At 42.2% G+C, this 134,961-nt stretch overlaps 4 protein-coding genes across 4 annotated transcripts in view; 3 read left to right on the plus strand and 1 right to left on the minus strand.

Moving 5' to 3' along the window:
* The first annotated feature begins 37,612 nt into the window (after positions 1 to 37,612).
* Positions 37,613 to 38,618, plus strand: LOC143963900 (olfactory receptor 1-like). Its single transcript, XM_077473637.1, has one exon. The coding sequence runs from the start codon at positions 37,686 to 37,688 to the stop codon at positions 38,616 to 38,618; it is 933 nt and encodes a 310-aa protein (XP_077329763.1). The 5' UTR covers positions 37,613 to 37,685.
* Positions 38,619 to 66,660: 28,042 nt separating this feature from the next.
* On the plus strand, positions 66,661 to 67,816 carry LOC143963901 (olfactory receptor 5P81-like). The gene has a single exon (XM_077473638.1). It carries the CDS (start codon positions 66,695 to 66,697, stop codon positions 67,625 to 67,627), a length of 933 nt encoding a protein of 310 aa, XP_077329764.1. The 5' UTR covers positions 66,661 to 66,694; the 3' UTR covers positions 67,628 to 67,816.
* Positions 67,817 to 84,839: 17,023 nt separating this feature from the next.
* LOC143963902 (olfactory receptor 5P81-like) lies at positions 84,840 to 115,688 on the plus strand. The gene is made up of 2 exons (XM_077473639.1): positions 84,840 to 84,924; positions 114,382 to 115,688. Exon 2 carries the CDS (start codon positions 114,433 to 114,435, stop codon positions 115,378 to 115,380), a length of 948 nt encoding a protein of 315 aa, XP_077329765.1. The 5' UTR covers positions 84,840 to 84,924; positions 114,382 to 114,432; the 3' UTR covers positions 115,381 to 115,688.
* An 18,952-nt stretch (positions 115,689 to 134,640) lies between these two features.
* The window catches only part of LOC143963904 (olfactory receptor 11A1-like), a 1,542-nt gene continuing 1,221 nt past the window's right edge, over positions 134,641 to 134,961 (minus strand). Inside the window, exon 1 of the mRNA XM_077473640.1 lies at positions 134,641 to 134,961. This exon is cut by the window's right edge and continues 1,221 nt beyond it. The gene's annotated coding sequence lies outside the window, so the exon portion shown is untranslated.

Below are 134,961 nucleotides of genomic sequence, written 5' to 3' on the forward strand. Positions count from 1 at the left end.
CCCTGCATTCTGCCAGCATGTATGGGGCTTAAGCCTATATCACATAACAAAAACAAAAAAAAAATACCCTATAAATGCAGATCACACAAATCCGCCTATCTACCTGAAAACATCAACATGCCAATAGTAAAATATGGGCAAATCATTAAGCCTTCTTAATGTCTTGATTTGTAAACATACTTTATAATGTGATTACTGATTATGTTAAGGGTTCTATGTCCATTTTCTTGCATGTTGTATGTTCTTTAGAAAGAAATATGATGTAAGACCATGTGGTGAACACAATATTACAGTGAAATTAAAGGCATTTTTTTTTTTTTTTTTAAATAACAAACACGTCATACTTACCTGCTCTGTGCATTGGTTTTTCACAGAGAAGTCTGATTCTCTTCTTTTGATGTATTGTTATACTACCTGATATACTTTGGATGCATGGCCAGCTTGTTTCAGTAATTTATGTGTAGCCATGTTATAGGGGGGTCATATGAAGTTGCCCTCTCCACACAGGCTATGGTGCTAACCTACAGGTAACCAAATGAGCCAGAGCCTTCGCTAAAGGAAGACCGGACAATGAATATATAATTGGCAGTGCCTCCACCTAGAACAGGGCCCCAACGTATGTAGAGATGAACCCTTTCTAGGACAATGATTAGTAACTCACCCAAAATAATTGACAGCAGTAGTACTAATACACCCAGCATAGATTTCTAAGAGTAAAGATATGCAAACATACCAGCAGGTAATTAGTGAAACTTTATATATGATAAAATGATGGCATTGCATACAACCAAAGCAATAACAAGAATAAAGTAATATATCTGAGAAGAACAGTGTATATATGTATCTATCTATCTGGATATTTAACTAAAGGTCTTTAACACCAATACCTACAAATTAGGCCCTGTGGCACAGTTCAGTTGCAGGGGCCTCTGATGAGTTGCCTTGCAAGATGTAACACAATCCGGCTTGAGAGGACAAACACTGATGCATCTGTGGAGCGGTGGCTTCCTGGGGACGCTCGTACAGACAAACACACAGATGGCAAAGAAGTCTGGAACACGCCACCTACAAGGCAAATCAGGGCTATCTAGCCTATCTCTTGGTCCCTAACCTGACTATAGGCTATCAATGAGACTGGACAGCTGCCTATCTAATTGGATGTCGGAAACCTATCCTGTCGCTAACCTGAGCTGTTTACCATTCCTTAGGCTAATACCAGCTAAGAACCCCCAGACCAAAAAGGGACACTGTTGCTTTAAATAATGAAGTGGCAGATATACACTTCAACACAAACCAGTCACATGACAGGTTATAATCACATGAGCTTTGCTCTCATACACTTGAGAATAGCCCAAGTATATTGTTGTATGCAAATAGAAAGTTTGAGTGAATCAGAGAAGCCTCTGACAGATATCTCTGATTCCCATACAGAAGTGAGTGTAAACAGTGAGCTACACAGTGCAGTAACACTTGCCTATTGTTCCTTTTCAGCCTGGATGGATGGATACAGTACAAAATCAGCCTGCAGCACCTCCTGGCTTGCAGAGCATGTGGCTGGCCAATCTCTCCTTCACTTCCTGTAATGCATCCATATATATATAGCCTTGAGCGGTTTCATGACTCTTAAGCAAGGATATGAAACAACCTCTTAACAGGTAGAATCTATTTGTAACAAGAACTCTATGGTTATTACCAGGCATGAATGTAAACAACCTCACTGACAGTGTACAAAAGAACACTTCCCCACATGTGTTTTTATACATTATACCCATATTCTGAAATAGAGAGCCTGTGGACCCTGAAAAACGATTGGATCTTTTGCAAAACACATATTTGTAGCAATAAAACATTCTTTTCATTTTAAAACAAATATTATTTAATTGGTGTTTTGACACACTTACATCCCCCTAGTCCTTCCTCCTTATTTGGAGACTTGGGGTTCCCTCTTTCTCTTACTAGCTTATGTTTACATGTTTATCTACTTTCTTAAAAAATTTTTTAAATAAAATAAATATATACACACACATATATACATATATATATATATATATATATATATATATATATATATATATATATATATATATATATACACAGTATCTCACAAAAGTACAAAAGTGAGTACACCCCTCACATTTTTGTAAATGTTTTAATTAATATATATTTTTATGTAACAACACTGAAGAAACTACACTTTGCTACAATATAAAGTAGTGAGTGTACAGCTTGTATAACAGTGTACATTTGCTGTCCCCTCAAAATAACTCAACACACAGCCATTAATGTCTAAACTGCTGGCAATAAAAGTGATTACACCCCTATGTGAAAATGTCCAAATTGGACCCAATTAGCCATTTTCCCTCCCCGGTGTCATGTGACAAGTTAATGTTACAAGGTCTCAAGTGTGAATGGGGAGCAGATGTGTTAAATTTGGTGTTATCACTCTCACTCTCTCATACTGGTCACTGGAAGTTCAATATGGCACCTCATAGCAAAGAACTCTCTGAGGATCTGAAACAAAGAATTGTTGCTCTACATAAAGATGGCCTAGGCTATAAGAAGATGGCCAAGACCCTGAAACTGAGCTAAGGCACAGTGGCCAAGACCATACAGCGGTTTAACGGGACAGGTTCTACTCAGAACAGGCCTCGTCGTGGTTGACCAAAGCAGTTGAGTGCACGTGCTCAGCATCAAATCCAGAGGTTGTCTTTGGGAAATAGATGTATGAGTGCTGCCAGCATTACTGCAGAGGTTGAAGGGGTGGGGGATCAGCCTGTCGGTGCTCAGACCATACGCCGCACACTGCATCAAATTGGTCTGCATGGCTGTCATCCCAGAAGGAAGCCTCTTCTAAAGATGATGCACAAGAAAGCCCACACAGTTTGCTGAAGGCAAGCAGACTAAGGACATGGATTACTGGAATCATGTCCTGTGGTCTGATGAGACCAAGATAAACTTATTTGGTTCAGATGGTGTTAAGCGTGTGTGGTGGCAACCAGGTGGGAGTACAAAGACAAGTGTATCTTGCCTACAGTTAAGCATGGTGGTGCGGGTGTCATGGTCTGGGGCTGCATGATTGCTGCCACCACTGGGGAGCTACAGTTCATTGAGGGAACCATGAATGCCAACATGTACTGTATCATACTAAAGCAGAGCATGATCCCCTCCCTTTGAATACTGGGCCACAGGGCAGTATTCCAACATGATAATGACTCCAAACGCACCTCCAAGATGACCACTGCCTTGCTAAAGTAGCTGAGGGTAAAGGTGATGAACTGACCAAGCATGGCTCCAGACCTAAACCCCATTGAGTATCTGTGGGGCATCCTCAAGCACAAGGCCTCTAACATCCACCAGCTGGAGGAGTGGAAGAGGACTCCAGTGGCAACCTGTGGAGCTCTGGTGATTTCCATGCCCAAGAGGGTTAAGGCAGTGCTGGAAAATAATGGTGGCCACACAAAGTATTGACATTTTGGGCCAAATCTATACAAGCTGTACACCCGCTACATTGTAGGAAAGTTTTATTTCAGTGTTGTCACATAAAAAGATATAATAAAATATTTACAAAATTGTGAGGGGTGTACTCACTTTTGTGAGATACAGTATTTATATATATATATATATATATATATATATATACAGTATATATCCTCAATAGTCTCCAATTTTAATTCACATTAGATGTAGGTCTGGTTCAGGTGCCTGTCCTTTAAGGCCAGAAAGGCCTGGACACACACCCTTTGCTCCCTAATCTCTCGGACTCTTGCAGTCCAACTTGTGAAGCTATGAAGCTATATCATTATCAGGGGGAGACACAGAGCAGCCTGTGCCTGGACACAAAGTCTGGAGACTTAAATACTTTTTCACCATGTCACTTATGTAATTTCACAATGAGAAACAGCATTTGGTTTTAAACAGCTATATATATTTTATATTAGTATTTTTTTTCAACACAGTTCAGTAGGTCAAACTCAATATTTTCACACACATATAAATGAGTCTGAGAGTTCATTCATCATCCCTTCCTCCTACTTGCCTACTGTATTCAGCCATACAGATGGAGTTTTAAAGTAAAAAACTAAAAGGAAACAACTGTATTTATTGTCTTTCTTTAGAAATACTTTCTCAGGTGGGATGAGTAACGAGAGGGTGTAACGTCCGCCCAAGGGGAGGGGCCGTCAGCACTACAGCACACCGCAATGTTGAACAAGAAGCAGGACATGGCGTGGAGTGGGGAGGTGAGAGATCCCAGCCCAGCCATGCGGGAGCCCACGGGGCAGTAGCTCGGAGCGGTGTTGCAGTATTCCACAGACCCTGGAACAGAGCACCCCCTGACCCTCACAGCTCTTCAGTTCGCCCCCCCCCCCCGTTCCCCTGTACAGCCGATTCTCCTGCCTAAACATCGGGACCATGAAGGTATCCGGAGGTGTTTTTATACTCGGAACTAATAGGAAACCAGCAGGAGACACAGCAGACATAAGGACGGTAACTTTATTAACATCACAATGTCTCGGCAGAGTATTATATATGTGTATAGGGGAACAGCAATTAATGTGAAAATAGAGACAGCCTATGCTGGTAAGGGGAGTCTTGCATACACAGATGGTTAAAGTGTCTGAAGTAAGGTGTGCACTTATGTGGCTGGGTGTTCCCGCTGAGTATATTGCAACCTCAAGTGTTCCAGAAGGGAAGTTTTTGCATGGACAGATAAACCATATACAGGACTGTAGTCTTTTCATATATGTCTATGTCGGATGCTGCTTGTATATTTTAAGTCGGGAGCTCAGAAGGTAATGTCCTAAGACAGTGGTGGATCCGCTGGGTAGATATATTATTATCGCCGGAAGATAAAACTGAATAATACATTACAGACTATCTCCAAACTGTATGCGATTTGCGAATTGCATATGAGGAACAACACGCTAGAAAAGTCGCATGGTTCTAAAAATTAAGGCGGTAAACATATATTGACAAGGAGAGCCGCGTACAGATACGCGGAGGAAGCCTCTGAGAGTTCACTTTTATCATGTTGATAGTGTACCTGCTGAGAGAAGTACCCCTACCTGTGAGCAACATTGAGTGCAGAATCAGTTTATATAGATTAGAGCATGGATATATATTTTTTTTCCCCTCCCTTGAGCTTTTTGTTTCTCCCCCGGCACGCATGAAGTTAATCAGATAAGTGAATCTGATTTAAAGAATCATAGGAAAGAAGATATAGCAAGGAGGAATAAACTGTAATAGGACTGTATTCGCTACCACACATTTTTAGGCCTAAACGCATGGTCTGATATATCTGGGGTAGGGAATTTAAAGGGCCCTAAGATATCGAGAGATCCGTGGGCTAGGTACGCATTGTTTCTGCAGGAGACAAATTGAATAATATAAGATAGACTACCTCAATTACACATGACATTGTATATATTAAACAGCACGTTGAAAAGTCGCATGAGCTAATTCTGGGATTTGCTATCAGATCAATGTGTATCTTCCCCCAGACTTTTTTTTTGTTTTCTTTTTTTGGTTGGTGCTTTTTTTTTTTTTTTTTTTTTTTTTTGTTATATATACTTTTTTTTCCTTTTGTTCCTGTGTGGTATACGTTTGAATAAGGTTGGGAGGCCAACTCCTACAGCCTGTTTGTTAGTTCTCCCTGCACTAGGCCTGGTACATCAAGATGGCCTGGTGCTAAAGTCACTTGATAACATATTTAGGCGATTTTTCGCCCCCCTAGGTTCCACAGGCCTCTGCCTAGGGAAAGGTTGGTAGACCAAGAGGTTTCCCTCGGTCTGAGCAAACGCCCCCCAGGATATATATTTATACCATTAGAGGGGGGAATAACTTTGGGAAGCCGTTAAAGTAACAATAACGGGGTGCAGTATTAATCTACTGAGAGAGGAAGCTAGCTGCGAGGGACCCCTGGGCAGCTTCCCAGTGGAACACAGGCATATAGTAGGTTGAAGGCTGGGAACCCCTAAGCAGAATTGGGAAGCAAGAGATAAATAGGACAAATTAGCCACATAGAAGGCGATTCGCAGGAGGAGCGACCTCAATGAGGATTCAGGACTAAAGGGAAACAGTTTCTGGGGTGCTCGGCTCCAGTTAAGGTTGGAATATGAGTAAATCAGCGAACAAGATGGCGAAAAGTGGAGCCTCACGAAATTTAAAAGACAAGAGCCATGATTCGACTATTCAACAATATATGACAAAAGGAGCAAGCCCCAAAGAATCTGGATCGGATAAAAGGCAACCAGCCACCTCAGACTATAAGAAGGGAACAGGCAAATACAAGGGCGGAGGAGCACAGCAGGACAGTGAGGACACAATAACACATATTGAATGGGAGAGTAGTAAAATAGAAGAATTAAGGATAGAAGACCTACCCCCCTCAAAAGGAGAAATGGCGGAGATGCTCTTAAAATTAGAGAATGCAATTAAAACCGATATTAGGGGACTTCGAGAAGATTTAGGAGGACTATTAGAGAGAGTAGAAGCTACAGAAAATCGCATCGACCTCCAAGCCAAAGAGCTAAACAAAGTTTCAGACCAAGTAAAAATATTACAACTAACACAAAGGAATATGCTCTATAAATTGGAAGACCAGGAGAACAGAAGCAGAAGGCAAAACTTGAAGCTCCGCTCGATCCCGGAAACTAAAGGTGAAGATTTAAGATCAATACTAAATAGCATTCTATCCCCCTGGTGGGGAAACGTGATGGGAGCCCCCCCAAGGATTGATAGAATTCATAGAATTGGCAAAGCAAGAACTGGAGATTTGGACAGACCGAGAGATATAATTGTGCGGTTCACATTTTTTGATGAAAAAGAGGCAATATGGAAAAAGCTAAGGGGAAAAACCCCACTTGTTTATGATGGTAGAGAAATACAGATATTCCCGGACATGGCACCCGAGACGCTTTCAAGGAAAAAACTTCTGAAACCCCTGTTAGTTGAATTGCAAGCCCATAATATTAAATACAGATGGGGCTTTCCTGCTTGCTTAATAGGGAACAAAGATGGTAAATCGGCAAAGTTGAGTTTCCCGGAAGATCTGGAAGATTTCTGCGAGAAATTGGGAATACGCCCGCCTGCACTCCCAGGCTGGCAAGATAAAATGATTGGCTAAATGTAGGGGGGGGGGGGGAAAGGGTTTGGGAAAAGGAAGAGGGGTGAAGGGGAAGGAAAGAAAGGAAGGTATAGATTAAAACAAGGATGTGGAATTTAATACCTCCCGTCTTAGGGGAAGAGGCGGGAGAGGTGCAGGCGAAAAAGCCCCAAACCCTCATAACAAATAGATTAGGAGATGGTAGGGGTATGTACGACCATTAACCTAACAAGGGCCGATAAGAGGCTACGGGGGTTGGGAGGAGGGGGGAGGGTTGGGGCGGGGAGTCGAGGGGGGAGGTGGGAGGGCGTAAGGGTAGGGAAGGGAAGTAAAATGAAAAGAGGGGCTAGGGAGGAAAGAGAAAGGAAAATAACGTGGACCACCCAAATAAACATGAGACAAAGTACCTTTGTAAGGCTGGGGAGCTTTAGGACAAATAGATGGGCAATAGTAAAACAGATGGCTTGAAATTCATGTCCTATAATGTTAAGTGCATGAATACCCCAACAAAACGCCATAAGATCTTAGCTGAGCTGAAATGGTATGAGGCCGACGTTGTATCTCTCCAGGAGACCCATATCTCCCTTGCATCAAACATAAGGCTGTACTCTAGCAATTTCCCGGTCTGGCATTATAGCGACACCATATCGGCTAGAAGTAGAGGGGTAGCGATAGGGTTCTCTAAAAGCACAAGATTTCAATTAAGTGAAAAAATGTGTGATGCAGAGGGAAGATATCTGTTCCTAAAGGGTACTCTAGAGGAATTGGAGTGTACTTTAGTAAACATATATGCCCCTAATAGCAATCCAATTAGTTTTTTAAACAAGACATTAAATAAACTTATGAATTTTAAAACAGGCTATGTAATTATGATGGGAGATATGAACTTCGGCCTCAATCCGGAAGTAGACAGTTCATCGGAGGTAAAGAAGGGGAGAAGCTCTGCACATAAAAAGTTACTACAAAAGCTGTACAACAATCAATTAGTAGATATATGGAGAGTAAAGAATCCTCTGGTACGTGACTATTCTTTTTATTCTACAGTCCATGGGACGTACTCACGTATAGACTATATTTTTATAGACCATGGGTTGTTGGAATGTGTGACGGACACGGGGATAGAAGTTATGACCCTCTCGGACCATGCGCCGGTAAAACTATGCTTGAATATTTCAAGGATAGAGAGGAAATCCTCTACATGGCGGTTGAATGATGAGTTGCTGCTTGGGGAGGAGGATAGAATAAAAATTGCGAGTGAGATCGAACAATATTTTATACATAACGATACTGAGGGAATCAAAAGACATACGTTGTGGGATGCTCATAAGGCCTACATAAGGGGAATTCTGATAGCGATGGGATCTAAAAAGAAAAAAATGAGAGCTGAAAAAATCAACAAGTTAATGAGAGAGATACACCATTTGGAACAGGACCATAAAAAAAATAGGTCACAAAAAGATTTGGCACTTAAAATGTTATTAACGGCAAGGATGGAGCTGAAGGACCTTCTAGACCAAGAAGCCAGGAGGATGTTTAAAGGGTTGGCCAAGGAACAGTATTTATGGGGGGATAAACCAAGTAAGTTTCTGGCGAGAATGTTAAAAAAGAAAAAAGGGAAAAATTTTATTGGGGTAATTAAGAATAAAAATGGAAAAATGTGCCATACCACTAAAGACATAGCAGAAATCTTCAGATTATACTTTGAGGGGATATTCTCAGATAGCAAGATGGGTGCAAAAAACGGAGAGAAAGAGAAGAAGATTAGGGAATTTCTGGGAAAAACTATATTAACCAAAATTACCCCCACTGAAAGGGAGATGCTCGAAAGGCCAGTCACGGAAGAAGAAATAGTTAGAGCACTACTAAAATCAGCTTCAGGGAAATCCCCGGGACCAGACGGTTTTACAACATTTTATTACAAAACATTTAGTGAGGCCCTTGTCCCCCAAATGTGCCGGTATATGAATGGGTTGGGAGAAGAGTATGGAATGAGTAGGGAAGATTTAATGGCAACAATTACACTAATCCAGAAAGAAGGCAAAGATCCCATACAGTGTACCAGCTACAGGCCGATTTCGTTGTTGAACGCAGATACAAAACTCTATGCTAAAGTACTTGCAGAGCGATTGAAGGATTTAATGACAACTCTGGTTCACCCAGATCAGACAGGATTCATAGGTGGTCGGGAGGGAAAGGACAACGGAATAAAGACACTTCTCCTACTTCAGAAGATGCGACAGGGCGGAACCCCCAGTCTGCTTCTGTCACTGGACGCACAGAAAGCCTTCGACAGAGTAGACTGGGGGTTTATGTTTAAGACACTGGAGAAGATGGGGTTTGGACCAAAGATGGTACAGAGGGTGAAGGTATTGTACGATCATCCAAAGACATGTATAAAAGTCAATGGGTGGGAGTCAGAGTTTTTTCTGAGATGGAGAGGGGTACAAGGCAGGGTTGCCCACTTTCGCCCCTCTTATTTGTACTTTCTTTGGAACCACTTTTAGCGGCAATAAGGGGAGACCCTGGAATAGAGGGAGTGAAAGTGGGAAAAGTTGAATACAAATATTCCGCTTTTGCAGACGATATATTATTGTATTTAAGCAACCCGAAGACATCTATGCCAGAATTATTAAATTTACTAGACCAATATGGGGAAGTGTCAAACTTTAAAATCAATAGGTTAAAATCGGAGATAATGAATATTAATATTAGCAAGCGTGAGGCACATAGTATGAAACAGAAATGGAAAATCCAGTGGAGGAGCGAACTGAAATACTTAGGGATAAAATTATCAAAAACAGAAAGGAAAATGTACCGCTGTAACTATATCCCGTTATTAGATGAGATACAGGCAGAATGTAAAAGGTGTAGCTATAGACCACTATCGTGGTTGGGGAGAATAAATTCATTAAAGATGATAATATTCCCTAAGATCTTATATAGGTTCCAGATGCTCCCAATACTTTTGTCCAATGTATACTTGTCGAAATTAAAAACCATCCTAATGAAATTTGTTTGGAAAAATAAAAAAGCTAGAGTGGCCTTCGCGACACTCCGACAACCAAAAAACAGGGGGGGAGTGGCAATGCCAGACGTGCAGACTTATTATGAAGCAGTCGTAGTGTCCAGAGTGAGCGAATGGAGTATAAGGGATAACACGGAGAAAAGATGGGTGAGATTGGAACATGAATTATGTAGAACAAAATTGGATAAGCAAATTTGGAACCCACCACATGAGAGAAGTGTATTTTTTGAAGGGAACAATATTACACGAAACACGTTGAGGATTTGGGATAAGATATATAGGCAATTTAATGGGAAATATAATTCACCACTTATAGCGTTAAAGGACAATAATTTTTTCTTACCAGGGTGTCAGGAGATAGGAGGAAATTGGGTCAAGGAAGAGGTAAAATTAAAAGATGTAATGAAAGGAGAGGGGATAGCACCATATCACGAGTTGGCACAAAAAAAAGAGATGATGATAATTGATGAGTGGAGGTACGCTCAGCTTTCGAGTTTTATTAAAAAACTCCCCTCACAGATTAGAACAGCGGAAGATTTAACTCCTTTGGAACAGCTATGTACATTAAAAACGTCAAAGAAAATTGTTTCGAGATGGTATAGAACGCTGTTGGAGGGAGTAGAGCTGGGGGTACCTGCGTACATCAAAAAATGGGGGAGGGAATTAGGAACCCAACCAGATAACACAATATTAAGGAAAATATTTAAATTAGTGCATGGCTCAGCGGTAGATACTGGAACGGCGGAAATGAGTGTCAAATGTATCACGAGATGGTATTACACCCCAGAGAGGAAAAGCAAATTTCAGCAGGATGGGGCCAGGGAATGTTGGCGGGGATGTAGAGAGTTGGGCACGATGACACATTTGTGGTGGAGTTGTCCAAAAATAAAATCGTACTGGAACCAAATCCTAGCCTTCATTAAAGAGATCACAAACAAAGATGTGAAAGCTGATCCCTGGGTAGTGTTATTCCATGGGACAAAAATTGGGCTCAGACAATATAAGGAATCGGTGATTCCCCACTTGCTGAATGCAGGTAAAAGATTAATACCGAAAAAATGGCAAGAGAAGGAGGCCCCGTCATTGTGGGAATGGGTGGATTCGGTAGAAAAAACCTATAAGATGGAGTGTTTGAGAGTGAGCTTGGAAGAGCGGAGTAGTACACCAATTACAGAGAAATGGAAGTGTTGGGTAGATTTTAGGAAGAAATGGCTCATCTCAGAGGGGTTGAGAAAACCCTAAAATAGGTGTAGATAAGATACAATAAGGTACAAATTAGATAGAAACTAAAATTCTAATAGGGAAAAGAGGATAAGGTGGTCCACAGATAGGTAGGAGGGGGGGGGGGCTCGAGGCAAGAATAAGAAGGGGGATAAGATGGGAGTGTGATACCGAGAGAGAGGATGTGGTTATTATGCAAAGCTGTTTACCTGGTATTAACACTCTCAAAAAAAAAAAAAAAAAACACTCGCCACTATGATGTGATTGCATGGCAGGGACGCTGAGCTGTAAGCTGAGGTGGTCCCATGGATACTAAATTGATTTCACTGAGTGGAAAAGAAAAAAAAAAAAAAAAAAAAAAGAAATACTTTCTCAGACATTTATCACTAAAACAAATGTCCCAAACTGAAGGATTTACCTCTTTCAAAGTGTAAAATGTTGTTTTTGTCATCCCTTTCTGTTTTGGTGACCAAGGTCACCAATATTAGTACAAAGAGTAAGACTACCTAGCGGAAACACATAGAGCAATACAAACTTGACAAGGGGATTCCTTGCTACTCCCTTGATGGCCTCTCACATATTGTCTAGACTACTGTCCGCCTCCTCTAGAGTCTGGTTTCTATAGGCCCCCCTGGGATCCTCCCCACCCTACCCACTCCCTCTCCCTTTTTTCTTACCCCTTTAACTGGGTCTCTTGAGAACTATGCTATATTGATCTCCATTGTATATCGGGGTCTTTGTCTCGAATTCTTTACAAACCCCTTTGCTATATTACTTATATTCTCCTTGCATGAACTTGTCTTTCCAGAGACACCCTGTTAGATTGCCCAATCTTTCCATCTCTAACGTGCTTTTGTCTTGAAGTAATGTACTGTAACTCTACACTCCCCAGCCAGTTTATTGGGTATACCTGTTCAATTAGTCGGTAACGCAAATTGCTAATCAGCCAATCACATGGCAGAAACTCAATGCATTTATGCATCTAAATGTGGTTAAGATGGCTTGTGGAAATACAAACGGAGCATCAGAATGGGAAAGAAAGAGGATTTAAGTGACTTTGAACATGGTATGGTTCTTGGCGCCAGACAGGCTGGTCTGTGTATTTAAAAAAAACTGCTGATCTACTGGCATTTGCCCGCACAACCATCTCTCAGATTTATAGAGAATGGTGGAAAATGTCCAGTTGTGTGGATGAAAATGCCTTTTTGATGTCAGAGGTCAGTGAGCAGACTGATTTGAGATGATAGAAAGGCAGTAACTCAAATAATCACTCGTCATACTCATTATACCTGAGGTATGCAGAATACCATATCTGAATGCACCGCACATCAAACCTTGAAGCAGATGAGCTTCAGCCGCAGAAGACCACACCAGGTGACACTCCTGTCAGCTAAGAACAAGAAACTGAGACTACAATCCCCACAGGCTCACCAAAATTGGACAATAGTAGATAGGGAAAATGTTACCTGATCTGATGAGTCTCGATTTCAGCTGCGACTTTCAGACAGTAGGGCCAGAATTTGGCGTAAACAACATGAAAGCATGGATCCATCCTGCCATGTATCAACGGCTCAGGCTGGTGGTGGTGTTATGGTGTGGGGGATATATTCTTGGCACACTTTGGGTCCCTTAGTACCAATTGAGCATAGAGCATAAACTGCATGATGCTATCATGTCAATATGGACCAAAATCTCAGAGGAATTTTTCCAACACCTTGTTGAATCTTTGCCATATAGAATGAAGGCAGTTCTAAAGGCAAAAGCGGTAAGCCGGTACTAGCAAGGAATAGCTAATAAAGTGGCTGGTGAGTGTATTTTCCGTTGGCAATTTAACATGGCCTCTGTATCTTAAGTGACCTTTACTGAAAATAAAAACATTACTTAAGAAAAGTTTGACAAGGGTATATATATATATATATATATATATATATATATATATATATATATATATATATAGAGCTAAAAACCTTATAAGCTTTGGATAGAGTTAGGAAGGATTAGAACCCTATATATATATATATATATATATATATATATATATATATATTTCACTTAGGAATTGGTCTGACCTGTTCCTCAAAGTAACTGTGTTAACAACAGAAACACAATGGGGGTAATTTACTAAGATGAATTCGCTGCACCGGTTCATACCTTAATTTGTGTGGCAGATAAATTATTAATTGAGCGTGTGAACCGGCGCGGAGATAAGAGCAACAGATAATATGCCAGCGCACGCAATAATAATATGCCATTGATAATAGCGCACGCCGTATCATTAACAGTCCATTCACACAGGGGCAACACGGCCTCCAGTGCGACTTTGGGAGGCAACTTGGACATGACTTGAGTATGAACCACATTGCTACTTGGGGCGACTTACAACATGACTTGGGGCGAATTACAACACAACTTTAAGTTGCCCCCAGGCCAGGCAACTTTAATTTTAAATAAAAAATGGCATGGGTTTCCCTCCAAGAGCATACCAGGCCCTTCATGTCTGGTATGGATATTAAGGGGAACCCCTTGCCAAAAAATAAATGGAGTGCCCCCCCCCAAAATCCATACCAGGTCCTTTAGGTCTGGTATGGATTTTAAGGGGAACCCCGTGCCCAAAAATAAATAAAAAAATGGCATGGGGGTCCCCCTCAAAATCCATACCAGGCCCTTCAGGTCTGGTATGGATTCTTTTTTTTTATAAATTCTTTATTTTCCATTTATCAAGAATAGTTTTATAATTATACAGCAAAATATTCGAATGACTTATCTTTCCATTTAACAATTTCCCTCTTTAACACATATGTCAGCAAATTAATACATAATTATATTTTCTTTCACTCATTTATTTAAAGCGGTAGTAAACCCGCTATTTTATTTTTTATTTTTTAACACCTGCAAAGCAAAAGGCATAATGAGCTAGTATGCACCGCATACTAGCTAATTATGAAATACTTACCTTAGAACGAGGCCCCGACATCTGGCACGATCCACGCCGAGGGAGCTGACATGCTCCCTCGGCGTTTCTTCCGGGTATCGCGGCTCCGGCGCTGTGAGTGGCCGGAGCCGCGATATCGTCACTCCCGCGCATGCGCGTGGGAGATTTCATTCCGGCCGGCCGGACACTGCCGGATTTTCAGGCCGAGAATCCCCTCGTGCGCATGCGCCACTGCAGTCAGCGGCGCATACCGAGGGGAATATCTCCTAAACCGTAAAGGTTTAGGAGATATTTTTTTTACCTACAGGTAAGCCTTATTATAGGCTTTCCTGTAGGTAAAAGTAAAAAAAAAAGAGTATACAACCACTTTAAGTATACTATTGGAAAAAAAAAAATAGAAAAACACTTTCTTCTACCCTTGTTTATTTCCCCCTTCCCTTGTCCCCTGGTGGTCCACCCTAGGATGACCACTTCAACAAAAAAAAAAATTTGAACAAACCCAAAAGTTATTATACTCTGTCTCTCCAACTCGCCCCCCTCCCCCGTCTTACATATGCATTCATAAGTACAAGATTTATTACTTTTAAGCATTTTGTTCCCTATATGTAATATAGGGAGACCAAACCTCCGATATCTGTCTTCTTGCTCTCTCAGCTTCATGGTAATATTTTCCATCTGCTGAATTTCTGTTATTTTTCCAAACCATTGTAGTCTGGTGGGAGAAGTAGTACTTTTCCAGAGACTTGGTACACATCGCTTTGCAGTATTTAGTAAGTTCCTCATTAGAGAATTTTTGTATTTTTCAATTGATATCGGGGTATCATGCAACAGATACACTGCTGATTTTCCCCAAGAGACACTCCCATGATTTACTTAATTGTTTCCATGACCATCTTCCAAAATTCTTTCACTCCAGGGAATTCCAGGAATATGTGTACCATAGTACCCTCTGCACCCTGGCATCTCCAACAGAGGTTTGAAGTTTGTGGATATATCCAATTGAGAACTGATGGCGTTCTGTACCATCTAGTCAATATTCGTGGTATTAAGAAAGGCCTTCAGCTGCATTCTCCTAAAAGGGTCTATTTCCCCTGAAAATTCTTGTTCAACCTCCTCACCCGTCATCGCATGGTTTTCTCTTACAAAGTCTCTAAGCCTGCTAACTCCTCTTCGCCTTAAGTTCCTAAACCCCTGATCTAACAGACCTGGTTCAAAACTTGTTGTGCCCAGAATTGGGATCATAGGACTGGGATGCCTTGACACCTCCGTTTTCTTAAATATCTTTTTAACTGCTCGAAGAGTCGCACCTACTGTAGGGTGTCTCTTCACCATCTGAGGTATCTCAGCTTCCCTAGTCCAAACTATCCCCTCCAAAGGTATTGTGGTCACTGCTTGTTCCAAACAGATCCATGGTTTGTCTTTTTTCATTGTGGACCACTCCATTGTGCGTGTTGGTGTGACGCTTCTTAATAGCCCACCGGGTCGGGAAGTCCAACCCCTCCTCTCTCTTTTGGTTTAACTAAAATGTCCCCCCTCACTCTCACTGGTTTTCCTGCCCATATAAAACTCGCAAACCTTGCTCTCAGATCTCTGATACCCTGGGGTAATCTTAATCGGTAGGGACTAGAACAAATATAACAATCTCGGCATGACATTCATTTTTATAATGTTGATTCTGCCAAACCGCGTAAAAATTTCCTTTTTTTTTTATCTGACGTACTAACAGTGTGAAATTCAATTCAAAGTCTCTCTCTAGCTTATTTGGTATTTTTGTTCCTAAGTAGCATATATGCGAGTCTGTCCATCTAAAAGTAAAGTGAGTAGATAGCTGATTTTGTAGACCACTATTTACTTCAACTCCCATTGCTTCCGATTTGATATAGTTTATCTTAAAGTTAGAGATCTCTCCATATTTACGCATTTCCACTAATAAAGATGGAAGAGATATAGCTGGGGAGGTTATAAAGAATAGCAAATCGTCCGCATATGCCATGGGTTTCTGTTCTTCTCCTTTGATTGAAATGCCTCTGACATCTGGATTAGCCCGTATGGTTCTCAGGAAGGGTTTTAGTGTCAGGATGAAAATAATCGGTGAGAGTGGACATCCCTGCAGCGTTCCTTTGCATATACTGTTGGAAAGGGTTCAGACAGTGTAACGTTTATTTTGACCCTCGCTCTTGGACTCCAGTATAGACTTTCAATCCAATTCAACATTCCACTACCCAGTCCTATATATTGCAGTGTAGCTTTCAGAAATGTCCAGTCTACTCTGTCAAATGCTTTTTCTGCATCTGCAGAGATAAGTACCAGAGGCTTCTTATGACATTGCGCAAAATATATTACACTTAGAACTCTTTGGGGCTAATTTACTAAGTTGAATGCACTGCGCCGGTTCATACCTCAATTTGTGCGCCAGATAAATTATCAATTGAGAGTATGAACTGGCACACGCATAAGCGTAAAACACATAATATGCCGGCGCAATTGATAATAGCGCACGCCGTATCATTAACAGTCCATTCACACAGGGCAACGCGACTTCCAGTGCGACTTTGGGAGACAACTTGGACACGACTTGAGTGTGAATCACAGTGCGACTTAGGGCGACTTACAACACGACTTTAAGTCGCCCCCAGGCCAGGCGACTTTAATAAAAAAAAAAATGGCATGGGTTCCCCTCCAAGAGCATACCAGGCCCTTCAGGTCTGGTATGGATATTAAGGGGAACCCCGTGCCAAAAAAATGGTGTGGGGGTCCCCCTCAAAATCCATACCAGACCCCTCAGGTCTGGCATGGATTTTAAGGGGAACCCCGTGCCAAAAAAATGGTGTGGGTGTCCTCCTCAAAATCCATACCAGACCTTTATCCGAGCACGCAACATGGCAGGGCCCAGGAAAAGAGGGGGGGATGAGAGAGCGGCCCCCCTCCTGGACCGTACCAGGCCACATGCCCTCAACATTGGGAGGATGCTTTGGGGTCCCCCCAAAGCACCTTGTCCCCATGTTGATGAGGACAAGGGCCTCAACCCCACAACCCTGGCCGGTGGTTGTGGGGGTCTGCGTGCAGGGGGCTTATCAGGATCTGGCAGCCCGTTTTAACAAGGGGACTTCCAGATCCCAGCCTCCCCCCGTGTGAAATGGTAAGGGGTACAAAAGTAAAGCCAAAAAAGTGACAAAAGTGTTCCCCACCCTCCGTTATATAAGACCTGTCAGAAGAAGAGAAGCGTCACACAGCGGGAGCCTCCCATTGCGCGGAGTAGCCTGAGAACGAAGAAGAGACGCCGTGGAGGAAGATGCCAGACGAGAACACTGGAGCAAGAAGAAGAGGATCGGAGGAAGAAGAAGATGGAGGAAGAAACCGAAGGGTGAAGAAAGGAAGAAGGAAGCAGACCAGAAGAAAGAAGATGAAAGAAGACTTTAATAAAGGAATTGTCAAAAACTGTCTCTTGTAATTTTTAACACTTTGTCACTTTTTGGCTTTACTTTTGTACAAACAGCAACAGACAGGGACAAGGAGGACACTCTCATTCACCATCATCCTCTTCCAGTCCAGTAAAAGTAGGCCAAAAAGGAATAATTCAGTAGAGGTGAACCTGGAGGTAAGCTGCTTTGAATCATCCCTAGATGACACCAGGAAGTTTCAAGACTCCATTTCAGAATTCAACACAGCAAACCAGCCAGTTATGAACACCACACTAAAAGATATGCTGTTATTTTCGCATTCAACCCTCCATGCAGATATATTAGCGTTAGCACAAAAATTCAAGTCAGAAGTCTCAGCAGTAAATTAGAGAATATCGCATATTGAAACAAAAATGGAGGCATTTGCATCTACTTTTAACAACTTAGTAGATGCTCACAATGACAGGGATGAAGAGCTCTTGAGGATAAAAAACTAAATTGGCAGACTTGGAGGATAGATTGGACTTAAAAACATCAAGATTTGGGGAGTCCAAGAATCTATCAAACATCCAGACCTGAAAGAATATTTTACCAATATCATGAAAGATGCACTTTCTGACGTGCCATTAGGCGATCTACTCATAGATTGCATCCATAGGCTGCCCATACCCAAGCATATACCATGAATTCACTTCTACCATATAAAGGAACAGTTTACTTAGACCACAAGACACTGTGAAGCTTTGCCTCAAAGTTATTTTTTGCTAACTTATCAGCATTCACTTTGCAGCAGAGTAGGAAACTTACCACCATCACAAAACCTTTGCATAACCACTGTATCGTTATGTTTGGCTATACCTTGCTATGTTACTAGTAACAAAAGATGGCACCACCTATGTGATAACTAATGTGAAAGATGGCCTGTGTCTCCTGTGAGAATGGTAGATCATAGAACAATGCACAGAAGAGTAAGGCTACTCTCGCTCCCCTCTTTTCTACTCAGGATAATTCAGATGTGGAAGCAGGCTGAACCTGTGTACCTATTGACTACCAATTAATCCCATTCTCTGATGGCCCAGGAGATAGCCACATTGTTCTTTCTCTTTTTGACCCGACTAGTTCTAACTAATATCCGCACAGATTCTGTGTAGAATCGTTCATTTTTATCTTTGTTTTTATTGTTATCGTTATTAACTTTCATTTCTCATAAAGTTCTTCAATTACAGACTTCCATTTCTTGACGTTCATCTGGCCACTCACAACGTTACTCAGGTAACTCAATCCTCACCCACAGAAGCTTTAACAACAACCACCCTTCCAACAGGTAATACATAATTACAGCTGCTCTTCTATTACACAGAATTATCAACAACAATACCCCTTTTGACATTTCCAGTTAAAACACAGTGGCCTTTAAAATATCTCCTTAAATGTAAAGGTCTTGAACAGTCCTACTAAGAGACAGATGGCCTGGAAGAAAACAGGCCGACTTAAATGCAATATCATATGTTTTCAAGAGACACATTTTGTTTCCCACAAGCCTCCAGTTTTTCAATATTGCAATTTCCCACACATATTTATAGCTCAAAAAAAAGAGGAGTGGCATTTGCCATCAAAGACTCTATTCTATTCACTCAACTAGGAGTTTGTCTGGATGCTTCAGACAGATTTCTAATAATTATCTGCAAAATTAATAACACCAAATATAACATTGGTCAACTTATATCTTCCCAATACCAAGCAATTGGCTTTCTTGAGAAAAATCTGGAAAAAAAAGCTTCTCTTCACCAGGGACATGTACTCCGATGCAAGGACTTTAAATTTCAGATAAAGACCTGGACCTCTCTAGTGACACATGACACCAGCAACGCAGTGCGACATTGGCCTATTTTATCTCCACTTCAGGAATGTTTGTTGTATAGAGATGTCAACATTCATCAGAACGTGACTTCACCTTTTTCTCTAACATCCACCACACATACTGTATTCCCACATTGACTTATTTTTGGTAGACACGTTTATGTTACAGAAGATTACCAAGTTGGATATACTTTATATTACGTGGTTTGACCACGCTCCAATTTACATCTATGTAGATTGTCTCCGGGACTAGGGCAAATAGATGGTGCAATGATATTTACACCCTATCTCAACCAGAGAATTCAAAACAAATTCTAACAACCCTCAAATAATTTTTTGACTCTAATGCTCCATCTGTCGATGATCCCTTCACACTGTGGAACTCCCATAAGGTATATATCGTGGGATTGGTTAAACAATTAAGTGAAAAAATAAAAAAGCAACAGAAAAAGCGGCTCAGGGACTACACAACTAGTCTGTGAGCAACTCTTCTTGCTAGACAGGACTTACGTATTCTTTTAATATCCCAGCATGATAACCATCTACGCTCACTAAAAGTCCAATCATACCAATATGGGAAAAAAGACGGGAAATTATTAGCCAATCAACTAAAAGAAAAAGTAATTAAACAAAAAATCCCCTATATCAAAAACCTCAAAATGGAAAACCAATCCAAAAGATATTGCGGATGCTTTCAGTTACTACTATGAATTACTTTATAATTGAAAAAAAAGACCCTGACACCCATCAACCATCAAAAGAAATTATATCTGATTTCCTGGCATCAGCAACCCTACCTAAGCCTTCGCAAACAGAATTATTTCAGTTAAACCAACCCTTTACAGAAATAAATCAAAAGCTTAACCCATAATAAATCTCCAGGACCTGATGGTTACTCGTCCGAATACTATCAATTGTTTAGCTCCATACTATCACCATACCTGTTACGGGTCTTTGATGGCGCAATGTCCAGAGCCAGTTTTCCACCTGAAATACTTACAGCTACAATTGTAACACTGCCTCAAAATTTTAGGCCAATCTCGCTGCTAAATGTAGATGTGAAACTGTATGCCAAACTACATGCCAATAGATTGACAAAAATCTTACCGAACTTAATAAATCAAGATCAGGTGGGATTTGTGTCTGGTCTTCTCCTCCTCTGGTCTCTAGTCTGGTCTCTTCTCCATTTGTGGATAATGGCTCTCATCATGATTCGCTGGTATCCCAAAGCCTTAGAAATGATTTTATAATTCTTTCCAGACTGATACCTGTCTGTCAGGTCACCTTGAGGCGAGGTGACAGGTGCACACTGTAGGAATCAGGAGTGCACTGCAAGGTTGTGGACCCTACGGCTGACTGCTGCAGATGGGGGACAGATCCCACTGGGGTTAGAGCGTAAGATTCCCTGGGGTGCGGAGTCTAAGAGCCAGCAGGTGTTCACCAGAGCCTCCAGTGGTGAGGATGGACTTGGCTGCAACTGGCTCCAGGTCGCAACCCCCAGGGTCCCCCAGCTCACACCCACAGTAGGCAACAGGAGGATAGGGATGGTGAGGGACAAAGCCAAGGTCGGGGCCACAAGCAGACAAGAATAGTCGGGTACACGCCAAAAGGTCAGGATCACAGGCAAACAAGGATAGTCAAGACACGCCAAAGTCGGTAACGGAAAACAGTAGCAGAGCACACGGCAGGAAACAGGAAGCTAACACACAAAGAATACACAATGGTTGATCAGCACTGAGGCCTGCAGTGCACAGGTTAATATAGGGCTCCCTGATAGGGCCTGGGGTGGAGCCATGCTTAGAGGAGAGGTTATAAAAACCACCAGGTGGAAGTGGCTGGCTTCTTAGTCTGAAGACATGGGGGAAGGTAAGCAAACACAGGAAGATCACTGCATAACCATGACACTGTCAATGACTTTGTTTCTCGTCTGTTCTTTTTAGATTGTGGCATGATGTTTTGCATTTTGAGATCTTTCAGCGTGCTTCACTTTGTCGGACAGCTTCTATTTAAGTGATTTTTTGATTCAACGGGTCTAGCAGCAATCTGGCCTGGGTGTGGCAAGTGAAATTTAACTCAGCTTTCCAAAAAGTTGTGGTTAATCACAGTTCATTCATGATTCAGCATGGGAGGGGGCAATTACTTTTTCACATAGGGCCAAGCAGGTTTGAACAGCTTTTTTCCCTTAATAAATGAAATCATAATTTAAAAACTGCATCTGGGATTTACTTGGGTTATCTTTGTGTAATATTAAAATGTTAGAAAAGGACTGGAAATTTCCAAAAATATATTCTTCAAGGAGGGTATACCAGATATAACAAAAATGTATTGATATCTCTCACACCACAGATAAATAGTACAAAAATTCAATATAACTAACTCCTCCAATAGAAACAATTAAAATTAAGACAAGGTCTTAATGAGACACTGGTGTCTAACATATGTACTCATCCACACCATCCATTCAATCCACACACATCACTCTATTGGAAATTTTGGACCATTCATAGTTTCATAGTTTCATAGTTAGTTAGGTTGAATAAAGACACCAGTCCATCCAGTTCAACCTGAGTGAGTGTCTACAATTGTCCCTATCCCTGTACATTGCACACTCATGTTGGTCCCTACCCTCAAGGAGCCCACAATCCAAGGTCCCCATTCATATCCTAGGGCCAATTTTGAACAGAAGCCAATTTACCTACCTGCATGTCTTTGGATAGTGGGAGGAAACCGGAGTACCCGGAGGAAACCCACGCAGGCACAGGGAGAACATGCAAACTCCAGGCAGGTAGTGTCGTGGTTGGGATTTGAACCAGTGACCCTTCTTACTGCTAGGTGAGAGTGCTAACCACTACACCATTGTGCCGCCCACATTCATGGTATTAAAAAATGTGAAAGATATAATGAAAATTTTTTTCTTTAAATAGTCTTATTCAAAATTCCATCGATGTGTTGATTGACTCCACTAACGTGACAACTTTATTGCTACAGATATCCTGTTAGTTTTCCCTTTGGATGAAGGTGACTGTGTAAAGAAGTATCTAATCCAAGTATATGAAAGGACCCCTGGTAGGACTTCATAGATGCTTATCTTCAAAGCCAGGTGCATCAGTCAGGCAATTAGACAAGGAAACAAACAGCTATGGCTTTAAATAGACAGTCTTTCCATTTATCAAACACAGCTCACCGTTTGACATCTTGTCTCATGCTCTTCTTTGACTTCTTTGATACTTTCTGTTTCTCATACAAAAGCCTCATCACATGTAGATTGCCACTTGCGATTTGTTGAAACACATCAGGGTTCTATATTTACAGAGCTTGGACCGTTGCCAGCAATTTCAGTCACATAGTAACATTGTATGTATAGAAACGACAGTCTTAGCCTTTGTACACATGGTCGAACATTCCAACAACAAAATACGCCTGATTACGTGATGAGGTTAATTCATTACGACGGGACTACGTTCAGGCTAGTAGCCAATAGCTTTGGTCTAGGAATTTGATCTGAGCCCACACACGGTCGGATTATCCGACAACACGACATTTCCGTCGGAATGTCCAACCGTGTGAAAAAGGGCTTACAATATTCTCCAGTCACCAGGGCACAGACCTTAACAGAGTCTCAGGATGAAAAGGTATAGCACTTAGTGGAGCCATAGGATGAAGGAAATACAGCGCTGTAAGAGTAAACATGCCGGTGTTCACATCACACAAACGTAGTGATGTCTCTAAATGCTTACATGTTTCGCTTGTTCCTCAGAGCATGTATGTAATATTAAAATATTAAAATGTGTTTGATGATCTGAATCATTTAAGTGTGAAAAATATGTAAAATAAATAAATAAATAAATAAATACAATCAGGACAAATACTTTTTCACAGTACTGTATTGTTCGCAGCACGCTTAGCGATAATATACAAATGGAAAACAAATTAAATACCTAGCATTAAGGAAGTCATTAAACACGTCAGTAGCGGCGCATGCGCGAGGGTTCCAATATGGCCACGTAAGCCGCCTCTCCAGCACTGCTAGCAGGCCACCCAGCCAAGCTACCGCTTTTGCGCACCGCGCATTGGATTCCCCACACACCGGGGATCATCCGGAGACCGCTCCGATGACCCGGGACGATCGTAGACCTCGTGGAGGTTGAGTTCCATTCCGCGGGGTGTACCAAGATGGCCGCCGGACTTTAAGCACTTGTGCGGAGAAGTTTCCACCGCTCTGGAGGGCCGAACGACTACATCTAGAGGTACCCCTCGATCCCCTACACAATAAGTATCCCTTGTATGCTCAGAACGGGGGCCAGGAGGAACTTGCAAGGGGAGTTCAACTCCACCACACCATCCGGGTGTCACAAGATGGCCACCACAGCGGCCACAGCCACTCAGCCCTCCCCACAGCATCTAGAGCTGACTCCAGATCACAAATCGGTCATAGCTCCGGCTATCCTCCAACTTCACATCAGGGCCTCACAGCCTGGGGACTCCCTCCCCCACCTCTACAGAATCACTACTCAACCAAGCATTTGGGGACCAGGCCCTATCCCCGGCGGGCCCCCCTGCCTTAACCACCCCTGGTCCTCAGGGTCCAGCCACACTAATGAATCAGTCATCCATGGAAGAACTGTTTCTCAAGTTCTCAACACTCCTAGATAGGGGTCTTACGGCTAATGCAGCAGCCATAACGGGGGAAATCAGGGCAGATCTGCAAAACATAGGATCCATGATGGATGCTATGGAAGACAAAATTGAACAAACAGCAACTATCTCCCATCAAAACACTGGGCTCATTCAAACTTTGCAAGATCAATTGGATACAGCGTTCTCACGCATTGACGACCTGGAAAATGGGTCCAGGAGACTGAACTTTAGAATTAGAGGCCTGCCAGAATTTATTACAGATGTCTCAACGGCAACACAAGATTTAATCTGAGCTCTGGTCCCCAATATCCCAGCAGCTCGCCTGGAACTGGACAGAGTCCACAGAGCTATGGGACCCCCCAGGAAGGACGGGTCTCCCAGGGACATCATTGCTAAACCTCTATATTACGCTGTGGAGGAGGCGGTGATGAAACAAGCCAGAACCTTACCGCAAATCTCATGCCAAGGGCACCCCGTGCAAATATTTGCGGACATCTCCCCAGCTACCATCCAAAGGAGAAGAGCCTCGAAGCCGCTCCTGATAGTCATGGCCCAAAAAGACATCAAATATAAATGGGCCTTCCCATTTGCTGTGCCATTTACACTCAAGGAACGGTCATACTCCTTTTCCACTTTTGAATCCGGAGAAAAGTTACTTCTGAAATTAAATTTTATTGCCCAAGAAATGGAAATGGAAACTGCTGCTCCAACCTCTACTTCCAACAAACGCCCTCCACCAACTGGCTCCCCAAATCCACTCTGGAGTAAAACCAAATCCAGGAGATCATCCAACCACGGACCCCCCTGATCCATCCAGGCTCCTATGTGTTGTTTCTCCACAGTGATTCCACTCCTGGAAGTAATTTTTCTTGGACCTTAAGGACCGAAAGGTCTCCCAGTCCTCCTTCAATGGGGGCACTGATGCCATTTTGTTCCCCATAAACTAAGGGACCACTTTTTTCCCCTACACCCAGATATTACCATAACGGACTTGTTCTAACTATATCTCCTCCCTACCCACCCCCCCTCCCCCCCTTTTTTTTTCCTTTTTTTTTTTTTAAAGTAAGCTATCATTGTATACCTGACTATAGAAATTGAGGCTTGACGCCTCTTGGGTGGCACTCTTTCTGTTATTTTGTATACACCTGTTGGCAAGCGCATGGTTATCTTGTTACTTGTTTCATTCCAGCGGGTTAAGAAGTGCTGGGGCGCGGCGTGAGCCACATGCGTCTCATCCTACCCTTTCGACTACCTAAGTGGTCGGAGAGGTCGGAAGACCAACCCCAGGGTTGGCATTATTTCTCTTTTTACCATATCTCACAATAGATGTCCTTAGTTCTTCTATCTCCCCTCCTGGTCTCCTCTCTACCAGGGTGGGACACTTCCTTCTCGTCTTGCTTCTTCTCTACTCCTACTTTTCTTCCCCCGACTGTTCCGGAGCGTCACTCACTCAATTTTTCTTTTTCAGACTTGACGGAGTTCGGCTATATCACAAGGGTTCTCACAATCAACGAGCAAACTCAATCTGCTAGGCTAATGCTACCTATATGGCTCCTCGGGAGGGTAAGTGATGTGTCGATAAGTAGTTCCCCCCACCTCAAGGTACATGGCTGACCAAACAAAACATACCTGAAGGGTAGCTTCACACAATGTGCAAGGCATAAACTCTCCCCTTAAATGTAAAAAAATCTTTAACTCATATAAATCTTCCAAAATAGATGTCCTGCTGATACAGGAAACCCACTTTCCTATTAAGTATAATCCCACATTCTTACACTCTCACTATAATAAATTCTACATTGCAAACGCAGTTAACAAGACCAAGGGGGTAGCAATAGTGTTTGCTAAATCCTGTAACTTTCAAATAATATCCGAAACCAAAGATCCTAACGGCAGATACCTGCTAGTGAAAGGCACTTTGGATGGCCACCTTTACTCATTTATATCCTACTACTCCCCTAACAAGGGACAAACAGCTTTTTTCAGAAGTCTTATCTTACACCTCACTCCCCTACTAGAGGGAACAGTTATACTCGGGGGAGACTCTAATGCGGCTTTTGATCTGGGATTAGACAAAACTAGACCCCTCGGTTCTCAACTTACCCGCCCTTCTAAGGAGAGTCTCAAACTAGCGAAATTGATAAACGAACAGGGATTGACAGATGTTTGGAGAGAACTAAACCCCACCAAAAGAGATTACACCCACTTTTCACACCCCCACAATTCTTACGCCAGGATTGACCACCTGTTAGTAAAATCCTCAACTATCCCTACCATACTTCAATCAAAAATAATCGACTCCTCCCTATCTGATCACTCGTTAGTGGTCATGACCATCCGTTCACAATAGATAGATCGGGCCAGAATCAATGGAGGCTTAACGAGTCCATCCTATCAGATCCTGTTCGAGTCTCAATGCTAGCTGACTCCCTTAAGTAATATTTTAAATTTAATGATGGTGAAGAGGTTTCGGCAGAAACACTCTGGGCGGCTCATAAAGCCTTCAAAAGGGGGGAACTCATCAGATTATCATCTGTCATTAAAAAAGAACGAGATGCTTTAATTAAAAAACTAGAAAACGAATATGTGTCCCTGAAGACGGCATAAACAAGACCCGACCCACGATTTACTCCCTCAACTGGACAGGATCAGGCTGGAACTGAACCTAGCCCTAACGGCTAAAGCCGAAAAACAAATACGATGGTCGCAAAACAGATTCTATACACACAGTGATAAAATGGACTCTATGTTGGTCAATAAATTGTCTCCTAGACTCAAATCGCAGGCTTTACCAAAGATTCTAATCCCTGGACAGGGCCCCACAGCTAACCCTACGAAGATACTGGACTCATTCGCAGAGTGCTACAATAAACTATACTCACCAACCAAGGCCCCTACCGATCACTCCATAGACGCTTTCCTAATCGGCCTTCCTATCCCACAACTTTCTTCAGACCATAGAGACAGTCTGGAAGCTCCTTTCACAACGGTGGAAGTCTTAGCAGCAATTAAATCCTTAAAACCTGGCTCAGCCCTCGGCCTGGATGGCCTACCTAATCCTTATTACAAAAAGTTTGCCGAAACTTTAGCACCTTATCTTTCTAAATTCTTTAACCATGCCTCGAAGGGAAACCCACTTGATCCCCAGCTAAACGCAGCGCTTATAACTGTCATCCCAAAACCTGATAAGAACCCGGAAGAGGTTGGGAATTATCGCCCGATATCTTTGATTAACTGTGACATTAAAATACTAACCAAAATCCTCGCCACCCGGTTGGCAGACTTCATTAATGCATATGTGCACAGGGATCAGGTGGGTTTCATTCCGGGCAGACAGGGCCTGGATCAGATAAGGAGAACCATAGATATTATGTCAATTCTCCAAACGAATTGGGATGGCCTTCGATTCGGTCTCCTGGCCATATATCTTTGCTATCCTCCGCAAATGGGGCTTCAGACAACGCTTTATAGGCCTAATACGGGCTCTCTACTCTACTCCTACAGCGAGGATCTGATTTCAAGGCTTCTATTCCAAACCCATAGACATAAGACAAGGGACCAGGCAAGGATGCCCATTGTCCCCATTAATTTTCGAGATGGCGATCGAGACTCTTGCTATTGCTATAAGACAAAACCAAGACATAAAAGGGGTCGAATGCGGATCCCGTGTTCACAAATGTGCCCTATTTGCGGACGATATCATGCTATACATCACTTCGCCCATAACTTCCTTGCCCAATCTAAACGCCCTGCTAGATTCCTTCTCCAAGATGTCAGGTCTCCAAGTGAACTACAGAAAATCCCAAGCTCTCAACATTTCTCTAACTTCCTCCACTGTTGAACTTTTAAAGCAGAACTTCAATTTCCAATGGAACGATTCCTCCATTAGATACCTAGGTATAAATCTCACAGCTAAGATAGAGACTTTATACAGTCATAACTATCCCCCGATGTACCGTAAGCTAGAAACAGATCTTCAGAATTGGTCCCAACTTCCCATATCATGGCTAGGCAGGATACACGCTGCCAAAATGACACTATTGCCCAGATTACTTTATCTGTTTAGATCCCTACCAATCCCCCTTCATAAGGATCATCTCTCAACCTTCCAAAACAAAATCCTAAAGTTCATCTGGGGTAAGAAAGGTTATAGACTACCTCACAATATCCTTTTTGCCCACAGGAAGAAAGGTGGATTAGGCCTGCCACATCTGTTCCGATACTACCAAGCAGCCAGACTAACACAGTTATCCGTAATCTACTCCAAATATGAGAAGCCAGACTGTATCCATATTGAGAATCAGGCAGTCCCCACTTTTACCCTAGCCTTCTTACTGTGGACCCCCAAGAAAAACAGACCAGCTATCCTGTCCCCATCCCTCTCTCATTCATTTAAACTGTGGGATTCCCTGCGCTACTCTGCCTCCTTGGTCTCAACAATTAAACCTTTAACTCATATTTTTAACAACCCTCGCTTCCCTCCAGGGTACAATGTATTAGCCTTCAAATGGTGGGTTGATAAGGGCCTTTATAGGATAGGACACTTTTTCACAGCAACAGGACCAATCACCTTGCAATTTTGTATCAAGAAACTAAGCCTACCTAAGACCGACATTTTTTGGTTTCATCAGATTCAACATTTTCTACACTCCCTTTGCAAAGGGGACTCAAACCCCCCGACCTTTACAGAATACGAACTTTGGTGCGGTCAAGCCATGGACCAAAAGGGGGGATCTCCTTGGTGTACACATCTCTCACCACTCCCAAAACAAAGGCGCCCTATATGGTTGCTTGGGAAACTGACTTATCTTTTCAATGGCCATTGGACAAATGGCACTCAATGGGGGCTAAATCCTTCCGGGGTCTGCTCAACACAAACCTTATGGAAGCAGGGACAAAAGTACTAACCAGATGGTATTACACGTTAGCCAGACTCGCATACATGTTCCCAACAGCCCTTCCTCTCTGCTTCAGGGGCTGCCTGCTTACAGGGACAATGTTGCATATTTGGTGGGAATGTCCAAGAATTCGCCCCTTTTGGAAGAAAGTTTTCAATCTGATTGAAAGGCTGATTGGTTCCAAGGTCCCCAGGTCTCCCACGGTGGCTCTTCTTAATGATCCCATTCCCCATCTTTCTAAACCCTCCAGCAGATTGGCCCAATTTGTACTTCTGGGAGCCAAAATTTCCATAGCAGCCAGGAATTGGAAGGAACCAGGGGTTTCTTTTACAACAGCCAAGAGAAAGATTTCCTGGATTCTGTCTCAGGAGAGGCTGGCCAGTCTGCTGGAGGACACATCTGATAGATTCATAGCCACCTGGGAGCCCTGGGCCCGATTAATGGGCCTAACCAACTTTCCATTTGTATGAACTTCTCTTATTGAACCCAGTCCGAGCAGTGACGCTCTTCCCACCCCTACCCCCTCTCTGTCTCCCCCCTCTTTCTCTTTCTTTTTCTTTTCTTACCTTTTGTTCTCACATTTCCTCTCGGTATCTATACTTTGGACTAAGGTTAGTCCGGAAAGGTATATAAGTATCTGTAAACGTCTCTTAGGCAATGTTTGATGGTTAGCATAAAGAGTCATCCGTGACTTGCTTTAGTTTGCTCCACCCAGCAGAGGAGCTGCAGATCATCTCATGGGCTGATAAGCTGGCAGATCAGAAGTGCTCTGGTACGAGATAGACAATTTCCTTTTATTTATCTCTTTTTATATTTATAATTTGTGGGTGCCAGCCTACCCCGACACAGTGTGATCCCATTTGGGGTGCCGGGGGTTCTAGGCGGCGACCCGTTTCTCTCTTTTTTTATAGCAGAAAGTAAAAAATATTTTCAATTTTTTTTTCAAAAAAGTCTGTCTTTTTTTGTTTATATAATAAAAAAATAAAAAACCCAGTGGTGACTAAATACCACCGAAAGTCATTTCTGTTTGTGTGAAAAAATTATATAAATTTTCTTTGTTTGCATGACTGCGCAATTGCCACTTAAAATAGCGCAGTGCTAAAGAGCAAACAATGGCCTGGTCATGATGGAGGTAAATCTTCAGGAGCTAAAGTGATTAAACAATATCAACCATACTTTCTTTTCTCTCACCTACAAGGTGGAATTCAGTGAGGCCCCTCTTTGAGCCCCTCTTTGAGCTGGCGGCTATTGGACTGGAACCCATTTTTTATTTTTACAAGTTTGTGTTTAGGCCTATGTCTTCTTGCATAGGATCACACTCAATTTTCAAAAATAAAAAATGATCTGCAAATTGTTGTGCAAAATTAAAAAAAATGAAAGATCGACAAACCTACCACTTCCACACGCAGAACCTCTGCCTCTTACTTTAAGCCTAACTTTTTTTTTGAACATCATTGAAAATATTCTAGTAAAGAGAGACAGACATCGGAAGCCTGTTTTTATATTAATATTTTATAATAAAGACTTATTTATGATAGAGGAAAAAGCAATATGCTGGACATCCTTCCTCCTCATTGCCAACACTCCACCTCATTACCCACAGCACCCTAATGCTCCTTTAGATGTAGTCAGCAATCATGTGGTTCAGGAGCTGCCTGTGAGTGCTGCCTGCAGCTGAGCCTAGTTTACTATGGTGTAAAAAAAAACAAATTTCAGAGATCATAGGATAATGCCAGGTACACTCGACTGGACTTTCCGGCAGACTAGGTCCCACGGTCTTCCCAACGGACTTTCTGCGGAGTTCCAACAGACTTTATGAACAAACGGACTTGCCCACACACGAACGGACTAAGTCCGTTCGAAAGTCCGTTCGTTTTGAACGTGATGACGTAAGACGGGACTAAAAAAGGAAGTTCAATAGCCAGTAGCCAATAGTTTCCCTTGCGTTGTATTTGGTCTGTCGGACTAGCATACAGACGAACGGTTTTCCCGACAGGAACTGAGTCAGTCGGATAGGTTTGAAACAACTCCTATTTCTAGGTCTGTCTGATTTTTTTAACTAAAAACGATCGGATTGTCCGACGGACTGATTCCGTCAGACCTAGTCTGCCGGAAAGTCCGGTCGTGTGTCCGCGGCATAAGAATCACATAGTTCATCAGAGGGGATTTTGTCATAAAAGGAGGTTGTTGAAGAACATCCTCAAAGTACCACATTTTGGGCTCCTTCTGTGATGGTAAATGTAGATACCCCAATTCTTATATCAGGGAGGGTTGAAACATCCTCCTTGAAGAAGTCTCCTAATTTCTTCCTCCTCACTGACAACACCCCTAAGCTAGCCATACGTGGATCAGGTGGTTCAGCAGGGACAGGCCAAATTTTGATCCATGTATGGGCAGGTTAATTGTAAAAAAAAGTCAATTTGCTGATCACCTTCTGAACAACCACGCTGTTGGATTTTTCCCATTTGACCAGCTATATCCGGCAGCACTGATCAGTGTATTCTAACAGCAGGAAGTCAGCCTGCTGTCACAACATAATAGCACAGTCGAAGTCACTACCCTATCCACATCAAGTGTGTGGCTGGGGAAATAGGGTAATTTTTCTCGTTCAACCCACTGGTTGAATGAAAATAATAAATAAAAATTTGGGCAGCCTAGCACTCTTCCTACTCTTTAACGTTAGTATCCTGACCATCCTCCTCCATCTTATATTCCCCTTCTAGCTCCTGCTGCTTTATGGCATTCTACATACTGGTGCAGGGCAGAAATTACCCTCTGTGCACAAAAATGGCAGCTGGCATATGGCTTTTCTGGGCAGAGTACCTGACACTGAAGTGGTGTTTGTGGGACATCTGTTTCTTACGATCCATCAGGGGAGGAGGAGGAGGAAGAGGAAAGGGGCGCATTAGGAGCATTATAAGAAAAAGTGCCAAATACACCTGGCTGCTGAGAGCCCAGGAGGAGACATATTATGCTAGCAAAGCAGAAAAGTTGCAGTCCTCCCTGGTCTCTGCTGCTTTCAGCTCAACCACCACATCAATACAGAATTCCACAAATTTCTTGTTATGCAGTGCAGAGAGACAGTTCATTTCCATATTCTATAGGGAGGCATTTAACAGCCATGGACAATCTGATAAATTGTTAAGACAACAGGAATTAATGTCTTGTGCAATTGATAATGTGCTGATTGTGTAACTTCTTAAAGTAATTATAAACTAATTTTTTTTTTTCTATAAAAATAACAAACATGTCATACTTACCTGCTCTGTGCTGTGGTTTTTGCACAAAGCAGTCCAGATCCTCCTGTTCTTGGGTCCCTCTTCTCTGCTCCTGGCCCCTCCCTTCTGTTGAGTGCCTCAAGAGCAAGCATGTTGTTATGGGGGCACCCAAGCCGAGCCACAGCTCTGTCTGTCCATTCAGGCACGGAGCCCTGGTTCAGCCCCACTCCTGCCCTATGATTTACCTAACTGACTTTGATTGACAGCAGTGGGAGCCAATGACACCGCTGCTGTGTCTCAGCCAATCAGGAGAGAGAGTCACAGATGACTGAAGCACTCATAGACATCGCTGGATAGAGATGAGACTCAGGTGAGTATTGGGGGGTTGCTGGGGCGGCTGCTGCACACAGAAGGATTTTTATCTTAATGCATAGAATGCATTAAGATAAAAAAAAACGTCTGCCTTTACAACACCTTTAACCACTTCAATACGGGCACCAATTTATGGGCACTGATGGGCAGCACTGATAGATGGCACTGTTAGTCAGCACTGACCAGGAGGCACTGGCAGGCATCACTGATGGGCACTGAGTGCCATGGTGGGCATCCCTGGTGGTCCTGGGTGGGAATCCTCGGGGGGCTGCGCTGATAATCAATCAGCGCAGACCCCCCTGTCAGTAGAGCAGCTGATCGGCTCTCCTCTACTCATGCCTGTCAGTGCGAGTGAAGGTAAAGCCAATAAATGGCTCTTCCTATTTATACTGTGATCAGCTGTGATTGGACACATCTGATCATGTTGTAAAGAGCCTATGTCAGACTATGTCAGACTGACACACCACACTACCGATCGCCATGCGGCTTACCCTGCTGCATGTCATATGATGTCAAGATAACTGAACCACTTTCCGGCCATCATTCTGCATACAGTGGGCAGGAAGTGGTTAAGTAAATGAGTTAATGTGTAAAATGTCAATGTTTGGGATGTCCTACATGGCAACTGTCCAAGATTGGAGCTTAAAGATCTCCCCTTGTGAAAAAAGTGATCAGATCCTTACTTCACTTGCTGAAAAGCTCGGCACACACTAATTTCCCTGTTTTACCATTTTTACTTTTACTGTGTAACTCTTCTCTTCAAAATAAACTTTGATAATGTTTCACCATGAGCAAAGGCTGTTGTTTTTCTTATCAATACTAATTAGACTTTAACTCTTTAATTAGAGATAACCTATTCACTTGACAATTCTAGTAGCACCTGGGTTAAGGCTGAAACTATTCCCTAATGACAATTCCTCAAGGAAATATTCCAATAAATAAAAAGAGGACCTGGAAAAATCAGCACATAACATGGACCTGACATCGGACAGTTGACATTCCATCACAACTCCGCAGCTCAGGATAACACAACGTAAGTTTAATTTTATTGTTGTTTCTCTTCCATTTTTAAAGATATGTGTGACCAATAAATCCTTCAGGTTATTTAACAACACAGTACTTCCATGGGCTATTATGTTTTCTAAGTAGATAACTTTTAGCCTGGTTCAAAGTCTACTGAAACATCAACTGCATGGCGAGTGTATGGACTGTCTGTTTGCTGGAGTTTAATCCAAAAACATAATGGTAAATGAACTGGCTTGCCACCAAGTGGGCCCCAGAATGGGGTGAGAATGCTAGATTGATAGCTTTTCTGGGGAAATTCTCACAAGATTTATGCTAGTCTAGGAAACCTTAAAGCAGAGTTCCGGACAAAATATGCCTTTTAAAATAAAAATAAACCCAGAATACTCATGCCTTGTACAATGTAATAAAGGTATGCTGTAAACCAGGGATATGCAATTAGCGGACCTCCAGCTGTTGGAAAACTACAAGTCCCATCATGCCTCTGCCTCTGGGTGTCATGCTTGTGGCTGTCAGAGTCTTGCTATGCCTCATGGGAATTGTAGTTCTGCAACAGCTGGAGGTCCGCTAATTGCATATCCCTGCTGTAAACTATGCCCAGTTTTCCATTTGTGCAACATTGTTTTCTTACTTTGTAAAATTCCTGCACATTATAGCCATTTCCAGTGTGGGCAAAATCATGTGTATATAGAAAAATATGTATAATAATGTGATTAACCACAACATTGAAAATAACATTTTTACAGCTTCAAAAACAATGTGAAATAATGTGAATGACCACAAAACTTAGACATTATATAAGTCCATATGCTGTCTGGTAAGAGTTGTACTATTGAGAATTGAAAAGTCCATAAAGGAATGGTGATAAAAAAGAAGCATGCTAGATCAAGAGAAAAGAAAACTCAGGGCGGCAGTCCACAGGTGTAACCAGGGTGATGGTCTGGGTCTTTCTCATGTAATCAAGCAGTGTGACCCCCCCTTGCGATTACAACCTTGGCCCCACTGCTGGAGGTCACACTGCTGGAGATCCCACTGCTGGAGGTCCCACTGCTTGGTTACATGAGAAAGACCCAGCTAGCCACCTACTGGACAGAGGGATCATCTTCCACTCTGATCTGAAATACCGGCGTAGATGTCTCATGGATTGGTGTTTACACCACAAGCCTTGTTGACTCATTGAGCGTATGCCCATTTGAGTCCCTTCACTGTGGTAAACCTTCACACAACAGGTGGTGGTCGTATTGTTTTTTCACCCAACACTGACATCATGAGAAATACATTTTTTTTTTATCACCATCCCTTTATGGACTTTTCAATTCATGATATAACAACTCTTACAAGACAGCGTATGGACTTATATAGTGTCTAAGTTTTGTGATAATTCACATTATTTCACATTGTTTTTGAAGCTGTACAACTTTTATTTTAAATTTTAATGTTATTCACATTATTATATATATACATGACAGGTGAGTGTGACCGGCTCTCAATAGAGCCAGTTCACACACCTCCAGGGCAGCGACAGGCAGCCGCAGAGCTGCGATTCAGGTCCAAATTCAGGCAAAAATTCAGACCTAATTCGGACCTAAAATGGTGAACGGGGGCGCACACGGATCCGCTGCTGTTCCCCGTGGCCGCACATAGTGAGAACCCAGCCTTAAAGAACATGAGGAAGGGCAGGCAGCAGCAAATGGAGGGCAAAAATAGTATATCTAGGGGGATAAGTCAGGCATCTGCAAGGATTAGTGCACAATTCTAAGGCCATAGGCTGCCAACTCTCCCTTCCTCTTTATTAAAAAAGAAGGTCAGCCAGACCTAAAGTAAGATGCAGAAGTTCTACATATTGATGAAGTAGGTTTATTTTCTTTTTTTTAACTATTTTGTATTTATAGATGTAATTTTTAATTTTGCTTTTAGTTTTTACTTTTCTTTTCCATGTAAAGTCCTGTCTGCCCTGGTGAAGCAAACATGGGCAGGAATGGCAAACAAACTTAGGTGCAAAAACATAATTGATATACCTATATACCACTGTGTCCCTAAGCAAAAATACCAAAGGCTACCTGCCCTTCTACAATGCAAGGTGAAGGGCAAATTGCAACAAATCGATGGGGCAAATCAAATGGGCAGAGGTAAGAGATGGGGAATGTAGCAGAAAAAATGAAATGCCCATAGGTTTAAATATGGCATAAATTTAGATGAACATTGCTCAGCAATCGATGAAAGAAAAAACCCAATGAATACGTCAACCCGTCTGCATGCCAATAGTTACAGCAAGTTGTGTCACTGTTACTTAAGGACTCTGCAGTGTCTGTACCTACTGGTTTCCCCCCAAAAAACATTGAAAGTGGAAATCTTTGATGAATAATAGTGGTAGACATACTGCTATTATGCATGATGCTTGGATACCTCCCAAACTTTTGTTATGGAAACGAGGGACACCTGTTAGGCATAGGCACCTATGCCAATCCACCCCCTTTAAAGGAGAATTATGAAAAAATGATTAGTTAAGCCCACAAGTGCTTTTTTTTTTACTACTACTATTCCTTTATTTTGGCTTTTGACATTAACAAATGCAGTAATTTAGACATTGGATGAAAGGTTTAGCACTGGGAAACACTTTTTGAAAGCTAAAAAGAGCATTTTATTTACAACTGCGGTATATAGATCAGACCAAAATGAGGGACAAATGAAGAGGAAACAGGGACTTTGTTTCAAATCAGGGACAGTCCCTGTATCAGGTGTTTGGCTTATTGCCCAAACAGTCAAGGTTCAGTCCGAAATTGTTTTCGGACAAAACTTTAAGCTCATTCTTACACTTCAAATTCTTTCTGAAGATCAGCTTTGTGTAAAAACAAAACAAAAAAAAAAAAATAAATAAAAAAAATAACGATATATATTTTTTTAAATTTGTGCTGAGGTTTGTGTATATCTGTTAGACTCTTACTTGTTGCATAGTAATTCAAAGATATTTTATGAGAAGTGAGAAGGTTCTGGATTTATTTAACCATATTTTTTATGCCCCTCTGGCTGTTAGCTCAATTTTAGTCACACCCACAATTTGGCGCAGAGCATAGCACATGGTGATTTATTTTTTCCAATTATTTTTTTGAAGTGGGGGGGGGGGTTGAGTGTTAAAAAAATGATCAAACCCCGGTTGTTAGATCTGCTAGGTATGCCACTGCAGGCGTTCTAGCCTTCTTCTACTATTTTTGCTGATGTTGTTGTAGTGTTCACTTTACTTCCTGTCTTAGGTAAAACAATGTCAGGAGAACAGAAAGTGAGGGTAAATCTATCTGCTGGAGCCCCAAATAAAAACTTTACAAGAGTTCTAACTCTCCCCACTAAGTACTGTGCAAGTGAGAAAAAAATTAGCTGAGCTTACACTTTAAGTGGAGAATAATCCTTGGACAGCAAGTTCTCATTCCTTACAGCAGCCACCCCAAAGTGTCCGCACAAGTTAGAGTAAGCTCATAGGCATACAAGGGTTTTCTGATACAAAAGTTACTTTGGATAGCAATTATCTTATGGCTTTAAGTTTTAGTGATATATTCATGATCTAGATATGAGAGATAAAGCTACTTAATTCCTACCATTACTTTATCTTCCCCAATTCCAATACATGAATACCAAATTGTCCACCTTACCTTTCTTAAATCCTGACAGATTGCCCAATATGCTCTTTATGGTGTATAGGAAGTATGCCCTGCTGTACTCCGTGGGAACAACAAAGAACATAAAAGCTGAAGGTAGAAACCCATCAAATCAAACACGAGGGTAACATGGCTATCACATTATTTGATCTAGAAGCAGAGAGATGACAGCTCTTTGCAATTAGGTGCCAAGAAAGGGAGTCAGAAAATATTCACTTATTTAATTTATTTTACGTAAGGCTTACACAATTCTGGTTTATTTACAGACACTGCATTACTTAAACATCCTTAACTTACTTGCAGAAGGACACTCATTTTTGTATACTTGCATTGGCTCTTGAAGACATGTGTGAAGACAACCAAACTGAAGTAACTGAGTTTCTGCTTCTCGGATTTCAAGGCCTCTATAAATTTAAAATGATTTTATTCATTTTGTTCCTTTTGTCATATATGGTGATTTTGAGTGGGAATCTTCTCATCACTGTTTTAATATCAACTAAGGACCATCTGAAAATCCCAATGTTCTATTTCCTCAAACACTTGGCAATAGCTGACCTAATGATAAGCACCACCATAATCCCAATGCTGTTGGATATTACATTAAAGAATGAAATTACAATATCCATCAGTGTTTGCCTCTTCCAGATGTATTGCTTTGCTATTTTTGGATTTGTACAATGTTTTCTTATTGTATTTATATCTTATGATCGATATCTAGCCATATGTAACCCAATGCGTTATAATTCTATCATGAAGCCCCATATTTGTGTTAATATGGTTGTGGGGTCTTATTTGCTGGTCTTCTTTTTATCAGGTGAAATGATTTTGGTGTGTCATCTACATTTCTGTGGTGATAATAAAGTTGACCACTTCTTCTGCGATTCAGGCCCATTGATAGAGCTGTCTACATCGGACAACACAATTTTACTATTAGTTGATTTTTCTGTGTCAATTTTAGGTCTTTTTTTTCCATTTTCCTTTATTATAGTTTCATATGTTTTAATTGTCATCACTATAGTAAACATCTCTTCAGCTAGTGGAAGATGGAAAGCCTTTTCCACATGTAGCTCGCACCTGGCCACTGTATGCTCATATTATGGAACTTTGATGACTGTGTACATGGCACCACCAGATAAAAACTCATCTAATGCAAACAAATTTAGATCCTTTCTGTACATTGTGGTGACTCCAATGGTAAATCCAATCATCTATAGTCTGAGGAACCATGAAGTTAGAAAAACTCTTCAAAGAATGTTTAGGAATATTAAAATGCTGTAGGTACACTGAAACTGTATTTCAATAGTTCTTGTTCATAAGATTCCAAATTGTATGTTTCATATAAATCTGTTGTTGGGTATTTTTTATTTTTTTTTCTATTTGACTTATTCAGGCTTGCAACAGAATTAAAAATAATTATAGTAGCTTTTAGATCCAACACATTGACCACTAATAAATAGGCAGTTTTACAAAATGTAACTAATGATCTTCTGTTAACAGCTATAACATTATCCTACCATATTCTATTACGTGTGTCAGTTATAATTTTAGCAAGATATTGATGAAGAAGCAATGGTCAATTCTTATTTTTTTTCTTCGCTTCCATAAGAATTTTATTCAGAAAAATAAAACAAGGGGGTGTTAAAACATGGGCCCAAAGGCCCGGCAATGTATATACTGTAAGTGTTGCAACAACAGTCAACAGTAATATCCATTTGTAAGGACAAAGTACATCAACATGAAGGCAAATAGAAACCATTGGATTGCGTGGGGGGGGGGAATGTGTGGAGTGGAAAGCTACAGACATTTCCTGCTGAGGCCACAGATGCTCGAATGGCAGGGTAACTAAACAAAAAGCATACTAATATCCTCCTTAATACCCTGTGAACCAACTAGAATGGTTTTGGGAGCTGCCCAAGGCAAAACAAAAATGAAAATCCACAAGGAAAAAACGCTCAGAGGCTCCTGTAATATGGCTCAGTCAAATTCTCCCCACACAGCTAAGGCATGCGATGCCAAACACAGCTGCATTTACCTCAGGAACTGTATGACACAGACAGTGAATACAGCGCCAGCTCCCAGCCACAACAAGCAGATACATTACAACCAAATATATTAAAGCAAATAGAGAAAATGTTACAGAAACCTTTAAAGCAGACCTCTGACCAAATTACAGAGAAACTGACAAAAGAAATTAGGCCAACGCACTAGACATGTGCAAAAGGAAAAAAATTGTTTAGTTTTGTTTCATTTTAATTAGTTAATTCATTAATTTCGTTTAGTTATATTCGTTAAATTCCTTAAATTTGTTTTCGGATTTCGTTTTGTTTTCTACCGAATTCGAAAAATCGGCCACATTCAAAAATATTTCAACCAAATTCGAAAATATTTCTACCGGATTCGAAATGATTTCAACATGATTCGATATTATTTCAACCGCATTCGAAATGATTTCAACATGATTCGATATTATTTCAACCGCATTTGAAATGATTTCAACATGATTCGAAATTATTTCAACCGCATTCGAAATGATTTCAACATGATTCGAAATTATTTCAACCGCATTCGAAATGATTTCAACATGATTCGATATTATTTCAACCGCATTCGAAATGATTTCAACATGATTCGATATTATTTCAACCGCATTCGAAATGATTTCAACATGATTCGAAATTATTTCAACCGCATTCGAAATGATTTCAACATGATTCGAAATTATTTCAACCGCATTCGAAATTATTTCAACATGATTCGATATTATTTCAACCGCATTCGAAATGATTTCAACATGATTCGAAATTATTTCAACCGCATTCGAAATGATTTCAACATGATTCGATATTATTTCAACTGCATTCGAAATGATTTCAACATGATTCGATATTATTTCAACCGCATTCGAAATGATTTCAACATGATTCGAAATTATTTCAACCGCATTCTAAATGATTTCAACATGATTCGATATTATTTCAACCGCATTCTAAATGATTTCAACATGATTCGATATTATTTCAACCGCATTCGAAATGATTTCAACATGATTCGATATTATTTCAACCGCATTCGAAATGATTTCAACCGCATTCAAAATTATTTCAACCGCATTCGATATTATTTCAACTGCATTTGAAATGATTTCAACATGATTCGAAATTATTTCAACCGCATTCGAAATGATTTCAACATGATTCTAAATTATTTCCACCACATTCGAAATGATTTCAACATGATTCGATATTATTTCAACCGCATTCGAAATGATTTCAACATGATTCGAAATTATTTCAACCGCATTCGAAAATATTTTGTGACCCGAATTTAGGGCCATGTATGTCGGGGTCACTTGGTGCTAAAAACTCCAAATTTGCATATGTTGTAGTGCTAGTACTATTTCTAGCTATAAGTGACCCCGAGATATGTGGCCCCAAAGTCGGGTCGCAAAATGTAATTCTCTACTGCAGAAAAGTACTTGACATATTGCCTATATCTATTGGACTATAAGATTTACTTTGAGCTGACCTTTTGCTTCATTAGATCTTTAAAGAATTACCAAATTCATTCGAATTCATTCGAATCCATTCGTTATATTTCTTTCGTATTCGTTGTTATTCATTATTTTTTTATTCGGATGCATCCGAATGTGCGAAAGATGCAAAATTCGGCCGAATTTCGATTCGTTACGAAACGAATTGCACAAGCCTTCAATGCACAGCTGAATTGGAAAACAGAATGGATGACATTGAAACTAATGTACTATCATATGAGAATGAATTGGAGTCCCTTAAAGATTAAAATGTAACGCTGCAAATGCGTTTAGAAGATTTTGAGAACAGGGCATGTCGTTCAAACCTCCGCATACGAGGTATCCCCGAGTCAATCAGTCAATAACACCATCAATCCCAATTGAAAGATTGGAAATGGACAGAATCCATAGAGCTTTGGCGCCATGCAAAGCTGAAGGTCCCCCTTGTGACATAATTGTAAAATTCCACTTTTTTCGCACAAAAGAGCAACTTATGACAGCTGCCAGGAACAAAGAATCTCTTACTTTTCAAGGTCATTCATACCAGATTTTTGCTGACCTATCCCCAATAACAGTTGCTAAACGGCGCGCAACGAAACCTTTGCTCCAAAATCTGAAACACCACCATATCCCTTATCAATGGGGATTCCCATTTTCTATTGATTTTACATTTCAAGGCACCAAATATTCAAGCAGATCCTCTGAAGAATTACAGAACACTTTGAAAAAACATCATCTATACAATGGGCCCTCTACTAGCCCTCGTCGACGTACAACATCTATTTCTCCACAAAGTGCATCTAAGCCTGTAACTGACAGAAGCGGACAAAGTGCATCAAAAAGGGGTCAATTCAATTCTCCAGATTTGGACCCACCGGACACAATGCACTGAATGCATTTTGCATTTCTCTCTGAAGCTCATTCAACTTAACGGTTCACCTACCTTATCTTTAATTTGAAATATTTCAAATTCTTAATATGTTGTAAGTTAATGTATAAAACCTTACACTCAAATATTCATATATAATTACTTAAGGATTTGTTAAAAGGAATACTATTCAATCTGACTCTTATGTTTGCTTATTTTTTAAGGAATATAGCCAAAATCGGATGTCTAAATTAAATTTTTATTTTTTTTTCCATAAATTTGGCCAAGGGGGACCTGAGAATTGGTCACCGCTGCCCCCATTTTTCTGTCCTAGGACTCTCCTCCACTTAGGTTACAGTGTGAGGGGCCTCCTCGGATAGACTTTGTGCCTCTGAGTTAGCGGATTTGCGTGCTCAGTAAGCCATCATTTTATTTTTATACATATATTAGTAATTGTAACTTATTTAAAATATATGACTCTTATTCTTTATTTCTTCTCTCATATTCTACTTCTTTTTTCTTTTATCTGATCTTTCCCTGGGGTTTCTTTGATTCCACATACGATAACAGAAATATATCGATATATCTTATATACAAATTATATATGGCTCCTTTAAATGTCCTAACCTTAAATGTCCAAGGTCTAAACATTCCTCATAATCGAACTAAAGTATTCAGATATTTATCCTCCTCAAAAGCCCATATAGTGTGACTCCAAGAGATGCATTTTACTGAAACTTCAACCCCTAAATATTTTGGGACATGCTACCCCCAAGTTTATACTGCTTCAGCTAAATCAAAACGCAGAGGAGTACTAATAGCATTTCACCAAACTACACCTTTTTGCCTCATAATAGAGATCAAAGATCCAGAAGTCCGCTATCTCATACTTTTAGGGCACCTATGTGATATTCCACTCACAATTGTTTCCTATTATGCACCTAATAAAAAGGCCAACATCATTCCTCTCTTGTTACAAGTAAGGCCGCGTACACACGAGCGGACTGTTCGCCCAACTTTGTCCGCTGAACAGTGTTTGGGCGGACAGTCCGCTCGTGTGTGGGCTTTCAGCGGACAGTTTCAGCGGACAGTTTGACGGACAAGGTTTTTCGGAATTTCAGCGAACAGTCCGCTCGTGTGTAGGCTTGTTCGTCAAACAAAGTTGCGTGCATGCTCAGAAAGGATTTTCACGCCGAAAGTTATAATGCAGTGTATAGGACGTCGTATTTTTCGTCCCGTCGTACGTGCCGTTCACGTCATCGCGCACGGTTTCAGCAAACTGTTCGTCCGTCGTGTGTGGCCATGTCCGTCCATGCTAATTTTGAGCGGACTGTTTGCCAAAACTGTTTGACGGACAAAGTTGGGCGAACAGTCCCCGCGTGTGTACGCGGCCTAATAGATTCACATAAAATGGGAACACTTTTAATATGTGATGATTCAAATCAAGTTCTATATCCCTATCAAGATAAATCCCCTACTCCAACCGTATCCAGCTCTCAGTCTCATATGTTTCAAAGACTCCTTCAAAAACATTCACTGATAGATTCCTGGTGTGAAATAAATTCTTCAAAACCTCAATTCTCTTTTTACTCCCACCCACACAAATCTTTTTCCCGTATTGACCATATCCTAATATCTATAAGTATGTCACCAGAATTGCTCAATTCATATATTAAACCTTATACTGGACAGATCATAGTGCGATAATTTCAACCTTTACTTCTTTAATCCCAAAAGCTCAAGACCCCACATGGCACATAAACGATTACATTCTCACACACCCGTCACATACATTTGACTTAGAATCAGCAATAAAAGAATATCTGGGAAACAATAATACTCCTGATATATTCCCACTGACATTGTGGGAAGCCCATAAACCTGTTCTTAGAGGGGTCTGTTTACGACAAGCATCATCATCTTCATCATCATCATCATCATCACCTTAAAAAAATAAAAACTACAACAAAAACTATAAAAAGAATTCAATGACTGCCACACAAATTTCCAATCAAACCCTTCTTTAGTGTCAAAAGCACAACTTGATAAGGCAAGTTTGAATCTTGACCTATTCCTATCAGAATCGGTTGCCAAAACAATACGTAAATCTAAACATAAAGTCTACTTAAAAGCTAATAAACCTGGCACTCTTTTTGCACGTGCTCTTAAAAAATTAAATAACCCCTTTAAGCCAATTCGCCTAAAAATATCCCACGATAAATCTACTAGTAACCCAGTAAAGGTATTACACATCTTTCATAAACATCTTACTTCTTTATACAAAAAAGAAGGATTCTGTGATCAATCCTCAGCAGAATAATTTTTTTCACAAGTTAAACTTCTGACCATTTCTCAAGTTCAATACGATAGCCTTGAAAGTCCAATGAACCTATTGAAATCGAAACAGCAGTTAAATCCCTTAAGTTAAATAAACAACCAGGCCCTGATGGATTCTCAGCCCTCTACTATAAAACTCTTTCCCATGTTCTTACCCCCATGCTGACAAAAGCATTTAACTCCCTACTTAACAAACAATCCTTCCGACAGGAAACTTTAACAGCAATAATTTCGATGATCCCTAAACCTCAGTCTGATGACTCATCTTGTACTAACTTTAGACCTATATCCTTATTAAACCTAGATATAAAACTACTAGAGAAAGTAATGGTGTCTCATCTTAATAATATAATTGGCTCATTAATAAGCAAAGATCAAGTAGGTTTCATCCTTTTACAAGCAGTGGATAATGTCTGTAGAGCATCATTATTGATTCAAGCAGCTAAAGCAAGGCAAATACCTTTGTGTCTCCTGTCATTAGATATCATAGTTAGTAAGGTTGAATAAAGACACTAGTCCACCCAGTTCAACCTGAGTGAGTGTCTACCCCTATCCCTGTACATTGCACACTCATATTGGTCTCTACCCTCAAGGAGCCCACAATCCAAGGTCCTCATTCATATACTAGGGCCAATTTTGGACAGAAGCCAATTAACCTACCTGCATGTCTTTGGAGTGTGGGAGGAAACCGGAGTACCCGGAGGAAACCCACGCTGGCACAGGGACAACATGCAAACTCCAGGCAGGTAGTGTCGTGTTTGGGACAACACGACATCAAAAAAGCATTTTATACAGTGACATGGCCCTACTTAAATTTTGCTCTACAAAAATGGGGCTTTGGCCCTCATTTTCTAAGCTGGATCACTTCACTTTATAATAATCCCGAGGCATATGTTAAATATGCAGGATCCAAATCAGAAATGTTTGACATAAATAGAGGAACACGTCAGGGTTATCCTCTCTCCCCACTCTTATTTGCCTTACTCATTGAACCTCTTTCCCAGGCTATCCATACAGACCCCTCAATCAAGGGCATAGATTTAGCAGGCCATCAACATAAATTATGTCTATTTGCTGATGAGATATACATTTTTATGCCTTCCTCTCATATTTCTGCTCCTAATCTTATAAGTAAACTAGATCACTTTGCCCACATTTCTGGACTAATTATAAACTCACAAAAATCAACAGCTTTAAACGTCTCTTTACCCCAGAAAACACTATAACAAGCTAAAACATCTCTCCCCTTTACATGGTCAATTTCTCACCTCACTTATCTAGGTATTACTCTTACCCCCAATATATCTGATATCTTTTCTGCTAACTATCCTCCACTACTATGAAAAATTACACATTTTCTTAAACAATGGTCCTCTTTGCCAATATCATGGATTGGTAATATAAATGTAATAAAAATGACTATATTGCCTAAAATGTTATATCTCTTTCGTGTATTACCCATTTCTATCCTATTCTATCTAGCATACTTCCTTAGGAACCTACAACGTAAAACACAAGCATTCATATGGAGCTCCTCAAAATCTTAGTTACCTACCCACACTCTTTATCTTTCTAAACTTAAACAGGGTTTAGGTTTCCCTAACTTTACTGATTATTTCCATGCAGCACAAATAGCACATATTCATAAATATCACATGAAAAATGAGGTCCCCCTCTGGGTAGCGATTGAATCAATCAAATGTGATCTGATCTCCATACCAAATCTAATATGGTCTACCTCTTCCGACCATAAAATAATAAAAAATAGGAGGGGCACGGCCTGACCTCGGCAGATGATGGCAGCTTAATCCTACAGCTCCCGCCGACAGAGAAGGATTTTACCGCTTTCCGGAGGTTTTTACCTGGCAAAATCAGCTATAAGTCATGGGGACATCATCCCGTAGCTCCTCTGCCCCAAGATCCTGGTCTCCATGCAATTATGCGGGCCGAATAAGCCAACACTTCCCGGAAATGTTCCGGACGCAGGCCGGCAACATGGCAACCTCACGAGGCCCTCAGCAGAATCCCAACAGGGCTCCCAGCATCCACCAGCGGGACCCGCCAGAGAGCGGCATAATCCTAACACCGCAAGTGCAGCCCAGCCTGACCTGCACTCCATGGACACGGACATGAAAGACACACTGATGGCAGCACTCACGGCCGCCATCTCGGATCTCAAACTAGATCTGCAAGCGATCGCAGAAAGGGTACAAGAAGTGGAAAACACTACAGCTACCCACTCCACCGTCCTCCGTCGGCCCTGCAAGGATCCAGGAAACCCACATCTTACAGCTACAAGAACTAAATCACCACATGGAGGACCTGGACAATCATGGGAGGCACCATAACCTCCATGTTAGAGGCCTCCCGGAGGACAGAGATGCTGTATGCCTTCTACCTGAGGTAACAACCCTGTTTAACAACATGCTTGAAAGAGAGCCGACTACCCCCATAAGCATAGAGCCGTGCCCTACATCCCAGGGGTAAAGATTCTGACCCCCCACGAGACGTAGTATGCTGTCTCATTGATTTTTAACTAAAGGAAGAGATCCTGAGAAGAGCCCGTATTACAACCCCTCTCACTCATAATGGGGCGGACAATCGCCTCTTCCAGGATCTTTCCAACATAACGTTGCAACGACAAAGAGAATTGTGCCCCCTATTGGAAGTCTTATGATCCAAAGGGATCCCATATAGGTGGAAATTCCATTTCGCTCTATCAGTAAAAGACAGGCATATAAAATGCATCCTTTACCTCCACTAACTGTGCTCTTACACCTTCTAGGTTACCACAAAGTAATATAGACTTCCCAGGAACCAGATACCTACCTATAGTTCTGCTTGAAGCAATGCTTAATACTTGAACCCTGCTTAAGTCTTCACCTCCTCTACTTCACCCCCCCTTTTTTTTCCCACCACCCAGGTAATGTTTCTTACAATTAGCGGGAAAACCAGAGGTCTAACAGACCTACAGGGAGAAACACTGATTACTAATGTTGTGTGTGTGTGGCCGGAGGTGGAGAGGCAGGATTAAGAACACTGGCTGCATTTTCGTAACATTCCTATAACACATTCCCACTCGAAACACAAAGAATGGAGGCTAGTGGGGGTTCCTCTATAAGACTATATGGCCTTTGACCATGCCTCAATAAGTCACATCACTTTTGCCGCGTACACACGATTGGAATTCTCGACGGAAAAAGCTCTGATGGTTTTCCCGACAGAATTCCGAAGGAATTCGGCTCAAGCTGTCTTGCCTACACACGGTGACATCAAATTCCGATCGTTTATAGCGCGGTGACGTACAACACGTATGACAGGACTAGAAAAAGGAAGTTCAATAGCCAGTAGCCAATAGCTTCTCTCTCGTAGTTGAATCTGAGCATGCATGATTTTTGGCATGTCGGAATTGCATACACACGATCGGAATTACCGATAGAAAGTTTTTCCGTCTGGAAAATTTAGAACATGCTATAAATTTTTGGCTGGTGGAAATTCAGACAGGTAAATTCCGATTAAACATACACATGGTCGCATTTTCCGATGAAAGCTCTCATCGGTCTTTTTCTGGCCGGAATTCCGATCCTGTGTACACGGCATTTCAGGACCCTACACCCCATAGGAAGGAAAAAAAGGGGGGAGGGAGAAAAGAAACAACAGAAAAAAAAGGATAAAATATGGGTATAACCCACCCCCATACATACCAAGGATGAGACCTAGCTGGCCCCTGTCCTGCTTGCCTCTCCCCCTCCCGGTCAATAGAACGTGTAATATATATGTGCATATATGCAATTGTTCTATCCAGCTCACGATACTTAGGAGGAATAGTTGGTTAGGGTATTATAACTCCACAACCGCATTGTCCATGCTGCAGAATCAACCAATCCCCTAACATAACCTAATTTTCCCACAAGCGCCCCGAATGCATGAAACCCAAAAAGGTGAAAGGGGAGACAAGGGAAAGGCAAAGAAAAGAAATAAGACAAAGGGAAGGATAAAGTAAAAGTAAAAGAGAAATGAGGAAAGGAGAAATAACGAACCCCCATTACCATGGAGGGCTACACTGCCTCAGATACACCCCCCCCCCCGCGCGCCATAACCGCAGATCTATAACTCAAACCCTACAGAAATTCTGGATCCTCTCAGAAATAGCATAATAGCACTAAGCAAGTTCCAAGCTCTGATACAAGTACAAGCCATGTCATCAAGGCTGATCTTAAAACTACTCCCTTAACTGACCTCTGGGGTCAAGCAGATATAAGCTCAAATGTTTGCTTGTTTCTTGGTTTATATTTTTACTTGCCTGAAACATGGGTTATATGCGCCACTGTTTATGACAATTATAATTGATAATCGGAAATCCTGGCAAAACCGAATATGCCTACAGTGCTACTTTGTTTTGTTATCACCAGTAGAACCAATGGGTAGAAAAAAGAGAGAACTGCGCTAACCACGAATACCCAAAATGAGTAGGGTATGTATATGTGCCAGACCCACAAAATGGGTCTTAGTATCTTAATGTCTTTGAGACCACCTCCAAAATATAGTGCAAACCATATACAAATAAGTGCAATTAACTACAAAAACAAACCATAAATGCGTGTCAATAATGTGAATTCCCCAAACACAATATGAGTATGTCAAACTCTGTGCATATACCCCTAAAAATTAAAAATAAAAAATAAGATATGAAAAAAATATTTGCAATTTTTACATAAATGAACTATCGAAAAAAATCGTATTTAGAGACACTCTATATAATGTCCATATAGTCATATATCAAAAAATAATAATAGAATGTCCATATGGTAAACGAACACCAGTGAAGTAAAACTTCAAGTGAAGTACAGCAGTGAAGAAAAAACTTCAAACAGCTGAGTTATAAGTACACAAATTAAAAATCTTCTCCAAAGATGTAATGTGCTTTTCCCATCACCGAATGAGTGAATTGGCTCCTTACCAGATCCAAGCGACCCCCCGTTACAGAGGGTCACCACAGGCGACAACAGTCAAAGGATATCCGGATAGCGCTTCCTCCTCAGGCGATCCCGAATCTTTCACGCGATAGGGTTATGGCTGTTATTCCACATATCACTCCCAACTCAACGTAGTATCACATAGGGAAAAACATAGGCTCCAGATAGTGTAAAACCAAGTGACTTTAATTTGCAAAAACGAACGTATACACTTACATAAAAGACTTTAAAAGCAGGTTCAAAACAGAAGCGTGCACCGGCCGGATACACGCTAACGCAGAGACCAACCCGTCCTTCCTGGTCCAAAAAGAACGAACACGACTGGGGTGACGTTGACACGTTCGCACCGCCCTACGCGTTTCGTAATAATTTACGTCGTCCAGGGGCCCCTGGACGACCTAAATTATTACGAAACGCGTAGGGCGGTGCGAACGTGTCGACGTCACCCCAGTCGTGTTCGTTCTTTTTGGACCAGGAAGGACGGGTTGGTCTCTGCGTTAGCGTGTATCCGGCCGGTGCACGCTTCTGTTTTGAACCTGCTTTTAAAGTCTTTTATGTAAGTGTATACGTTCGTTTTTGCAAATTAAAGTCACTTGGTTTTACACTATCTGGAGCCTATGTTTTTCCCTATGTGATACTACGTTGAGTTGGGAGTGATATGTGGAATAACAGCCATAACCCTATCGCGTGAAAGATTCGGGATCGCCTGAGGAGGAAGCGCTATCCGGATATCCTTTGACTGTTGTCGCCTGTGGTGACCCTCTGTAACGGGGGGTCGCTTGGATCTGGTAAGGAGCCAATTCACTCATTCGGTGATGGGAAAAGCACATTACATCTTTGGAGAAGATTTTTAATTTGTGTACTTATAACTCAGCTGTTTGAAGTTTTTTCTTCACTGCTGTACTTCACTTGAAGTTTTACTTCACTGGTGTTCGTTTACCATATGGACATTCTATTATTATTTTTTGATATATGACTATATGGACATTATATAGAGTGTCTCTAAATACGATTTTTTTCGATAGTTCATTTATGTAAAAATTGCAAATATTTTTTTCATATCTTATTTTTTATTTTTAATTTTTAGGGGTATATGCACAGAGTTTGACATACTCATATTGTGTTTGGGGAATTCACATTATTGACACGCATTTATGGTTTGTTTTTGTAGTTAATTGCACTTATTTGTATATGGTTTGCACTATATTTTGGAGGTGGTCTCAAAGACATTAAGATACTAAGACCCATTTTGTGGGTCTGGCACATATACATACCCTACTCATTTTGGGTATTCGTGGTTAGCGCAGTTCTCTCTTTTTTCTATTTCTGTTTGGTGTATTCTTGGTGTACATTTGAAATGCAGCTTCCGTCCAATACCATTTGTATTCCGTAGCGCAGTTTTTCCCCTTTTTTTCGAACCAATGGGTACACCCTTTTCACACTCCCCGGCAACCACCTACAACCATTGGTGGCAACCCCCTCCCTCCTCAAATACCAACGCAAAAGTCCTCAGCTCTATAACCCATCCGGTTTCGGTCCACACACCATTTCTGCCCTTTAGGAAAATCAATCCCCAATGACCATACAACACACTTAGACTCCATACACCACATTACAATTTCCACTCTCTGCCTCCATCCTACATTCATTATCCACCCTCTCTCTGATCAGTGGGCACTGATTCCTCCACAAGACACAAAACTCACCAATCTCAGCCGTAGTGAGCCTCCCCCCACTCAGTGGTCACTTACCAAAAAATGTTTCAGCCATGCACACATATCCTTAACACACCACTGTCCCACCCTTTTGCCTCTTTGCCTCTTTCCAAAAAACATGCAGCGATTTCATCTGGGAGAAAGGTCGCCCCAGAATCAGTTACGCCAGACTCACTTTACCCAAACTGATGGGTGGCATAGGCCTCCCGGACATCAATAAATACTACTGGGCTTGTCAACTAACAAGAATAGTAGGTTGGAATATCCACTACCACACAAAAGCCTGGATACAATTAGAGAACACTGTCTCCCCCCTACCACTTCATCAGACACCCTGATTTGACCCAAAATTCCTTCCCCCAGCATGCAAACAACACCCTCTGATTGGCCCAGCCTTACAGTCTTTCCAGAAGATGTGCCAATCATACAACATATCCACGACACATAACCCATTGACACCTATCAGACACATCCCAGAATTCCCGATTGGTCACTCAGACTCCTTCCTGATGGGGGTATGGCCCCACAAAGACATCTTAGTGAAACATTTCTGTCTTCAAATTAGACATTTCTTGACCAGCTCTCATAAACTAGACTACGCCAGAAAACGTACCCCCTTTGAATCATTATGCTCAGAGACGGAACCACAACGTCATATGATTTCTATCATATACACCCTCCTTTTCTCAGACCACAATCCCAAATCTAGCCTTGCAGCCCAGAAATGGAAAAGAGAACTAGCGATTGATTTTTCAGAAAAAGATTGGGAAAAGATCTACACTTACATACACAAAGGAACAATTAATGTATCAGCTCAAGAAAATGGGTTTAAAATCTTCTCCAAACGGTACAAAACACTTGCCAAATTACATAAAATCTCCCCATCCATCCCATCAACATGCTGGAGATGCTCCGAGGGAGAAGGCACCTTGTTAAACATTTGGTGGTCCTGCCCGTTAATTCAACCCTTTTGGAGAATATAACCACTCTCCAGATAGAATATTCACCGGCACAAATGCTACTGCACCCTTCCTCCATTCCAAAACGTCTTTACCATCGCTCATTGGCTCTACATTTGTTAAATGCTGCCAAGATGTGCATCCCAGTCTACTAGAAATCTACCAAATCCCCAACCATCGCAGACTGGCTCAACCGCACCTCCAAAATTGCAGAAATAAAAGAACTAATCCACCAAAGCAAAGACACCCCTTCCTCCTTCCAAATGACTTGGTCCTACTGGAAACACTATCAGACAAAAAAGGAGTACACACAACTTCTAAAAGACCACCCGCTCACCCATCAATAGGTCCAAACACCCACACTTCACCCCCCCATAACTGACCAGTTAGACCACTACCCTCAAATAAACACTCCATTCCAAGCTCTCAGGCCACTATTGCCCCTAAAACCACTGCATTGGCGGAAAAAACAGGGAAGATAGAACGATCCTCATACAATCAGGCGATCCAGCCGAGACATACTCCGAGTTAATTTTCAAAACAGAATAATCATCAGAATTGACACACAGTTCTCAAGTGAGGCCCTGAGTTCCTAAAATCTATAGCGACAGGCCCTCCTCAAAGTCCACAGCGGACTCTCAACCCAACAACCAGTTTTATGCCCTGCTAACTACTACTGATCTACGATTCATACTTGATTGAATATGGTTGTTTACTCCCCACATTGCAATTATTTTTGTTTTTATGTATCACGTGATTTTATATTTTGTTAAGTTCTGTCTATCAGAATTTTTTCAATAAACCATCATTGGTTGTATTTCACCATGCGAGGCGTTTTTTATGTTTTGTACCTTTTATGGTGAACCCTCACGAGACTTCTGGCAGCTAGTTCTACAGTAATTTATGGTACAGAAACCCTATTCATCTTCCCCATCTGGATACCGTAAGGAACCCTTAGCCCTTGTACACACGGTCGGAGATTCTGATAACCAAATCCGTCTGAGTAATTCTGACGGATTAATTCCGGAAGAGGTCCGGAAGTGATGTTGCATACACACGGTTGGACTAAGTTGTCGGAAAATCCGATTGTACATAACGTGATGACGTTATTTCGTTACGACGGGACTACGTTCAGGCTAGTAGCCAATAGCTTTGGTCTAGGAATTTGATCTGAGTATGCGTGGCACTTTGTCCGTCGGAGTAGGCTACACATGATCGGAGTATGTCCGATAGGAGCATTTTGTCGGAAAATTTTACCGGCAAGTTGGAAAACTTGGTCCGTCGGATATTCCGACGGAAACAGTCCGATGCAGACCACACACAGTCGGAATATCCGACAAAACAGTCCGATAGGAAACATTCCATCGGAATCTCCGACCGTGTGTACAAGGGCTAAGAGAAAAACAACATCTGGTCGGTGCACTGGGGTGAGTGGCTGGAGCCCCCCCATAAGCTCGTAAGACACACTACTATACGGTGGATGTGTCCAACCTATCTGGTAAGAGTATCTACCTTCTCTACTTGGCTATAATCCATTTTCAAGAGGCTTTGAAGTCTGAGAACGTGACAAGATATTTAGCTTTGAATGCCATCTGAGGACTTTAACAAAGCTCTAGATGCACCAGAGTGATTAATTTTGGGACTGTTCTTAAATATTTTATGGACTTTTCCATTCACTTGTCTGTTTGTTAGATATGCACATTTTTTTCACCTATTGAAATAGGTGCCTTTAAGCGCTGCACAAACTTCTTTACTTAGACCTTGGTAACTACAGTATATAATTTGGTTTTGAATAATTGCTAAATGGATACTATGCATATATTGTTACTAAGAAATCCCTGGAAACCTCTACTAATCCAGACTTTTTTTTTTTTGTTTCCTCTTCTTATATTTACTTTACTTTTAGTCTTTTATTCTCTCCTTATTTTTATCCTGTCTTCTCCTATTTATAATAACATAACAAAATGGTAGCGAGACATTCACTTTTATAATGCTCAATTATAATACAATAATAGTTAGTAAGCTCTAATGTATAATTATAAATCTAATTAAATCTAATTATAAGTAACTGAATCTTGTAGTAATTAATATTATTAATTAATATATAATATATAACAGTAAAAGTTAAAAGTTTAACAACTTTAAAAAATGTTGTTGCTCTTGATTATACAATTGTTAAAATTTATTGTAACACCTTAGTCTTTCTAAAAACATATAACCTACTTAAATCTTTAAATGCTTGTAACAACAAGAAATACTAAGATCTGACAACTAAAGCTACCATTTAATGTAATCAATATTTTGTTAATTGTACCAATGTTTATAGTTTCAAAATCAATAAAAAACAAATTTGACAAGAAACCATTGGATTGCAAAGACTTTAAAAAGAAGATGGGTATTGCTTCTCTGTGGCCAGGGAACCCTAGGCCATCAGGGAGGACAAAACCGTATAAAAGTTGAGTTGAGTTGGAGTCTTGAGACAGGAGGGATCGGGCTGATAAAAGCCTAAAGTCTAGTGAAGGAATGATGTACAAATGGGAAAAACAAGGATATGTGACTTTATTTATGGTTAGAAGCACCTGAAAGGCTGACAGTCCTGCTGGCAGCCTTGGTTGAGACTATTGGGTTGACTAGAGGGAGAAGGGCAGGGATGGGGCAGAGAAGGGGGGGGGGTGAGAGAAAAAAAGAAGGAGAGATAGAGAAAGAATAGAGGGAGGGGCCTGGTCAAGAGGGGGTGGCGGTGAAAGGGTCATGAAAAGCCCCCTTGTGTTTTGTACCGCTCTCCGGTTCTTCTGCCGGGCTACTCCGCTATCTTCTGCTATCTTATTGACACTTTTTCCCCCAGGTGAATGGGTGAGGGTTTGATGTACCCCATACTTATTCACATAGTGTGATGGCCCGGGATCTGGGAGCCCCCTCATTAAAGGGGGCTCCCGGATTCCGATAAGCCCCCCGTCGCAGACCCCAAAATCCAACAGCCAGGGTTGTCGGGAAGAGGCCCTTGTCCTTATCAACATGGGGGACAAGGTGCTTTGGGGGTGGGGGGGCGCAGGGTGCCCCCCTTCCCCAAAGCACCCACCCCCCCCCATGTTGAGGGCATGCGGCCTGGTACGGTTCAGGAGGGGGGTGCTCACTCATCCCCACCCCCTTTCCTGACCGGCCGGGCTTCGTGCTCGGATAAGGGTCTGGTATGTGCTTTGGGGGACCCCGCGTAGTTTTTTCAATGTAGGGGGTTCCCCTTAAAATCCATACCAGACCCAAGGGACTTTGCATATCTCTCGCGCTTGCTGCAATAGGAAAATGTGTTTTTCCTATTGCAGCGAGCGCGAGATGTACAGTAACCTACAGCCAAGAACCAGCGCGATAGGATCGCGCTGTAAACATTCTCACGGGCAAGTGCTGTTGCTGCCCTTGTGTCCTCCTTGGTCCGTCGGACCAGCATACAGACGGACGGGCTTCCCGATAGGAACTTGGTCTGGCGGACGAAGATTTAAAACATGTTCTATTTCTAGGTCCATCTGACTTTTGGAAAGAAAAAGTCCGACGAAGCCCACACACGATCGAATTGTCCGACGGATTCTGGTCCGCCGGACCAAGTCTGCCGGAAAGTCCAATCCTGTGTATGCAACATTATTGGTGGACGGTGATTGTAACGCCCACCTTTTTAACCACTATTTAACGCCATGGGGGTTATTTATGAAAGGCAAATCCACTTTGCACTGAAAGTGCACTTGGAAGTGCAGTCACTCTAAATATGAGGGGTAGATCTGAAATGAGGGGAAGCTCTGCTGATTTTCTCATCCCATCATGTGCAAGCTAAAATGCTGTTTTTTATTATCCTTGCATGTCCCCCTCGAATCTACAGCGACTTTACTTCCAAGTGCACTTTCACCTGGGACCTCGTTTCTACCTGGGACCTCTTTTATACCTGGGACTTCCCTTGTGCCTGGGACCTCTTTTGTACCTGAGACTTCCTTTGTACCGGGACCTCTTTTATAACTGGGACTTCCCGTGTGCCAGGGACCTCGTTTGTACCTGGGACCTCTTTTGTACCTGGGACTTCCTTTGTGCCTGGGACATCTTTAATACCTGGGACTTCCTTTGTGCCTGGGACCGCTTTTATATCTGGGACTTCCCTGTGCCTGGGACCTCTTTTGTACCTGGAACTTCCTTTGTGCCTGGGACATCTTTTATAACTGGGACTTCCCTTGTGCCGGGGACCTCTTTTATATCTGGCACTTCATTTGTGCCTGGGACCTCTTTTGTACCTGGCACTTCATTTCTGCCTGGGACCTCTTTTGTACCTGGGACTTCCTTTGTGCGTGGGACCTCTTTTGTACCTGGAACTTTCTATGCACCTGGGACCTCTTTTTTACCTGGGACCTCTTTTATACCTGGAACTTCCCTTGTGCCTGGGATCCTTTTGTACCTGGGACTTCCTTTGTGCCTGGGACCTCTTTTGTACCTACAACCTCTTTTGTACCTGGAACTTCCTTTGTACCAGGACCTCTTTTATAACTGGGACTTCCCTTGTGCCAGGGACCTCGTTTGTACCTGGAACTTCATTTGTACCTGGGACTTCCTTTGTGCCTGGGACCTATTTTGTACCTGGAACTTCCTTTGTGCCTGGGATCTCTTTTAAACCTGGGACTTCCTTTGTGAATGGTTGTGAATGGGACTGCTTTTATACCTGGGACTTCCTTTTTGCCTGGGACCGCTTTTATACCTGGAACTTCCCTGTACCTGGGACTTCCTTTGTACCTCTGACTTTTTTTGTACCTGCAACCTCTTTTGCACCTGGGACTTCCTTTGTGCCTGGGACATCTTTTATAACTGGGACTTACCTTGTGCTGGGGACTTCTTTAGTACCTGGGACTTTCCTTGTGCCAGGGACCTCTCTTGTACCTGAGACTTCCTTTGTACCTGGGACTTCTTTTGTACCTAGGTTTTCCTTTGTACCTGGGACCTCATTTATACATGGGACTTCCTTTTTGCCTGGGACCTCTTTTATAACTGGGACTTCCTTTTTACCTGGGGCCTCTTTTGTACCTGAGACTTCCTTTGTGTCTGGGACCCTTTTGTACCTGGGACTTTCCTTGCACTTGGGACTTCCTTTGTACCTGCAACCTCTTTTGTACCTGGAACTTCCTTTGTACCAGGAACTCTTTTATAACTGGGACTTCCCTTGTGCCAGGGACCTTGTTTGTACCTGGAACTTCATTTGTACCTGGGATCTCTTTTGTACCTGGGACTTCCTTTGTGCCTGGGACCTATTTTGTACCTGGAACTTCCTTTGTGCCTGGGATCTCTTTTATACCTGGGACTTCCTTTGTGAATGGTTGTGAATGGGACTGCTTTTATACCTGGGACTTCCTTTTTGCCTGGGACCGCTTTTATACCTGGGACTTCCCTGTACCTGGGACTTCCTTTGTACCTCAGACTTTTTTTGTACCTGGAACTTCCTTTGTGCCTGGGACCTCTTTTATACCTGGGACATACTTTGTGCCTGGGACCGCTTTTATACCTGGAACTTCCCTGTGCCTGGGACCTCTTTTGTGCCTGGGACTTCCTTTGTACCTGCAACCTCTTTTGTACCTGGGACTTCCTTTGTGCCTGAGACATCTTTTATAACTGGGACATCCCTTGTGCTGGGGACTTCTTTAGTACCTAGGACTTTTCTTGTGCCAGGGACTTCTCTTGTACCTGAGACTTCCTTTGTACCTGGGACTTCTTTTGTACCTAGGTGTTCCTTTGTACCTGGGACCTCATTTATACATGGGACTTCCTTTTTGCCTGGGACCTATTTTATAACTGGGACTTCCTTTGTACCTGGGGCCTCTTTTGTACCTGAGACTTCCTTTGTGTCTGGGACCCTTTTGTACCTGGGACTTTCCTTGCACCTGGGACTTCCTTTGTACCTGCAACCTCTTTTGTACCTGGAACTTCCTTTGTACCGGGACCTCTTTTATAACTGGGACTTCCCTTGTGCCAGGGACCTCGTTTGTGCCTGGGACCTCTTTTATAACTGGGACTTCCCTTGTGCCAGGGACCTCTTTTGTACTTGAGACTTCCTTTGCACCTGGGACCTCTTTTGTACCTGGGATTTCCTTTGTACCTGCAACCTCTTTTGTATCAGGAACTTCCTCTGTACCTGGGACTTCCTTTGTGCCTGGGACCTCTTTTGTACCTGGAACTTCCTCTTTGTGCCTGGAACCTCTTTGTTATAACTCAGACTTCCTTTGTACCTGGGACCTCAATTTTACCTGGCACTTCCTTTGTACCTGGGACCTCTTTTATACCTGGGACTTTCTTTGTGCCTGGGGCCTCTTTTGTACCTGGGACTTCCTTTGTACCTGGGACCTCTTTTTTACCTGGGGCTTCCTTTGTGCCTGGGACCTCTTTTGTACCTGGGACCTCTTTTATAACTGGGACTTCTTTTGTGCCTGGGACCTCTTTTATAACTGGGACTTCCTTTTGTGCCTGGGACCTGTTTTATACCTGGGACCTCTTTTATACCTGGGACCTCTTTTGTACCTGGGACCTCTTTTGCACCTGGGACTTCTTTTGTGCCTGGGACCTCTTTTGTGCCTTGGACCTCTTTTGTGCCTGGGACTTTCTCTGTTGTCACCCCATTGAAGGAAGTCCTAGGTATTGAGAGAATCTCTAGGTAATTTGTATGAGGAAAGAACAAAATTACATTTAAAATTATACACTTGGTTCTATGTTCAGTGGTGGCTGCTCCATAAGGGCTCAGGGGTGCTGCACCCCTAATCCACCCCTAGTCCATGTGCCTGAGGCTCTAATTGGCTTCAAAAAAAGGGTGGACTTGGTGTGCATTGTCTTCCATGACACCATTATTGATAATTTCTTCATTTTCAGGGGAATTTAACTAAAACAAAATGGCTGACCATTTCCTATTTCTATTCGCTGAGCCAGCCATCCCTGTGTCAACACGCATTGGGGAGGGGACAGGATGGTGTTGGTAGCAGCAGCAGCAGCTCTGGTGCTGTTTGCGGAGACCGCAAAATGAAACAATATCTCCACAGGTTTTCACAGATATGCCTGTTATAGTTTGGTGCACTGCCAGTACCTTGAATATGTGAGTATTCCCCCTTTTTATGTTTTTAAAAAAAATAAAGGATCTTAAATGGTATTACACTATCAAGTTTGTTTCTTTCTCTGTTACTACGAGGACACCACTCTAGGAGTATCCAAGACACCTGAGTAGCCTTACCTATAGAGCCCAGGGTTGGTTCATCAGTGTGTATAGACGAAACTTAATTGTGCGGTCACACAGGCTTGGAGGAGAAAGCAATCACAAAGGAGGGAGCACAGGAGTGTCGGCACCCACTATTAAGTTTGGATCACTTTTGCAAAAGGATCTTGACTTTATACTTATCTTATATGGATACCATCAAAACATTGTTCATTATGGACTGTCACCATTAAGCATGTTTTTACATGGAATATTATGGAATATTTGAGAACAATAGCACTTTATTTTTATTTGGTATTAGGTTTTAATAATATCTGGATTTACAGTATATGTACAATATCTCACAAAAGTGAGTACACCCCTTAAATTTTTGTAAATATTTTATTATATCTTTTCATGTGACAACACTGAAGAAACAACACTTTAGTACAATGTAAAGTAGTGAGTGTACAGCTTGTATAACAGTGTAAATTTGCTGTCCCCTCAAAATAACTCAACACACAGACATTGCTGTCTAAACTGCTGGCAACAAAACTGAGTACACCCCTAAGTGAAAATGTCCAAATTGGGCCCAATTATCCCCCCCGCCCGGTGCCATGTGACTCATTAGTGCTACAGGTTCTCATGTATGAATGGGGAGCAGGTGTGTTAAATTTGGTTTTATCGCTCTCACTCTCTCATACTGGTCACTGGAAGTTCAACATGGCACCTCATGGCTAAGAACTCTGAGGATCTGAAAAAAAGAATTGTTGCTCTACATAAAGATGGCCTAGTCTATAAGAAGATTGCCAAGACCCTAAAACTGAGCTGCAGCACGGTGGCCAAGACCATACAACGGTTTAACAGGACAGGTTCCACTCAAAGTAGGCCTCGCCATGGTTGACCAAAGGAGTTGATTGCACGTGCTCAGCGTCATATCCAGAGGTTGTCTTTGGGAAATAGATGTATGAGTGCTGCCAGCATTGCTGCAGAGGTTGGAGGGGTGGGGGGGGGGGGTCAGCCTATCAGTGTTCAGACCATATGCTGCACATTGCATCAAACTGGTCTGCATGTTTGTCGTCCCAGAAGGAAGCCTCTTCTAAAGATGATGCACAATAAAGCCTGCAAACAGTTTGCTGAAGACAAGCAGACTAAGGACGTGGATTACTGGAACCATGTCCTGTGGTCTGATGAGACCAAGATAAACTTATTTGGTTAAGATGGTGTGAAGCGTGTGTGGCGGCAACCAGGTGAGGAGTACAAAGACAAGTGTGTCTTGCCTACAGTCAAAAATGGTGGTGGGAGTGCCATGGTCTGGGGCTGCATGAGTGCTGCCTGCACTGGGGAGCTACAGTTTATTGAGGGAACCATGAATGCCAACATGTACTGTAACATACTGAAGCAGAGCATGATCCCCTCCCTTCAGAGACTGGGTTACAGGGCAGTATTCCAACATGATAACGACCCCAAACAGACCTCCAAGACAACCACTGCCTTGCTAAAGAAGCTGAGGGTAAAGGTGATGGACTGGCCAAGCAGGTCTCCAGACCTAAACCCTATTGCACATCTGTGGAGCATCCTCAAATGGAAGGGAGGAGCGCAAGGTCTCTAACATCCACCAGCTATGTGATGTCATCATGGAGGAGTGGAAGAGGACTCCAGTGACAACCTGTGAAGCTCTGGTGAACTCCATGCCCAAGAGGGTTAAGGCAGTGCTGGAAAATAATGGTGGCCACACAAAATATTGACACTTTGGGCCCAATTTGGACATTTTCACTTAGGGGTGTACTCAGTTTTGTTGACAGCAGTTTAGACATTAATGGCTGTGTGTTGAGTTATTTTGAGGGGACAGCAAATTGACACTGTTATACAAGCTGTACACTCACTACTTTACATTGTAGCAGAGTGTAATTTCTTCAGTGTTGTCACATGAAAAGATATAATAAAATATTTACAAAAATGTGAGGGGTGTACTCACTTTTGTGAGATACTGTATGTATTAATTGCATGATATTTAGGATTGATTCACTGTTATAGCATAACACTTTATTGTTATATGTATCCATATACTGTATGTGGTGGCACAGCAGTAGCCTTAGCTGAGCTATCACACTATTGTAGCCTTTCTCAACCTTTTCAACACAGAGGAACCCTTGAAATAGGTCTCCGGTATCGGGGAACCCCTGCTTAAAATTAGAAATCTATAATTCAAGATACATTAGTGCAAGGCTGGACTGGGACAGAAATTTGGCCCTGGACTTCATCCAGATCGGCCCACTTACATTTTGAGTGTCCCATCAGCACTACCTTACAACAGAGTGTCCCATCAGCACCCCTTACATCAGAGTGTCCCATTACGAGCCCCCTTACATCAGAGTGTCCCATTACGAGCCCCCTTACATCAGAGTGTCCCATTACGAGCCCCCTTACATCAGAGTGTCCCATTACGAGCCCCCTTACATCAGAGTGTCCCATCAGCACCCCCTTACGTCCAGAGTGTCCCATCATCAGCCCCCCTTACATCAGAGTGGCCCACTGAGCCATCGGCCCACCGGGAAACTCCCAGTAGTCCCAATGGCCAGTACATGCCTGCATTAGTGTGATGGTCAGTGGGAAGAATAGTCTTTACACTTGTTGTCATTGGAAAGAATTACCTCCTTTCAGATAGCTAAAAAGATCAATGGTGTGAGTGGGAACTTACCTGAGAGGCAGAAATGCTGAAGGAACCCCTAGCAACCTCTGGAGGAACCCTAGGGTTCCACGGAACCCTGGTTGAAAATCATTGCACTAATGTGTACGTCCCTTGTTTGTAATGGGAACATGCTCAGTCAGCACTTCCAGCACTATGACCTTGGTCATTGCCGTGACAGCCAATCACAGTGATCACCATGATCAGGAAACTCATGTAATGGTTTCAGCATTACAAACTTGTAAAGGGCCAGCGCCCATATGCTGGAGGGGGTCAATGATAAATCAGATTTGGATAATGATCATTATAAATAGATATAGCTTGTGCATGCAGTTACAGTATATGACATTAATTAGTGTTGAAAATATAACCTCAGCTGTCAGGTATTGGCATGGAATTAATTAAACCCCAGTGGAGTTTTCCACTCCGCTCTTCGCATTATAAAATCACCACAATACATGGAAAAAAACTGACTTTGTCTGAGAAGACCAAATACCCCTTCTCACCAATGATTCATCGGAGAAAACTCAGAATTTATTGGAATTAGTTTTTAGGTCAATTGCAACACAACCTCAACTGACGATCATTCTTACAGATCTGCTGTGATATCTATATGGATATACTGTAGTTGTAGTGTAAAAGGTTAGAGGGTCAGTATCAACTAAGGTATGCTTTACAGACACATCTTCATCACTCTTTTCTTAAGTTTAAATATTTTGACATGTTTACATTTCTGCTATGTGCCTCTTGATTCTGCAGTAACATTATCAGTACAAGAAGTTTTCAGCAAAAAAATGTTTTTATACTATCCCATCGCTGAGGCCAAACCTGTAAACTTGTCTTTAAAGCGGTGTTCCAGTCACCTGTGGATAAAAGCAAAGTCAGCAGCTACAAAAAACTTAAGCTGCTGACTTTTAAAAAACAGCCACTCACCGGTCTCAGGATCCAGCGGTGTACTCACCCCAGTTGGCCTCACCTGCTGTCTTCTTTCCTCTGCTCCAGCATCTTACATAGTTACATAGTAGGCAAGATTAAAAAAAGACACAAGTCCATCAAGTCCAACCTATGCGTGTGATTATAGGTCAGTATTACATTGTATATCCCTGTATGCTGTGGTCGTTCAGGTGCTTATCTAATAGATTTTTGAAATTATCGTTGCTCCCCGCTGAGACCACCACCTGTGCAAGGGAATTCCACATCCTTGCCATTCTTACAGTAAAGAACCCTCTACGTAGTAAGAGGTCCAATCTCTTTTCTTCTAATTTTTGTGAGTGGCCGCGTTTCTTTTTAAATTCCCTTTCGCAGAAAAGTTTTATCCCTATTGTGGGGTCACCAGTACGGTATTTGTATATTGAAATCATATCCCCTCTCAAGCATCTCTTCTCCGGAGAGAATAAGTTCAGTGCTCGCAACCTTTCTTCATAACTAATATCCTCCAGACCCTTTATTATCTTTGTTGGCCTTCTCTGTACTCGCTCCATTTCCAGTACATCCTTCCTGAGGACTGGTGCCCAGAACTGGACAGCATACTCCAGATGCGGCTGGACCAGAGTCTTGTAGAGCGGGATAATTATTGTTTTATCTCTGGAGTTGATCCCCTTTTTAATGCATGCAATATTCTGTTTGCTTTGTTAGCAGCAGCTTGGAATTGCATGCCATTACTGAGCTTATCATCTATTAGGACCCCCAGGTCCTTCTCCATCCAGATCCAATGGACATAAGGGAGGAGGTGTCGGAATACTTCTAGCCCCACATAGCACCTTTTAGGTACTTCAGTCACCTCCCTCTCTGTCACTCTCCTCTTTTGAAGCACACTGCATTCGTCTTTTCACTACAATTTCTCTAAGGATAGCCGTGATCTACAGGCCCCCTGGACCAGTATCAACATTTATTGATGACTTCTCTGCCTGGCTATCCTACTTTCTTTCTTCTGAAATCCCCACAATCATTCTCGGGGACTTCAACATCCCTATTAATACTAACACTCCTGCCCCTTCCAAGCTTCTCAGCCTAACCTCCTGCTTTGACCTGAAGCAGTGGATACATGCTCCTACTCACTCCAAAGGCAATATCCTTGACCTCATTTTCTCTCACCTTTGCACCCCATGCTCTCTGATCACCACCTTATCAGTTTCACTCTCTCCCTCTCCTTCACCTCCTCTCCCTCCAACCACATAAAAGTTACGCTCGGAAACTTACGTCATCTCAACCCTTCTCTTCTCTACTCTGCTATCGACAACCTCTACGACAAAATCTCACCCCTATCCTGCACCAACCTAGCCACTTCTGTCTACAACGCTTCACTTCTAGCCTCACTGGACTCACTAGCCCCCCTCACTACACACAAAATCAAGCCCCAAACCTTTCAACCTTAGCAAACAAATGTTACTAGAAGTCTGAAAAAACATAGTCGCGCTCAATAACGCCTGTGGTGTAAGACCAAGTCTCAGAAAGGTTTCAACCAATATAATTCTGCCCTCCAAAATTACAATTCCAGCCTCCTCTCTGCCAAGCAGACCTATTTTATCACTCTCATTAGCAACTTTTCATCCCATCCCAGTCAACTCTTCTCTACCTTCAACTCTCTACTTCGTCCTCCACCGCCTCCACCCGCCAACTCACTCACTGCCCAGGAGATTGGCAATCACTTCAAACAGAAGATTAATACAATTTGCGTGGAGATCTCTACTGTTCTGGTACCCTCCACGCTTTACACTTCATGCCCATAGGCACAATCATTACTTCCCTCTTTTAACTCCACCACTATAGACGAAGTTGCTAAACTACTTGGTAATGTCCACCTTACCACCTGCCCTCTGGATGCTGTTCCCTCACAAATGCTATGTTTACCCTCTGGCTCTATGCTACACTTTCTAACCCACATCTTCAATCTCTCCCTCTCTTCTGGCATCTTGCGCAACTCTCTGAAACTTGCACTTGTAAGACCCATACTTAAAAAGCCCCCACTGGACCCATCCAATCCTAACAACCTACGCCATATCTCCTTGCTCCCCTTCTTATCCAAACTCCTTGAACGTCTGGTCTACAACTGACTGAGCGTCCACCTCACTGATAATAGCCTTCTTGATCCCCTTCAGTCTGGATGTCGTCCTCAACCCTCCACAGAAGCTGCTCTCCTAAAACTAACAAACAATCTACTAACGGCCAAAACCAATCAACATAATTCGGTACTCCTACTCCTGGACCTACCTGCTGCCTTTGATACAGTTGACCACCCCCTCCTCAAAAAAAACTCCACACCTTTAGTCTCCATGACTGTACTCTTTACTGGTTCTCTTCCTACTTATCCAACTGCACCTTTACCGTTTCTTACAACTCTACTTCCTCCTCTCCTCTTCCTTTCTCTGTTGGGGTCCCCCAAGTTTCTGTTCTTGGACAGCTCCTATTTTCAATCTACACCTCCTCCCTGGGTCAACTGATAGCCTCCCATGGCTTCCAATACCACCTCTACGCTGACTACACCCAAATCTATTTCTCTACCCCTCAGCTCACTCCCTCTGTCTCCTCACATATCACTAATTTACTATCAGATATATCAGTCTGGATGTCACACCACTTCCTGAAACTCAATCTAACCAAAACCGAACTTATAATTTTTCCTCCCCCTGTATGCCCCTTCCCCTGATCTCACTGTCATAATTGATGGCACAACCATAAGCCCACCCCTACATGCCAAGGTTCTAGGTGTAGTCCTGGACTCTGACCTCTCCTTCAAGCAACACATCCAATCACTGTCCAAATCCTGCCGCCTTAACCTCCGCAACATCACCAAAGTATGCCCCTTTCTAACCAATGACACAACAAAGCTCTTAATTCACTCACTGGTCATCTCTCGTCTCGACTACAGCAACTCCCTTCTCATTGGCTTACCTCTACATAGTCTATCACCTCTTTAATCCATCATGAATACTGCTGCCAGACTCATCCACCTTACCAATCTCTCTGTGTCTGCTACTCCTCTCTGTCAATCCCTCCACTGGCTTCCGCTCGGCCAAAGAATTAAATTCAAAATACTAACAACTACGTACAAAGCCATCCACAATTTCGCCCCCAGCTACATCACTAGCTTAGTCTCTAAATACCAACCTAGTCATTCTCTTCGTTCCTCTCAAGACCTCCTGCTCTCTTGCTCCCTCATCATCTCCTCCAATGCTCCCCTCCAGGACTTTTCCAAAGCCTCTCCAATCCTATGGAATGCCCTACCCCAATCTGTCCGCCTATCTCCTACTTTATTAGCTTTTAGACGATCCCTGAAAACCCTTCTCTTCAGAGAAGCCTATCCTACCCACACCTAACAACTGTATTTTCATTTTCTCCATCAGCTCATTCCCCACAGTTATTAACTTTTGTTTCAACTTGACCCTCCTTTCTAGATTGTAAGCTCTAATGAGCAGGGCCCTCTAGTCCCTCCTATATTGATTTGTATTGTAAGTGTACTGTCTTCCCTCATGTTGTAAAGCGCTGCGCAAACTGTTGGCGCTATATAAATCCTGTATAATAATAATAATAACTTCTAATGAATATTGAATTTTAGATTACTTTCTGTGTTCTACTACCATGAATGTCCTTTTGTAAAGAAATCTTTGTCAGATAAAAGTTAAAAGAAAATCATTAAAAACTCACATGCCCCTAATGCTATGTAATACTTTATATTGGTATTATGTTATATGTCTTATTCCTGTCCCTAGGGGAGCCATAGCATGACCAGGTAGCGTTATGACATCCAAGGGTCCCACCCAAGAGTTTTTTCTCACTTCCTGTCTGGTAAAACTGTTGTCAGTGACGAAACAAAATGCTTATATTGCCTTTAAAAAATAAAAATAATTTAGATATACAAGTTAAATTATATATAATCTGTGCATACTGATGCTGCTTAGCTTGGCCTGGGCATCAAGATACCAATGACCTCTGGGGACAAAAAAAAGGTTACAAAAAACTTTTGCAATTTATTTTATTTATTTCATTTTAATTTTAATTATTGTTATTTTTTCTTTTTTCCTGCATGCAATCATTTTAGGAACTAAACTCATTACACAGGGGGTTGAATATAATTTCAAGAAAAAAAATGTGTGAGATTAACCAGACTCAGATCACATACGTAAAACTACTTGGATTTCGAGGTCTTTATACATTTAAAATTCAATTTTTTATCTTATTTCTACTAACATATATGCTGATATTCACTGGAAATACTTTAATAATTATTTTAGTGTCAACTGTTGATCAACTTAAAATTCCAATGTACATCTTTCTCAAGCACTTGGCTACAACTGATGTCCTAATGACCACCAGTGTGGTGCCCATGACACTGCACATTATTATCAAAGATGAAGGAGAAATTTCACTGGTTGGCTGCATTATTCAGCTTTACTGTTTTGCTATTTTTGGTTGTTTGCAAAGTTTTCTTATTGCTGTCATGTCCTATGATCGGTATTTGGCCATCTGCAACCCATTACGGTATTCATCCCTTATGAACTCCCATGTCATTTCTCCACTGATCATTGGGTTGTGGGTCTTAGTTATTATTTTATTATCAAGTGAAGTGATTGAGCTATTTCAAATGAATTACTGTGGACTGAATTCTATAGACCACTTTTTCTGTGATTTCAGCCCAGTAATTGAATTGTCCACCTCAGTAACTTCTGCATTTATGCTGCATGACTTTATTATTTCACTCATCACATTTGTTTTTCCGTTTTCTGTTATTATTATTACATACATCTGTATCGTAGTCGCTATTGTGAGGATATCTTCCACCTTTGGGCGAAGAAAAGCCTTCTCCACTTGTGGTACCCATTTGTCCATGGTTTGTGCTTATTATGGAACAATAATCATTGTGTATGTGGTCCGTGATAGGTCAACAAGCACAAATAAATATAGATCCCTCTTGTACACTGTTGTGTCTCCATTGATGAATCCAATCATATACAGCTTAAGAAACCATGAAATCAAGAGCGCTCTACAAAAAGTGCTGGTTGAGTTTAAGGTCAAGAAATAAAGCAACTTTAAAGTTCATATAAAGACACTGCTGTAAGCTTTAGTATATTTAAAGCAGAACTTAACCTATTCATGTGTTTTTTTTTCCCCCACTTACCTGAATTGCAGAGGAATCTTTGAAATACATACTCACCTGCACAGCAAAGTCTTGTTGTGCTTCACTGTTTAGGTGACATAGTCCAGGTCCTGCACTGCCATCGTGTTCTTCTTCAGCTGGCTACCTTTTTACATTTCAAGCAGCTAGCTCCTGGTGATGCACCAAGTAAACCCTCTGGCTTGCCCTCTGGTCACTCTATGTTCCTGGTCCTGCAGCTTCTTTTGGAGATGTGATGTAATGCTGCAAGACCAGGGACACATCAATTTACCTTGGGCTTTAATCATCTACATTTTTCATCATCTGTTGCTACAGTAGCCCATATATGGGTGGTTTGACTCATTTAATACATATTTTTGATCTGAAAGAGATTTGGACATCTTCATCATAGGCCAATGCTGACTACTTGCTGTGTCATTTTGAATAGTACCACAACACACAACACTTTATTACAGTAGCGATGTTAGGTTTCAGTGGTAGTGAGCCCTTGTAGAAATCCAACCCAGGGTTCCCCAGGACATAGAGCCTAAGCCCCAGCCTGCTTCTTTACTATGGCCCCTGAAGTTGAACTTACAGCAAGCTTTATCCAGGTCGGGATCCCCAGGTATGCCCAGCTGACAATACAGAGACCAGTCGTGTATGCAGAGTACAGATGGCAGGAGACAGAAGAGTACCCTAGAAACAAGCCGAGGTCAGGGTGGGTGGCAGCCAAGCACAAACAGAAGACAAAGCTTGAGTTAGTACACAGGAAGTCAGATGCTGAATATACAAAACACTAGACAAACAGGACCTCAGAGAACTAGGAAGTTGCTCAGACAACACGACTTAACCGAACTGCAAGGTCATCTTTGAAATACATACTCATCTGCACAGTGAATCCAGCATTGTTCTGTTGTGATCCACTATTTGGGTGATATAGCCCAGGTCCTGCACCACCATCTTGGTCCTCTTCAACTGACTACCTCTTTCCATTGCAGATAGCTAGCTCCTGATGATGCACCGAGTAAACCCTCTGGCTCGCCCTCGTCACCCTATGTTCCTGGTCCTGCAGCCTCTTTGGAGATGTGATGTGGGGCTGCAGGACCAGGGACACATTTTTCTACCTTTGGATTTAATCATCTACATCTTTCATCCTCTGATGCTAGAGTAGCCCATATATGGGTGGTTTAACTAATTTAATAAATATTTTTGATCTGAAAGAGATTTGGTCATCTTCAGCATGGGCCAATGCTGACTAACTACTGTGTCATTTTGAATAGTACCACAACACACCATGTCAGGTTTAAGTGGTAATGAGCCCTTGTAGAATGCCAACCCAGGGCTCCCCAGGATACAGAGCCTAAACACCAGCCTGCTTCTTCACCAGTGGCCCTGGTGGTACGGGTGGACTTGCAGCAAGCTGGAACCAGGTTTGCGGACCCCAGGTATGCCCAGCTGACAATACGGAGACCAGTCGCGTATGCAGAGTACAGATGGCAGGAGACAGAAGAGGATCCAGGAAACGAGCTGAGGTCAGGGTGGGTGGAAGACAAGCACAAACAGAAGACGAAGCTGGAGTTGGTACACAAGAAGTCAGACACTGATTACACAAAACACTAGGCAAGTAAGAGCTCAGAGAACTAGGAAGTTGCTCAGGCAACCCGGCTGCACTGAGCAGGTCTATATATGGGGAAGCAGACTGGAAGGCAACCCAGGAAGTGATAGAAGAGAAAAGGATATCAATCCACAGTAGAGCAGGTGATGCCAATACAGGAACAGAGAAGTCAGCAGCAATGTAATTACAGATCTAGCAGAACCACTGCAGCAAAGAGGTAAGAATTTCATAAACAGAAATCTGTAGGCTAAACCGTGACAAGCCAGTAATGTGGACATACTGCAGTGCATCACAATGCAAAAAATCTATGCTTGATTTTTAGTGCTCTAATGTATACTAACAGCCCTTTTAAAATCATTAATTGGTTGGTCAATATGTGACCTAAATCTACATTGAAATAAATTATATTGAAATACTTTGTGAAATGTAAAATCATTTCAACATAAAGTGAAACTACAGTGGAGTTTCAGTAAAAAAACATTTAAAGAAAAGAGAAACAGGCTCCTCTAAGTTAGAACTGTAACATTTTAATATAATACAGGTTCATTATCCACTTACACAGAAATTAGGGAGGTAAGGCACATGTCCGTCCATAGCGTTCGCACAGCTATCTTAACCTGGAGGAGGGCAATCCTGGCCGGCAGGATCTCTGCAGCCAGAGAGGTGGAAAAGAGGCTTGGATTCGGCTGATTGTAGATGGTGAGGGCTGGAATGCGGCGTTGGACATGATGACATCACTGGTGGGTCGCAACGACATTTCGGACCCAATTAGACACAAGGCGCGCTCCTTTCTCAAGCCGATAGGACATAGGCTGCCATCAGTCTTATATGGGCCTCAGTTTGCTACCATTTAGTGGGAAGACTGTAGAATACTTCCCAGAAATAACCTCCTAGATCTAAACTATTACAGATGATATGTGCAAAATGATCAAGTGACATTATATCAAATTAAAAAGTCAGTTCATAAGATAGTCCGGTATATAAAATAAGCAGTTAAACCATTAAAAAAAATTAATTCATTCAGGGACCACTATTGCATGAAATAGATTAATAGATTGAATAAAAATAATATATGTATTAGCTAATCAAGAAGGGGGATGATATTAATAAATAGATAGGGGTTTGAAAACAAGATAGTAAATAAATATATAATATATATATATATTTTTTTAAGCCTTAAGCTTAAAAAAAGAGTACAATTTGCAAATACATTCCTCAATTTTGTATTTTTTATATATTTCCTATCTTGTTTTCAAACCCCTATTTCTTAATATCATCCCCCTTCCCGACAAAATGTATTAAAAAATGTATTAAAATGAATACAAAATTTAGGAATTTATATTTATATATATATTTATATTTATATTTATATTTACTATCTTGTTTTCAAACCCCTATCTATTTCTTAATATCATCCCCCTTCTTGATTAGCTAACACATATATTATTTTTATTCAATCTATTAATCTATTTCATGCAATAGTGGTCCCCTGAATGAATTAATTTTTTTAATGGTTTTAATTATTACAGACAATAGTATTGTGTCGCCAAAAGACATTTGCTGACCAAGAGACCCAGAATGGAACCCAAAGATTACAGTTCTAAACTGCTGGGTCTTGTCAGATGATTATCAAGAAAACTTCAAATAAAGGCATGTAACATACACTCATTCCCTCCCCAAACTTATCTAAACCTAAGTAGGGGGTATGCTCCCAAGCTCCAGCACCCCTAAAGGAAGCTAACTGTGCTGGAAGCCTGAAAACACCACCCCCCCCCCCAAGGCCCAAAAAAAATACAGTGAACCATCTACATCTGAGAAACGTAACAGTGTTCGGAGCTTTAGAGGTAGCTAGTGTTTGGTTTAGAGTAACTTGTAAGGGAGAGGGATAAACGTTAACTTGTCGTTTGACACAAGATTTTGTCAAACAAAACCTCTAATGATCTGTGTAGTACTATTTTGTACCTAAAGAGAGCAATGTCAAAGCAATAAAAGAGACCTGGAGTAGGTATACAACAGAGAATAGGAATAATAAATGATAGAGAAGGAAGAAGAAGAGGATAAGAGCTGATCCGTAACTTCTGATGAAGTGGTACTCACTCATCCGCAATAAAACTGGTGGCACGGAGGTATGTGTGGACCCGGAGATGTAGCTAATCCAGGGATCCCACACTGCTTTATGTCTATCCACTGTGTCCAGGAAGATGCTGACCATTTTTTTCCTGGGCCATAATCCAGGATATCTTCCATTTGACCAGCCTCAGGGACACTGTGGGTTGCTTCCAAGCCCACGCAATTGTCAGTTTAGTTCCCATTAGGATAAACCTAATAAGAGTTTGAATTAATTTCGTAATACCTTTTTGGGGGAAATTAAGTAAGGAATATTGAGGAGTTTGGGGAATAGGTATTGTTGTAATCTTCCTAATAATATGGAAAACCTTGTTCCACAGATTTCTAATTTTTGGGCATTCCCACCAAATGTGTAGAATAGAATCAATATGACCACAATTGCAGGAACATAAGGGGGACGCATTCGGGTAGATCCTGGACAGTCGCAGAGGCACCATATACCACCGCATTAGTATTTTCAAGTTTGCTTCGACCAAAGCTATGTTAATTAGACCTTTTATTATCAGAGTTGGCTAAATAAAATCTGGGGTATTTGGCTTGAATGAAGGAGGGTTGATAAGATTTGGGGAAATGTGTTTCCTGTAAGAATAAAATATCAATTTTTTGGGAATGATAGTGTTCATATATTTTCTTTCGTTTAATCAGGGAATTAAGACCCTGCATGTTGTGAGAGGCTATGCGTAAAAATCACAGACTATACAGAACAAAGTAATCTACTCACCAATAAACTCAAAGTTAAAGGCTATCCAGAATCTTTGCTCCAACAGGCTTACACATATGTCGCGTACACACGGTCGGAATTTTGGACAACAAATGTTTGATGTGAGCTTGTTGGAAAATCCAACCATGTGTATGTTCCATAGAACATTTGCTGTCGGAGTTTCCGACAACAAATGTTTGAGAGCTGGTTCTCAAATTTTCCGACAACAAAACTTGTTGTCGGAAATTCCAATCGTGTATACACAATTCCGACACACAAAATTCCACACATTCTCGGAATAAAGCAGAAGAGCCGCACTGGCTATTGAACTTAATTTTTCTCGGCCCATCGTACGTCTTGTACGTCACCACGTTCTTGACTAGGGATGAGCCGAACACCCCCCGGTTCGGTTCGCACCAGAACTTGCGAACGACCCCCGCGTTCGGTACGAACGTTAGAACCCCATTGAAGTCTATGGGACTCGAACGTTCGAATTGGAAAGTGCTAATTTTAACGGCTAATATGCAAGATAGTGTGCTAAAAAGGGTTTGGCGACCTGCCTCCTGCCTCAGGGGACATGGGTCACTGCAAAAAAAAGTTTTAAAAACTACCGTTTTGGCGGGAGCAGTGATTTTAATGACGATTAAAGTGAAAAAAAAAAAGTGAAATATTCCTTTAAATATGGTGCCTGGGGGGTGTCTGTAGTATGCCTGTGAAGTGCCACGTGTTTCCCGTGTTTAGAACAGTCCCTGCACAAAATGACATTAAACGGAAATAACACCATTTAAAACTGCTTGCGGTTTTAATGTTATATCTGGTTCCTGCAATATGGTTGAAAATCATTCAGAAAAATGGCATGGGTAGCCCTCCCTGCCCATTACCAGCCTATTTGGGTCTTGTACACATATTAAGGGGAACCCCGTACCCATATTAAAAAAAGGAAATGCGTGTGGCCCCCAGGCCCTATATACTCAGAACAGCAGTATACAGGCGGTGCAAACAAGACAGGGACTGTGTAGGTTTGTTGTGTTAAGTTGAATCTGTTTGTCATTTTCAACCGGTACATTTTTAAAGTGTAGCTCCAGTCAAAAAAAATATCTTTAAGCTTTTTGGAAAACATAGGGAAGGGTTATCACCCCTGTATAATTTTGTTTTGTCGTCCATCTTTTTTCATCTCACTTGCTGCTGTCTCCTTGCGTTTGCAAGTAGGAGATGTTTGTAAGTTGGATGTTTGAAAGTAGGGGCCTGCCCTATATTATAGCGGTATGTACTGGGTACAGAGCACGCAGACAGCACGCACTATCTCCTAACACTACTGACTGCAAGCTCTATTATTAACCACTTGTTAGCCCAATGTTTGCATAAAGTGAAAGATGAAGTTATGCTGAGTAAATAGATATCAAACATGTCACTCTTCAAAATTGCACATGCCCGTGGAATGGCGCCAAACGTCGCTACTTAAAAAATCCCCATAGGCGACGCTTTAAATATTTTTTTACTGGTTACATGTTTTGAGTTGCAGAGGAGGTCTAGGACTAGAATTATTGCTCTCGCTCTAACATTCTCGGCGATACCTCACATGTGTGGCACATGCGAGCACATGGGGACATGGGCGCTTTAATTTTTATTTTATTTTTTTATTGTTCATTTTACTTTATTTTAGTTTGACATTTTTTTTCCCAAAAATATATTTTTGATCACTTTTATTCCTATTACAAGAAATGTAAACATCCCTTGTAATAGGAATATGGGATGACAGGTCCTCTTTACAGTGAAATCTGGGGGGTCAATATGACCCCACATCTCACCTCTAGGCTGGGAAGCCTGAAATAAAAAATTAAAAAAAAGATTCTGGCTTTGATCGTACTGGCGAGTTGGTAGAAGCACCAGAGGGCGGTGAGGGGTGGGGGGCGTCTATGGCTGGGTACTTCAGGGTATCACCGAGTATGGCTGGGTATCTCTGAGTATGGCTGGGTATGGCAATTTATGGCAGGGTATTACAGAGTATTGGCGGGGTATTGGCGGGGTACTACAGAGTAATAGCAGGGTACTGCAGAGTATTGGGGGTACTGCAGAGTAATGGCGGGTACTGCAGAGTATTGGGGGGTACTGCAGAGTAATGGCGGGGTACTGCAGAGTAATGGCAGGGTACTGCAGAGTATTGGGGGGTACTGCAGAGTAATGGGGGTTACTGCAGAGTAATGGGGGGTACTGAAGAGTAATGGCAGGGTACTGCAGAGTAATGGCAGGGTACTGCACTGCAGAGTAATGGCAGGGTACTGCACTGCAGAGTAATGGCGGGGTACTGCACTGCAGAGTAATGGCGGGGTACTGCACTGCAGAGTAATGGCGGGGTACTGCACTGCAGAGTAATGGCGGGGTACTGCAGAGTAATGGCGGGGTACTGCAGAGTAATGGCAGGGTACTGCACTGCAGAGTAATGGCGGGGTACTGCACTGCAGAGTAATGGTGGGGTACTGCACTGCAGAGTAATGGCAGGGTACTGCACTGCAGAGTAATGGCGGGGTACTGCACTGCAGAGTAATGGCAGGGTACTGCACTGCAGAGTAATGGCGGGGTACTGCAGAGTAATGGCAGGGTACTGCACTGCAGAGTAATGGCGGGGTACTGCACTGCAGAGTAATGGCGGGGTACTGCAGAGTAATGGTGGGGTACTGCAGAGTAATGGCAGGGTACTGCAGAGTATGCACTGGTATTGCAGAGTATTGGCAGGGAATTGAGGGGTTAAATTCGGTGAGCAGCGATGTGGGCACTGCAGATGCAGCCCACATCGCTGCTGACACCGATCTCTTTCCCCTCCGCTGTACCGATCGGTACAGAAAGGGGAGGGAGGAACAGGCGTCATAACATGACGCCGGTTTGTTTCCAAGTGATCACTCCGTCATTTGACGGAGCAATCACGTGGTAAACGGCCGCTATGAGCGGCCGTTTACCGTGATGCGCCGGGTCCTATGGACCCGGCGGTCACGGATGCTCTCGAGTGCGCACACCTCGGGGCACGCGAGAGCAGAATTCTGGGAGGCCGTTAATTAACGGCCTCTCTGAGTTAAACAACCGCCCTGAAGCCGTTAATCGGCAATGGGCAGTTGTTAAGTGGTTAAAGCTAGATCACTAGCTATATAGGTGAGGTGAATATAGTGGTGTATACTGCAGTCAGGGCACAGACAACAACCACTACACAGCAGCAAGATAGGAAATCAGCCAAAAACGATTGGTGTGTACTGTGTTGAAGGTACACAGAACACCCACTGCTTCAGATGCAAAGTAACACACTACAGGAGGCCGCCTTAAAGGCGGCCTTATATAGTGTGGGGCGTGCACTACACAGTCTGAGCTATGATTGGCCACAGGCAGGATGCCTGTGGCCAATCATGGCTCTCCTCGCTGCCGGCGCTGCGATTGGCCAAGCATGCGGGGTCACAGTGCATGCTTGGCCAATCATCGGACAGCAATGCACTGCGCCAACGCAGTGCATTGTGGTCCGCGCGCGTGTCACTCGAATTTTGACGCGAACGGCCAAAACGTTCGGAATTCGCCGAACGCACGAACGGCCAATGTTCGAGTCGAACGTACGTTCGACTCGAACACGAAGCTCATCCCTATTCTTGACGTTTGGAATTTCCTGCAACATTTGTGTGACCGTGTGTATGCAAGACAGGTTGGAGCCAACATCCGTCGGAAAAAAAAAATCCACGGTTTTGTTGTCGGAATGTCCAATCGTCTGTACGTGGCAATACTATTCACAAGACACACCCACCAAAACAGACAAAGGAGCTTTTGACCAATCGGTTTACTTTACTACTAGATTCCACTTCGATCACAAAAAGATGGAATCAATCCTAAAAAAAACATTGGCCTATACTGCTGGAGGATACACATCTAAAAACTCTCCTTCCCAACTCACCCAGAGTCACATAAATAAAAGCACCAAATATAATAAAGAAAATTTCACCCAGTAAGCTAAAATCTCTCCCCATCATCTCTATTCCACACATACTGTATGTCTTATACCATTACAGGGTATGTTTAAATGTAAAAAAAATATTATGTAAGACTTGCAGTTTTGTACAACATGGCAAGAAACAATTTACAATTTAAGGAAAAACATGCAACATCAGTGATTTTTACAACTGTTCATCTGATTATGTGGTTTATTGCCTCAGCTGCCCTTGTCACCAACTTTATGTAGGTCACACTATCCGCCCACTTCGGCAGAGATTTGGCGAGCATCGGAGAAAGGTTGATGAAGGCAAAGGTAAACACAGCGTTCCTCATCACTTCTCCAAACACCATAAAAAAATCTACTTAAGACCTACAGGTGTGGATTGTAGAACAGATGCCAAAAAAATCTCTCGGAGGCTGAGAGGTTCTATAGGCTCTGTGAACGTAAAACACATTGGATCTACTCTCTCTACACCCTATTGCCTAGGGGCCTAAACAAGAAACTGGAGGTGTCCACTATATTATAAGAGTTTTCTACACTAAACCTTTCTTGTTCCCTTTTTCCTCAGGTATCTCCCCTTTACCATGATGTTTTTTTTTTTATATATAAATAAACTTTTGGGGTTGTGGGTGGCTCTTCTCAATAGTAAGTAAGCATATTGCTGTTATCACGTCTGAGGGCTACAGTGAGTTTCCAGCTCTACCCCATACAATGTTTCATATACATGTTTATCCCAAATAAGTATGCAACACAGCTCACACCAATTACAATTTATTTAATTTTTATTAATTTTTTATTTTTTTTCAGAATTAAAATTAACATCCTTTTTCCTTTGTACCCCCCCCCCCCCTTGTTTTTCAACATTTACTGCAGTCCCTTTATTCCCCAACAGCCCATTAATCACCCCATTACATATTCATTATAATATAACCCATCATTAGATCATCCATCACATCTATCCCATTATTAATTTTATCCAACCTATACGTTATTATCATAACATATTCTATCCTTTAAATATATATATATATATATATATATATATATATATATATATATATATATATATATATATATATACATATATATATATATATATATATATATACATATATATATATATATATATATATATATATATATATATATATTTTTTTTTTATAAAAGTCTTAAGCTTAAAAAAAGTCTAATGCCCCATAGGCACGGTGGGAAATTCAGAGGGAAAAAGTCTGATCGGATAATGTTGTCTGAAAATCTCATCGTGTGTAGGCTCTGACTTTTTCCATCTGAATTTCCCACCGTGTGTATGGGGCATTAGACTTTTTTTAAGCTTAAGACTTTTATAAAAAAAATAATAGATATATATGTATATTTAAAGGATAGAATATGTTACATATGTTATGATATAGGTTGGATAAAATTAGTAAAGTAATTAATTAATTATTAAAAAGTTTTAGAACTGGATCTAAAATTTTCTGACAACAAAATCTGATTGGCCTTTTTGCGATTGTGTGTAGAGAATTCCAACGCATAAAGTGCCACACATACTCAGAAAAAAATTTGGAGAACAAAGCTATTGGCTACTGGCCTCTACGTAGTCCCGACGTAACGTTTTGTACATCACCTCGTTCCGAACGATTGGATTTTCTGACAACTTTGTGTGACCGTGTATATGCAACACAAGTTTTGGCCAAAATTCGTTGGAGAAATTCCAACGGATTTTGTGGTTGGAACGTCCTACCGTGTGTAGGGGCATTAAAGCGGGAGTCCGCCGGGAGTCCGCGTTTTTTTTTTTTAAAAGCCAGCAGCTACAAATACTGCAGCTGCTGACTTTTAAAATAGTGACACTTACCTGTCCAGCGCGCCCGCGATGTCGGCACCCGAAGCCGATCTCTCGATCGTCTCTCGGGTGCTGCCGCCGCCATCTTGGGTATGGGAATCAGGAAGTGGAGCCTTTCGGCTTCATTTCCCGGTTCCCTACTGCACATGCGCGAGTCACGCTGCGCAATAAGGATGGACCCGCTGCCTCTGGGATCTGTGTGTTTCCCAGCAGGCAGCGGGGGAATTTCAGAAAGGGGCGTAATCTACGCCCCTTTCCGCAGAGAGCTATCCCAGAACTGGGTGCAGATACCTGTACTGTACAGGTACCTGCACCCTCCTCCCCCCTGAAAGGTGGCAATTGTGGCGCCGGAGGGGGGGAGGATTCTAATGAGCGGAAGGTCCACTTTAGGGTGGACCTCCGCTTTAAGCTTATTTGGTTTTGGATGTGATATATACGTACAATTTGCAAATACAGTCATCGATTTTTAATATATATATATATATATATATATATATATATTTTTTTTTTTATCTTGTTTTCCAACCCCTATTTTTTAATATCACCCCCCTTCCCGATTAGCTAGTACATATAATATTTTTATTCAATATATAAATCTATTTCATGCATTAGTGGTCCCTGAATAAATTAATGTTTTTTAACCACTTGCCGTCCGCCCTATTACAAAATGACGGCGGCAAAGTGGTTTCATAATCCTGACCGGACGTCATATGACATCCTCATGATTATGAGCCGCCCCGGGGGCGCGCATCGCGGCGATCGTTGTTGCGGGGTGTCAGTCTGACACCCGGCAACTACGATCTCGGTAAAGAGTCTCCGACGGAGACTCTTTACCACGTGATCAGCCGTGTCCAATCACGGCTGATCACAGTGTAAATAGGAAGAGCCGGTGATCGGCTTTTCCTCACTCGCGTCTGTCAGACGCAAGTAGAGGAGAGCCGATCGCCTGCTCCTCTGACAGGGGGGGTCTGTGCTGATCGATTATCAGCACAGCCCCCCCGAGGATGCCCACACTGGACCACCAGGGACGCCACCAGACCACCAGGGATGCCCAGGATAAGGTATGCCACCCTAGACCACCAGGGATTCCAGTCAGTGCCACAATGGATGCCAATCAGTGCCCATAATGGATGCCAATCAGTGCCCACAATGGGCATCACTGATTGGCATGCATTATTGCTTGGCACTGATTGGCATCCATTAGTACAGTATAATAATACAATGCTGCCTATCAGTTCCCATCCGTGCTGCCTATCAGTGCCCATCCATGCCACCTATCAGTGCCCATCCATGCCCACCTGTGCCGCCTACCCATGCCCACCTGTGCCGCCTACCCATGCCCACCTGTGCCGACTACCCATGCCCACCTGTGCCGACTATGCATGCCCATCCATGCCCATCCATGCCAGCTATCAGTGCCAATTTGTGCCACCTATCAGTGCCCATCCGTGTCGCCCATCAGTGCCACCCATCAGTGCCGCCTATCAGTGCCCATCAGTGCTGCCTATCAGTGCCACATATCAGTGTCCATCAATGCCACCTCATCAGTGTCACTTCATTGGTGCCACCTCATCGGTGCCCATCAGTGCCGCCTTATCATTGCCCATCAGTGTATCCCCATCAGTGCCCATCAGTGAAGGAGAAAATTTACTTATTTACAAAGTTTTGAAACTGAAACAAAAAAAAACATTTTTTTTTCAAAATTTTCGTTATTTTTTTATTTGTTTAGCAACAAATAAAAACCGCAGAGGTGATCAAATACCACCAAAAGAAAGCTCTATTTGTGGGAAAAAATGATAAAAATTTCATTTGGGTACAGTGTACCACGACCGCGCAATTGTCATTCAAAGTGCGACAGCGCTGAAAGCTCAAAATTGGTCTGGGCGGGAAGGTGTTTAAGTGCCCGGTATTGAAGTGGTTAATGGTTTAACTGCTTATTTTATATACCGAACTAATTTATGAACTGAATTTTTTATTAGATATAATGTCACTTGATGTATATCTTAATCCTTAATATATGTCGCTTGATCATTTTTCACATATCATCTGTAATGCCAAGTACACACGGTCAGACTTTCCGGCAGAAAAAGTCGAAAGGAATCTTTTCATTGGATATTCTGATCATGTGTGAGCCTCATCTGACTTTTTTTTTTAGAAAATTCTGACAGACCTAGAAATAGAACATGTTTCTCTCTCTGTCGCATTATAAACATATAACGTGTATTGTATATGAATTAGTTGTAAACAATATGTATTACAGCTAGTGGTGTTAGTGGAGTTAGATTATAAGATTAGATGCAATGATGTTAATTGGTGAGGAATTATTCAATCACGGGCCAGAGATCTGTGCCACAATTATAACTAATCACCAAAATATCCCAACATCTATACAAAGATGATTCCAATAGACAGGGTCTCAATTAGGAAGCCTATAAATGCAATAGGAAAGAGCAGAAGTCACATAACAGTGTCTCCTACATAATCTAATGAGCTAATATACAGAGAAGTTATTGCAACTCTGCAGTACATACATTAGGCAAGTCATGGGCTTAAATCCGTGCGTGAACCCGGACACAGTCAGAGCCATATATATGTGTCCCAATCAGGGGAGCAGTGTCAATGACTTCTGTATTACCTGACCGGGCGCCTGCGTGGGTGGCCAATGGTATTGAAAATAACATTCAGTTATTTCTAATGTCCAAAATAAAGTGCAAGTGCTCCGTGTGCTGCACAATATCCATAATATATATGTTGAATCAAATTCTTTGACAGTCCATCATAAAAGTGATTCTGGTGATTTCATGCAGTGCGCATACAATCCACGTGTACACCTCCACCAGATGTGCCCTCATCAGATGTTAACCTTTACTACAGGCTTTTATACAAAGCCCTTAAGGTGAGGGTACATCTGGTAGAGGGGTACATGTGGATTGTGTGCACACTGCATGAAGGCACCAGCATCACTTTTATGATGGACTGCCAAAGAATTTGATTCAACGTATATATTAAGGATATTGTGCAGCACATGGAGCACTTGCGCTTTATTTTGGACATTATTAATAATTTAATTTTATTTGCACGTTTTTGGATTTGTTTCATAGGATATATTTATTATTAATTTAATATATTTTTGATAGACTCATCCAGAAAGTCATAAAAGAACCCAGAACAACATCTCAAGAATTGCAGGCACTTGCCTCAGGTAAGATCAATGTTCATGATTCAACAATAAAAAAGAGACTGGGCAAAAATGGCATCTATGGGAGAGTTCCAAAGCCAAAGCTACTGCTGACCAAAAAGAACACAAAGGCTCATCTTACCAAAAAACATCTTGACTATCCCCAAAACTTTTAGGCAAATATTCTGTGGAGTGATGAGGCAAAAATGTAACTTTATGGAAGGTGTGCCTCCCGTTACATCTGGGAAAAAACGAATACAGCATTTCATAAACAAGAACATCATACTAACAGTCATACATGGTGTTGGTAGCGTGATGGTCTGGGGCTGCTTTGCAGCTTCAGGACCTGGGCCACTTACCATAATTGATTGAACCATGAATTCTGAGCTCTACCAGAAAATCCTAAAGGAGAATGTCCAGCCATCAGTTCATGACCTCAAGCTCAAGTACACTTGGGTTATGCAGCAGGACAATGATCAGAAACACAACTGCAAGTCCACCTCCAAGTGGTTCAAACAAAGCAAAATTTAGGTTTTGTAGTGGCCTAGTCAAAGCCTGGATAAAAAGAACATCATACCAATAGTCACACATGGTGGTGGTAGTGTGATGGTCTGGGGCTGCTTTGCAGCTTCAGGACCTGGATGACTTGCTATAATTGATGGAACCATGAATTCTACGGTCTACCAGAAAATCCTGAAGGAAAATGTCCGTCCATCAGTTCCTGACCTCAAGCTCAAGCGCACTTGGGTTATGCAAAACACACCAGCAAGTCCACCTCTGTTTAGACCGTAATTATTATTTTTTTTGAGCCATTCAAAGTCCAGACTTAAATCTGATTAAGATACTGTATCATAACCTTACACAGGCCGTTCATGCTGGAAAACCCTCCAATGTGGCTGAATTAAAACAATTCTGCAAAGAAGACTAGACCAAAATTGCTCCACAGCAATGTGAAAGACTCATTGCCAGTTATCGCAAATGCTTGATTGGAGTTGTTGCCGCCAAGGCTGGCACAACCAGTTACTAGGATTAGGGGGCAATTACTTTTTCACATAAAGCCAGGCAGGTTTGGACAGCTTTTTTGCCTTCATAAATGAAACCATCATTTAAAAACTGCATTTTGTATTTCCTTGGATTATATTTGTGTAATACTAAAATTTGCTTGATGATCTGAGTCATTTAAGTGTGAAAAATATGCAAATAAAAAATCAGAAAGGGGGCAAATACTGTTTCACAGCATTGTAAATCTAGGTGTCTGCTCATGGTCTTGCCAACGTCAAATGCTCCACATTGGCAGATCATTAAATAGACTAGGCCCTGGGTACCACAGTCCGCCCCAAATCTGGGATTGAAAATTTCCCCATTAGGGAGTGTGAAATGGGAGCCTGTGGATACTCAAGGACAGTGAGCACACTTGCCCCATCTGTATATTCCATTGGTATTAATTTGTTGTCTCGAGGAAGGGGCATAATGGCTATTTGGTAATCTGTCACAAAGGGAGGTAGCATGTCTGAAAACAATGTCTGGTTCATGGATGTACTTTTTAAGAGTAGAATCATCATAAAGAAGATGCCAATAATTTGACAGAATATGTTTAAGTTGTTGTTGCTGATCAGAAAAATTTGTAATAAATTTAACAGTGGGAGCATGATTTGTCTAATGCGGCGTACACACGACCGGACATTCTGGCAGACTAGGTCTGACAGAATCAGCCCATCAGACAATCCAATCATGTGTAGCCTAATCCGATCAATTTTCATCTAAAAAATCAGATGGACCTAGAAATAGAACATGATTCAAATCTGTCTGATGGACTCAATTCCTATTGGGAAAACCATTCGTCTGTATGCTGGTTCAATGGACCAAATATGACGCAAGGGAAGCTATTGGCTACTGGCTATTGAACTTCCTTTTTTAGTCCTGTCTTATGTCATCACGTTCAAAATGAACGGACTTTCGAACGGACTTAGTCCATTCATGTGTAGCCAAGTCTGTTCATTCGGAAAGTCCGTCAGAACTCTGTCGAACATCCGTTGGGAAGACCGTGGGACCTAGTCTGCCGGAAAGTCCGGTCATGTGTACGCAGCATTAGTCTTAAGACCCATACACACGATCAGACTTTTTGACAACAAACATGCAAATTAGCTGTTTTAAGGCAACATCCAACCGTGTGTTTGCTCCATCGGACAAACTTTTTTGGTTTTCATTGGACTTTTGTTGGCTGTGCGAACAGACAAACTTTCTGGCAACAAAAGTCCGATGGAGCAAAGTCCGATCGTGTGTACACAAAACCATAGGACTTTTGTACAAAGTACAAACACGCATGCTCAGAACCAATGTAAAAGATCACACAACAATACAGGAGTTGACCAAAGGTGGCAGTAAAGAGCAGAAAAACCACGTGATTTGGTGAAAGTTGGCTGAAAAAGTCCTGTGTGTATGCAATACAAGTTCTCAGCCGACACTCTTTGTACAAAAATCCACGGGAAAGTTTGTACAAAGTCCGATCATGTGTATGAGGCTTTAGATTTATATAGTAATGAATTACACGTTTGTTTGAGCATATTTGACCACAAATTTCACAAAATACTTCAAGCTGTCATTGATGCTAAAGGGGGCAATACACGGTATTAAGAACGTGAACGTAATATGCAAGATATGCAACAGCCAACACCAGCAATAAGGGGTATCTTCAGGTGTATACTGTGCTGGAGGCACACAATACCCACTTTAACTCCTGCAGATGCCTGTATTAGAGAACACCAGCAATAACGGGTAGATACAGGTGTATACTGTGCTGTGCTGGAGGCACACAACACCCACTAACTCCTGCAGATGCCTGTATTAGATAACACCAGCAAAAAAGGGTAGCTACGGGTGTATACTGTGCTGGAGGCACACAACACCCACTTTAACTCCTGCAGATGCCTGAGAAAAGAATACTGTCCCTGCCTATCTTGCTCTTTGCCTGCACGCCGGAACACACTACACAAGGCCTTATATAGTGTGGAGCGCATACTAAACCCCCTGAGCTATAATTGGCCCCAGGCATCCTGCCTGTGGCCAATTATGGCTCTCCTTGCTGCCGGTGCTGTGTTTGGCCAAGCATGCGGGGTCACAGTGCATGGTTGGCCAATCATGAGCCAGCAATGCACTGCGACGGCGCAGTGCATTGTGGGCCGTGAGCTCCACACGAATTTGGCGTGAACGGCCCTTAACGTTCGGTATTCGCCGAACATGCGAACAGCCGAATACCGAGCTCATCCCTAGTATGGGGCTTAATTCTCACATGACTACAATATTCAGCGATCTGCCCTTAAAACATATGCTGCTTTGTATGATATGGTCTTGTTTTTAAATGATTTGTTTCAATAAAATGAGAATTTTTTTTTTATATGTTTTGTCACGTTTGGTGCTTAAAAAATCCTATAAACAAAAACTTTTCTAATATTCTATATTTTTTTTACTTTCATTTTTTTACTATCCAAATTTCACTACGCAAGTACTGTGTAATAAAACAAAAGAGTAAGTATAAGGCATTTATCTTGATTTTGCTATACATTAATTAGTAATTTAGCATCATGCACAGAAGGGACCATTCATTATTTTTAGACTCTGGGGATAGACATGAAATTATAACAATTCCCCAGTACTTTCCCCAGTCACATCTACCAGTATAAATAAGGGGTAACACCTGAGAAATTGTGCAATTTGCTGGAACACCGTACAGATGAAGAGAGCTGTGATTAAAAAAATAAATTACATTCATGTCCGTCTGTTCTGGGAGAAACACATAATTCCGTAAGTAAAATATTAGTATCACTACAAAATAAGTGCTTTCATCTTTTGATCCTCTGGAATTTTTATCCTCATGAATCAGGAATATTGAAAATCTATAGTAATGTAAATTACAAAACACATTGTATATTTTAAAGACATGCAGGGATGCATTATTACAGAGGCAACATTGGTCTCCGGAACCCACAAAGACAATGGATTGACATTACATAACTCCAATCTCAATCCTAAGGTGCTGTAAAAAGGTAAGTCAGCAATTGTTTTAAAGAGGAGCGTTTTAAATTTCAATATATGAGCTCAATGTGATTCAATGTATATTTTCTGGAATTACCAAAAAAATATAAAACAGAGAGATCTATCTACTAATGATTTTAAATTCTTGAAATTAATATTTTATGGGAAAAAAACTGAGCTGTAACATGCATGTTAAATGCAATCACAAAGTTACATAGTAGGTGAGGTTGAAAAAAATATAAAAGTCCATCAAGTCCAACCTATGTGTGTGATTATATGTCGGTATTACATTGTATATCCCTGTATGTCATTCAGGTGCTTATCTAATAGTTTCCTGAAACTATAGTTCCCCCCCTGCTGAGACCACCGCCTGTGGAAGGGAATTCCACATCCTTTCCTCTCTTACAGTAAGGAACCCTCTACGTAGTTTAAAGAGGAAGTAAACTCTTCCACTCTGATGCTTCTTTTCATTTAGTCCATTATAATAAGTAATTATCAAAGTATAACCATTGTAATCCAGCCCAAGTCACATATTACTCACTGTTTAAAGAAACTTTAAAAATCTTGTTTCCAGGGGTTAGGCAGCGCCATCTTAAGTATTGTTTTCTGAGTCCACAGTGGAGTGTATTTCTGCCCTTACATTGAGCACTTCCTGTACTGTTAACCAAGCCTCCTTCTCAATCCAATGTTTCTATGGCAACCCTGCTTCCCTGTTCATAGCTTACTTGTTTTATTCCATAGTATTTACTTGTGCTGATTACCTAGTGTTTGCCTGTATGAGTCCTATCAGCTTCAGTTGATAAGACTGCAGTTATTTCTGTCCCATGCCCTGCTTTACACTGTATGTGAGGTCACATGGTCACATGGTCTGTAGGAGGAAGCTCTGTGTGATTAGCAGCCTCCTGGGAGTTCAGTGTTGTGCCGTAGGAAGTCCTGATAACGGATAGATAAGACATAGAGAGTGTGCCTTAAATCAGGGGAGATCTGGGCATGCTCAGTGACTTCATACTAAGCAAGTAAGGAGATATCTACAAGCAATGTTCATTAGGGTTTTGTACGCTGATTTACATGGGACAAAGTTGTGGGGGAGGGTTTACAACCACTTTAAGGCTAAACCTCTTCTCTTCTAATTTTAATGAGTGGCCACGTGTCTTGTTAACTGCTTCAGCCCAGGAAGATTTTACTCCCTTCCTGACCAGAACACTTTTTGCGATTCGGCACTGCATCGCTTTACCAGACAATTGTGCCGTGCGACATGGCACCCAAACAAAATTGACGTCCTTTTTTTCCCACAGATAGAGCTTTCTTTTGGTAGTATTTCATCACCTCTGCAGTTTTTATCTTTTGCACTTTTACCACTTGCTTACTGGGCACTTAAACCCCCCTCCTGCCCAGACCAATTTTCAGCTTTCAGCGCTGATGCACTTTGAATGACAATTGCGCGGCCATACAACACTGTACCCAAATTAAATTTTTATAATTTTTTTTTTCCCACAAATAGAGCTTTCTTTTGGTGGTATTTAATTACAGCTGGGAGTTTTATTTTTTGCTAAACAAACAAAAAAGATGCAAAAAAAAACATGTTTAATAGTTTGTTATAAAATTTTGCAAACAGGTAATTTTTCTCCTTCATTGAAATTTGCTGATGAGGCGGCACTGGTGGGCACTGATAGGCTGCACTGGTGGGCACTGATAGGCACAGTTAAGGTGGCACTAATGGGCACAGATAAGGTGGCACCAATAGGCACAGATAAGGCAGTACTGATGGGCACAGATAAGGCGGCATTGATGGGCAAAGATGGGCACAGATAAGATGGCACTGATGGGTGGCACTGATGGGTGGCACAGATGGGTGGTACTAATAGGCCCTGATAGGTACCACTGATAGGTGGGACTGATGGGCACTGATAGGTGGCACTGATAGGTGGCACTGCTGAGCACTGATGGGCGTCACTGATGGGCACTGGTAGATGACACTGATGGGCACGGATATGTGGCACTGAGGTGCAGCACTGTTGTTGAGGCAGATTGTGGGCACTGATAGGTGGCACTGTGGGCACTGATGGGTGGCACTGTGGGCACTGATGGGTGGAACTATGGGCACTGATAGGTGGCACTGATAGGTGGCACTTTTTTCATATTTAGGTGACACTGGCAGAGGGCAGGTGGGCACTGATGAGCTGGCCGTGATCGGGATTGAAGTCCCTCTCACGGCCGCCGGTGATCGGCTTTTTTTTTTCTCCTCGCGCGGTTAGATTACCGACTCTGTTGTGTCACATGATCAGCTGTCATTGGCTGACAGCTGATCACATGGTAAGGGGTCGGGATCAACCCCTTGCTCCGATCTATGATCAGGCGAGTCTCATAGACTCGCTGATCACAGATCGTGCCGCGCGGCAATAGACGTAGTCCCGGCAAAGCAGGTCCGCGCTGTAGCCGTCATTTTTAACTTTTTGCTATAAAAAAAATCCCCCAAAAATATATAATAAAATGATTTTTTTCCCTCAGTTTAGGCCGATATGTATTCTTCTACATATTTTTGGTAAAAAATAAAAATAAAAATAAAAATTGCAAAAAGAGTATATTGATTGGTTTGTGCAAAAGTTATAGCATCTACAAAATAGGGGATAGTTTTAATGCATTTTTATTATTTTTTTTTTTTTTACTAGTAATGGTGGCGATCTGTGATTTTTAGCAGGACTGCGACTATTGCAGCGGACACATCGGACACTTTTGACACATTTTTGGGACCATTGTCATTTATACAGCGATCTGTGCTATAAATATCCACTGATTACTGTGTAAATGTCACTGGCATGGAAGGGTTTAACACTAGGGGGCGATCAAGGGGTTAACTGTGTTCCCTATGTGTGTGTTCTAACTGTGGGGGATTGGGACTGACTAAATATATATATATATATATATATATATATATATATATATATGTCCCCGTTAAATCTTGGCATTATGGGTGCTCGCGCCCACCGCATACTCCGTGACCGTGCCCATGGGTCCCGCGGACTCTATGCCCGCTGGGTGCCGTGATCATAGTTACATTACAGGTAGTCAGGTTGAAAAAAGACACAAGTCCATCCAGTCCAACCACAAAAAAATAAAATAATAAAAATAATGATAATAATATCATACAATCCCATATACCCAATTCTATACCCAGAGTTGATCCAGAGCAAGGCGAAAAACCCCAGCAGAGCATGCTCCAATTTGCTAAAGCAGGGGAAAAAATTCCTTCCTGATCCCCCGAGAGGCAATCGGATTTTACCCGGATCAACTTTACCTATAAATGTTAGTACCCAGTTATATTATGTACACCTAGGAAATAATCCAGGCCTTTCTTAAAGCAATCTACTGATCTGGCCAGAACCACCTCTGCAGGGAATTTATTCCACATTTTCACAGCTCTTACTGTGAAGAAACCTTTCCGTATTTGGAGATTAACCACTTAACAACCGGCCCATAGCCGAATGACGGCTACAGGGCGGTTGTTTAACTCTGGGAGGCCGTCATATGACATCCTCCCAGAATTCCACTCTCGCACGCCCCCTGGGGCACGCACTCAAGAGCATCCGTGACCGTCGGGTCCACAGGACCCGGCGCATCACGGATCACGGTAAACGGCCGCTCATCGCGGTCGTTTACTACGTGATCGCTCCGTCAAATGATGGACATGTTATGACGCCGGTTCCTCCCTCCCCCTCTCTGTACCGATCGAAACAGTGGAGGGGGAAGAGATCGGTGTCAGCAGCGATGTGGGCTGCACCTGCAGTGCCCACATCGCTGCTCACCGAATTTAACCCCTCAATTTCCTGCCAATACTCTGCATTACTCTGCATTACTCTGCATTGCTGTGCAATACTCTGCATTGCTGTGCAATACTCTGCATTACTCTGCAATACCCTGCAACACTCTGCAATACCCTGCAACACTCTGCAATGCTCTGCAACACCCACCAATACCCTGCAACACTCTGCCAAGCTCTGCAACACCCACCAATACCCTGCAACACTCTGCAACGCTCTGCAACACCCGCCAATACCCTGCAACACTCTGCAACACCCACCAATACCCTGCAACACTCTGCAATGCTCTGCAACACCCGCCAATACCCTGCAACACTCTGCAACACCCGCCAATACCCTGCAACACCCGCCAATACCCTGCAACCCTCTACAATGCTTTGCAACACCCGCCAATACCCTGCAATACTCTGCAATGCTCTGCAACACCCGTCAATACCCTGCAACACTCTGCAATGCTCTGCAACACCCGCCAATACCCTGCAACACTCTGCAATGCTCTGCAACACCCGCCAATATCCTGCAATGCTCTGCAACGCAATACTCTGCAACGCTATACTCTGAGATACCCAGCCAATACGATCAAAGACAGAATCTTTTTTTTTTTTTTTTCAGGCTTTCCAGCTTAGAGGTGAGATGTGGGGTCTTATTGACCCCATATTTCACTGTAAAGAGGACCTGTCATGCCATATTCCTATTACAAGGGATGTTTACATTCCTTGTAATAGGAATAAAAGTGATCAAAAAATTAATTTTTGGGGAAAAAAAGTCAAACTAAAATAAATAAAGTAAAATGAACAATAACATTTTTTTTTTTTTTAAAGCGCCCCTGTCCCCATGTGCTCGCATGCAGAAGCGAACGCATATGTAAGTCCCGCCCACATATGGAAACGGTGTCCAAACCACACACGTGAGGTATTGCTGCAAACGTTAGAGTGAGAGCAATAATTCTAGCCCTAGACCTCCTCTGTAACTCAAAACATATAACCAGTAAAAAAAAATTAAATTGTCGCCTATGGGGATTTTTTAAGTAGCGACGTTTGGCGCCATTCCACGAGCGTGTGAAATTTTGAAGAGTGACATGTTAGGTATCTATTTACTCAGCGTAACTTCATCTTTCACATTATGCAAAAATTGGGCTAACTTTAATGTGATTTTTTTTTTTTTTTTTTTAGCACAAAACTTTTTTTTCCAAAAAAAAACATTCGAAAAATTGCTGCACAAATACCGTGCGAGATAAAAAGTTGCAACGACCACCATTGTATTCTTCAGGGTGTTTGATAAAAAAAACATATATAATGTTTTGGGATTCTATGTAATTTTCTAGCAAATAAATTATGATTTTTACATGTAGGAGAGAAATGTCAGAATTTTCCTGGGTGCTCCAGAACACCTGATGGCGCTCCCTGCATGTTGGGCCTCTGTATGTGGCCACGCTGTGTAAAAGTCTCACACATGTGGTATCGCCGTACTCGAGAGTAATAGCAGAATGTGTTTTGGGGTGTAATTTGTGGTATGCATATGCTGTGTGTGAGAAATAAACTGATAATATGACAATTTTGTGAAAAAAAAAAAAGTAAAAAAAATCTTGATTGTGGGAAAAAATGACAACTTCAAAAAACTCATCATGCCTCTTACTAAATACCTTGGAATGTCTTCTTTCCAAAAAGGGGTCATTTGGGGGGTATTTGTAATTTTCTGGCATGTTAGGGTCTCAAGAATTGAAATAGGCCGTCAGTACTTCAGGTGTGATCAATTTTCAGATATTGGCACCATAGCTTGTGGACTCTATAACTTTCACAAAGACCAAATAATATCCACCAATTTGTACTTATTTTTACCAAAGATATGTAGTAGTATAAATTTTGGCCAAAATTTATGAAGAAAAAATTACTAATCTGCTAAATTTTATAACAGAAACAAAGAAAAATTCATTTTTTTTACAGAATTTTCTGCAATTCTTATTTTATAGCACAAAAAATAAAAAACCGAGCGGTGAATAAATACCACCAAAAGAAAGCTCTATTTGTGGGAAAAAAAGGACAAAAATTTCATATAGGTCCAGTGTTGCATGACTGAGTAATTGTCATTCAAAATGTGAGAGCACCGAAAGCTGGAAATTGGTCTGGTTATTAAGGGTGTTTAAAGAGGGATTCCACCAAAAAAAAAATATTAAAAGCCAGCAGCTATAAATACTACAGCTGCTGACTTTTAATAAATGGACACTCACCTGTCCCGGGTTCCAGCGATGCCGACAGCTGAGGCCGATCGATCGCTCGGCTCTCGGCTGCTGCCGCCACCATTCTAGGTGAGGGAATCAGGAAGTGAAGCGAATCGGCTTCACTTCCCGGTTCCCTACTGCGCATGCGCGAGCCGCGCCGCGCAATAGGAAATCTCTGCGCTGTCACTGGGACCCGTGTGTGTCCCAGCAGACAGCGCGGCAGGGCAGGAAATGGCGTAGACTCTCACGGGAGTCTATGCCCGGAAGTGGGTGAAAATACCTGTCTTTGACAGGTATCTCCACCCCTCTCCCCACTGAAAGGTGTCAATTGTGACACCAGAGGGGGGGAGGGATCCGATCAGCGGAGGTTCCACTTTAGGGTGGAATCCCGCTTTAAGTGCCCAGTGGTCAAGTGGTTAAATCTCTTTTCCTCTAGACATAAAGAGTGCCCCTGTGTCCTCTGTGATGACTTTAAAGTGAATAACTCAACACCAAGTTCCACGATCATGTCACGGAGTGGCAGCGCGGGGAGATGCCTTTGTAAACAAGGCATTTCCCTTTTCCGCCTAGCAACATGACAGAGATCTACTGCCCCCTGTCACTGGGGGCAGTGATCTCTGTCATGTTCTAGTGAGGCAATCCCCCCCACAGTTAGAATCACTCCCTAGGACACACTTAACCCCTTCATTGCACCCTAGTGTTTAACCCCTTCCCTGCCAGTGTCATTTACATACTAATCAGTGTATTTTTATAGCACTGATCACTGTATAGATTTCAATGGTCCCAAAAATGTGTTAAAGTGTCTGATGTGTGCGCCATAATGTCGCAATCATGATAAAGATCTTACTAATAAAAAAATTATAGTAAGAATGCCATAAACCTATAGAGAGCAGGGTCTAAAATTTTCCGACAAAAAAATACGATCAGACTTTTTCCGATCATTTGTAGAGAATTCCGATCAGAAAAAGTGCCACGCATGCTCAGATCAAATTTACAAGACCAAAGCTATTGGCTACTGGCCTCTATGTAGTCCCATCGTAACAAACGAACGTCATCATGTTCCGAACTATCGGATTTTCCAACAACGTTGTCCGACCGTGTGTATGCACCAGTTTAGGACAAGATCCGTTGGAAAAAATCAGACGGATTTTGTGGTCAGAATGTCCGACCGTGTGTACAGGGCATTAGGGAAACAGTCGCACCAAATGGAGATGAACAAATTATCTGGTTGTGCAAGAATTGTTATTAAGTCCAGTATTGATCTCCTTCCACCATAGGTTTCACCTTATATTCTCTCAACAAATATTCATGGCACAGAGAAAGGAGCTCATAATGCTATGCCAGGTAACCCCAGTGGCAACAGACTCACCAAATGGAGATCACCAAATAAGCTGGTCATTGGTAGGGATGGCCGAACTGTTCGCCCGGCGGTCGTTTCGCAGCAAATTTTGTGTGTTCGCAATTCGCCCGATCAGGCGGACTATCCGCTGTTCACCCGGTGGACATATCTGTTTACAGTGTGAAAGAACTTTGACCCATGGTGACACATCCAATTGAGACATTTCAGCACATGGACAAGTGGACATTCACCCCTACCAGGCACAGTCAGTTTAATCACTAGCTATTACTATTAGGTCCACAAAGGTCCTTTTAAGGACTGGTATAGGTGTACAGTATATAGGGTTCAGTGCACTGCTGTGCTGGTGATTGCAGCAGCCTGTCTTTTGTCAGTGCAGGGAGGGACAGGACGCTGTGTGCAGCAGGGACAGTCAGTTTAATCAGTAGCTATTACTATTAGGTCCACAAAGGTCCTTTTAAGGACTGGTATAGGTGTACAATATATAGGGTTGTGGTGCACTGCTGCAGATTACTGCCCTATTCTGCAGCAGTCCTTTATCAGTGTAGGGACTGAGGTACAGTCTGCAAATCACTAGCTACTTGGTCCACAAAGGTCCTTGTAAGGATTGGTATAGGTGTACAATATATAGGGTTGTGGTGCACTGCTGCAGATTACTGCCCTATTCTGCAGCAGTCCTTTATCAGTGTAGGGACTGAGGTACAGTCTGCAAATCACTAGCTACTTGGTCCACAAAGGTCCTTGTAAGGACTGGTATAGGTGTACTATTTGGAGGGTTGTGGTACACTGCTGCAGATTGCTGCCCTATTCTGCAGCAGTTCTTTATCAGTGTAGGGACTGAGGTACAGTCTGCAAATCACTTGCTACTTGGTCCACAAAGGTCCTTGTAAGGACTGGTATAGGTGTACTATTTGGTGTGCAGTATATAGGTGTGTAATACACGTATAAAATACTTGTACATATAGAAAGCATAGTATAGTGCATTTCCACTGTGCAGCATTGTGACTGCTGAGCGGTTCTGCAGCGATACTACAGAGAGCGACAAACGCAATAAAAAAAGTATTATAACTGGTGTGATAGACCAGTGGCCCCCAAAAACAACAGATTGAAGGGGGTGTTATATACCTTCTTTCACATACATACTGCACTTCTCTAGAGACTTTTGTCACAGGGTCATTAAAAAAATGACAGGCAGAGGAAGAGGCAGGCTCTTCTGCAGGGGTGGTAGGGGTAGGGCAGGAGCAACAGACTTGAGCCAAAATGGCAAATTGCAGAAGGTGCGTGCGATTACGTCAAAGGATGCACCAGACTTGGTTGAGTGGCTCATTCAGCCTTACTCTTCTGCACCCTCCTCATCATCTCGATCTGCACCCTCTTCTTCACTCTCTGCTATGTGCACCCCCAAAGACACTACCACCAACACCACCACTATATACCTTCCGCTTGAGTCACAGGAATTATTTTCTGATCCATATCAAGACATTTCCGAAGTGCAGCCACTCTTGGCATTGGATCAGGAAGAGGAGGTAGCAACAACCGCCGCTCAGCAGTCTGACGACAGTACCCAGTGCACTCTATCACGGTGCTGGTGTCAGTGCTCTATATCATGGTGCTGGTGTCAGTGCTCTATACCACGGTGCTGGTGTCAGTGCTCTATAACACGGTGCTGGTGTCAGTGCTCTATACCACGGTGCTGGTGTCAGTGCTCTATACCACGGTGCTGATGTCAGTGCTCTATACCACGGTGCTGGTGTCAGTGCTCTATATCACAGTGCTGGTGTCAGTGCTCTATATCACAGTGCTGGTGTCAGTGTTCTATATCACGGTGCTGGTGTCAGTGCACTCTATCACGGTGCTGGTGTCAGTGCTCTATATCACAGTGCTGGTGTCAGTGCACTCTATCACGGTGCTGGTGTCAGTGCTCTATATCACGGTGCTGGTGATCATCTCCTGCACCCTTGTCATAGCCTACCCTGACCTTTTCTCTCCTCTATTGCCTTCATGCACTCCTGAGTCCTGAATTGTCAAAATTTCACATATAAAAAAAGAATGTTTGTAGTTGTCGATCCCAGATTCACTTCATACATGTGTTATGTCATTGGCCATGTGGTGGGACTATGTGTGCACAGCTAGTAATTATTTTGTGGCTGGAAATATGACCTGTAGGTTTTTAAAGTTCGCCTGCCATTGAAGTCAATGGGGCCCGCCGCGGTTCGCAAACTTTTGGCCGCGTTCGCGGTTCGCATTCGCAAAACATCCCGTCGGAAGTTCGTCCATCTCTAGTCATTGGGGCACTGTTATTGAATTCCATGTTAAATGTCCCGTGCTACTATGTGAGATGTGTTCCCACATATAAAAAATCAAAAAGAAATGTGAAGCGCTACCTATCTTGCCAGCTCAAATAATTACCGTATTTATCGGCGTATAACACGCACACTCATTTTAGATCATCAGACCTCCGCCATTACTAGTAAAAAAAAATAATAATAAAAATGCCATAAATCTTTCCCCTATTTTGTAGACGCTATAACTTTTGCATAAAAAAATTCAATATATGTTTATTGCGATTTTTATTACCAAAAATATGTAAAAAAGAATACATATCAGCCTAAACTGAGGGAAAAAAAATGGCTTTTAAAAAAAAAAAAATTGTGGGATATTTATTATAGCAAAAAGTACAAAATATTGTGCTTTTTTCAAAATTGTCGCTCTTTTTTTGTTTATAGCGCAAAAAATAAAAACCACAGAGATGATCAAATACCAACAATAGAAATCTTTATTTGTGGGGAAAAAAGGATGTCAATTTTGTTTGGGTGCAACGTCGCACGACCGCGCAATTGTCAGTTAAAGAGACGCAGTGCCGTATTGCAAAAAAATGACCTGGTTATTGAGCAGCCAAATCTTCCGGGGCTGAAGTGGTTAATAAAGACTAATTTTCATTCAGTTCAACACGATGTTGGTTTTTTCCTGCTCTTATGACATATGTAAATGTAGCGGCTCCTGAAGAGCACGTGCTATGCGGTTTTTCTAAAGTTAAAGTTGCCTAAACTGCAGTTTGGTTTGGGCATAATTATCTAAATTGGGCCTCGGCATCAGTCTGACGGGACTGTGAGATGTTCAGCCTGGCCACAGGGGGCACTGTCTCTTCTGGCAGGCATGGAACTATGGTCTGGTCAGGTGCTTAAGTTACTCTCGGAGCCCGTCCAGGGGGAGTGGCGCTCTCGCTGTGCTTCTGGGAGAGGGTGCTTAAGATGCGGACGTCACGTGGTTCGGGGTTCCAGTCTAGTATGATGTGCTGACTACAAAGTCCTGGTCCTCTTGACCAGCCCCCAGGAAGGCTATGGCCTGGGGTAAGGATCCACCCGACTTTAATGTCTGGGGGCTGGCTAGCCCGAGGCAGGGAAATGAAAGGAGGATTCTGAGGTGGTTGGGTGCCGTCTCTGGTTCGGGAGAGACCCAGTGTACTTCAAGCATTCCAGGGGAGGACTCTTCAGAAGAACACCACGTACGGGTTGGTTTTCTTAGCAAGAGCCTGGAAGGGCTGGAGTAACCAAGAGAATCCGGTCTTGTGGATATCGCCAAGCAGGTATCCTACAAGTGTACAAGCTTAGTTTTCCTACGTGTTCTACAACAACGTCTGTGGCAGAGACATTATCTTGTATGTTTCTACAACAACGTATGTGGCAGAGACTTGTTCCTGAGTAAACACCAAGTTGGCTGCTAAGCCTTGTGAGAGAGGGACTGTTCAACCTGAGTGATCATCCAGCTGCGAATGGCTATTCTCTGGATGCAGTCAAAGTAAGCAAGTTCTTCAATGTTTTTTTGAATTTGACACTAATGCCGCGTACACACGACCGGACTTTTTGACAGCAAAGGTCTGATGGAACGAGTCCGTCGGACTATTCGATCTTGTGTGGGCTCCATCGGACCTTTGCTTGCCAAAAATCCAGCGGACTTTAGAAATAGAACATGTTTTAAATTTTTCCACCGGAACTCCTCTGGACCAAGAAATCTGTTTCGTGTGTATGCCAGTCCGATGGACAAAAAACGATGCTAGGGCAGCTATTAGCTACTGGCTATAAACTTCCTTATTCTAGTCCAGTTGTACGTCATCACGTTCGAATCCGTCAGACTTTGGTGTGATTGTGTGTGGCTAAGTCTGTTCATTCGGAAAGTCCGTTGGAACTCCGGCGAAAGTCAGTCGGAAAGACCATCGGACCTAGTCCCTCGAAAAGTCTGGTCGTGTGTACGCGGCATTAGAGTACCTGAACTTCCTTTACAATCCTCTGATCCCAAGTTGCAAATAAAATCCATTCAAGTGGATCTATTGTCAGTCTCAAGTTACTGGGCCATTTACCATGGGATATCCCCTAAACATGCAACAAGGAGAACGGAAGGTAATGGTAAGCCCAAAAATAACCAGCAGCTCCTTCGGGGGTTAGTGCTACATACATGATGCACATGGTTTAGGGCAGAGATATGCAATTAGCGGACCTCCAGCTGTTGCAGAACTACAAGTCCCATGAGGCATAGCAAGACTCTGACAGCCACAAGCATTACACCCAGAGGCAGTGTTGCAACAGCTGGAGCTCCACTAATTGCATATTCCTGGTCTAGAGGAACAAGAGTCCAAGAATCACCAACCATTGGATATATACCTGTAAGGGGAAAGCCATTGTAGACCCCTGGGAAAGTCTCCCCTGGAGGTGAGTGCATAGTGTGACCGGTGGAGGGCACTTTTTTCTTTTCTTTTTTTTTTGAGAAACACAAGATTTGAACAGAAGTTTATTACTGGACTTCTGATTTTACACAGAGAGTGTATGAGAATGTGCACTAAGTGAATGGACTGTGTTTTATGATCACTTTTCTATAAGAATTATTTATAGTATCTATTTATGATTGCTGAGTTATTATGTTTTTTCAACTGCATGTTACTTTTGATTATACATCAAATAGTTCACAAGTGTGATATGTCACTATAAACTATAATTGCCTTTTTGTTTTGTTTTTTAGTTGACCTATGAGGGGTCATCACCACTATTGCCACATCTACGTCATTAATATTCAACAAGTGTTTGCAATTCATGTAATTATTTGAGCTAGCATAGGTAGCGCTTCACATTTCTTTGATTTTTGATACTTTTTGGCACATGTTCAAACAAAACAAAAAGGGCACAAAGACCTATTGTCCCTTGCACATGATCAGAGATTCCTTCAGAAAAATCTTGGATGGTTTTTCAGAAGGAATTCTGCTCAAGCTTGGCTTGCACACACACGATCACACAAAAGTTCTCGGAACTTTCGATCGCCAAGAACGCGGTGACATACAACAATACGATGAGCTGAGAAAATTAGGTTCAATGCTTTCGAGCATGCGTCAAATTGTTTCTGAGCATGTGTCGGAATTTTGCGTGTCGGAATTGCCACAGACGATCAGAATTTCCAATAGAAACTTTTTGCAATAGAGCATTTTGCTGGTGGAATTTCCGATCGTGTGTACGGGGCATAAAAGTTCATAGAAAAATAAATGGCTTAAAGGTGTTATAAAAGTATAACTGACAGTGTGCGGCCTCATCCCAATAAGTTGAATAAAGAAAAAATGTTGATATTTCGGGTCTCCTGTCAGAAATATCAACAGGGAGTTATGAGCGTGGGGATTATTACGGGCCACATAGAATCTTTTTTTTGCACATAGAGTAATATCAAAACATTAGTTTACATAAAAACAGTTTATTCAGAAACTTATATACAAACATAAAAATACAAATCACAGTTGGTAGAGACGGATGTGGTAATTGTTCGACTAGTTTTGCTTTACAGCTTCATCAGGATATTACCTAAGTCTGAAAATACATTAGTTTAGTATAACGAGATATTGAACATTAATCAATACAGTATCAGACTATAATCATTTTCATTTTCAGATGGAGACATAATTAAAACATTTCGAAATGAGACTGCGCTCCTACCTCTCCAAACCTATTCCTGTGCCAGGTCAAACTCAATGATGTATATCGAGGAAAGGATCTTTCCCGGCGACTGGGAGGGGGATATTGTCAGACTAATGACTCGGATCCAAATCTAGTTTATATGGACTATATATAAAAAATAGTAAAAATATATGAAGTAATAATATAATGTTAAATGGGGTACTAAAAGCGTGGGTGGAGAACACCAGTGATGGGAAGAAACTACTACAGGGGAAGCAAGATAGAAGTGAATAGAGGTGACCATCGAGGAATACAATAAATGTAAATCCTCTATTATAGTGAATCGTGAATAAATAACAGAGATCCGAGCATGCGTCAAATTGTTTCCGAGCATGTGTCGGAATTGCCACAGACGATCAGAATTTCCAATAGAAACGTTTTCCGTCAGAAAAAGTGAGAATCTGCCCTCAATCTTTTGCTGGCCAAAATTCCGCCAGCAAAAGTCCGATGGAGCATTTTGCTGGTGGAATTTCCGATCGTGTGTACGGGGCATAAAAGTTCATGTAATAATCTGATATTGAACACATAATTGCAATGACGTATGTAGCAAAGTCGTCGGGGCCCCTGAAGCCCAATGGTGACCTCCAGAGTTAGGGATAGCTGACATCCTTCTGTGTAGAGTGGTTACAAGGCATGGTGGGTGTAATGCAAGATGAAAGGGTGGGCGTCAGACACATTTTTAGAATGCAAAAAGAGATTTATTGTCTATTAAACACAACGGTGGGAGAGAGGGTTAGGGCCAGGACACCTTTAGGTAGATGCAATGTTAATTGGCAGACTCCAGGACTTCTATAGGCAGATAGCTGTACAGGTGAAGGCCTCCAGCTGGACACCACTTTTTGCATAGGCAGGGCGCTGTCTCCTATGGCAACAGTCTTATAAAAGTTACTAATTGTAATTGTATCCAAGTATTTGCAACTCAAACAGTTCTCCACTTATCCCACAATCACTCAGGGTGGTTCTTCACTCAGTGAGCTCCCAGTCTCTCTCACTAGACTTCAGGTCCAATAGCCACTGGATCCCCTAAGCTCTTCCACTGGTAGCACTCAGTATCTTCCTCAAGCCTCACCCCCACTTCCCTGCTGGGTCCCTAGCTTGGCTCTCACAGATACTCTTCAAGAATCACCCCCGCTTCCCTGCTGGGTCCCTGGCTTGGCATATGTAAACCCAGACAATTCTACATACAATGGAAGAGATACAAAACACAAATATGACTTCAACATGGCTAAACTACTTTTCAAATATATATATCCCTATAAATATATAAATATATATATATATATATATATATATATATATATCCCTATAATATATATATATATATATATATATATATATATATATATATATATATATATATATATATATATATATATATATATATATGTATCCCTATAAATATAAATATATATATATATATATATATATATATATATATGTATCCCTATAAATATAAATATATATATATATATATATATATATATATATATATATATATATATATATATATATATATATATCCCTTACAATTAAAGTAATTGAATCAAAAAGTACCCTAGACTGTGATTCCAAGAGGGAAACAAATCAAACACAGAGATTTCTTTCATTTAGTCATTTTTTGCAGTGTCTGGTGTGGATCCAGGTGACTTTTCCTTCCAGTTTTGCAAAACTGTACATGAAATAGATGCTGTATTGAGTCTCCAAACATTTCCTTATATATAAATGTCTCTTAACTATCCACATGTCACCTGGCTTTAGTTTTAGATCCTTCCAAACTTTTAGGATCTGGAATTGGGGAGAAAACACATAAATGAGTTTGTCAAAAACCTTTAAAAAGATCAACAGCATTCTCTGTGAGATCCGAATGGAGGACTTCAGCTGCTGAGACAAAATATAAGCAAGTGAGTAACACCCTCCCAAACCAAATCCCATAGGGAGAGAGTCCAACATCCCCTTAGGGGCTTGATAAAATATAAGAAAACATTCAGGCAAAAGTTTTCTAGTTTCTTACTCTACTTTGTCCGCTACATTGTAGACAGTTGAGGTGTAAAAATAAAACCTCAAAACTTCTTGTAAGGACTCTCCTATAAAAATGATTTCCTCTGTTACTCTCTGTAGATTCTGCACTCTGTACTTACAAACTACTTCTGATAACACTTTTTTACTGTGGCCTTTGCAGTAGCATTTGCCACTGGACATCCAGAAAACATGTCCATACAAACAAAATACATACTCGTAAGATCCTGACTTGGGCATCTGGATATATCTTTTTGTTATCTCTGGAAGGGATGTTCAGCTTTTGGTAACACCTTTGGTAGCAGGTAAAACAAGAAGTGGTATGTTATAAAAACAAACTGTAGAGGACCCTGACTCTATCCCACGCTCATTTACTAAGGCAGCCATAACTGCTTTTGACTGATGTCACGGTCCATGTGTCAAGCTGAAGGGAAAACGAGTGTTTGGCAGACATAAATGATCACCTTTTCCAAACTCTTGTTTCGTAAGAAGTTGACCTCTGTGGACCACTTGTGCTTCTCGTTCTGGGGTCCTTAAAGTTGAATTATTTATCCCAGCTATACTAGGCCAGAACTAGGGTGGAATCTGTGAGTTGCACAGACCCAGCAAGTGTCCGGGGCTGTAAATGCAGCATCCTTAGAGTCGCCTGGTCTGCTTCCATATGCGAGTTTTAATGTTAGTATGGCCACCTCAGCAAGAACCTGGAAGGCTGAAAACAGCCGATCAAATTAACTTGGCATACTTGATTGGTTTACCTGCCGAAGTAAAAACAAACTTCTGGCCCTTCAAATGGAACCAAAAGCTCTCTATATCTCAACTATCTATATAAATATCCACTCTTTTTATAGCTCACAGGCTTTGCTAAAACATGGAGCTCTGCTTCTTCAGCTGGGGAAAAAGGATCCAATGACTCTGAATACAGAGAATCCTTCTGGGTGATAAACTTCATCCTCAGTATAAAACCGGGATTAACACTACAAAAAAGTAAATACTCGGGTCTTCAGGGAGTGTGTCCTGCACTGGGCTCACAGCAGCTGATTCCCACGTCATCAATTTAACACATGTGGTTTTTCTTTGTCTCCAGCCTCCTCCAATAGAGGCAATAAGGTGGCTGGATTCAAATGTACGCATTTTTCATTGTTAAATTTGTACATAAACAAAAAAAACAAATTAATATTTTGAACCTTTCATTAGACAAACATTTAGTTAGCTATATATTTGCTGTGCAGAATGTCGGACCATTAAAAACTAAATATTCGACCAAAATAATGTCTGTAACTTTGTCTAATAGCAACATAAAGCTACAGCTCTGATATATAGGGGTGAACCCTTCATTACTGGGTCCAGCTTGCATAAATATATTACAATGGCTTGTTTTCTATCATGCTGTTTGTGTAAGAACTTCAGTTTCATGTTTCAAAAAGACAACTTTTTCCTGGCAATATTATAATAAATGATAAGAATACCCTGCAGTCATGCAGAGATGTCCATGAATGAATGAATGAATGAATGAATGAATTAAATACTTATATAGCGCACAATGCGAAACTGAATCGCCTCTAGGCGCTGTGGCGAGCTTTGATCATCTGCTAAAAGAGGAAGGTCTTGAGTTTTTTCCTAAAAGCCAGGTGATTTTCTTCCAGGCGGATGTTGATTGGTAGAGCATTCCATAGCCGAGGCCCTTGGACAGCGAATCTCCGATCCCCCTTGGATTTATACCGGGCTTTGGGCACGAGGAGGAGGTTTTTGTTGGCTGATCGAAGACTGCGGTTTGGTGTGTAATGATTTATTTTCTCCATTAGGTATTGCGGAGCTTCTCTATGCACGCATTTGTGGGTGAGGCAAAGGGTCTTGAACGTGATCCGATTTTTTACGGTTAGCCAATGTAAGCTCCTCAGTGAAGGAGAAATGGATTCCCAGGGTTTTTTTCCTGTTATCAGCCTTGCCGCTGTGTTTTGGATCAGTTGTAATCGCGCAAGTTGATATTGTGGTAATCCTATGTAAAGCGAGTTTGCGTAGTCCAGTCGTGAATTAATGATTGTTCCAACTACCACTGCTTTGTCATTCTTTGGGATAAAAGGGATGAGTCTGCGAAGCATGCGCAGCAGATGGTGAGATCGACTGACTACTGCTCCTATTTGCGCATCCATTGACATTTGTGCGTCTAAAATAACCCCGAGACTCTTCGCTTTGGTCTTTGGGGAGATAGTCTGCCCAAAGACGGTTGGTGGAGACCAGGAGGTTTTGGTTGCGGGCTTATGATTTTGGTGTAAGATAAGAAGCTCTGTCTTTGATTGGTTCAGCTGGAGGGAGTTGGTGGTCATCCAGTCCTCTATTGATTTGAGGCAGTTTTCAAGTTGTTGTTGGTGATCTTTTTTTCCATTGATCCGGAAATAAAGTTGCGTGTCGTCAGCGTAAGAGTGGAAGCAGAGATCTGAGCATCTGATGATTTGAAGGAGTGGGCGAATGTAAATGTTGAAGAGAACGGGTGACAACGGAGAGCCTTGAGGGACTCCGCAGGTGACTGCCCGAGTTTCGGAGAGGAATTTTCCTAGTTTCACTGTCTGTGACCGATTTCCTAGGAAGGACGCGAACCAATGGAGATCTATGTCTTGGACTCCGGCTACTTCTGTGAGGCGGACGAGTAGAGTATTGTGATCTACTGTATCAAACGCTGCACTTAGGTCTAGCAGTACGAGGAGACACGGCTCTCCGTCATCTGCCGCTTCGAGGGCGTCATCCCAAATCTTGAGGAGAGCTGTTTCTGTTCCATGACCCGGGCGGAAGCCTGATTGCAGCGGGTCCAGGAGTTTGTGAGTATCCAGGTGAAGTTGTAGCTGATGTACTACAGCTTTCTCCATGATCTTAGAAATGGTGTTGAGGCTTGTAATTGGCCTACGGTTGTTTGGATCCTGAGGGTCCAGGTTTGGTTTCTTGAGTAGAGGTTTGACGATGCCTTGTTTGAGGATGCTGGGAACAATCCCTTCGTGGAATGATCGGTTTATGAGGTGGGTTATGGTTGGAGCCACGATGTCGGAGCATTCTTTCAGTAGTTTTGTGGGGATGATGTCAATAGGTGAGGTACTGTCACGCAGTTTATTAATGATGTTTTTTGCGGTGTCTACGGTAATTGGGGATAGTGAAAATTTTGGCGGTTGCGGTATGTTGGTGCGGACATCCTCTTTATGTATTTGCTGGCTGAGGTTGGATGTTTTCTTCTGACAAATTGTTTCCCTGATGGTTTTGACTTTATCGATGAAAAAATCCGACAGTTTGTCACAGTAATCCTGGGATTCGCTTTCTGGGGGTTCTAGGCACACCGGATTCATTGATTGATTAACCAGTTTAAACAGTTCCCGTGGTTGGTTTGCGGCCATTGAGATTGTATATGAGAAGTGGTCCTTTTTGGCTTTGAAGATTGCTTTCCGATAATTCTCTGTCAGACCTTTGTAGTTAAATAGGTTTTCCTCGGTGGGATTTCTTCTCCATGTTCTTTCCGCTCTTCTGCGTTCTTGCTTTAGTACGGAGAGGGAGCTATTAAACCATCCAGCATTTTTCTTCCTGATGAGAGCCCTGCGTTTTGGTGCTACCGAGTCTGCTGATTGCAGTAATGCCTTGTTCAGGGAGTTGAGTGTTTCCTCCGTAGAGTGGTTTAAGGTTATTGTAGATATCTTTTTGGACAGAGTGGTTTTGAAGGCTTCGGAGTACAGTTTTTTATGCGATCTGGTCCAGTGCGTTGTTACAGGTTTCCGTTTTGCGTTGGTGATGTTGGTAGTGATTTTGAATTTGATGGCGTGATGATCCGTCCATGGCAGAGTTATGTTGTCGAGTATGTTGACGTCGATGTTCTGTTTGAAAATGAGGTCCAGGGTGTGTCCTGACCCATGTGTGGGAGTCTTTATCAGTTGCTGTAGACCCAGTTCTTCTAGTTGATTGATGCAGGCAGTCGCGATGGGGTCTTTAGGCTCGTTTGCCCAAAGGTTGAAATCTCCGAGTGCCAGGAAATTTTTGAATTTTAGGGTGTGCATTGCAAAGGATTCCGTGAGGGGTGAAAGAAGATTGGACTTTGGTCCCGGTGGTCTGTAGCACAGTAGTATATGAGTGGTGTCATGGGGTGTTGGTTGAAAATGTAGCGTCAGGGTTTCCATAAAAGACACTGGGTTCTGAGATGATGGTTTAGTGAGATCCAGGTGACCTTTAAAGATCACTGCTAGGCCTCCTCCTTTTTTCCCTATCCGGTGTTCGGTTAGGATCCTGTAGTTTTCCGGCACCAATTCGGTGAGGATGGTGTTGCAGTCAGAGGTTAACCAGCTTTCGGTGATGAAGAGGCAGTCTACATTGTTCTCGATGATGAAGTCGTGTACTTCCAGTCTATGTTTGACTGCAGACCTGGCGTTAATCAAGGCGCAATCTAATTGTAGTGGTCGAGTAGATGTCTTCCTGTGGTTGAGAGCTGCTTGTCGTCCGGTTTTTAATAGTTGTTCTCTTTGAAGTATTTTTTGTATGGAAGATGGCAATGTGGTGTTGATGTTCCTTAGTGTGTGCAGAACTTCAGCTGAGTATTTGAAGTAGCACATGGTTTGTGGATGCTGTTGATGGTACTATGGGCCTAAGATTATGATCCTGATCAGGGTATTGATCCTGAGGTGGGGCTAGGTATCAGACTTGCCGCCGTGCTTGAGGCTATTAGCGCGCAAGTTGATCAGGGGATGCCTATATGGATGCGGAAGGAGTTGTTGTATTCGGTTGCTGGCTGTTCCAGCTGCCTTTACTTAAGGTGGAGGTCTCCGCTTAGAAAAGAAGTCTGGCTGTGATCTGGAATAGTCGTCCTAGGATAGCGTAAAAAATGGAAAGGAGGCCGGAGGTAGGGGTAGGCTAACCTATGGTTGTTCCAGAGGAAGGCAAAAAACCCCCTGACAGTAGCAGCCAAATGCACCAGTGGGGCAAAAATTCCTTCCTGATCCCCGTAGGCGGTCGGACAGAGTCCCTGGAACAATCACTGGGGGGGGGGAGTGGAGGTGCGAGCTTACCTGGCTGCGGTTGTCCCCTTAAAACACTCTGATCCGGTGAATCTGGCTTGCTGTCAGCCTGACATTTCTGGAAAGCTGTCTGGTTGCCCCTTGCAGTGGGATCTTTAAAATGGAGGGGAGGATGGATGTAGGATAGAGGTTAGAGACTCCTGTCTTAACTCCTGTTTTCAACTCCTGGTTATTAACTCTCCACTTTAGTTCAAAAAAATCCACTTATGTTCAGAAAATCCACATGCAAGCCACAATCAGGGAGCAAGCTCAAGGGGGAGTTTGTATAACTACCTTTATACACCTGTGAACAATTAACCCCTCCCCTAATTTGGGAGGAAGAAAGAAGGGAGAAAAAAAAATGCTGTTTAAAAAGTGTCAGCAAAAAAGGTCTTTTTAAAAACTGCTAGCAAATGTATCAAATAAAGGAGGGGAGAAAATAAAACACCCCCAAAAACAACACTTGCAAGCAGAAGCAGTCAAGCAGAAGCAGTTAAAGCACAACTCCTGGTTATTAACTCTCCACTTTAGTTCAAAAAAATCCACTTATGTTCAGAAAATCCACATGCAAGCCACAATCAGGGAGCAAGCTCAAGGGGGAGTTTGTATAACTACCTTTATACACCTGTGAACAATTAACCCCTCCCCTAATTTGGGAGGAAGAAAGAAGGGAGAAAAAAAAATGCTGTTTAAAAAGTGTCAGCAAAAAAGGTCTTTTTAAAAACTGCTAGCAAATGTATCAAATAAAGGAGGGGAGAAAATAAAACACCCCCAAAAACAACACTTGCAAGCAGAAGCAGTCAAGCAGAAGCAGTTAAAGCACAACTCCTGGTTATTAACTCTCCACTTTAGTTCAAAAAAATCCACTTATGTTCAGAAAATCCACATGCAAGCCACAATCAGGGAGCAAGCTCAAGGGGGAGTTTGTATAACTACCTTTATACACCTGTGAACAATTAACCCCTCCCCTAATTTGGGAGGAAGAAAGAAGGGAGAAAAAAAAATGCTGTTTAAAAAGTGTCAGCAAAAAAGGTCTTTTTAAAAACTGCTAGCAAATGTATCAAATAAAGGAGGGGAGAAAATAAAACACCCCCAAAAACAACACTTGCAAGCAGAAGCAGTCAAGCAGAAGCAGTTAAAGCACAACTCCTGGTTATTAACTCTCCACTTTAGTTCAAAAAAATCCACTTATGTTCAGAAAATCCACATGCAAGCCACAATCAGGGAGCAAGCTCAAGGGGGAGTTTGTATAACTACCTTTATACACCTGTGAACAATTAACCCCTCCCCTAATTTGGGAGGAAGAAAGAAGGGAGAAAAAAAAATGCTGTTTAAAAAGTGTCAGCAAAAAAGGTCTTTTTAAAAACTGCTAGCAAATGTATCAAATAAAGGAGGGGAGAAAATAAAACACCCCCAAAAACAACACTTGCAAGCAGAAGCAGTCAAGCAGAAGCAGTTAAAGCACAACTCCTGGTTATTAACTCTCCACTTTAGTTCAAAAAAATCCACTTATGTTCAGAAAATCCACATGCAAGCCACAATCAGGGAGCAAGCTCAAGGGGGAGTTTGTATAACTACCTTTATACACCTGTGAACAATTAACCCCTCCCCTAATTTGGGAGGAAGAAAGAAGGGAGAAAAAAAAATGCTGTTTAAAAAGTGTCAGCAAAAAAGGTCTTTTTAAAAACTGCTAGCAAATGTATCAAATAAAGGAGGGGAGAAAATAAAACACCCCCAAAAACAACACTTGCAAGCAGAAGCAGTCAAGCAGAAGCAGTTAAAGCACAACTCCTGGTTATTAACTCTCCACTTTAGTTCAAAAAAATCCACTTATGTTCAGAAAATCCACATGCAAGCCACAATCAGGGAGCAAGCTCAAGGGGGAGTTTGTATAACTACCTTTATACACCTGTGAACAATTAACCCCTCCCCTAATTTGGGAGGAAGAAAGAAGGGAGAAAAAAAAATGCTGTTTAAAAAGTGTCAGCAAAAAAGGTCTTTTTAAAAACTGCTAGCAAATGTATCAAATAAAGGAGGGGAGAAAATAAAACACCCCCAAAAACAACACTTGCAAGCAGAAGCAGTCAAGCAGAAGCAGTTAAAGCACAACTCCTGGTTATTAACTCTCCACTTTAGTTCAAAAAAATCCACTTATGTTCAGAAAATCCACATGCAAGCCACAATCAGGGAGCAAGCTCAAGGGGGAGTTTGTATAACTACCTTTATACACCTGTGAACAATTAACCCCTCCCCTAATTTGGGAGGAAGAAAGAAGGGAGAAAAAAAAATGCTGTTTAAAAAGTGTCAGCAAAAAAGGTCTTTTTAAAAACTGCTAGCAAATGTATCAAATAAAGGAGGGGAGAAAATAAAACACCCCCAAAAACAACACTTGCAAGCAGAAGCAGTCAAGCAGAAGCAGTTAAAGCACAACTCCTGGTTATTAACTCTCCACTTTAGTTCAAAAAAATCCACTTATGTTCAGAAAATCCACATGCAAGCCACAATCAGGGAGCAAGCTCAAGGGGGAGTTTGTATAACTACCTTTATACACCTGTGAACAATTAACCCCTCCCCTAATTTGGGAGGAAGAAAGAAGGGAGAAAAAAAAATGCTGTTTAAAAAGTGTCAGCAAAAAAGGTCTTTTTAAAAACTGCTAGCAAATGTATCAAATAAAGGAGGGGAGAAAATAAAACACCCCCAAAAACAACACTTGCAAGCAGAAGCAGTCAAGCAGAAGCAGTTAAAGCACAACTCCTGGTTATTAACTCTCCACTTTAGTTCAAAAAAATCCACTTATGTTCAGAAAATCCACATGCAAGCCACAATCAGGGAGCAAGCTCAAGGGGGAGTTTGTATAACTACCTTTATACACCTGTGAACAATTAACCCCTCCCCTAATTTGGGAGGAAGAAAGAAGGGAGAAAAAAAAATGCTGTTTAAAAAGTGTCAGCAAAAAAGGTCTTTTTAAAAACTGCTAGCAAATGTATCAAATAAAGGAGGGGAGAAAATAAAACACCCCCAAAAACAACACTTGCAAGCAGAAGCAGTCAAGCAGAAGCAGTTAAAGCACAACTCCTGGTTATTAACTCTCCACTTTAGTTCAAAAAAATCCACTTATGTTCAGAAAATCCACATGCAAGCCACCATAAGTGTTCTTCTACTTATACCCACTGCACTTACAAGGAAAAGGGGCACATCATTTCACAATCCACACATTCTGCTTTGGATTTCAAAAATAAAAATACATAAAAACAAAAGGACCAACAATATGTATGACGGACTAGAAAGCACTTGGCCATCAAAAACTATAAACCAACTGGCTGCAGGCAGCATCTATCCAAACAGGGTGTGTGGACTTGATGTGATGGGTCTGTTATATTTACATTTTATTTATTATTACTCTCACATCATGGACCGCACATCAAGTTATTATCAGACTTTAAGATTTCATTTTTGTAGAAAAATGTCTTATGTATCCCATCCATCTTGGCTTTGTTAAACATTATGTTAGCTGTATTTAAATTAACAACCTCATCTTAATCTTTTTTTTCTTTCCACTCAATAAATGTAAAATAACAAAATTGTTATCTTAATCTAAACTAATCTCATTTTTGCCAATTTCCCCATTAACCTGGATTTCATTTCCAACCAAAGGTTGTCTAAACCAGTTTCAATATATCTATATTTATTAATAAAATTGTTAAACTCATATTAGAAATTAATGCTCATATGATCATTTCAATATCACACACTAATATATATGCACAGACAAATGTCCTTAAAGGGGGAAATATTACTTAATTTTACTCAATTTCTCTCTTTTTTTTGTTTCCACTATCAAAGGATATTCAATTTGTGTAAGACACGGTTAAATGTACTGTAACCTTCATTTTACCATGTTTGGAAAACAGATTAAAAAATAATTGTGATCACATTGTTTATCATTAGATTCGTTAACCCGGCACATTTTGTTATAAATGTTTTGTCTAAAAAACTGAAATTGGCATGGTGTCCTTCCAGCTTATCACTAACCTCTCATCCCAGCTACATTCTTTCAGGAGAGCACAAAGGAGGGGGTCACATCTGCGTACATGACACACACAAGCGATAGAACTAAAGGTTCCAGCATTCACAAACATACACAAATATATCTCTAAAATTGCTTACATTATTCCCATTTGTACACAACACATGCATATCATTCTCTCACTTTATTTTAACGCTTTTTAATACTTCCTTGCTTGAACTTCTGCTTTCTTTATTTTGTTCTGATATCCTTTGCATCCAATGTATTGTAATACCATACTTCACATACAGTCCCTGACAAAAGTCTTGTCGCTTCTCTATTTTTTAGAAACTCCTACTATTAACCTGACTTTTAATCAATCAATTGGTGTTAGAAATAGCTCATATGAAAATCTAAAGCCCTCCCAAATGATGTTTAATGCACTGAAATAAATTTGTTTCAGTGAAAAAAGATTTATAATTTAATCAAGACAGACAGGTCAAATTTTGGCAAGACAAAAGTTTTGTCGCCTATACAGAAATTGAACAACTTTACTGAAAATCCAAAAATATGTCAGCAAATTAAATAGCGGTGCTATGAGATCCAAATTTAATATCTTGTATGACTTCCATGAGATTGAAGGACAGCATCCATGCGGTTTGGCAAGGATTCATACAATTTATTGATGAAATCATCAGGAATAGCAAAGTCTGGGAGGCATGCAAAGTCTTGCATGCCTCCCAGAGTTCATCAATATTCTTTGGTTTCATCTTCCATGCTTCATCTTTCATCCTACACCACATATGCTCAATGATATTCATGTCTGGTAACTGGGCTGGCCAATCCTGGAGCATCTTGATCTTCTTTGCCTTGAGGCACTTTGATGTGGAGATGGAAGTATGCGATGGAGCACCATCCTGCTGCAAAATTTGGCCTTTTTTATGGTTGGGAATATAAGAGGTAGCTAAGATTTCTTGGTATTTTAGACTACTGATGTTGCCTTCCACCCTGCAGATCCCTCGCACACCCCCATACTGGATGTAACCCCAGACCATGATTTTGCCTCCACCAAACTTCACTGTTTTCTGGGTAAATCTCGGCTCCATGTGGGTTCCAGTAGGTCTCCTGCAATATTTGCGGTGACTGTGGTGTAATTCAACAGAAGATTCATCTGAAAAATCCACCTTCTGCCACTTTTGGACCAGAGTCCATCCTTTTAGCAGGCTGTGGCCCTTGGCAAATGCCACACGGTTTTTCAATTGTCTTTTGTTTAGTGCAGGCTTATGGGCACTGATTCGACCATGGAGGCCATTTGGAGACAGAATCCGACAAACTGTTCTGGTTGACACAGGGACTTCAGGTGACCAGGTCTCGTGGAGCTCTGCTGCAGTGGAAAATGGGCTGGCCTTGGATTTTCGAGCCAACAAACAGTCCTCTTGAGCAGTTGTCTTGCGGGGTCGGCCTGACCTGGCCTTGTCCAAAACGTCTCCAGTCTCTTCAAATCTTTTTTTTATCCTCTGAACTTGACGCTGAGACACATTGAAGGTGTCTGCCACATCAGAAGTGGATCTGGTCTTCAGCCTCTTGATAATCAACACTTTGGTCTCCGGGTGAATCTTAGGCATGTTTGCAGAGGTCTAGTTGCAGTTGAGAAGGTCTAGTGTACTGGTGTTCTTTTTATACACACCTGAGACCTAATTGATCCATTATTAGTCACAGGTGAAGCTCATATAACAAGGCGACAACACTTACATCTTGGCAAAAATTGACTCAATGGGCTTTACCAAGCTGTGAATATTAGAATACGTTTTGTCAGTTTCGTTTTGCACTGAAACATTATTACAAAAGCTGTTGGGATTAAAATGACCCATTTCTTGTAACAAAATCTTGATTAGAAATTTATTTTAGCGTCACTTCAGGTCAATTTGTACACAAGCGACAAGACTTTTGTCAGGGACTGTACTGTACCTTCTATGATCAGACGGCCAGCCATAATTCTCATCCCATCTTCCCTCTCTGACAACATATAAAGCATTCTGTTTTAACTCTCATTACTGTTTCTTGACTTTACTAGTTGTAGTGCCTGACCCCAAATTCATCCCACAACTTAACATGAAAAAGTCCCTTTCTGTCTAGTGTTAATTGTCACCCTTGATCCATCCTGCTCACATAGATAGCTGTTTCTCTAGCTGTATACTCAGCATGATTCTTTGTCCCTGTGGACTCTGGTGGTAACCCAGTTACCCTTTGTGGATCCCTGTCCACTTTAACCATTAATCTAGGGGCTCAGTATAGGCGGAACCGCACCTTCGGTTCATATATAGCGCTCCTCTTGCGCTGGGCATTTTTGAGGGTCTCTTACCCTTCATTCCCTTACTTAATTTAATGCCCATAATGACTGGCCAGTCTTCTCTATGTGTGCCTATACCCTCTTGCCTCTAAACTACTTTATCTAGCAGATGTACTGCATATACCTGTGGACAGCATTATTCTTCCCTTTCTCTATAACACTCCGATGGACAGTAGACAGTGACAACATAACATATAACCACCAATCAATACAGTTCGATTAAGGGGAGTAAAATAGATACCCTTTGTCCTGAAAATGCCTTACCGATCAAGGAAATCTGATAACTCAAATGTAGGCAAAAGGCTTACCTCAGCTGGCTGATTATCAGAAATTCCAGGATCATCTCAAGCTCCTTGTTTCGGATACTCAGGGTCACCTGGGAACCCCTCCTGGCTGGCTCGCCACCTGAAATTGATATTTTATAGATAGGCAACTCCTATCCTCATATTGATTAGTGGTTCCAAATTAATAATAACTACTGCAGTAAGGAACACATACAAAAGATACGCTCAGCATCTTTCCAAATAACCGTTCCCCTTTATTATGATGCATTTGAAGGTTTTTATACACATGATTACATAGGTATCACATTAATATTACAATTGTACGTTTATGGTAACAAGGGGCATTACATAGTCAGGCTAATTCTAATCAGGACTCGAAAGAATGCAAAACATGTACTGAAAACATTATTAGTGCCGTGTGCACAGTGAGGGCATTGTGCAATACATATAAAATAGAATACAATTATATACAGAACCTACAAATTTCCATTACACCGTCATTACTAATAAAAAAAAATGTATTAATAAAAATGCCATAAAACTATCCCCTATTTTGTAAACGCTATAACTTTTGCGCCAACAAATCAATAATCGCTTATTGCGTTTTTTTTACCAAAAATATGTAGAAGAATATGTATCGGCCTAAACTGAGGAAAAAAATGTTTTTTTATATATTTTTTTCTATAAATATATATATATATATATATATATATTCAAAATTGTTGCATTTTTTTGTTTATAGCGCAAAAAATAAAAACCGCAGAGGTGATCAAATATCACCAAAAGAAAGCTCTATTAGTTTGGGAGCCACGACCCATTGCCGAATCGCAAAAAGTGCTCTGGTCTTAAGCCAGCAAAATGGTCCGGGGCTTAAGTGGTTAATATATCCAGTTTTATCACAAAAAAATGGAACAAAGGTCCTAGGAGACATAACCCAGAACTGTACCTGCTAGTCATTTCTCAGGCCTCCAGTTGCAGAACCTCTGACTCGGAGACAACTAGCAGGCACCCATATACCAAATGGGAGCCGTACCTCAAACGGGTCCCTACCCCATGCCTTTTTGATGTGCCCATATGACATAAACAAGACCTTGCTCCCCGCCAAGTGCTGCAACCAACCCCCTTGGTCACTCCATACCCCCACCATATCCACACACAATGTCCACAAAAATTGTAGGGTGGGCAGGTGGGAAGTTCTTTAACCTCTCTCCTCGTGGTGAGAATGTGTCCCCCCCCTTCCTCTCCGTAGCGCTTCCTGTCCCGACTCCACCCCCTCCACATGGAACTGCCAGCCCTGCTCTCTGTCCCTCCCCCTACAAGCCTGTTAACCCCTGTCATGTTGGCTCTACACTGAATTACCTTTTGGTAATGCTCCGGGCCTCTCTTTAGAATATTAGTCTGTATCTGTGCTGTAAGTAGTAATTTTGAATGGAGAGATGGCCCAGAGGTATAATGCCCACTATGCTAAATTTTAGAATACATCTGGACTTGTCACGCAATTGACACATGCAGATGGACACCCCTCACTTTACCCTGACTGGTTAGTGTCAAATATGAAAATTGCATTCATCAGAAAACTCTTAATATTGGCTGTTCTGTTCATCATTTTAAAGATCACCATTCCGAAAAAAAAAAAGAAAAAAAATATTCAGAAAAAAATAAGCATTTATTATTTTCTTCACAGGAGCTTGCAAGGTATTACACCCACAATCGTTGCAATGTCAGGCTTCTGCAGACAGTTCCTACAGCTCTATGCCTACACCTTTGTATGGTCTTCCTGTTAAAGGGCTGAGAAAGTGTCAATGGACTCAGAGTTCATTGATCAGCACTCTCATAGTCCAAACAGAACTATAAATCCATTTGTCACATTGGCAGACAGGACTTGTAGTTTATTCATTCACAGATCTCTCTGCCTGAACAACCTCACCAGTTTTAAATGTGACAGAGGCTGCAGGGAAGAGTAACCCGACTCAGGGGGTGAAGGCTGGGGTGCTTAGAAACATGTTACAAGTTACAGCCTATTTATGGCTGTAATATGTAACATGTTTCTAAAAGTCAACCTAGCCTTTAATTCCTGTTTTAACATATCTGCAAACAATAAATACACATATACTATTCATCATGGATTCCTTGTACATTACAATTTCATGCTCCATTCATGTCTTACAGGAGAAAAACACATATCTCTGGTGGCTTTAGTTAATCTTCTATGTACAAAAAATGTGTGAGGTCAATCAGACTCAGGTCACACAGATTCATTTACTTGGGTTCCGTGGCCTGGCAAAATATAAAACTCTATTATTTATTGTGTTTCTTGTAACCTACCTTATCATACTAGGTGGAAACATGATGATTATCATTTTGGTAACAAATGTGGATCATCTTAAAATCCCGATGTTCTTCTTTCTCAAGCACTTGGCCACAGCAGATGTCCTACTGACCACCAGTGTTGTTCCCATGATGCTGGATATTATATTTATTGAGGAAGGAAGACTACCATTTGTTGGATGCATTACTCAGTTGTACGCCTTTGGCATTTTTGGATTTGTGCAATGTTTTCTGATTGCTGTTATGTCCTATGATCGATACTTGGCTGTTTGCAAACCTTTGCATTATGCTTCACTTATGAACCCTCGTGTTTGTCTTGTGTTGGTTGTTGGCTCCTGGTTCTTAGTTACCCTGTTAATATCAAGTGAAATAATGGTGGTGGTTCAATTTAAGTTCTGTGGAATTAATTATATTGATAACTTTTTCTGTGATTTTGGGCCAGTAGTGGAGCTGTCCACCTCAGACACATCCAGTTTGATGCTACAAGACTTTGTAATTTCCATATTCATGATATTTTGCCCTTTCACATTCATAATCATAACCTACATGTACATTTTCTTCATCATCCTGAAGATATCTTCTGCTTATGGTCGAAGAAAAGCCTTCTCCACATGTAGCTCCCACCTGGCTATTGTCTGTGTCTATTATGGAACTTTGATCACCGTATACATGGTACCAGGAGATGACAGCACAGCGAACATGAACAAATATAGGTCTTTGCTGTATATTGTGGTGACACCACTGCTGAATCCCATTATCTACAGCCTCAGGAACCAGGAGATCAAGAAAGCCTTGCTTAAATTTGTCATCAAACTCAAAACAGACCGCTTTAACTTTTGAGACTAAACTTTTTGTTTCCATTTTAGCAGCACTAAGGGTGTTGGTTCAAATCCCAACCATGGTACATCCTTCCTAGAGTTGCATGTTCTTCCTGTGACTGCATGGGTTTCTGCTGAGTACTCCAGTTTCCTCCCATACTCCAAAGACATGCTGGGAGGTTAATTGACACCCGTCTAAATTCGCCCCAAGTATGTGTATGTATGAATGTGAGTTTAAATTGTAATCTCCTTGACGGCAGTGTTGATGTGAATGTACAATATATATGTAAAGAGCTGTGTAAATTGTCGGGGCTATATAAGTACCTGTAATAAATACATACAAACAATAAATGTTCTTCGGGTTTTATTTTTTTATAGTGAATTAAGACACAAGCAAACATCTAGAATCTGTTATTGTACATTTTACTTTCAATCAATTTTTATTGAGAATTCAATGAAATACATATAAGAGAATGAACAATGCTCATTTGTTCTGAACACAACATAGAATTCAGAATAGACAGTTAACAAACCATGAGTCCCACTAGGAGTTGCTAACATAATGCTGTTAACTGGTGTGAACCATTAAGAAAGTAGGTGAAATAAAAAATCGAGTGCAAAACCTCGTTAACAAAACATCACTTGGGATCTTGGACACGTTAAACATACATTTTAACTGGAGGGGCGAACCCCCTGGTCCCGGCACCCCAAATGGGATCTAACTGTGCCGATCTCCCGAAGGCCCTACCCCTCCCAAGTTCTTAAAACTTCTATTGAGCTATCGACTGATCCAGGCAAAAAAGGACCGTTTTCCTGAGCCGGGGTATTACTAAAGACCATCAAATATCAGGTAATCAAGGAGAACAATCGATCAAATGGAGAGAAATTACCATGAACGAGCCGCTTTATGAATTGAGGCTTGTAGTTTTGTACTCCTATAGAGTGCAGAAATACCATGTTGTACCTACATAAAGCAGGATAGAGAGCACTGATGGAGATAAAAGGTGAATAGGGAGAATAGAAGAAAGATGGGGAGGAATAGAGAAGAAGAGAGGAGAAAAGACAAGTTAAATAATAGCTACTGTCGAAGTGGATCACTCTCACCTGGCATCACGTTTGCATCCCTGGTATATGTAGACACCTAGAGGTGTATCTGATCCAAGGATCCCATGTCGCTGTGTGCCTATCTACCTTGTCCAGGAAGATGCTCACCATTTTTTCCTGTACCATAATCCAGGATATCTTTCTTTTAACCAATCTCAATGATACAGTGGGCTGCTTCCAGGCTCTAGCAATGGTAAGTTTGGTTCCGACAAGAATAAATCTAATGAGGTTTTGTGTCAATTTTGGGACACCCTGTAGGGAGAGATTTAGTAGCGCGATTTGAGGTGTTTTGTGGATGGGTAAGGCTGTGATCTTCCGGATGATTTGGAACACCTTATTCCATAGATTTCTGATTTTTGGGCAATCCCACCAAATGTGTACCATAGAACCAATATGACCACAGTTGGGGAAACAGAGGGGAGAGGCATTCGGGTAGATTTTTGCTAGTCTTAGAGGTACCATGTACCACCTCATGAGAATCTTTAAGTTAGCTTCAATTAGAGTTGTATTAAGTAAGCCTCTTGAGGCCGTAAGTGATGCCTTATGCCAATCCCCTAAGGTCCATTGTTGTTGGAGGTCAGATTCCCATTCTTGCATCAAAAGAGAATTGCAAAAGAGAAGAGGAGAGCCGGCTGATAACCCTGAAGACTTAAGGAAATGAGAAATTTGTTGGAATCTGAATTTTTCCGTTTCTGGCATGTGAAGCTTCCTGAGACAATGACCTAGAGAAAAAGGACCTGAGGGGGAGACGAAGTGGCCGATCCTATATAGCCCTTTATCCAGCCACCAACGAAAGGCCTTGATGTCCTGGCCCAGAGGGAAAAGGGGGTTCCTGAAGATGTGGGAGAGGGGCCTCCAGTTGGAGGTAACGTGCTGGTTCGCTTTCAAGGAGTCCCATAGAGCAATTGAGTGGGAGAGAGTTGGCGCTAGTATGGCCGGTCTAGTCCTAGGTGCACACCACAAAAGGTAATCAAGGGTAAAGTTGGGAACTGCCTGTCTCTCCATATGAACCCAGTCCGGGTGGGCAGTTTTTAAGTAAACAGTAGATAGTTGGGAAAGTTGCACCTCCTGGTAATACCAAAGGATGTTTGGGACCCCCAGCCCCCCTTGATTTTTGTTGAGGAAAAGAGTTTCCTTTGAAATTCTATGTCCCTTGGTTCCCCAAATATATTTCATAATTCTGGACTGAAATATATGGCTACGGTCCTTGGGGACTGGGTTAGGCAAAGACCGAAAAAGATACAATATACGTGGGAGTAGTGTCATTTTAACTGAATTCACCCTGCCTAGCCAAGATAATTTAAGTGTATCCCAAAATGCGAGGTCTTCCTCCAGCTTGCGGAATGTCAAGGGGAAGTTAGCTGCGTACAATTTGTCAATGGATGCCGTCAGGTGTATCCCCAAATAAGGGAGGGCCAAGTCTGACCAATGGAACCTAAAGCTATATTTAAGTTGTGAAACAAGAGAAGATGGTAAGTTAACGTTAAGCACTAAGGATTTAGCATAATTGACCTTAAGGCCGGAAATTTCGCCAAAATCGTCGAGAAGTTTGCATAAAACGAGGTGGTCGGAGAGGAAATAAAAAGCAATACATCATCTGCAAACAAGGCACATTTGTGAGTTTTCGGACCACACCTTATACCTTTAATGTCTGGGTTCGATCTAATCGCTACAGCCAGTGTCTCGATGATCATGGCGAAGATCAAGGGAGATAAGGGGAATCCCTGTCTTGTACCCCTGAGGATCGGGAAGGGGTTTGAATAGTAACCCTGCATCTTTATTTGGGCTTCTGGAGTTGAGTAAAGTGCATTAATAATGTTCATAAAGGACTGTCCGAATCCCCATTTTTCCAGTGTAGGAACCAGGAAAGACCAGGAGACCGAATCAAAAGCTTTCATGAGATCCAGTGAAAGGAGGCAACAATGTTGGGGGGGGGCCATCCCACCTTGATCCTAGGAGCGAGATTATGTCTACGGCCCTCCTAATCTGATCTGGGCCTTGTCTTCCCGGAATAAAGCCCACCTGGTCTGCATGAACATAAAGACTGATGAAGTTTGAAACTCTTTTAGCTAAGAGTTTTGTCAGGATCTTGAGATCGTTATTGATCAATGATATGGGTCTATAGTTGGATACACAGCTGGGATCCTTCCCCGGTTTAGGAATGACTGTTATGAAAGCCAAGTTCATGGCTTTATCCAGGGAAGAGCCAGACCTAAGATGGTTAAAAAAGCATGCTAGGTAAGGGGCGAGCGTCTGAGAGAAATGTTTGTAGTACGGGACTGAGAATCCGTCCGGCCCAGGAGCAGAGTTAGTCTTAAGATTTTTAATGACCCCTTCAACTTCCTCAGCGGAAATTGGAGCGTCCATTTCATCCCTATGGTGGTCTTTCAGAGTGGGGATTTGTGTCGACTGTAGGAAGGAGTGAATAGCACTGGGGGATGAGCTGGCTTCCTTGTTACCATATAGGGAGAGATAAATGTCATGGAGGGCATCCATGATTTTTTGGGGATTCTGAGTGTGGGAACCGTCTTTCATTTTAAATTTTGGGAAGCGCAAAAAGTCTGGTTTTAGGGGTTAGCCGTCTAGCAAGCAGAGTACCTAGTCTGTTACTGTGGTGGTAAAAGCGCCCCCCTTCCCATCTCAGGTCCTTTTCCGCAACAGCTGTAAGTGCTAGGTTTAACCACTTTCAGACCGGACCATTTTGCTGGTCAATGACCAGAGGTCTTTTTACAATTTGGCACTGCGCTGCTTTAACTGGTAATTGCGCGGTCATGCAATGTTGTACCCAAACAAAATTTGCATCCTTTTTTTCCCACAAATAGAGCTTTCTTTCAACCACTTGCTTACTGGGCACTTAAACCCCCCTCAGTCCCAGACCAATTTTCAGCTTTCAGCGCTGATGCATTTTGAATGACAATTGCGCGAGCATACAAGACTGTACCCAAATTACATTTTTATCATTTTTTTCCCACAAATAGAGCTTTCTTTTGGTGGTATTTAGTTACAGCTCGGAGTTTTATTTTTTGCTAAACAAACAAAAAAAGATGCAAAAAAAAAAAAAAAAATCATGTTTTAATAGTTTGTTATAAAATTTTGCAAACGGGTCATTTTTCTCCTTCATTGAAGTGCGCTGATTAGGCGGCACTGATGGCTGCATTGGTGGGCACTGATGGGCTGCATTGGTGGGCACTGATAGGCTGCATTGGTGGGCACTGATAGGCACGGATGGGTGGCACGGATGGGCACTGATAGGTACCACTGATAGATGGGACTGATGGGCACTGATAGGTGGCACTGATAGGTGGCTCTGATAGGTGGCACTGCTGGGCACTGATGGGCGGCACTGCTGGGCACTGATGAGCGGCACTGCTGGGCACTGATGGGCGGCACTGGGGTGCAGCACCTTTGAGGCACATTGTGGGCACTGTGGGTGGCACTGTTGGTGGCACTGCTGGATGGCACTGTGGGTGGCACTGTGGGTGGCACTGTGGGTGGCACTGTGGGCACTATGGGCACTGCTGGGTGGCACTGATGGGGGGCACTTACTTTTATTCAGGATGGCACTGCGGTGGGCAGGTGGGCACTGGCAGGGGGCAGGTGGTCAGCTGTATTGCTGGCCGTGATCGGGACTGATGTCCCGATCATGGCCGCCGGTGATCGGCTTTTTTTTTCTCTCCTCGCACTGTCAGCGCGAGGAGGAATAATAGCCGATTACCGGCTCCGTTCTATCACATGATCAGCTGCCATTGGCTGACAGCTGATCACGTGATAAGGGGTCGGGATCGACCCCTTGCACGGATCGGTGATCAGGCGAGTCTCACGGACTCGCCGATCACAGAGCGCGCCGCGCGCGCCCCTCAGGGCGCGCGCAGGCCGCTCGTACCCGGGACGACGTCAATAGACGTAGTCCCGGAAAAGTAGATCCGCGCTAATGCCGTCATTTGGCAATAGCGCGGATCCCAATGGTTAAAGGTATTTGACTGACTCTGCGATTTTTATTTTTTGCGATATAAACGTAAAAAGACCGCAAATTTTGAAAAAAAATGATATTTTCTACTTTTTGTTATTAGAAAAATCCAATAAACTCAATTTTAGTCATACATTTAGGCCAAAATGTATTCAGCCACATGTCTTTGGTAAAAAAAAAGTCAATAACTGTATATTTATTGGTTTGCGCAAAAGTTGTCACATCTACAAACTAAGGTACGTTTTCTGGAATTTACGCAGCTTTTAGTTTATGACTGCCTATCTCATTTCTTGAGGTGCTAAAATGGCAGGGCAGTACAAAACCCCCCCAAATGACACCATTTTGGAAAGTAGATACCCTAAGGAAATTGATAAGAGGCATGTTGAGCATTTTTTTGCCTCAAGCGATTGAATAATGACAAAAAAAAAATTATTTTTTTTTTTTTTACACAAAGTTGTCACTAAATGATATATTGCTCACACATGCCATGGTTATATGTGGAATTGTACCCCAAAATACATTCTGCTGCTTCTCCTGAGTACGGGGATACCACATGTGGTCGACTTTTTGGAAGCCTAGCCGTGTACGGGGCCCCGAAAGCCAAGCACCGCCTTCAGGATTTCTAAAGGGCATACATTTGTAATTTCACTCCTCACTACCTATCACAGTTTTGAAGGCCATAAAATGCCAAGATGGCACAAAACCCCCACAAACGACCCCATTTTAGAAAGTAGACACCCCAAGCTATTTGCTGAGAGGCATGTTGAGTCCATGGAATATTTTATATTTGGCACAAGTTGCGGGAAAATTACAAACTTTTATTTTTTTTTATTTTTTTTTCACAAAGTTGTCACTAAATGATATATTGCTCACACATGCTATGGGCATATGTGAAATGACACCCCAAAATAAGTTCTGCTGCTTCTCCTGAGTACGGGGATACCACGTATGTGGGACTTTTTGGGAGCCTAGCTGCGTACGGGGCCCCGAAAACCAAGCACCGCCTTCAGGCTTTCCAAGGGCGTAAATTTTTGACTTCACTCCTCACTACCTATTACAGTTTTGAAGGCCATAAAATGCCAAGATGGCACAAAACCCCCACAAATGACCCCATTTTAGAAAGTAGACACCCCAAGCTATTTGCTGAGAGGCATTTTGAGTCCATGGAATATTTTATATTTTGCCACAAGTTGCGGGAAAATTACAAACTTTTTTTTTTATTTATTTTTTTCACAAAGTTGTCACTAAATGATATATTGCTCACGCATGCCATGGGCATATGTGAAATGACACCCCAAAATAAATTCTACTGCTTCTCCTGAGTACGGGGATACCACATGTGTGGGATTTTTTGGGAGCCTAGCCGCGTACGGGGCCCCGAAAGCCAAGAACCGCCTTCAGGTTTTCTAAGGGCGTAAATTGTTGACTTCACTCCTCACTACCTATTACAGTTTTGAAGGCCATAAAATGCCAAGATGGCACAAAACCCCCACAAATGACCCCATTTTAGAAAGTAGACACCCCAAGCTATTTGCTGAGAGGCATGTTGAGTCCATGGAATATTTTATATTTGGCACAAGTTGCGGGAAAATTACAAACTTTTATTGTTTTTATTTTTTTTTTCACAAAGTTGTCACTAAATGATATATTGCTCACACATACTATGGGCATATGTGAAATGACACCCCAAAATAAGTTCTGCTGCTTCTCCTGAGTACGGGGATACCACATATGTGGGACTTTTTGGGAGCCTAGCCACGTACGGGGCCCCGAAAACCAAGCACCGCCTCCTCACTACCTATTACAGTTTTGAAGGCCATAAAATGCCAAGATGGCACAAACCCCCCCCCAAATGACCCCATTTTGGAAAGTAGACACCCCTAAATTTAGGAGTACACTAGTGAGACTCACAGGTAAAAAAGCACCTAGGCTGTCAGCGACTGTATCAAAACGCTACAAGAAAAACTGTTAGCGATCGCAGGGATCAGGCCTGACTCTGCAAACACTTCAGTTATGTGTGTTGTGTTTTGTAAGTGACAGTGATCGATCGATACTGCACTTGGGTGGGCTGGTCTGGGCTTGGCGGAGGGGCTAAACGCAGGTGCTAGCAGGTATCTGGGCTGATCCCGCTAACAATGCGTTTTGGGAAACCTAAACTGCTGGCGACGCTAATATAGATCTGATCAGATACTATATTACTAAGGGAGGTGTATGCTTTGTGCGTGGGTGTTAGCGGTACTGGCACTAACCTGACGCTGCCTGGGGCGACGCAGACCTTATCTGACCCTCAAACTTATATCACCCGCCGGGTGATCAGGGGGTTAAACCTTTATTAGGTAATAAATGGCGGGTGCCCTGAAACTATAAAAAAATAACTAACCAACCAGCGTCACCTGTAACAGTTATATTGTGATCACTGGTGAAAGGGTTAACTAGGGGGCAATCAGGGGGCTTTATGCGGTAGTATATGGGGGTCCCTGGCGCTATAAAAAGCTGCGGCGAACCTAAATACCTACCTGCCTAACTAGCGTCACCTGTGACACTAATACAGCGATCAGAAAAACGATCGCTTATTAGGCTGGGTTCACACTGGAGCGATGCGGGAACGCCACGAATCCGAGGCGGGTTCCCGCATCGCATGCCTCCCGGCGGCAGTTCACACTGCCCTATGCAAACTGCTGGGAGTGTCAGTGAAATGTTAATGACACCCCCAGATCAGTTCGCATATCGCAGTGCGATCTGCAAACTCGGATCGCATGGTGTGAACACCCATGCGATCCGATTCTGCTGCGGACCAAAAAAAGGGTCCCGTGCGAGTTTGCGGCGGGTGCGGCGGGTGCGACGCGAATTCAGCCATACTATCTGTATGGCTGAACTCGAATCGCACAGAGATTGGATGTGATTTGCACTGCAGTGCGGTGCGAATCACATCCGTTCTCATAAACCGCTGCAATGTGAACCCAGCCTTAGTGACACTGGCGACGGGGGGGTGATCACGGGGTTAAACCTTTATTGGGGGGGTTAGGGGGGTACCTTAGAACTAAAGGGGGCTAACCCTAACTGCCCTAACAGTTATTACAGTCACAAATGACACCAATGCAAAAAAAAAAATGCAATTGGTGTCACTGTGACTGGGGGGGCAGGGGTGATTGGGGGGGTGATCGGGGGGTGAAGGGGGGGTGAGAGTGTGCCTGGCATGTTCTACTGTGTAGTGTCGTGTTGGTGCAACTCACCGATCCTCTCTCCTCGGTGCCGGAATGAAAAATACCAACACGGAGGAGAGATTACATCACTTCCTCTGCCTGTGTTTACATTACAGGAGAGGAAGTGATGTCACGCCTCACTTCCATTCGTCAGGAGTGATCGCGAGGGGGTGGCCATGAACGAATGGCCGCCCCCTCATCCCGGATCGCTACTGAACGGATACCGACCGCCGCTGGCACCGGGGGCAGCCGGATCGGGCCCCCCACCCGCGTAAAGGCAGGTACAGGTACGCCCATATGCCTGCCCGTGCCATTCTGTCGACGCACATCGTCGTGCGGCGGTCGGCAAGTGGTTAAGGCATTGCGGGTCGCATCAAGTTTGTCAGCGGTAAGTTGAGAGGGATGGGCTTTATGCAATTTGCTCAAGGAGGAAAATTCCCTTTCTAGCTTGTTTATGTCTGCCTTGAGAGCCTTACGCAGTCTAGTAGAAAATTGGATTAGTATACCTCTTACGGTGGCCTTGTGGGCCGCCCAGAGCGATGAGGGGGATATGTCGTCCACATCATTGAGGCGGAAATAGTCTTGTATGTGTTTTTCTATTTCCATTACATGGACGGGGTTACTAAGTATGGAGGCATTCAGGCGCCAATGAAACCCGGACCAAGTGATTGGTCCACCCTGAAGGGAGAGAAGGACAAGGGAGTGGTCTGACAAAGCAGAGTCCTTAATAAATGACCGTTGAACCAGCTGAATATGTTGTTGGAGAATAAAAAAGTGAATGATTCTTGCGAAGGTTTGGTGAGGGCTAGAGTAATGAGTATAATCCCGAACTCTGGGATTAAGTTCCCTCCAAATGTCTACTAAGCCATAATGATATAATTGTCTAGCTACTTTTAGACTCTGCTTGGTCAGACGAATTCTGTTCCTTTCTGGGGGACGTGTTTTGTCAAGACCATAGTCAAAGGCTAGGTTGGAGTCTCCTCCATAAATATCTATACCAGTGATGGCGAACCTTGGCACCCCAGATGTTTTGGAACTACATTTCCCATGATGCTCAACCACACTGCAGGGTGCATGAGCATCATGGGAAATGTAGTTCCAAAACATCAGGGGTGCCAAGGTTCTCCATCACTGGTCTATACCTTCTGTGAGCGGAGCTAGGGTTCTGAGCATGGTTTTAAAAAACTGCGCTTGCCCCTTGTTCGGAGCATAGTAGGAGATAAAAGAGTAGATTTGTTCATCTATGAGAACTTTTACGAGAAGGTACCTGCCTCCAGGGTCCCTAAATTCGGATACCAAGGAGAATTGTACCCTACCCGAAAAGAAAAGTCCCACCGCTTTTGTTTTGTTGTCAGAGTTGGCTAAAAAGTTATTGGGGAATTTGGCATGAATAAAAGAGGGCTGATAAGATTTAGGGAAATGTGTTTCTTGAAGGAATAAGATATCTATTTTTTGGCCGTGATAATGTTGAAAAATCTTTTTCCGTTTTACCGGGGAATTAAGCCATGGAGCAGAGAGGGACAGAAGGCAGGAAAACCCTGAAGACCTACCTTCATGCTAGTTGCCAGCTGCAAATTCCAGGAAACCCGTGGGGTCAACCAAGCATCACTTAGTGCATCAAAGGTGAGAGAGTCCACTTCTTGAGCTGTAAAAAGGGAAGACAAGAAAGGGTAAAGAGAAAAGAGACAGTGAGAAGAAAGAGTCAGAAAAGAATAACGTTCCAGAGGAGGGGGAGGAGACAGAATCCCCCCGCCAGAGGAAACCAACATAATTTTCCCCACTAAGGAGGAAGTGCCCACCCTAGGCGAGGCCAATGCACTGGGGACTGCCTCACCCAGAATGGAATGAGAGCGCAGGAGGCTCGCCCCAACCCCCGCGACACCAACAAATATGCATGCAGTATCCAAATAATAACTGAACAACAATGGCAAACAGACAGGAAACTATTAAAATAGATATGATGTAAGACCGGAGAGGCCTGTAATAGAATATAATAAGGGGCAAAATACCCAACCAAAAAAAAAGAAAAAAACAAACAAAAAACATGTAAACAGTGCCCCAGAGTCTTCTAAAGACCCTAAAAGTGAGAAAAATAAAATAAAAAGGGGAGGGGGGGGGGGGGTGATGAAGTCCAGTCCTTACGCCGAAATGGCAGCAGGTATGTTCCCTTTCTTCATTAGAAAAAGAAAAAATAAATAAAAAAGAAAAAAAGGGGGGGGGGGGTAAAAAAAAAGGAAGAACATTTTTCAACTGGCACTGAGGCCGCGGGTCAAAGAGGGTCCTGACCAAAAAAATGTGTCATAAAGATAGGAACCAGAGTTGGGAGAGTCTCAAAGTCATGGAGGGAGTCCATCTTTAGCTTTCTTGTGCCTGGGAGAGATCCAGAGGGAGGTGAGCGGGCTAGAAGGTGGCGGCCGTTTGGACATCCCAGATGAGGAAGTTTGCATGGGGGAAGGTGGATCCGTGGGAAGGAGGCCAAGCTTTCATAGCAGATGTTCCCCTTCATGGAGTGAGGTGAAGCGAAAAGGTTTGCCGTTAAAGTCAAATTTCAGACCAAATGGGAACAGCCACCAGTATTTAATATTCTTCTGTGTCAGGACCGTCAGCAAAGGCTTGAGGGATCGCCTCTTTTGGATGGTGAAGGGAGAGATATCAGCGTAGAGTTGTATCTGATGACCCATAAGATGAAGTTGGGGCGTGGACCGGGCCCTCTTCATGACCTCCTCCTTGACGCTAAAGTAGTGTGGCTTAACCACTATATTGCGCGGGAGACCATCTTGGCGAGGAGGACCTAGGGCTCTGTGAGCACGGTCTAGTTCTAATCTGTGTGTTCTGATGTCAGGGATGAGGGTCTTGATGAGTGATTGAACTGCTTCCTGGACGTCAGTTACCGACTCAGGCAGACCTCTGATGCGGAAATTAAGTCTTCGGGACCTATTTTCCAAATCATCGATTTTGGCAAAAGCCCCTTCAAGTTGATCATGCAATTCCTGAAATTGATCAGAATTCTGGTTCACTCGATCGATTGTGGCATCCATTTTCAGTTCAATACTTTCGATTCGGTTCCCCAGCATTTGGAGATCAGATTTTATGTCAGAAGTAATTAAAGATGCAGTCTGAGCTAGTCCCCTGTCAAGCATTTCAGCAAATTTAGAAAATAGTACTGACAAGTCCTGTGGCTGAGGAGACGGGGTGGCTGAGGGATGAGCTGGGCTGCCTCTTTAAAAGCAGTGGTGTGCCTGGATGAATGATCCCCTGCAGGGGATAGCCCCTGAATGTCCTTAAGGGTATGATTTAGCAGTGAAACTGTGGTGGCAGGGGATAAGGGACCTCCATGGGGTAGTGGTGAATGACCCCCTCTGCATACCTCTTCATGAAGCTTGTCACACCAGGGAGAGGAGCTTGCTGATCCTGTGTGGGCCTCGTGAGGCGGCCGCTCCGCCGCCATCTTGGATATACTGTACACCCTTTATCATCATCATCATACTACTCATTGTATAATACACCCTTCATCATCATCCCCATATTATACACTCATCATCATAATAGGAAAGAAAAATGGTCCCCCTATTGGAGTGGGATGTTTAATCACGACCACCAACACCATGTAACAGTTAAAACATATAAACTCTTTATTAACAATTACAAAACAGATACAAAGTCCAGCCAGAGAGACCCCGTCACCAATGGTGTCTCTATGGCAATCTACAGATATACACAAACATGGATACATATAAAAAGCCAACCAATAAATAAAAATACTCTTTTCTTATGACCCTCACCCGACGCGTTTCTAGTTGCTGATGTCACAGAACTTTCATCAGGGGTGAAGAGAAAAATTTAGATGGCATAGTAGTATTTCTGGAATAATTCATCAGAGTTGGATGTGCTTAAAAAGCTACACAGAATATGTGTGGCTGCTATGCGTGGGTGTGTCCCAAACCAATATCGGGTTGCGTGGTTAATAGAGTACAGATCGGTGTGATTCTAAAATATCAAATGACCACTTCCTCCAGATACACCTTTCCTAAAGGGATCAATAACGGAAGGGAGGATTAATGCATGTGTATTCCATTCACTCTCTTCATCCGTTTCATGCCAAACCGTGGTTATAATAACTGATGTTTGCACTGGATTCGGAGTATCCACATACCTCCCCAAGGAAATAAAGTAGCCAAAGGGCTAGAAATAAAGCCCATGGATTTGCTATCAGACGGACAGGTAATCCCACATATACGGCGGATGAACGTCGCCAAATCATCATAATACAGCCATCATCCTCATCCTTTTATAATACCGCTGCCATCCCCATATTATACACCCGTCATCACTATCCTTATCTCCATATTATACACCCATCATCATCATACTCCGTCCTCATCATTGTATAATACACCCATCATCGTAATCCCCATATTATACACCCATCATCATCAGATCCATATTATACACCCATCATCACTATCCTCATCTCCGTATAATACACCCTTCATCCTCATCCTTGTATAATACAGCCATCATCCTCATCCTTGTACAATACACCCATCCTCATCATTGTATAATACACCTGTCTTCATCATGCTCATCCTTGTACAACACACCCATCATCATCCCCATATTATACACCCATCCTTTTCATCTTCATCATCCCCATATTATACACCCGTCATCACTATCCTCATCTCCATATAATACACCCTTCATCATCCTTGTATAATGCAGCCATCATCACCATCCTCATCCTTGTATAATACAGCTATCATCATTATTGTATAATACATCCGTCATCCTCATCAGTGTATAATACAGCCATCATCATCATCATCATTGTATAATACAGCCGTCATCATCATCCCCATATTATACACCCATCATCACTATACACATCCCCATATTATACACCCATCATCATCATACTCCTCGTCGCCATCAAACCCACATTATACAGCCGTCATCCTCATCCTTGTACAATACACCCATCCTCATCATTGTATAATCATCCTCATCCTTGTATAATACACCCGTCATCCTCGTATAATACACTTATCATCGCTATCCTCATCCTTGTATAATACACCCATCCTCATATAATACACCCACCCTCATCCTTGTATAATTCACCCATCCTCATCATTCTATAATACACCTGTCATCATCATCCCCATATTATACACCCATCATCACTATCCTCTTCTCTGTATAATACACCCTTCATCATCATCCTTGTATAATACACCCGTCATCATCATCCTTGTATAATTCACCCATCCTCATCATTCTTGTATAATTCACACATCCTCATCATTCTATAATACACCTGTCATCATCATCCCCATATTATACACCCATCATCACTATCCTCTTCTCTGTATAATACACCTTCATCATCATCCTTGTATAATACACCCGTCATCATCATCCTTGTATAATTCACCCATCCTCATCATTCTATAATACATCTGTCATCATCATCCCCATATTATACACCCATCATCACTATCCTCATCTCCATATAATACACCCTTCATCATCATCCTTGTATAATACACTCATCCTCATCTTTCTATAATACACCTGTCATCATCATCCCCATATTATACAGCCATTATCACTATCCTTGTCCCCATATTGTTCACCTATTATCATCATACTCCTCATCATTGTATAATACACCCATCATCATCATCTCCATATTATACACTCGTCATCACTATCCTTATCCCCATATTATACACCCGTCATCCTCATCCTTATATAAAACAGCCATCATCATCATCCTCATTGTATAATACACCCGTCATCCTCATCCTTGTATAATACACCCATCCCCATCCTTGTAATACACCCCAGTTCAACAAGCAGTTGAATTCTAAAATGGTGGATTCTTCTTATCTAGAAGCATGGAGCAAAAGCCCTGGTTCCATGAGATGATCCTTCTCCTTTAGCCTGGGTTCATACTGATGCGTTGCGGGAACCAGTGCGATTCCAGAGCCTGTTGCCGCATCGCTCTTCTCCCGCAGCCAGTTCACACTGCCCTCTGCGAACCGCTGCAGGTGTCATTACAATGTTAATGACACCCCCAGATCTGATCGCAGTATGGACTGTGAACTTGCAGAGGAATCTCATCGCATAGGTGAGAACACCCATGCAATTCGATTTCAGTGGTGGGGAAAACAAGTCCCTGCACTTTGTTTCCTGTGACTCTAATGCAAGTTCAGCTATACAACTGTATGGCTGAACTCGCATCTCACAGACATCGCATTGCGGGTGCAAATCATACCCTACCCTACCGCCGGTGGCCTCATACTCAACCTCCAGTAGGTAAAAAGAGAACCCGGTAAAATAAATGCTGGGAAGTAAAGGGTTAACCTCCGCACCTGATAACAGAGCATTCACTGCACACTCTGACTTATTTACTACTGGGACAGAATAACTCCATGAGTGGAGACAAGTTCACCAGAGATATAGCTGAAGATAGCAGCACTCCAATAGGCAACCAGTCACAGGGGAAGATCGGTGTCTCTCCTGCAATAAATAAGGCTGAGCCTAGTGTGCAGGGAGCTGTTACCACATGAGTGAGTGAAGATTTACTTCCCTGCATTTTCTTGTGTAGCACTGACCCCCGAAGGAGCGGCTGAGTTTTTCTGGGCTTACCGATTACCTCCACCAGCTCGTACTCGTTGTCCTTGTCTAGGGGTTCCCAGGGTTGATGGCCCAGTAACTGTAGAGACCGACACTTGAATTCCTTTTTGGATTTTTTATTTGCATTAAACAGTTGAACAAACTCAGTCTCTACATTGGGAATAGAGGGTATCAGGGTAAAGTTTAGCTCAGGTGCTTGGAACTGCTGACTTCAATAAAAGACTCTCTGTACATAATCCAGGGAATAGCCACTCGCAACTGGATTCTTTAACTGTTGGATAAATCCTTGACCTTGGATCTAGCAGCCAACAAGTAATTCTAGCTTGACAAAGTCTCTCTTTCAGACTTGGTTGAAAAACTTAGTTGCAAACGGAAGGATAGAAGTAGGAACTTTTCTTACTGTTCCAGAATCTTGCAGCCGGTCCGGTGTAAGAAATGTGGATTCAATTAATGTCCATGGCAGCTCAGATTCCAGGCTCTTACCGAGCAGCCAGCCTCCAGCGTGGCCCTCTTACTGAAGAGTCCTCCCCTGGTTGCATGTAGAGTTGCTGGGCCTCTCCAAACCTGAGCACCGGAACACCTTAGAATCCTCCTTCCAGTTACTGCGCCTCGAACTAGCCAGTTCCGAGACTCGGAAACAGATGGATCCGCACCCCAGGCCATGAGGGCCTCTGGGGGCTGGTCAGGAGGACCAGGACCACAGAGTAAGCAACAAGTTCTGGACCGGAACCCAGAACCACGTGACTTCAGCACCTTAACCCCCCTGGCGATATTCCCGAGTCTGGCTCGGGGTGAAAATTTTGTACCAAAAGTGATAACCCCGAGCCAGACTCGGGATCGCATCGCTGAATCCAGGAAGATGTTACTTACCTTGTCCCCTGGATCCAGCGATGTCCCCCCGTTGTATGAGCGAGCCGTCCTCCGTTCGATGTATCAGATCACCGAGCTCCGTTCCCTGCGAGCGCTGCAACGCGCGGGGACGGAGAACGGCGCCAAATTCAAAAAGTAAAAAACACAGTATACATACAGTATAATGTAATCTTACAGATTGCATTGCTTTATGTAATTATTTCACATCCCCTTTGTCCCTAGTGGTCTGCCCAGTGCCCTGCATGCAGTTTTATATTATAAAAACTGTTCTTTATGCCAGGAAACTGGAGATTGTCCATAGCAACCAAAACTGTGCCTTTACATCAAAAGTGATTTTTAGACCAGCTAGAAAACAGCGATAATAAATTAGAATCACTCGCCGAATTGATCAATATTGATTTGTGGGGAGATCCGTCATCAAATACTGAAAAGTAATGACAGTGACAATTCTGCAACTGAGCAAATTTCTGTGTTTTTGATTTGATTACATTATTGAATATTTTTTTATTATTTTTATATTATTATTTGGTATAATTATTTATAGTTATTTATTATATTATAATTTATGATTTCATTTTTCAAACTTTATCATACCCGGGATGTCTACTAGACTCTTGTTTGGACAGATTTAAGTGAGTTATTCCTAAGAATTACAGGACTACAATATAAAACGCCAAATTTTCATCCAAAATAATGGTACCGCTTTCAGCACCTAAAATCTGAAATAATCATACCACCAGGGAGGTTAAGTACCCTCTCCCGGAATACACAGCGAGACAACGCGCCCAATGATTGGCTCCAAAAGAAGAATTGATACCTAATGCATCCAACCAGACTGTGTTCTAATGCCTCCCACAGGTGCAAACCCCACCTATGACCAGGCAGAACCTCTGTACAGCCCAGCCAAACTGATGCCAAAGCATAATTTAGAACAATTAATCCCAAAAATCAACTAAAGTTTTGGGAAACAACTAAATTTACATACATAGCGCGTACACATCAGGAGTTCCGGCGCTAAACTTGTTACTGAGAGGATGAGCTGTTCCAACTCCAAGTTGGTCCCTCAGTCCATATACAGAGCTGCTTCTCCTCCATCCTTCCTTTCTTCATCCTTCGGTTTCTTCCTCCATCTTCTTCCTCCGATTGTCTTCTTCCTCCGATCCGCTTCTTCTTGGTCCAGTGTTCTCGTCCGGCATCTTCCTCCAGATTCCGATAAGCCCCCGCCCGCAGACCCCCACAACCACCGGCCAGGGTTGTGGGGATGAGGCCCTTGTCCTCATCAACATGGGGACAAGGTGCTACCTCAAAGCACCCTCCTGATGTTGAGGGCATGTGGCCTGGTACGGTTCAGGAGGGGGGGTGCTCACTCTCCTCTTTTCCTGCGGCCTGCCAGGCTGCGTGCTCGGATAAGGGTCTGGTATAGATTTTGAGGGGGACCTCATGCCATTTTTTTTGGCATGGGGTTCCCCTTAATATCCATACCAGACCCGAAGGGCCTGGTATGGAATTTTGGGGGACCCCCACACTTTTTTTTTCTTAATTTTTTTTTCTTAATGCTAATGACCTGTGTGCAATGCAAATAGCCTTTAAAAAACCCATAGAAGACGTACAACATTAGAATCCTACTATAGCTTGTAGTCCAAATATTTGACCGGGAATGTATGCTTGCAGCATCATAAGTGAGTTTTGCTGCTCCTTCTAATCTTTTTTAAACATTCCAACAGACACCATAAGCCTTCAATGACAGCTTTGACCATAATTCATTTGGATTTTCGGACAAATGCAATTTTTTAACGAAAAACGAAATAAATAAAAACAAATTTTGGGAGTAACTAAATAAATTTATTTTTCAGACGAAAACGAAATTCCGAAACAAAATATTTCAGTCTGTACATGTCTAGTAATTTGTGCCCCTAGAACCATTGGTATCGCCATATTTGGGAGGAGTAGCAGAATGTGTTTTGGGGTGTAATTGGAAGTATGCCTATGCTGTGTGTGAGAAAAAAAATTGTTAAAATGAAAACTTTGTTGGGAAAAAAATAATTTTATTTACTTTCATTTTCTCCAATATTTTGGCAAAAAAACTCAACCTCGCCATGCCTCTTGATAATTAGTTCAGACTGTCTATTTTTCAAAGAAGGGGTCATTTGATGGGTATTTGTACTGTCCTGGCATTTTAGGGCCTCAAGAAATGATGTAGGTTGTAGAAAGATTATTTATTAGCAAAATGTTATAACAGAAACTAAGAAAAAACTTTTTTTCAAAGTTGTTGCTATTTTTTTAATTTTTTATAGCAAAAAATATAAAACCCAGTGGTGTTTACCGGTTCCTGACCAGCCACTGCAGTTATACTGCATCAGAATGGCTCCCCTGTGTGAGCTGTCGTAGATGTACATCAGCCTTTTAAAATGCTGTAGGAGGCGCACACAATGACCGCCAGGGCACCCGCGGTTGCTTGTGACAGAGCAAGAACCGGGATCTGTGTGTGTAACACAAATCCCCATCCTCTCAGGGGAGAGGAGACAGATCATGTGTTCATACTAAGTATGAACACAGATCTCTCTCCTCCCCTAGCCAGTCCCATCCCCCCTACAGTTAGAAAACACCTAGGAAACACAGGTAACCCCTTGATCGCCCCTAGTGTTAACCCTTCCCCTGCCAGTGACATTTATACAGCAATCAGTGCATTTTCATAGCACTGATTGCTGTATAATTGTCAGTGGTCCTAAAAATGTGTCAAAGGTGTCCAATTTGTCAGTCGAAATGTCGCAGTCCCACTAAAAATCACAGATCACTGTCATTATCAGTAAAAAAAATAATGATAATAAAAATGGCATAAATCTATCCCCTATTTTGTAGACGCTATAACTTTTACGCAAACCAATCAATATACGCTTATTCCTTTTTTTTTTCTTTGCCAAAAATATGTAGAAGAATACATATCGGCCTAAACTGAGGAAAAAATTATCTTTATTTATTATAGCAAAAAGTAAAAGATATTGTGTTTTATTTCCAAATTGTCGCTCTTCTTTTGTTTATAGCACAAAAAATAAAAAACGCAAAGGTGATCAAATACCACCAAAAGAAATCTCTATTAGTGGGAAAAAAAAGGACATCAATTTTGTTTGGGTACAGCGTCGCAAGACTGCACAATTGTCAGTTAAAGCGACGCAGTGCCGTATTGCAAAAAATGGCCTGGTCATTGAGCAGCCAAATCTTCCGGGGCTGAAGTGGTTAAATACCACCATAAGAAGGCTCTATTTATCTCAAAAAAATTATACAAATTGAATTTGGGTGCAGTGCTTCATGCCTGAGTATGTGCCATTCAAAGTGTGACAGTGCTGAAAGCTGGAAATTGGAAATTGGCCAGGGTTGGAAGGGAGTATAAGTGTCTGGACTTAATGTGTAAGTTCACCTTTACAGAAAACTCTGTAAGGTCAACTTACACAGGTGCCCCTCCTCGAACCCCCCCCCCCCCCCCCCGGTCCTGCTGACCTAGACGGCTGCTATCTCCGGTTCTAAGCCCCAGTATATCCATGCCAAGAGCCCGGGGCTTATAAACCCTCTCTCCATCCATGCAGTGTCTTCATAGCTGACGAGACGGATGCAGCTGTTGATTGGTCTGTGTCGCCCATGTTGTGACGGCGTTGACCAATTAGAATGCTCCAAACGTCCCTCCTGATGGGGGAACATTTTGGATATTAAACTGAAAAGATTTCTAAGCCCCGGGCTCCTGGCGGTCCAGGTCAGCAGGAACAGGGCGGGGGCGAGAAGGGGCACCTGTGTAAGTTACTTTACAGAGTTTTCTGTAAAGGTG

This window comes from Lithobates pipiens, unplaced genomic scaffold (genome assembly GCF_037356315.1).
Source record: "Lithobates pipiens isolate NorthernLeopardFrog02 unplaced genomic scaffold, aLitPip1_a1.2 Scaffold_8, whole genome shotgun sequence".
Lineage (NCBI taxonomy): Eukaryota > Metazoa > Chordata > Amphibia > Anura > Ranidae > Lithobates > Lithobates pipiens.

Coding starts and splice junctions, on each gene's coding strand:
- LOC143963900 (XM_077473637.1), top strand. CDS start 37,686: ATGTGTGAAGACAACCAAACTGAAGTAACTGAGTTTCTGCTTCTCGGA.
- LOC143963901 (XM_077473638.1), top strand. CDS start 66,695: ATGTGTGAGATTAACCAGACTCAGATCACATACGTAAAACTACTTGGA.
- LOC143963902 (XM_077473639.1), top strand. CDS start 114,433: ATGTGTGAGGTCAATCAGACTCAGGTCACACAGATTCATTTACTTGGG.